Below are 118,428 nucleotides of genomic sequence, written 5' to 3' on the forward strand. Positions count from 1 at the left end.
AACTGCGTGATGCTATCATGTCAATATGGACCAAAATTTCTGAGAAATATTTCCAGTACCTTGTTGAATCTATGCCACGAAGGATTTAGGCAGTTCCAATGGCAAAAGAGAGCAGTAAGGTGTACCTAATAAAGTGGCCGGTGATGTATAGGCATGCTCAGGAAATGTTGTTAAAACATTTGAAAACTCTCGTCCCAAAAACTTTCTACAAACCTTCAAAATGCAGAAGTAAGGTCAATCACAAAATTTACATGACTTGGTAATAGCAAATTTTTCACAGCATCCCTCTTTTTAATGGGAAAAATAATATTTAAACTGACTGTTAGCAAGTCTGACTAACATTTTAAAAGTGCTTTACAGTTTTTTTCTCGACAATCCAAGAAATGTAACATGACAGCCTGACTCTTTTGCTAGTTGCTGTAAAGATGTTTTAATGCCTCATACTGGTGCGTAATCCTCTGCTGTCATTCTTCTCTGCTGCTTTGCTGAACATCACTTTTCCTGCCTCTGTTACCATGAGAACGGATGACAAGGACAGAGCTGATTTTTTTCTTTTTTGCTGTCATCATTCTGCGATAACCCCAAGTGGTCCATATGTGTGCCCCACTTCAAACCAGCCGGCGGCAATCAATTCTCACATCAAAACTTAATTTGACGTGAGATTACAGACTAAATATTTCATACATCTTATTTCCAAGAACTGTGAGTTTCAGCATCACCAAAATCTTTGGTGTTCAGACACATTTTGCTCATAACTCATTTCCGAAAAATCTGATCAACGTTCATTGTGAGTGATGATGATGATGACGTATCTAGCCTAGAAACTCCAGCATCAGCAACAGCAGACACCCTTGAATGCTCCCACCAAAGATCCATCATTTACCCTGCAAGCGAGTGGCTCTCTTGGGCCTAATGCACCAGCTGAACACCTCTATTGCGAAAACACATCTATATCTTGTGTTTGCATGATGCTTTGTTACCTAACAATCATTTGCATGCAAATAACAGCAGTAAAATGTGGTTGATTTATATTAATTGCTTTTACTAGCAAATTGATTACTTTATTTGAGATTTTTGTAGACTTGTAGACAATTTATAGCATCCCCTTAAGCAACTTGGGTTTATGTGCCTTGCTCAAGGGCATATCGGTGGTAATCTCAGCCTCGGTCTGACCGTTCACTGACCGTCTGATGAATATTGCACATAAAACCAGAAAGCACTTTTAAAGCCTAGTAAACTCTAAACTGATTGGCTGACTTTTAGGCTATTTCCATGAGTAAAAGCACACACACTCTGAGAAATAAAGGTGCAAAACCTGTCACTGAGGTGGTATCTTTTTAAATCTTTTACTTTTTTTGTGTCTAACAGGTCCATTTTGGACCTTAAAGTTACATATTAATATCTAAAAGTACAAATGTGTACCCCACAGTACATTAAAAGGCACCTATTTTACCCTTTTTCAAGATTTATGATAAGCCACTCATAAACGATTAACGTCTCAAAACACCCATCAGATTATTTATTATACCTTTCAGAGTATTGGAATTTTCTGCTATGAACACAATGTAGCTGTTTTTGTGGCCTGTGCCTTTAATGCTAGTTCTCCCCACCCACCGTTCCCATGTGCTTGTCAGAGTGTGCCTCAATCTCCGCCTCGTCTGCGTCAGATAAACAGCACAGTGACAGACATGAAAGAGCAGATCTCACGTAACGTTTGTGAGAAATAATACAACAGTAAGAACTTTCTCAATTAGTATTTAATGTATTTGTTGTGGAGTTAATTCAAGCCCTTCGATGAGTCACATGCAGTGTCATTTGCAAAGTTTACGCACATACACAGACACACACACAGCACACGCATTTAACTTTTCACTGTTTTTGCACGGCAAATGTGACAGGATACACTTTAATATACACTGCTGAATGTATATCCGTTATTTTAATGTACAAAATAAACCTTATTAATAATTTAACGTCCACAAACCGGGATTGAAGCGTCTACTTTTATAATTGTACTGACATGCGGCTGTGGTGATAAAGACGTTGGCATTTAATGATGATTGATGATCACAGAGAGCTGAACTGATCTTTTAACCACAGTTGTTTTGCACCCATCCTGTCTTGTTGATATGATTATACGCGTTACTATGGAGACATGTTAATATGCGGCTGTCAATCAATTCGGTGGGCAAACAACGTCACGTTGTGGTGGGCCTCAACATGGGAGGGATTTGAATCCTGTTTTAATGTCAGGAAAGTAGTTTATAGACTTATTGTGTTTCTATCACCCCAATATGACTGTGGACAAACTATAGCATCACACAGTTCTGTCCAAACAGCTTCCAAAAGATTATTTTCATTATAGGGGCCCTTTAAAGGAACAACATTTTACTCTAAAGATACAAAATCATATCTTTATATGATAGCAATATGCACCTGTTAGGTACAAAAGTTTTTTGAAAAAGCCTTTGTGACATGTTTTTGTATCTTTGTTTTTTAAGGTTTTCTTATCATTGTTCCTGGAAAGAAAGGTACTTGTCTTTTATTTTATTTTAAATGTACTTGTACTTATCATTTTGTTGAGATAATAATGACGGAATTTATAAGTGAAATAATAAATTTTAAAGTTGTACACGACTCTTTTTAACATAGATCTGTATTCATGGTGGCCTTACAAAGTTATTTCTCAGTTACAAATTTTGTAGGAAACTCTTGACATTTAATATGTCAATAAGAAATAAAAAAAACAAGCTCTAAAATTTCCTGAAAGTCAGCATCTGATAAATAATATAGTGGAAAAGTTTTTACTTTTTCTTGCAGTTGTGAGTTTCCACAGTTACAAATTTTCATCTTTGCAAATGTTCATCTTTGTTGTAAGTTTACAGTATATTTTAAACCTTTAAATAGGATCTGACTACACCAATCCAGCCATCTGATCACAAGCAGACAACACTAAATATAAGTATAAATGTGTCTGCTTCTAACCCCTTCCAGATAAAGTTGAAATGCATTCGACACGATTTCTTTTGTAGTGTAAACACTCATAGAACCACAAAAACCATAAAGTCTTTCACTATAACGTCCATAACCTGCATTCTTTCATTTATGTGTTCAGCAAAAGTGATTTACTGTAAGTATGCATAAAAAAAAATATATAGAAATTATCCATCAAAATTGAAACACAAGTCACAAGAGATCCATCTTAATAAATGCATATTAAAGAATCAGTTCATGTTCAGACTCCAGAGGGAAAATTTCCTGATAATTTTCTTACCCCCTTCATCATCAAAGATGTTAATTTCTTTTTTAAGTCAAAACAAAAATTAAGATTTTAGAAGAAAACGGGCAAGATTTTTCTTCTATGGTGGTTTGAACTTTCAAACTGCAGTTTCAATGCAGCTTCAAAGGACTCTAAATTAACCCAGACGAGGAATAAGTTTTTCTTTTAATCATTTTCTAAAAAAAAAATCAGTATGAATACATGCATCCCAGAGCAAGTGCAAGATAAGATTTTGTGGTAAAAATTTTTGTGGTATATATATATATATATATATATATATATATATATATATATATATATATATATATATATATATATATATATATATATATATATATATATATATATATATATATATATATATATATATATATATATATATATATATATATATATATATATATATATATATATATATATATATATATATATATTATTTATTTATTTATTTATTTATTTATTTATTTATTTATTTTTGGTAATTACCACTTGTTTTGCTATAGGTAAGAACTTGTTCCTTGTTTGGGATCATTTTGAGCCCTTTAATGCTACATTTAAAGTGCAGTTTGAAAATTCAAACCAATAAATTTAGAAAAATCTTGCATGTTTTAAAAAACCTTAATTTCTATTTTGACTGAAGAAAGGAATAAATTAAAGGGATAGTTGGAAGGTGGAAACCTATGAAAGTCAATGGTCACTGGTTTCCAGCTTTCTTCAAAATATCTACTTTTGTGTTTACCAGAGGGAAAAACTCAAACAGATTTGGAACAGGTTGAGGGTGAGAAAACTATGACAGATCTTTCCATTTTGGGTGAACTGCCACTTTAACATTCATTCATTCATTTTCTTTTCTTAGTGCCTTCTTTTCTCAGTGCCTTTATTAACCTGGGGTCACCACAGCGGAATGAACCACCAACTTATCCAGCATGTGTTTTACGCTGCAGCTTCCAGCTGCACCCCATCACTGGGAAACTCCCATTCACACATACACTACGGACAATTTAGCCTACCCAATTCATCTATAGCGCATTGGGTTAGAAACCCACATGAACATGTAAACTCCACACATAAATGCCAATTGACCCACCCGAGGCTTGAACCAGTGACCTTCTTGCTGTGAGGTGATCATGCTACCCTCTGCGCCACCGTGACACCATCCACTTTAACATGTTGAAATGGTAATGCTGACAAAGGAATCGTGTCATAGGAATCATCCTAACCTGAAAACAGGATCATAAACTTGCAATTCTGTCAGAAAAAGAATCAGAATTAAAACATATAAACCCTTACGAGATGGCTAAAAATAATGCCTATAGCTCTGAAAATACTGAGTTTAGTTTTCACAGTTCTGACTGGTGAAAAAATGTGAGAATGTTGTGAAATATTAAATGAGCATTGCACAAAAAAAAGTCAGAATTGTAAGAAGAAGAAAACTGTTTTTTCTTTACCTCTCTTTTATTTTGTATACATTGGCATCAATACCCACCTGAAAGAGTGCTATAGAAATGTATAGTAAATACATTTTTGAACCAGCCTATAAAGTGTATGAATGGCCTACAATATAGACTACTGTAGTAGTAACTATGGTGAAGTGATAAACTAATAAATACTGTAGATACTGTATTTATTTTTATTGTGTAATACTGTAGTTGGGGTGACATGGTAGCGCTGTTGCCTCACAGCAAGAAGGTCAAGAGGTTCGAGCCTCGGCTGGGTCAGTTGGCATTTTTGTGTGGAGTTTGCATGTTCTCCCCGTGTTCACGTGGGTTTCCCCCACAAGTCCACAGACATGCGCTATAGGTGAATTGGGTAAGCTAAAAAATGTCCGTAGTGTATGAGTGTGAATGGGTGTTTATGGATGTTTCCCAGTACCGGGTTGTAAATCAAATCACTTTTATTGTCACATCATCAGCAGCACGTGTGCTGTGATGAGTGAAAAGCTTTGGAGCTCGCAAAACGGCGGCCATGCTCAGCCGTCTCGGTATCAGCTGGAAAGGCATCTGTTGCGTAAAACATTTGCTGGATAAGTTGGCGGTTCATTCCGCTGTGGCAACCCCAGATTAATAAAGAGACTAAGCTGAAAAGAAAATGAATGAATGAATACTGTAGTTGAACAAAACTACAACTGTGGGTAATTTCTTTTCTAAGATTTCTAATCTTACTATAGCTATAATTATTTACCACAGTAGATTAAAATTTACCACATTAGTTCAGCATTTTACTCTTTGCTATAGTATGGTTCAGAAACACTAGCATTACTACTAAAGTATTTTCCATTAAACAGTTACACCTGAAGGCGCTAATTTAGTGCGCTTTTCTCCGACGCTTTACGGTAATGGGTGGACTTTTGTTGTCTGCTGGAGCTGGAGACAGACAGCTGAGAGTGAACAGCCGTGTATGTGTGTGTATATGTATGTGTGTGTGTTTGCTGCTTCACATTCAGACGCGCTGCACAAGCGTCTCGTCCAGAAACCCAAGACGACAACCAAGAGGACTCACTTGGATTACTGACAGCAGGTCCCGACACAATTTTCTCCTGAGAAAACTTGCCGGCGTTTTTCCTCTGTTAGGGTAAAAGCAAAAACATCGCATTTTCACCTTTATAAAAGCAGCAGTCTTCTCGGAAGGGGCCGCACCTTCAGCTGATCAGCATCCAGGTAGGTTTACGAAAGTTCATGTGATTTATCGAGGCCAAATCGTTGGTCTAAAATGCGAAATATCTGTGGACGAAATGGGTTGTTTTGACAAGCGCTGATCAGAATTGCGATAGTTTTTAGACGTGAATTATAATTGAATTATGTTCATCACAACACCATTTACTCCTTTGATGAACTTTATGTGCAACAGCATCCCAGGGATTGATGTTTTAATAAAACATCTGTCAGATGTGAGAGTGTTTGTATTAAAGGATAGCCTATAGTTTAGTTGAGAAATGCATCTATGCCTAATGAAGCTTTGTGCGCTCTGTTGGTCCATTCAGCTTCTCATATGACAATCTCTAGATGTTTATTACGCTCAGGTATTTAAAATCAAAATTTTGTCATGCGTCGATATTAATAGTTTTTCCCTTTTTGCACTGCTTTATAACACTTGATTCCAATTGCTTAGTCGTGACATTGAGCATTGGAAATATTTCTGGCGTAATAAGCTATACTTCATATTCCCCGCCATCAGGGAAGCGTTATAATCTCGCTGTGGAAAGGTACAAAAGTCTTTCATTCGTCTATTAGTTAATAATTTAAATAATTAGATTTATGATAATCACTGTTATTATCTCTTATACTTGTTTTAATGTGTTATTAAGTACTGCACACTTATGTTGTCAGTTGTTGTGCCACTTCAGAGAAAAGGAGACGTAAACTACTAACATTTCCTTGAAAAACTCTCACAGACGTTTTACTGTAAAAAATAATGTCACATTGTCACTCCACAGTCTCTAATACATAGGTAAAACAAAACATAACAAAACAGTTATTACTATATTACTATACTATGTGCTTTTAGTGAACTGCAGTGCTTAATAAAATTCATTATAATCTAAAAATCAAACAATGTAAAACAAATTAGGTATTTTCTTAAATGGGAGAAAGACTTTAAAATACTTAAATATTTTAGTTAATAATTCCTAATTAGTTACTTAATTTGAAGGTAAATAATATATCACCTATAATAATAATAATAATACATGCATCTCATCATTGTTGCAGTGTTAGTCTTTTTGCTGGGTCAGTTTCTGTCTACATTGTCAGGCATTCATTCATTATTTTCTTGGGTCATGATCAGGTAATCTGACTCGATTTATCCTGGATCAGCCGGCAACGTCAGCAACATCTGAGTTCACACGTTTCTTTTTGTTTTCTTCTTGCTGATGTAGTGCACTCAACCAGCATACACTATATCGGGATTAGTGAATGAGGGAGCGAGTGGGCGATTTTGAACACAGCTTAAGTCAATAAATTTCTAGGGTTGCATTTTGGGTTTATAAGCATATTCCAGATTGGCTCATCTGACGGCTAAAAAGCTCTCTAGGTAGACCGATCGGTAGAGATGCAAGAGGGTAAAGAGGCTCTGTTCCTGGATCTGTTCCCACTTATGGTCCTTTCTTGTCCATATTTTCGCAGCAATGTCTAAGTATGGAAAATAATTGCCTTGCACCTTGTCTTCTGGGCAATTAATTAAATTGAAACAGTGTCTTTTGAATGTGCTGCATGCTGATAAAGGACCGTGTTTAATCTGAGCCTTATCTGTCTGAGCATAAACAGCTTCGCTAAAGCTCATAATAAATTAGTCTGCAAATCCTCCTCGGCAGTGGAGAACATAGAAAGTTTAAAAAAGGCATCTTATCGGTCAGCGTGCTAGCTTATTAGCATGAGGGTGTTATCATAGGTAAACTGCTTTTGAGCACAATAAAGATTATGGTGGATAAACACTTATTAACCTACAACCCCTTTAAAGTGAACCCAACTCTGCTGATTAAATGCTTGAGTGTCACTAAATGAAGTCTGTTAGATAAATGCCAACCAGTCTTGTCACTTGAGTCCAGTTACTCGTCTTTTTGACCATTGTTTGCAGTTTTTATTGGTAACGTTCTTTGCAGCAGAAGCATTTTTTAGGCTATAATCCTCTTCAGAAATAAAATTAGTAAGTAGGCAAACACTATGCTTGCTTGAGACAGCAAGGACTGGAATTAGCACTTCATCTCAGTCTATGAGGCCTTCAGAACCTCATAACTAATTTGACATGATGAGATAGACTTTCAGCCTGCCAAGGGCTCCATTTTAGCGAAAAGGGTTTGTCTTTCAGTTTTCCCTACTTCGTTCGTGAAAGCTGTAACATTGAATTTCAACACTGGAGGGTTTGATGTTTCCCTAAGTGAGTCTGGGCTCTTGTCCTGCTGACCTAGGCTTTCTCCTCTATAATCCAACTCATGTAATTAAACACAATTTGATTAGTGGGCTGAAAAGACACTGTTGCTGTGGTGGGGGAGTTGCATAGTGCAAACATACTGTATATGTGGCGGAATTTAATACTCTTGTGTGGGTTTTTTGGTAATGTGAGTGTGTGCTGTGCATAATTGGGAAACAAAGTGTATTTTCTATTATTAGAAGGGATGCAGTCTATTGATGTCTTTCAAGAGGACGGTTCCTAGAACTAAAGGCGGAAATATGAGATTTTGTCATGTTTGTACGCCAGGAATTGGGAATGATTTTAGTTGCCATTTGTAGAAATTAAAATATCTCTAAATTCAAAGCAGGTTATACACTCACCGGCCACTTTATTGGGTACACCTCTCCAACTGCTTGTTAACGCAAATTTCTAATCAGCCAATCACATGGCAGCAACTCAATGCATTTAGGCAGCAGTTCAAACCGGGCATCAGAATCGGGAAGAAAGGTGATTAAAGTGACTCTGAATGTGGCATGATTGTTGGTGCCGGACGGGCTGGTCTGAGTATTTCAAAAACTGCTGATCTACTGGGATTTTCACAGAGAATGATCCGAAAAAATAGAAAATATCCAGTGAGTGGCAGTTCTGTGGGCACAAATGATTTGTTGATACCAAAGGTCAGAGGAAAATGGCCAGACTGGATCAAGCTGATAGAAAGGCAACAGTAACTCAAATAACCACTCATTACAACCGAGGTATGCAGAAGAGCATCTCTGAACGCACAACACTTCCAACCTTGAAGCGGATGGGCTACAGCAGCAGAAGACCACACCGGGTGCCACTCCTGTTAGCAGGAACAGGAAACTGAGTCTTAATTTCTGCTGCGACATTCGGATGGATGGTGTCAGAATTTAGCATCAACAACATGAAAGCATGGATCCATCCGGCCTTGTATCAACAGTTTGGGCTGGTGGTGGTGGTGTAGTGGTGTGGGAGATATTTTCTTGGCACACTTTGGACCCATGAGTACCAAATGAGCATTGTTTCAATGCCACAGCCAACCTGAGTATTGTTGCTGACCATGTCCATGCCTTTATGACCACAGTGTACCCATCTTCTGATGGCTCCTTCCTGCAGCATAACGCGCCACGTCATAAAACGCGAATGAGTTCACTGGACTCAAATGGCCCCCACAATCACCAGATGTCAATCCAATAGAGCACCTTTGGGATGTGGTTGAACGGGAGATTCACGTAATGGATGATAGCAACTGCGTGATGCTATCACGTCAATATGGACCAAAATCTCTGAGGAATATTTCCAGTACCTTGTTGAATCTATGCCACGAAGGATTAAGGCAGTTCTGTAGGCAAAAGAGGGTCCAACACAGTACTAGTAAGGTATACCTAATAAAGTGGCCGGTGACTTTAATCTAGCCCAATAGGAACTACAGTGATGTAAGCGTATAGGATGCACCGGCACAGTATTTTAAGGTGTTACAAGACACACATTCAGAAAGCTAATTTTAGCACCATTGATGTGTTGTCTTGGTCTGTGGCATTTTGTTCTTTTCTAAGCCTCTCTGATTTTACCGCTACAAGTAGGTAATTTAGTCTGCCTTTTTGCTGTTTTGATCACATAACATGTACGCATATTCCATGAAATACACAATGAAAACAGCTTTCATCAAAGTGTCCTCCACTCCAATTGTTGAATACAGTGCTTGATGTCACTGTCGGCAGGCTGAAGTCATTTAAGAATTTATAGGGATTGTGTGAATACAACCACAAAATTGTCTAGGGTAGAGTTTGTTTTCGAGGAAGTGGGTCTGGTGGTTGGTTCTTATACCTAAGTTCCTGTAACCAAATGGTGCAAACCCCTATGTAATTTGCTCTCTGTTAGGGCTTCACAATATGTTGCTTCAGCATCGATATTGCAATGTGTGCATCCACTATAGTCACATCATAGGATCTGCAATGTTGAGTTGGGATTATAAGTAACCACGTTTTAAAACGTATGATGTGTGGATTTAAAAAAATTTAAGATTTTCATTTAGATATGTTTTATGTTTTTGAAGCTAATTTAAACCATTTGGCAACAGCGAGATGTGAAATTTGTAGATTTAACAGAGATTAATTGTATTACAGTATTTTTGATTATTTAATTTCCTTGTCTGAATTCTGTTAGACTTTCCAGAAAACCATAAAAACTGCATTTGTATCTTACCTCCATTGTATTCATCTATGCTTGTAATGAGTTTATTATGTTTTATGCAGATGCGCTCCCCTACAAAATCATCCCAAATAATGTAAAAGGATGAATTCTTTACAAATAGAGTTTTTTTAAAGGGATAGTTAACCCAAAAATTACTATTTATTATTTACTCTCCCTCAAGTGGTTATACACCTTCATGAGTTTTTATCGTCTCTTGAACAGAACACAAAAGAAGATATTTTAAATAAAACTGAAAATCTTTAACCATTGACTTCCATAGTAGGAAAAACAAATACTATGGAAGTCAATGGTTACATGTTTTCAGCATTCTTCAAAATATCTTCTTTTGTGTTGAAATTCAAACAGGTTCAGACCAAGTTAAAGGAGAGTAAATGAGGACAGAATTTTTATTTTTAGCTGAACTGCCCCTTTAAGTTACATTTTTATATATTATCATATAATATAATATAATATAATATATATAATATAATATAATATAATATAATATTATATTATATTATATTATATTATATTATATTATATTATATTATATTATATTATATTATATTGCTTTCTTGACCAGTAGCTGCTTTTAAAAAAAAAGGAGAACATAACAGGCCAAGATTTCAGTCAAGAGAGATGAATGGCCTTATAAGTACAAGCAGTCCATTGGCTTTTGTAATGAGGTCTATTACAATGCTCTTTACATACTACCAAAGCTTTATGTGGGTTTTTGCAGCGTGCATAGTCACCTGAGTCATAGATGTTATCCAAACATCTGTCCTCGTGCGTGCGTGTGTGTCTGTGTGTGCACTTCTGCATTTTGTCTGAAGGTTGCAGCTGACAGCGGAGCAGTGTGGGAGTCGGCTGGTTTTGGTCGGCTGGCTCACAGTCAGAAAGAAAGAAAGAGAGAGAGAGAGAGAGAGAGAGAGAGAGAGAGAGAGAGAGATGAACACTCTGTAATTAGCACCCGCGGCTGCATGCTGCATTCCACCTCTGTAAATTACAGAGTGGCCTGCTTGCTCTGCCAGACCCAGCAAACCTGCCTGTGTGAGTGGATCCAGACCCCCCGCTTCCCCTCCCTCGGCCTCACACACATGTAAAAGAACTACAGCTTTACCTGCTACAGCAGCCGACTTTGCCTTCTCTTTCAGTTCACTTCCACTATGTTTGTTTCTGTGCTGCAGTAATTGGCGGTGGTGGAGGCTCCGTCTCTCTGGGGCTCGGCCTGCATTGATTTGTTTGGATTTCTGCTCTCCTCCCCGGAGCTTTGGCGTACATACGTGCCACAGACTCCCTACACTGCTCTCTGTCATGTCTGAGCGGCATATTTAAAGATTTTTTGTGTTTATTGAACTGCACATACGCTCAAATGCAGAGCTGTGGGGTTTTCAGTTGTATGTTTGTGGCATTAAGAAGCATTTGGGTTTGAAAATGGGCTTTGTTTTGAGGGGCTCAGCAAAGCTAAAGGTGTTAAAATATTGAGCCTGCAACTGGGCCTTTGTTCAAAGCCCATGAGTGAGTTTAAACAGGAATGTACTGTAAGTAACCACCATAGACATTGTGAAGGACAGGTTTAATAATCAGATGTTCTTGATGCTGCTATTATATGCTGTTCTCTCTTGCTTTAATCATAGATATTTGTACAAAGATGCCTCATTAGCTAGCGTATCTATGAGCTGCATATACAGTTGAAGTCAGAATTATTACCCCCCTGAATTATTAGCCCCCCTGAACCCCCCCCCCCCCCCCCCCCCCCTAAATTTCTGTTTAACGAAGAGAAGATTTTCTAAACATAATAATTTGATAATAACTCATTTCTAATAATTGGTTTATTTTATATTTGCCATGATGACAGTAAATAATATTTTACTAGATGTTTTTCAAGACACAGATAGATAGATAGATAGATAGATAGATAGATAGATAGATAGATAGATAGATAGATAGATAGATTGATTGATTGATTGATTGATTGATTGATTGATTGATTGATTGATTGATTGATTGATTATGTATATATTGTAATAAAATTCCAAGTCTGCATTTATTTGATCCAAAGTACAGCAGTAATTTTTTTTATTTATTAAAATATTTAAAATAACCTTTTTCCATTTGAATGTGTTTTTTGAATGTGATTTCAAGCTGAATTTTTAGCATCATTATTCATTGTCACATGATCCTTCAGAAATTAATCTAATATGCTGATTTGCTGATCATTAAACATGTATAATAATAATAATAATAATAATAATAACAACAACAATATTAATAGTATTACAAATTTTTATCAGTAGTAGTATTACCGTCTTTATTTATTAACTATTACGTGTTATTTTCAGGATTCTTTGATGAATAGGAAGATCCAAACATCAGCATTTATATGAAATAAAAAGCTTTTGTAACATTATAAACGGTTCCATTAAAAGAGCCCCTATTATGGGTTTTTGAAAATAACCTTCTATGCAGTGTGCAACACAGCTTTAAGTGAATGAAAACATCCAGTTGAGACGTAAATTTGAAAATACACCTTGTTTAAAAAAATAGTCAGCAAAGACTACTAATGTATGGGACTTTGGCTGTTTCTCACTTCCAAGAACGCAGAGAACGAACTTGCGTTCTTGTGAAGACCGGTCTTGCCAGGTGTCCTCGGAAGAACAAACTTGGGAGACCACGAGAACAGAGAACGCTTCCTCTGAGAAATGAGATGCTGCGTTTTTCTTGATGGTCACATGACCTTTATGCATTTTTAATGGAAAATTATTTAAACATATATATATATATATATACATATATATATTACTATGCAAAAAGACTTTACAAATATATGTTTCACAATACAAATAAAATAATTTAATTTAATTTAATATGAATTTCAGCTAACAAACACCCTGTGTTTATTCCTTTATTCAGACTTTCATGGCAATGTTTATATTATTCACCGTTTCATTTAGTGAAACTCCTGAGATAAATAAGTTAAATCCTTGAACTCTCTGAATAATAAGCCTATATAAAATGCTGCGCTTCCCACCTCCAGTCGCAATGACTTCTAGGACTTCTCGAGTGAGTTTGCTGCTCAAGTCTGCATCGGTGCGTCCTCGATATCAAGAACACATCCGGGAAGTGTCCTTCATTCTTGCGGTCTTGAGTATTGGAACTGAACTTTGGCAGTTGATGATAATGTTGCACGAGAACACGAGGACGCGAGACCGCTGAAGAACGCAAATTAAGAAACAGCCTTTGTTAGTAACTGTTACACAGTTTGGATGGATCAGTTTCTTCTTCCTCCAGATGCTGCAAGTGTTTCTCCTTCCTACATAACGTGAAGTGTGATTAAAATGGTTGCCTCATTTTCTGTAGTTTACAAAATATGTATTTAATAGTGTGTTGTAACTTGTTATCGCTCTGCGCAGCTTGTAATCACTTATCTGTTATAGATCAGTGTTTGTACTGTATCTCTCAGGTTAAATCTGTATGGGCTATTTTACATACAGTATCACGTCAAAAACCGTGTTGAAAATGTGACACGTGCTTCCTCCTTTACCGATTAAATTACCGATTAAATGTGTTTAGTGTTACACGCACATTTGTTCCTTACACGCACAGCACAGTCAATTTTCAAACTTTTGTCACTGTGTGGATTAATACTGAATGTGTGTTGTTGTTATTATTTGGGGTTAGGTTTAAATTAGAGCAATATGCTTGTGTTTAACTGCATTGCTTTGATGCACTCTTCCAATGGGCTGACTTACCATGCTGGACTTTTCTCTCTTTCTTGTTCTAAATGCAGTCAACCAATCATAGCAGACTGGGTCATCGGACCAATCAGCACAGATTAGCCTTACTCAAAGAAGGGGTTTGGAAACAAATGATTCCCTGAACAAATCATATAGGAGTCGTTAGAATAGTTAGGTAAAAATAAATGCATATTATAAGACATTAAAAGTGTTTTTTGACCCTGCATGCATATCAGCCTGTTGTTGGAGACCCCCAAAACCAAAATATGACTTTTTATAATGCAAAATACGGGCTCTTTAAAAGGTTAGAGCCTGTAGCATTTTTCTTTTTGGTAAAGAGATTATAAAAATCCATACTTTTATTTAGCAAGGATGCTTTAATTTGATCAAAAGTGATGATAAAGACATTTATAATGCCACAAAATATTATTATTTTAAATCTTCATTAGAGAAAGCTGAAAAAAATATTCTCAGCTGTTACAAAATAACAATCAAACAGTTTTATTTTAACCAACAAATCAGAATATTACCATTATTTCAGATGTACCATGAAAGGAATCAGCATTTTTGAACAAATCATTCAGTGACTCACTTATTTATGTATTTATTTTTTATCTTGATTTGCCTGGTCAACACACCAATTGGTCTTGAGGGAGTCATTAAATGATTCATTAATTCATTCATTCAATCTGATCTTTATTCATTTAAATTCATTAAATAATTGTAAAAATAGACTGCAATTATTATAAAACCTACAGTAAATGAGCTCTTATTCAGTTATTAAGTGTTTCTAAACAAAAAGTTGGTCTTTATTTTAAACAAACAACCAAAAATATATATTAATTCTCATTTATTCAGAAAAGTGAATCTGTAATATAAAGGCTAAGTGTGTGTGTGTGTGTGTGTGTGTGTGTGTGTGTGTGTGTGTGTGTGTGTGTGTGTGTGTGTGCGTGCGTGTGTGTGTGTGTGTGCGTGTGTGTGTGTGTGTGTGTGTGTGCGTGTGTGCGTGTGTGCGTGCGTGCGTGCGTGCGTGCGTGCGTGTGATATGTGTGTGTGTAACATATCATGTGTAGTCTGTAGTCTGATGGATGGGACAGAGTAAATGGCTGTGACCCTGACAGAGGACCCAGCTGAGGGACCAAATGAGCTTTGCGAGATTATGTGTGTGTGTGTGTGTGTGTGTGTGTAAGGGGAGATAAAGTGCAGGTTTGTGTTTTTGTGCCTGTGGGACAGCACACCATATAGGACAAGTGACCTCCCCGATCCTTCTGTCTTAAACCATGTGCTGATTTAATCTTGCTACATATATTGAACTACATTTTTTAAAACTCTTAAAGCATAAAATGCACAGCATGTAGCACTTCTGTGATGGGTTGTCTGTATGGTCAAATAAATATATAATGTTTTATAGCTGTATGCCTATATTTCGTCAATCAATATTATGCTTATGTAATGTACTGTATATATCACTCTTATATAGCTTGTGTATTGTTTGTATATCCAGGCTGAGCACTGTGCTTTGTTATTGGATGTCTGTATACTCAGACTCAAAGTAGCTTCTATAAAGCTTTCATAATGTTATTTCTTTATGGTCTCATCTGCCGAACTGCAGCTTCCTGTTTATGTTAGTACTTCCTGTGTTACAAACTAAATCTTGCTATTAATGTAAAGGATGATGATGATGATGATAAACACTGATGCTTGAAGATGCCATCAATATCATTTAGTATACCTGATTTTAAAATACAACCTCATTTAAAAATGCTACCATGATTGATTATGCTTTGCTGTAGGTTGTTCAAGAAGTTCTTGCGGTAATAATTTTATTTAACAGTATTTTTTTTACACAATAGCTTTTTTATTAGATTTTTTTATACTTGTAAAATGTGTAAGCTGTGTGATGTGGGAAACACCGTTGTAATTACAAAATCCAGTCATGAAAATGTAATTAGCTGTATAGCGTGTGATATCTCAGAATTTGGCCATTTTTTTAGATTAATAAATCAAAATTACATCTAATTAGACTGCGACGAGGACTAGAGTTGGTGAATATTAAACAGCAGGAAGGCTATCCTAATATGAAGTCTTCATGTTCTGCATGACAGAATAGATCTGTTTTGTTTTATTACACATATACTCAAGTACACATGATGCTCCTGTTTTTTTTCCTTTCAGTACCTGCTATCTCATTAGATGAGCACAGAAATACATGAACTTCATCTCCAGAGATATTTTACCATCATTTGGCATGCATGTTATCGTTTATTGTGGGAAGGACTGTTATCATTTCATGTACATGTTGGAGCTTACAGTGTCTTCACAATATCCTGCCACAATAAATTTAATTTGAATTAAATTTTTTAACAATTATTTTAATTTACCTTTTTAAAAATTTAATTAATTCATAAATATTTTATTATTATATGGTATATTGTGTGGTATTATTTACATAATATAGGAATAAATAAATAAATATATAGTTAGTTTTGAATTAAAAATAAAATTTTTATTGTAATTTTTTCAAGTTTTTGGACTGGAAATAAACTTGAATAAAACAGAATTTGTGTGTGTGTGTGTGTGGGGGGGGGGGGGGGGGGTAACTTATTTCATATTGTTCGTAAAGGGTTCCCTGATTTTTTTTCTCAAAAAAAGTTTCAATGGAGTTTGAAATCAACTCAAGACAAATTTAAAATAATAACAAAAATGCAACCAGAAAAACTGAATCAGAAATATGAATATGAGGGAAAAATGTCATTCCTTTTTTAATTTCACAAATGCATTCATTGTGTGCAACGTCTATGAAAATTTCAACATCTAAAATTAGCTGGTAGAGCACTTAGAGCACTTACATCTACTAGTAGGATTTTTGCAGGTCACATATACCTTTTTGTATCGAAGTTCATAAATAGTTGTAACCATTTTAAAGAAAAGTCTTTTAGAATTATTATATCTGGAGGTCTTTTGAGATTTGAGTTGCTATATAGCTTTATTCATTCATTCATTCATTCGTTTATTCATTCATTCATTTTCCCTTGGCTTAGTCTCTGATTTATCAGAAGTCGCCACAGCAGAATGAATCACCTAAACACATACACTGTGGTCAGTTTAGTTTATTCAATTCACCTTTAGCGCATGGAACCAGAGCAGCTGGAATAAACCCATGAGAACATGCAAACTCCACACAGAAATGCCAACTGACCCAGCCAGGCCTCAAACCATCGACCTTCTTGCCGTGAGGTGACAGTGCTAAACACTAAACCACTGTGCCACCCTTATATGGCTTTATGTGGCAATTAAACTTCTTTTTATTGAATAAATTAAAAAAATAATGTAATAATAACATCAGGATCGACAAAAAGCTAAGCTTAAGATAATGTAATCACTTGGTTTAGTTTACCAGATTATGATTTTAAAGTTATGCATTTAATGTTAGCAGTGAGGAATAAGCCCTTGAGTGAAACCCATTTTTTTTTGTTGGTTAAATAAATTCCTGTGGTATTCAGTTCAGCAAATTCACATGACCAACTTAAAGCTGTCGCAAAATGAATGACATTTTTTTGCACTCATGCCAAATTCCAAATCATAAATGGATTTCATTGCTTCAAAGTTCACAGAGTATTGTATTTGAGAATGTGATCACACCTTTAAGTAGTTTAAGGGACTTAAGGTATGACTCGAATCCTGAATTTTTACTTAAAAGGGATAGTTCACCCCAAAAAAGTCTGTCAACTCTTACTTTCCGTACCATTTACTTGTTTCAAACCTGTTTGTCTTTCTTTATTCTATTGAACAAAAAAAAGATATTCTGATGATGCTGGAAAACTGTAATCATTGAATTCAACATTATTTGTTTTTCTTATATCTGTTACAAGTTTTCAGCTATCTTCCGAATAGTTTTTGTGTTCAACAGAAGAAAGAGGCTCATAAATGTTTGTAACCCCTTGAGTTGGCTGTAACATATTCCACAGTAACACGTTACTTTATTCCAATTACATTTGTGGGGAACGCAGCAATGCAACGAATTTTAAATTTGTGTAATTTACAGTTTCTAAAGTCAATGTAATTGCGTTACAATTACAGTTTTTAAAAGAGAAAAAATGCTTCTTTTAAACATTTTCTGCTGCAATATCAATTAATAAGCATTTGCTTTTAAGTTGCTAGAGAATGCGAGCTGAAATGGTTGCTGACGAGAGTGGTTGCTTCTTCATTAAGTGCACATACAGACATTACTTTCATTGCTTCATTACTTTCAGTACATTACTTATTTCATTGAGCGTAAAAAACAAAATATTGCTGTAAAATGCCGTCTATAAACAGCCTCTAAAGAACTTTCGACTGCTTTTAACTCGACCAGCAACTTGTTCAAGCACTTAAATAGAAAGCATTCCACGACAATACTTATCACCAAGGAGGACACCGGCACCCAAAAACACGGCAGCCCAACACAACCTAAACAGACTAAATTGAATATTTGTGCAGGATCGGGAGTGAAGGTATCTTCTGAATGTGAAGAGTAGCGTAGCCGTTCACATATTGCGTCTTTTGCGCAGGCAAGTTCATTATTTCCAATGGAGGTGCACGGCTTGTGCGTGCATATTGGGAGCTCATATTGCGTGCGCTCGCATTTCCAGACGCGCACAGTTGAAAACCATGAGTCACGTGACAAGAACTGACCGATCAGCTTCATACTTTATGTCAATATGCTTACTTTAGACATACTTTATACAATATGTCAAGCTGCTGTGATTAACCCATTTTAATGTTATTCAGTGAATATTAAATCACTGAAAGAGCTGCAGTTTTTGTATTTTTTATGTTTTAAAAGTAACTTCATGTAAAAAGTAATTAGATTACTAATTACTTTACTTTGAAGTAATTAGTAATGTAATCAGATTAAAATTTTCCAGTTGTGGTCAGTAATTTGTAATCTATTACTTTTTACCCAACACTGCTTGACGGTGAGTAAACAGTGAGTATTTTTTATTTTTCAGTGAACTATCCCTTTAAGTATTCAAATATCAAGTAAAAAAAAAGGTTTTGCACACTCATTATAACGAAGTTTGCCCTAGCAAGGACTGCTAATTATAATTTAAAGCATACAAAAAGCGTACAGTGACTAAAGTGATCTTCCAGTAATGTGTTTTAGCAGCAGAGCTCAGGTCCGTGACCCGAGCTTTTGAAAAGCTCTCCCCGCGCTGCATCTGACATTGAGAGGGGAAGGCTCTACATTATAAGTTCAGCTCTTCTGCCAGGCCTGGGCCCTCCGAGAGCCCCACAGCAGTTAGGAGACATCAGACAACATCCATAATTTATGACAGAGATAGAGATGCGGCTTGCGGCTTGTTTTTGTGTCTAAGTTGTGCCCTGGTGCACTCCCTCTGTAACAAATGAATAGTGAACGCATTTCCTCCTGCTGTCTTTCCCTCCGTATCTCTCTCTTTTCCCTCGTGCACCGTTGTTCTGTGCGGCCTATAAATCAGCTGGGAGGTTATGAGATTACAATTTGACATTAGGCCCTATTTTCCTCACAGAGTTTTCAACTTTATTTAATTGAAGTAATTATGAGTAACGATAGAACTACTTGCCCTGTTTATTGAGATGTCCTCCATGTTACTTGAGAGTAGTTTTAAAAGTAACAAATTTGGGACCAATTTGTAAGGCCGTGAATTACTGCACTGGTACAAGCTGTAATATTGCTGAATGACTAAAGAAACTGTAAAAACTGTGTAAAATTTATTCTGCAGTCTTATACCAATTATACAAATAAGCGCAGTTATGATAGAAAAATATGAGGGAGACTGTCACTATTTTGTGAATTACTTTTGATTTAACATTAAGATTTAACTGCTCCTTTGTGCAATACAATACTGTGACACAAAAGCAATGCTTTCCCACACATTTTGCTATTCTGACTGCGCTTTTTTCCACAGTTAGGATTGAAGAAGGTGCTAGAAATGTGGAGCTTTTACTCCATCTTGCTGATAACATTTATTTGGTCATTTGGCAATGCTGTAGCTGCAGTAAATCCATAGATATATACACTAGATATTGCATACGGACCCTGATTATGCGTCACTAGCACCGCCACATTTGTACAGTGCTCTCAGGACAAAAGTTATTCAACTGCACTAGTCAAGACAGTGTGCCAGATATGAAAATGCTGGACTTTAGTTCTGTGTATGGGTGTAATAATGAGCAAACAAAAAAAACGTATCCATCCATGTAAAAAAGTTATGTAAAATTATAATTTTTGTAATTAAAAAAAAAATATTAGCATATTGAGCAGTCCAGATGATAGATATATGTATCTATGTGTGTATCTCTGTCTCTGGATGGCCACAGTCCTCCACTGCAGCTTGGTCCTGCATTCATTTCAAAGGAGAGCTGCCCTGTACTAAAATGGCAACTCTATTGACGCATTCCTTCCAATAAACAACAACAGGGTAGGCGACATCTAATGTAAATATCTATGCAGTAAATCAGTCGATTTCCCGCCAACATTTCAGCATTGTTGAGCATGTTCAACATGACTGTGATTGGCTCTGGAGGTCATGGCTTCACTGCCAATCAGTGATGTTTAAGAACATGCTTGACAAAAGTGCACTGATCTCTCAATATGGATTACTGTTGGGCACAATATAAAAAATATACTGAAATATGCATTTATTTAACTAAAGTTTCATTTCACCTTTTTTGTTTTGGCTATACAGTATGTGATATATATGGCTGGATTTTAGTTTTTACACATAGTTTTCTAAAAAAAAAAACTGATGAATTACAGACCTTTTTTGTTAAAACTTTCACTGAAATATCCAAAAACCACTATAACAGTGTTATATATTTTGCTGATTTATGCACTTACATTATCTCAAATGTTATAAAGATTGTTCAAATCCAGAGAAATAAACAAATTTAACTGGTGACAAAGACTGTGTCCTGTCACCATGCTAATGACATTATGCACCCTCAATTTACACTTTTAATCATTGTGCATTTAATTAGACTGCTTTATCAACTTCAGAATGATAGTATGATAAAACAGCACTGCTTCTTCCCCACTTGATCACTTGAACCACTCAACGGCGCATCAAAGAGACTCGCTGACTCGTCACAGATGAAAATCCAATATCTTGCATGCTAAATATTCCAGACCAGTCAGCCGACTTGACCCCATGTGGGATCAGATGTAGTGACGAGCTACAGCAAATGAGAAAGCAAGTCATGAGCTGAATGGCCGTTGTGTTCAAGAGCTCAACAGAAATGTGAAATGTGATTGGCAAAATTGTCATCAATGCACTTACTTTACCTTGCGCTTACATATTAAAGAACATATTAAAGCCACACCTATCAGCTGAACCTTGCAAATATATAAGTAATGAATCTGCTGTCAGATCTGCTGAATGACGATGCTTTCAAACGCTCCCTTGGTGCTTTCAGAGCTATTTCAAAAACTATGTGTCAGTGATGTCATCATCACACAAGCAGCCAATAGTGTTCAGCCCTTTCTGACAGCTGTGCCCTCAACATCTCATTGGATGTGGTCTGGGGGCTGGACAGAGGTGATGGGTTAAAGAGTTGTTGTCAGATCATGTAGTGCGTGACCCCCCTTTTGTGGATTATTTACGTAGTGTAGTGTAAGCACTACAGCGAATTAAAGACACAAAATCAAGTCATGTATTCTAAATGGTACAGCAATCTGCAATTTAAAGTCATGTAGTGTGAATTAGAGGTCTGTGCGGGACTGATTTTTTTTTTTAGTCATGCTCCCGCCAGGTTTTATTCCGCACCTCACCGCTCCCACTGTATATTCAGTCTTTGTACATTCGACCCGACCATTCCTGCTAAATTTAGATCTGGTTTTCAAAATCTCACGTTTAAATAGGGTACTAACAAAAGGCAAAATTTTAGGCTAAATGTCAGTTTTGTTTACCCCTTTGTGATGAGACATGAGTGCCACCTTAAACCTGAGTTTCCAATCTTCTGATTCACACCGGATGCACCGCTCAGCGCCGTGCATATGACAGTTGGAAGTAACATTCGCCGGACACACACATTCTGAGATGTAGATGGGCGCTGCAGACATTGTATTTATTTATTTATTTATTTATTTATTTATTTATTTAACCAGGAATGTCCCATTAAGATGCAATATCTCTTCTACCAGGGAGTTCTGGTCAGACAGGCAGCATAGGACAAAAATAAAAAAACATGTCACAACACATAGACACACACAAAAATAGTATAAACCATAATCAGTTGTTAAAACATCTGCACTGTTCTAAATTGACAGTTTTATAGTACATGTACAGTTAAATATTTTGACTTGTACTTGTATTTCTTTATATATATATATATATATATATATATATATATATATATATATATATATATATATATATATATATATATATATATATATATATATATATATATACATATATATATATATATATATACATATATATATATATATATATATATATATACATATATATATATATATATATATATATATATATATATATATATATATATATATATATATATATATATATATATATATATATATATATATATATACATATATTTATTTATTTATACATTTTTTTTTTTTTTTTTTGTTAGTAACTTTTAGCACTGGTTTGAGTACCGTAATAGAAATCTATGTTTAGAATTTTAAAATCCATGGTGCTGTGTGGACTGCTCTGAGGATTGTTATTCAGATGATGCGCACACAAACTGTGCGAATAAAATGCACACACTGGTCCATGCGTTCAGCGCTTCGTGAGCGCTGGCTGTAACGGTGCTCAATAAGAATGAGGAAATCACAGGTATGCTGTTCCGAAATAGCGTTGGTACTCGGGAGTGGGTGGTCTAACAATATAGTGCTCCAGAGTCCCGACGTAATTTCAGAACACCATATCTTTGATACGTGTTTGTGGTTCAAATTACGCCAGAGTTACCAACTGCTACCGCGTTTTTTTCGAAAATTTATTTGCGTATGCTTTGCATATTGCGTATTGCGTTTGCGTTTGTTTGTTGTTTGTTTGTTGTGAACATGCACCCTCTAGTGGCACAAATATCAAGTGCCTGTATAGTAATATTATATAAACACTCAAATATGCAAGTCACAAGGAAAGATTTGTGTGAAACTTTGTTTACAAATACGTTCTTTCTGTATATATTTGCAATATATAAATATATTGGCTGGCCCTGTGTGTATGTGATGGCTGCAAGTTCAGATAAGGTTACCGCTAAGGTTTTCTTATCACAGATGCTTTAAGCTGCTGTGAGGAAATAACTGCACAGATTTGAAGTCTGCTTATAAAGCTATATAGTGAGCATGTAAATGTCTCCTCCTCGCGCTCTCTCGCTCTCCTCATCTTTCCCCCATTTTTCTGACACATTGATTTTTAGCAGAAAGTGCCGCATTGTTGTGGCTTGAGCGTTTTCCTGCGTGATGCGTGTCTGTCACTTCAGCCCGCCATGAGAGACAATCTTCAAAGCTAGGAGCTCCAGAATGCTGACACGAACAATCTCCCAAGTTCTGACATTTTCCCTCAGCCCCCTGTTCCTGTATCTCGCAATCTGTCTGTGTCTCATTTCTGCTTCCTTCATCTTCCCCATCTCCTTCTCTTTCACCCTCAGTCATGCGAGGCTGTCAGGGCACATCTGTGTAAGACAGAGAGCGAACATGAATGGGAGACAGAAACACTGTTTGAGGAAGATAGACGTTTTTCGAGAAATAGGACTAATTTGTTTCCTGAGCTACCTGAAAATCAGGAACAGAATGTTTCTTTAAGAGAAAACACTGCAATCATTTTCTACAGCCATTAATAAACAATGAAAGTAATTCCATATTTTTGGACTTTTTGTTAGGAGTAACATGGGAGTATACATTCTCAGAAAAAAAGGTACACGGTGGTACAAATAATGCTCCTTAAGGAACAGTTTTGCACCTTTGTTGTACCTTATATGTTACAGAAAATACTCTTTTGATACTGTTCTGTACCTTTTATGGTACAATTGAAATACAGTATAGGTACACAATTGTTCTCATAAAAAAGGTACGTAAGTGTTGGACAACCTCTTTATTACAATATCTATGAAAATAAATATTACTGGAAAGGCAAAGTGATTTATGAATAATTTCCATATTAAAACATGAATCATCATTTAAAAGCATGTTTAAAGACACTTATAACATTAATTATTAAGTTCTATAATACAAACTTGTAAAAACTGGTAAACTGGTAAAGAAACTTTTTTTGTAAACTAAAACATTGTTTATCAAATGTATTTGACGTTTTATATTCACTGAAAATAAATCGACACATTTTGGATATAGCAAAATGTCTTATTGACAGTTTTTGAAGGAACACGTTTGACATTGTTAAGGTACAAAGTGTCTTGTCACTGTAGTGGTACCTTCATGGATCAGATTTGTACCTTTGATGAAGGTACATTATTGTATCTGCAGATTTTAAAAACCAAAGGTACATTTTGGTTTCCCATGGTACAAATCATGTCCTTAAAGGTACAAACTGCAATGGAACAAATTTTTATCTTTGTCTTAAGGTACAATTCTGTCCCATAAAAAGATACTGCCCCAGTGACAAGGGTTTGTACCTTCTTTGGTACAACATTGTACCATTTTTTTCTGAGAGTGTTTGAGTACTTCTAAATATTCATAAATGAGTCGCATTGACTAATATTTTCATCAAATGCTATGTATTTGTATATAAAAAACCCTTTACTTGATAAATTTCTGCCTAATTTACAACATGTGCATAAAAACATTTAATTCAATTCATCTTTATTTCTATAGCACTTTTACAATGTAGATTGTGTCAAAGCAGCTTAACATTGAAGTTCTAGTAAATTGATGCAAATAAATAGACGCATGAACATTTTGAGTTTACTCGCTTCATTTACGCGTCAAAATCACTTCCTAATAGATGTGGATTCACGTCATGGGCAGGGCTTCTGTATGACCAGTTACTCTAGCTGTGGTGCTAAGTGGCTAACATGTATTTTATTGAGAGAATAGCTGTGTTTATGTGCTTTAGGAAGGCTGAAAAACAGCGTAGATTCGTTCAGCGCCCACTATATCCTTTCAGAGGAGCACCCAGCTCTTCGAATTCATCAACTCCTCCAGAAACTATACCTGGATGATGGAGGCTTTCAGCGGTGCTTCCGACTGAACTGAGCCCAGTTTGATGAACTGTTGTCTGTTGTCGGCAAGAGGATTTCCCCTTGGGACACCAAAAGAGGCACTACATCATAATCACTCCCCTACAAGAGCAAGCTCATGATTGGTTTACGCTGCGCGAATGTCCGCTGAAGTTCAGATTTTCCAACTCAATCGGTTTGTGTGATACACGCGTCAAATGCACAAAATGCTCAACTCAAACCTCTTTAGTCGCATAAATCGCATCATTTGCGCCGCCTCATTGGCATGAAACACGCAGCAGGATGTCTCTTTGTGTCTTTGCATTGACTTAACATGTAAATCACTCATGCTTGATGCTTCATCCGAGTCTGGTGTGAATGCAGCATCAGAGTTGAAGTTTAGTTCAGTTCAGTTCAGTGTGGTTTATTTTTCACTGCTGATAGTCCAAACACTAAAGAGCAAATCTATCGATGCGCAGCTCCACAAGTCCCAAACCATGTAAGCCAGAGGCGACAGTGGCGAGGAACAAACTTCACCAATTGACGAAAGTGAAGGAAAAAACCTAGAGAGAAACCAGGCTCAGCTGGCCACGAGCATTTTTCCTCTGGTCAAACTTTTTGTGCAGAGCTGCAGTCTTGGCATAGGAAGCTGGAGAATGCTGGATGTCCATCGTAAAGAAGCTGCTGATGTGAATTGGTCACTGACAGGTGTACAGGCTGGCCCATGGGCTCAATGTGGAGACTCACCTGTCACTTTCAGGAATCAGTCTCATGCTCTCCATGAATATGTTCTGAAACTTTCTCCTAACGTTGATAAATTAGAAGTAGTCTAAATCAGTGGGTGTGTCCACACGTTTAGTTATTTGCATAAAACAGACGCCAAACAATCATCATGTAAGAGCTTTCTGCACAAGTAATTTACAGCTTTTTGTTGATCATGTGTAACTCATGGCACTATATACAGATGCTTTTTCATCACATTCTCACACATTGCCAAGTCTGTCATTTTCAAAACTAGCTCAACACAATAAACACCTTTTAAACAAAACCAGATTGCAGACCTCTCTGCTATGTACTATACATGTGTATCTGAATTGCTATTCAGCTAAATCTCACAATGCAAGAATGAAAAATTGATTGAAAAACAAGAACTAGAATATTTTCTGTTTCTCTGAACTTAGTTTTTTTATTCATATTGTACGAGTAAGTTTCTTTTATTTTGTTTGTAAACTATTGATTTCTTCCCAATTTTACATAATTTGTCATTTAGAGAATTGATTTTGTTGTTGTTGTTACATGATAATAGCAAAAAATGTGACAACATAGAATTAGTTTTTTTGTTTTTTATTTAGTTTTCCAGTGCCTCCACAAGATTATAGCATAATAATTGATGCAATACCAGCAGGATTGTCAAGGCTTTTGCAAGGTTACAGTGAACCAAATAAACTAACAGTGTTGATATAAGATAGAAAAGATAGAAAATGTAATAATGCACAAGTACTTTTGGAATAACTTCTTCCATTTCAAGGCTGATTTAAAAATGTATTTTGAAACTCTTAAAGGACTTTCAAGTGGTAAAGCAACCAGAACTGTGAATATACCCCAAAAACTAAACTCCTCTTCTCTATGGTAATTTTTATGAATACCCTCTCTTGTTCTTTATTTGTTTTGTTTTTTTCTCTTCCTCCTTTCTTTCTTTTGGTTATTTTGCTTACAGATTTTATGCTAAAATGTAAGTATCCTATTGTAAGATTTGTTATGCATTTGATTGGAAAAGTTCAGCAAATAAATTCATTTATTCATTCATTCATTCATTCATTTTCTTTCCAGCTTAGTCCCTTTTCTGCAAAAACAATTTTTTTTTTTTTAAATAAGGCCTTTTAGGCAGTAAAGTGGTACCATATACAGGTACCATCTTATTCCATTCATGTTTTTACTATCCCCACAATATTGTTTTCATTTATAATAATATTTTGATGGTTTGGTGGTTCATTCCACTGTGGCAATGAGATGATAACGGTTTTCAAGGTATACTGTGGTCTGAAAAATTCAAGGTTTTAAAACCATCAAAATTTTCTGCTATACCGTTCCTACGGTATGTGTACAAATTTTAAAATTTTTACAATTATTTTATTATAATTTTTTTTAGGACATTAGTATCTCTAGCAGAAAAGAAATCCAAAGAAGTGTTTTTGAAACTAATGATTCATTTTCATTATTCAGCCTGGCATATTTACTGCTCCAAAATATTTTAAATATTTCTCAAAATAAAATACATTGTGTTCAAAAGGGAAAAAGTTTTTGTTTTTTTACCCAGACATTTAAAAAGAACATATTTTAGAGCAGTAACCACAATACCTCAAAACCATAATATTTTTATCCAAAGTTATCATACCATCCAAATCGTATATCAGCCCAATCCTAGTGGCAACCCCTGAAAAATCAGGGACTAAGCCGAAGGTAAATTAATGAATGGATAATTACATTTGAAGAGTTCAGATGCAAGTGCCATCTGAAATTTTCTTCTAAATGAGCATTTTTCTCAGGTTTCTGTGTGTAAGTTCAGTAGTTTTACATTTAAGGCGATGAATAAATTATTTTCAGTCCCTTTAAAGTGAAATAACTGAACATAAACATATGAGGCTGAGAAAAATGCTCATTTTAGAAAAAGCCACTTTGAGGTTTTTACATCTAAACTCTTAATTTAATTATTATATCTGTGTGTGTGCAAGCCAATCCATAATATTGTATTGTTCATGTTGTGTAACTTTATTTACAGTATATACCATACAAAACAAATTCTTCATTCATGAAAGAAGTTACCATAAAAATCAAATTGACACACTTCTAGTTTGGCAGCAGCAAGACACTTTCATGCCAAGAACAGACAGAAAAAATAAAAGGCTTCTGAAACTTTAACTCTTGTAATGTGCAGACAGACAAACAGAAAGGTTGTTATTCTGAGGTGTTTTTCCAGGCGTTTGGGTGCTGCTGTGTGAGAATGAAACCTGCCGTCGACTCATCAGCTGAGTGTCTCTGCAGTCTCACAAAAGTGCCCTACAAACCTCTTCCTTCGCTCATCCTCCCCGTAGAGCCGGCAAATTAGGATAACTCTTCCTTTAGGCCTAGTTAACTGAAAACGTCCCTTGGAATTTGCTATTGGAGCTAGCCTGTCTCAGTATTCCTGACTTATTCATTGCTTGATCATAAATACTCAACTAGTAGCGGCAGAATTGTGTGTAAGGCAATTTTAATGAAGGTACTCACTCTGAATAGCTCTAGACTTGGTTGTTTTTCAATTGTCAAAGCAAATGCTCACAAGAGATGAGAAAAGAAAGCAAGGGAGAGACTTCAGACAGACTGTCTCAGCTCCACATGAGCTAGACGAGGCTGATGGCCCAGCCAAATGCCTGCTTTGTGTGACAACAATGCTGGTGGTTTGGATGCGACTGAAATATGCTTTCTCTCGCTCAGAGTCCAGGGCTCTTTCTCGCCGTCACCTCTTTGTTCGTTCGTCTCATGCTGTTTGTAAGATGACGTGACAAATTCTAGGCTGTCATAACAACTTCATTTGCCCCTTCATTAGTTCTTTCCAGAGGGAATAGACTAAACAGATGCAAGTAGAGATGGCTTCTGTCAAAATTGCTTTCTTTGCATCATAAATGCCGATTATGAAAGGCAAAGATAAAGATTGTCTAGTGTTTTAAACGTCATGTAGTATTGTTCTCCGTGTATAATTACATAGTCTTGAAATAATGGCACATTTTTGACCTTAATTATAAGCAATTAATTGTCAGTAAGTATTATTTCTTGTACAAACCTGCTTGGGTATATTAGTTGGGAAAAATTTGAAGGGGGTGATTGTAAGACTATCTTGACACCTATATTGTCATGACATGGCACATGATTGAGATTGTATCCATGCTTATGACTACTGTCATTAAGTGTCATTAGCTCGGCTGTCATTTTAAATCAGAAGGTGACGTTGTGTGAGCTGACTTTGTTATGGTAACTTGTCATAATCTAATACATGACTTTGTCTTTGTCATGACAACTTGACATTTCCAAGACAACATAACTTGTCATAAATCTGTCATAAACATGATATGTTTAGGGCTGCACGATATTGGAAAAAACTAACATTGCAATATTTTTTTAATTCTGCGATATATATTGTGATTATGAATACAATTTCACTAGATAACTTGAATAACTTTGGAAAAAAAATTATAATTTAAGATTGATTAGGATGATTCTATAGGGGAGTGCATCTGGATAAAATATCATAAACAATCTACAAGCATAGATAAACTCAATAAAGAAAAATAATCTAATTAAATATACAGTGTTTTATTGTTTTACGATGACTCTGACTGTATTCAGTATACAGTGATTGAATATTCAGATTTAAATTAATACTGCATATGTCTGTTGAAGGAGCAGTATTAACAGATATTAAGCAGACTAATACTCAAATGGACCATCAAAATAAAGTGTTACCAAACATTCATTCATTCATTCATTTTCTTTTTGGCTTAGTCCATTTATTAATCTGGGGTCGCCACAGCGGAATGAACCGCCAACTTATCCAGCATTTGTTTTATGCAGCGGATGCCCTTCCAGCTGCAACCCGTCACAGGGAAACACATACGCACTTATTCACATACACATACACTGCGGACAATTTAGCCTGCCCAATTCACCTGTACCGCATGTCTTTGGACTGTGGAGCACCACAGATGAACCCAGATGAAACCAACGCGAACGTAGGGAGAATTCAATTCAATTCAATTCACCTTTATTTGTATAGCGCTTATACAATGTAGATTGTGTCAAAGCAGCTTCACATAAAAGGTCACAGTAAATAGGAACAGTGTAGTTCAGTTTGTAGTGTTTAAGTTCAGTTCAGTTTAGCTCAGTTCAGTGTGGTTTAATAATCACTACTGAGAGTCCAAATACTGAAGAGCAAATCCAACGATGCGCAGCTCTACAGATCCTGAACCATGCAAGCCAGTGGCGACAGCGGAGAGGGAAAAAAACTTCACTAAAGGCGGAAGTGAAGAAAAAAAACCTTGAGAGAAACCAGGCTCAGTTGGGCACGACCATTTTAATTTCTCCGCTGGCCAAACGTCTTGTGCAGAGCTGCAGTCTCAGTGGCGGAGGCTGGAAGCTGGCCTCAGCGAAGACTCGTCTGTCTCTGGAGCGTCACAGGAAACAGGGAGAACATGCAAACTCCAGACAAAAACGCCAACTGACCCAGCCGAGGCTCGAACAAGCGACATTCTTGCTGTGATGCGACAGTACTACCTATTGCGCCACTGTGTCGCCCCTACCAAACATTTTAACATATACAAACACTGCCCATGAGGCAAAAAAAAAGTTTGGTTCAGTTTTTGGCTAGTCAATCAGTGTGTCTCTACACATGAGGTGTGTCCCAAATCGCATACTTACAGTATGCACTATTCTACGCCATTTTGTAGTACAAATAGTGTACGTAGTGCGTTCTCACTGAAAACTCTAAAAATAATGAAGTGCACTTTAATTACCTGGATGATGCACTTAATTCAGCCGGTAAAATGAAGTGTGGAATGATGGACACTTCACACACTCAACGATCGCAGGTTTGCTCACTTAGCGGAAGGGGCGGAGCTATCGAGCGCACATGTTGGATATCTTTATTTATTTTGGATGGTGAAAGCAAAATTCTCTTACGAGAATGATTATAGCGCCTCCCGATGGTGAATGCGGTTATACTCATGGCAGGTATTATTTGGTAGTTTGGTCATTTATTTCACTGATTTGGCAACCATCAAACGACATCAGGGAAACGGTTTGAATTTGTAAAAAAACATTAGTGCTCCATTTGGGACAACACTACATACATATTATGCTGTTGAATGTGTAAGTGCATAAGCACATAGTGTATGAGGTCATAGTGTATAGTGTGCCATTTGGGACGCAGCTATAGTAATTGACTTTCCTTTCCATCATGCACTATATAAGCAGTGAACTAATCACAACAGTCTGGGGAAACTGACCAATCAGAGCAGAGCGGGCTCTCAGAAAGGTGTGATTTAGAGAAACACAATTCTTGAATGAACCATTTCAGACACTTTGAGAATTTTTTTTTATGCTGTATGTTATTAAAAAATGTAAGTGTTTTTGGACCTTGGATTGTACTATTGCACTGTTAAAAAAGTCTTGCTAAATTTTGTTGTAAAATCAAATTAACTTGTCCAGTCATCTCAACCTACATCAAAGTGACTAAACATAAAAATATATATTTTTGTTTTTTTTGTTACTACATTTTTTACAGTGTGTACGAACCTTTAAACTAGCATTTAGGAACAGTTTAATGTATATATCTAATCAGAAACATTCCTACATTTGAGATCCTTCTTAACACTTACAATGGTAAAAACCTTGCCATATTTTTTTACTCTGACACCAAAACTTTTGTGCGGTTTAGTAGCAATTTCTACACATAACCTGATGCATTGCTATTTGGAGGTGGTGTGAAGAAAAAAGATCTGTCATAATGTTTCTTTCTCACACAAACCCTTACACTTTGTCATCTTTCACTATTTGCAATGTGTAAACACTGGAGCGCTGTTAAGGAGAAGACAGGGACTGGCTTGCACGTTATTGAAACGTCTCTTTGCTCTGCAGAATTAACAATGTTTAAATGTGTTTAATGGTTCCAAGGCATAAAGAAAGCCCTATAAAGTTAAAAACCCATAAATGTCTCTTAGATGATAGCAAACTACGTCTTTCCCTCTCCGTTCATGCCTGAGGGAGTTTTATGAATTATAAATGTTTTTATTTCTTGTTGTTCTGCAGCAGTGTTAGGGAGATTTGGATGTGTGTACGTGTAAGGGTGTGTGTGTGTTTGTGTGTGCGTGTGTGTGTGTGTGTGTCCTGTTTATTGGAGGCTGTCTAGAACAAGAGCAACACTTGAAGTCAGATGGGCTTTTACTCAGGGTGGCTTCACTGTGTCGGAAAGCAGAGCCTTTCATTCCCACTCAATAAGCGAAATTCAACTCAATATGATTCTGAAACTTCTTGTGCTCAAACACTGAAGGTTCATGTCTATTTTTCCGTCACCTCTCATGATGTTAAAGGGATAGTTCTTACGTAACTGAAAATTCTGTCATCGTTTACTCAATGTTTCACTGGTCACAAACCGGTTTGACATATTTTTTTCTCATACACAAAATAATTTATTTTGAAAAATGCTGTAAACCTGTAGCCATTGACTTCCACAGTGTCTGTTGTAGTCAATGGTTACAGTTTTCTAACTTTTTTCTAAATATCTTCTTTTGTGTTCAACAGAAAAAGGAAGCTCATAAAGGTTTGGAACCACTCGAGGGGGAGTAAATGGTAAGAAATGTTTCATTTTTTGGTTGAACTAGCTCTATAAACTTTAAGTAAATTAAGTATAAGGCTTTTAATTGATGTATTTATTTATTAACCAAATTAGGATTTTAAATATATTTATGTCGGTTTATATATTATAATTCAGACTAGTTTGATCATAATTAATCACAGTCTTGATCAATCAAATTAGTATTCATAATCAGCAATCCTTTCAATATTTTTTCAGTTTCTTTTTAATGCTTAAATAAAATTGTACTAATTTATAAATTATTTAACTGAAACTTAGTGAATCCCCCCTCAATGGGCTATATGCACAGCTAGAGCTAGTGTTTTTCAGCCAATGATGAACTTCCGGTGAAAGCTTTTTTGTGATTATTTTCAATTTCATCATTTCCATAATTTCCTTTTACAGCATCGATGTTGTGATTAAAATACAATCAGTTAAATAGACTTAAGCATCCATTTGGTTGTTAAAGCTTAAAAAGAGATGAAAGACCGTTTAATTTACAGATGTCGTCATTAGCAGCTCTATTGAAAATACTGGGGTAAAGTTAGTTTCCATATTTTAAAGACATAGCGTGGAACAATATAATGCAGTGCTTCTAGTTTGGTTTGATACTCACTTTATGTTGGATCTCTGCCAGGCAGTGAAGATCGCAGTTTTTTAAAAAGAAATCAGATAAATTAAAAGCAGCGATTTTTGGATGGGATTACAATTCACCGGAAGTCATAGGGCTGGCTGACTGAAATTAAAAGGTCTGTGTGCATATAGCCCTTTGTTTTCCAATTCATTTTATTCGTTCAATGTAATTTTATTAATCTAAAACTATATATATATATATATATATATATATATATATATATATATATATATATATATATATATATATATATATATATATATATATATATATATACATATACATATACATATACATATACATATATATATATATATATATATATATATATATATATATATACATATATTGCAAAATAAAAACATATTGCAATGCTAGATTTTTCCAATATCATGCTGCTCTAATAGAGATCTAATTTATGTCTAATTTAATTTATATATTTATATATATAAGTTAATATCAAAAGGTTGTAATCATACAAAGGTATAAACCTTTAAACCTTTAATAAATCTTTTAAAGTGTTTTAAAATGAAAGTTTTCTAGCCAAGGTCATGTGTTTAATGATTAGAGAATGCTTGAACTGATTAAACGTATACCATCAATGAAATAAAAGTGGCTTTGGTTAAATATATCTATCAAAAAAGCAAACGTACATTTAAAAAATCAAGTCACATCCACAATCCATTTGAGTATTAGTAGACTGTATTCTTAATATCTGTTGATACTGCTCCTTTAACAGACATTTAACTGACTATAAGAAACTTTGCAAGAACATACCAACTTACACTAACCCTTACTCCAACCTAACAGTCTACTTATAATCTTTTGAAAATTAGTTGGCATGTAGATGCAATGTAACTTAAATTCAACAAACGTACCATCAAAATAAAGTGTGAAAAAATGCTAATATTTAGTTTTTTCCATAAACCCGAAGTCGAATTAGTGGCATGAAGTTTTAAGTTATGTGTAATGCAGTACTGAAACATAAATCTCAAAATGCCTGCATTCTGTTCAGTTTGATTTACTTGATCCAGTGAAGGAATATTCCTTACATCAGAACTTGTCCAGGAGCCATAATTAAGCCAGGAGACATAATTACTTCTCTTTTTTTTTGAGTTTAGAAATATATACGAGAGCTTATGAGTCACGCAAAAGTTTGGCAGAATGCATGCTTGGAAACTCCCCAAAGATAAAAATCCTCTTCAAAAAAACCTAAGCTGTAAAATTACATTTCAGCTAATTTTCCATACACATGTAACCACCACAATGAGTTTTTAAAACAATTCTTTCCTTTCATCCAATTTTGATCATTATCTTGTCAGAAACAAGCGCATGAACAAGAATAATAGGCTTCTCGTAATAAATCTTCCTTGTTTTTACGGTGAGCGTGTATTTGCATACTTGCGTGTTTTGTTTGCTTTATCTCTGTCGATCTGGTAAAAGGACTGGAGACAAAGTGTCGCGTCAGGCAGTAGAAGGGCTGCTGAAACCAGTTGCCTGTGTGTGCGTCTGTGTTTATAGCTGCTCTGTTATCTGTGTTAGATAGAGGCTCGCAGACATCATGTCTCATCTGCCTGTGCTTTCCAGTTGTGTGTTTGTGTGTGTGAAACTGTTGTTAGGACTATGTAGAGTAGAGCCTGGAATTTTTCCACAGGAGGTCAGAATCGGGGCATATAAACTAGAGTGAGGCGTCTTCATTCTGTTCCTCCAGCTTTTATTCACACTTTTTTTTTTATCTATTTTTGACAAATCTTTTTTTTTCATCCCCATTCAGACGTTTCTTGTTTCTTGTTTGGCCTCTTCTGAAGGAGAGTGGCTCTGCTCTGGATGTGATTTCAGAGAGGCTGTTTCCTCCATCTCATTTCACTGAATAGTGGTGCATTTATGATGTCTCTTGAGAGCTGTGATGTGTTTGTGGTTTCTGGTGATTGCTTACTAAATGGTGGAAATGATGCTTTTTGAACAATGAAGCATTGTTTTGAGGTGGCTGAAAAACTTGTTGTATAATACAGTATTTAGAAAGCTGATGTACGGATGCTAATAAGCCATATAGTTCTGTGCAAAAGTCTTTGACACTTTAGATTAGTGCTGCACAATCTTGGAAAAATCTGACATTTATTTTTCTTCGATTAAATATTGCGATATGAATACAGTTTCATTAGATGCCTTCAATAAGTCTATTTGGAAAGTCAGATTGATTGCAATGAGGGATTGAACCATGCACAAATATAATAAACAAACTACAAGCAATGTTGCTTTACAGATTCGTCAAACACTATTCAGATACAGAAATATGAAACAATCAAATGTAAAATAACACTGCATTGTCTTCATTATATAAATAATAAATAAAATGTATCTTTAATAAAGTCAATGTCTTGTGCCTTAATGCTTTAACCTCTCTTGAAATGTTCATACAGACACAGGCAAACTAATAAAGGCAGACTTTCACTTTAAAGAGCCCCTATTATGGGTTTTTGAAAATGACCTTCCGTGCAGTGTGTACCACAGCTTTTAATTGAAGAGAAATATCCAGCTAAGGCTTAAATCTGAAAGTGCACCGTGTTTAAAACTATTGATTCGTCTATGAAAGAGTCGACTCAGAGTGGTTCAAATCAATTAACCCTTCGTTAAGCCACACCCAAAAACCGCCACCCACCAATCGTGGCTTAGCAACCGTAGCTACGCGCAGGGGCTCTGTCAAGCTTTCGAGCGAGAGAAATATCGAGCATATGGATTGTGCAAATCTGACACCCGGTATCCTAAAAGTTTAGACGGGATGGTGGAATTTTTTCCTTTTTCAAAACCAAAAAACAAGGAGAGAAATTCCAGCGTGGATCAAGCTGTGTGAGGGGCGCTAAAGGAGCGGAGATAAGTTGGTTTTGTTTTGATATTCCTGACACATTCAGTAATAGACCTACAGCAATATCTCACACACCTCTTACTCTAAACAGATCTAAACTGTGTTTCCAACAAAAATACAAAGCAGGTTGTGTTTCACAGCTGTCTGTTTCTTTTTTATGCTCGATATTATGAGCAATGCTCTGTTTAAGCCTTCGCCATAGTAACTTAGTCATACTAATATCGAATAGGCCATAATGAGTTATTGATCCGGAAAATACGAATCTGCAAATCTGTTGCAAACTTTACTGAACTTCATATTTCCATGTATTTCAAGCTACAAATATTTGAAATTACAAATCGAACAAAACAGAGATGTGATCACAAACTGAGCACTTGCGATCAATATACTTTACCAGCAGCTGTTTTTCAGTCATTTTTAAAGAGCACACAAACATACTGACAGTAATAGGTAACTTACTGTACATTGTTATGGGTCAATGATGCTAATATTCGGCACAAATCCATCAGTTCCCCCTTTCTGGCTGCTTTTATTATGAATTAATTATGTAAAAGCACTGTCCATGTGTGTTTCCTCGTCGGTTAGTAACACTATATTTTATTGCACAAGAATTAGTCTATCAGGCTTTTTAGCTAAAAATAGAGAAATCATGGTTTAATTAGTTATTATTAGGTTATTTTTATACATCACCTCTCCTGCTGTGCATGAGCTAAGCTGTTGAATGGTCAGCGTATGAGGCGGCTAGGCTAAGCTAGCTTCAATTTTGATTGAATTATTTTCTAATCGGTTGCCTATTATGTTGTGAATATTCTCCTGTAATGCTTACTGCATATCCCTGGCAATGTCTGACACCGGCGCATACACATTGTGAAAGCCGTGCCAGGCACGAAAGCTTGACAGGCATAGCAACAGTAACTAAGGAGGGTTGTCAGGGTAATGAATCTTTATCTCCACTCATTTGTTGCATGCACAGCCCGGGAAAATGGAAACCCCTGCCCACAAACACTAAAAGATTTAAAAGGACTAAAAGTTAAGCTGCATTGCTTTATTGAACTCCTGCATTGGGCTCTCACATACCCTCTGCACTCTGACTATCTCAACAATGTTGATAAGCCATGGTGGGCATTTCTTTCTGTCTCGCCCTGCACGCAGTCAACCAATCGCAAAAGACTGGGTCATCGGACCAATCAGCTAGCATCGTGCTAAGGAGGGGTTTGGGAACAAATGAATCGCTAATCAAATCATATGGGAGTCGTTGGGATAATTTAGGTAAAAATAAATGTATATTATAAGACAGTGAAAGTGTTTTATGATCTTCCATGCATATCAACCTGTTGTTGGAGACCCCCAAAACCAAAATATGACCTTTATAATGCATAATAGAAGCTCTTAAAAAAACTATGGCTCCTTGTCAACTATAAACCCAACTACTGTGACGTGAATATTGCAGATGTGCACACTGCGAAATTGATGCTGAAACGATATATTGTGCAGCCCTACATAAGATTTTTCCCCAAAAAAATCTGCATACAAGAATGAAACTGGCTTCTTATAAGTAATAGCAATAGTACACTGTACAAATATTTGTAAATTAGCAGTTTTCCGTATTTTGTGATTCGTGTTTTTATTTTATTTTTATTTTTTTCATTTATTTATGCTTTTGAAATGTGTTATGGAACCTTTATCTTTATTCCAAGACTTGCTATATATTATTTCTCATTAATACATTATTTTATTTCAAGCTACGGAAATGTCCATGAAAGTCACTGTTAAACTGTAGAGTTGAATTCTAAAGTGAACAGAGCAGAGATCAAGCTCCCATAAAGCAATTCACAACTGTAAATAAACGAAAAACACATGTGAATCACAAAATACAGAAACTGTTAAGTAACAGATATATTTTGCAGTGTAATATCAAGAGATAAATGTCATCATGACAGTAAAAAAGATTAAAAACAATGAATGTCTAAGACTTCTGACAAAATAACAAATAAGAATGCTGGTTCAACACACTGTTTTGCTAATATATATATTTTTAGTTTTTGTACCTTCACAAACATATCCAACTGTTTGTTTTTGACATAACACTGTGTGTATTTGACAGCTTATGCACAGTAGGACTCGAGAGAAAACTTAATTTAATACTCACACAACATGTGCCATCTGACAGCCGGCTTTCTGTGCATGCTCTTCTGGACTGTGTGTAAATAGTATTTCACGAGTTTAAACTGACAAGATTTCAAATTATATCATAAATGACTGCAGTATCAGTATGAGTGTGATAGACATGCTAGTCAAAACCAAAATGTTTTTTCTAGAAATCCAAGGCTGTAAAGCTCTGCCTTCTTCTGAAGAGGAAAGATGCAGCAGCTCATTTGCATTTAAAGAGAGACACACAAAGTAGTGTGTTTTTGCAAACACCCCAGTCCCCTCTTATGATCGTAACCCAGCATTTCTACGATTTGATTTATATTTTCAAGGTCAGGAAAGAAGCATTAATGTGGTTTCACAAGTCTTTACTAGGCATAGGCCGGTATAAGACTCTGACGGTATCATAAGCTTGGATAAAATTATTACAGTTTCAAGGTATTGATTAATGCTCTAAATATGCTCTTTTTAAATGTCTGGGTAAAAAAACAACAACCTTTTCCCCATTGAACCCAATATATATATTATTTTAGGAAACATGTATAAAATGTTGGAACAGTAAACATGTCAGGTTAAATAATTCAAATAAATTATTAACTTCTGCTGTCTTCATTAGTTTCAAAAACACTGATTTCTTTACAATTTAAAACAGCATCTTTCTGCTGCAGATACTGTTGTCCTAAAAAAAACTAAATCAAAACAAATGTAAATTGTAAAAAAATTGTTTTAAAACCTTGACTTTTCCAAACAACGGTATTCCTTGAAAATGGTTATCGTCCCATGCCTAGTCTTTACATTGTTTTATATATGTTGCTCAGAAATGTGGGCACAGCCAGACTCCGAATGGCGTTCCAAGAGTCAGCATACTTTATTTATAAAGTATTCACCCAAAAATTTAATTTCTATCTGCAAAATCATTAAATTAAAGTTCTACAGCATCATGAGAGAATTGTGATCTTTATTTTAAGCAAAATAAATTGTTATTCTCGTTTTATCCAGAATCATGCAGGCTTAAGTATAACAGTTTAGGTTTAACAGTAACAACTGATTTGTGAGGTATTCTGAGCTGAAGCTTCATTGACGTGTTATTATATGCAAAAATAAAAAATAACCTTGGAAAAATCAATCAATATTTTGTCAGTGTCAAATCAATGTTTTAATTCTTGTAAGGGATAAAGTGAGTTTAGATGTCTGTATTGTTTTGCAGGAAATATATAGGCAACTGTTGATTTTAAGATGAGTACTATAAATGCATAAAGTAATCAAAAATGCTAGTATCAATGTTGGAAAGTTAAGATGATAAATGAAAGCAAAGTTGTGGTGATACTCCACATTTGGTGTTAAATATTATTATCGTCTTCAAAATATATATTTTGAAATAAAATATTTTGCTGCTGCCTAAATGTTTAAGTTGAATCAAATTGTCATTTGACATAAAAACTGACTTAAAACATAAAAGTTAAATTTTGTATAACTTAAAAAAGTAAAGTTGGTAACTTAAAAACTATATGTTGTCTTGACGTTTTAATATTTTATTACAGTATGTAGTACAGTATGAACATAAAAACAACACAACCAGTGTTTTAGTTTGCTTAAACAGACACTATTTTATCTAAACCATTTTCATTCAATTCCAATAATCTTTGAGGCCTGGTCAGGCCTCGGGAAACCAGGAGACCACCCACACCCTCATAAATGAATGGTCATGTCAGCTTTAAATACTCTCATTCACTTATATATGAGACAGTGTGTATTAACACTTGTGTGTGGGCGTTGTGTGTTTAGCTTTGTTGGTCCTGAAATTGTTGATGATATTGTGCTTTTTTTGTTTGGCTTTCCTAGAGGACAAATTAAACAGTTGATTTAGCTAAAAAAAAACGCAGACGTTGAGCTTAAATAAAGGCATGAGGTGGGGTAAAACAAGAAGTATATTTCTTTTTTTTTTTGGGAATCTGATTTATTGCCCAACTCTGACTATAAACTGTAGTTTACAGGAGCTCTGAGCTCATCTGAGAATACACATCACAAGAAAAAAAGACTGTAAATGGAAAAAAGAAATGTATGTGCAGATTGAGAATAGTGTGTTTCTTGTTTGCATGTAGCAGCTACATTTTACTGGTGCATGACTGATGTCAAAAGCACATGAGGGCTTTTCAAACACCATGTTAATGTTGTTTGTTTGTTTTTTTTGTTTTTTTTTGGGGGGGGGGGTTGTCATTTTTTTTCTTTCAAAGTTTTAACAAAACATTTTGTACAGTCAAGGTTGTATTTTTTTTTTCATATTAACCATTGCCACTAAAATAAATTAGCAAACCAGTTAAATTCAAATAAAAATATAATTACAACACAGAGAGAAGAAGACGTTACAGTATTATATACATTTGCAGTTAGAAAATAGCAATTGTAAAAATTATTTAAATAAATTAATACCTACATAATAATACAAATCAATGATCTGTAATAATAATACATTTGGAGTCAAACAATATTAGTGATAACCTGCTTACACAATTTTCTTTATATACAGTAGATCAGTTAAAGAAGAGAGTCTTCATTTTTCCAAAGTATGTGAAGATAGGTTGCTACGTCGCATCAAATTTTTGGACAAATCCCCTCATAAAACATTTAATTTTCTGTAATTTTTAAACATAAAACCAGATCACACATCCACATTGAAGCTTTGGGTGGAGCTGCTGATTTCCACTCAAGTAATATTCTTCTCCTTGCTAATAAAGTAGCGAAGGCAATAACATTTTTCCCTTTATTTGTCAATGATGTTTTGTGTTCAGGTACACCAAAAATAGCTGTTCCCACATTAGGCTTTATATCTAGATTAAAAGCATCATTGTTTTAAATATTTGTGTCCAATAGTCACTCAACTTTTGACAAGCGCAAAACATATGGAAAAATCTGCCTGTCACTTTTACACCAATCACACACCTCATCACCGTGTTACTATTATTGACACCCCTTTTTACCACCAGGTAAAAGAGGATTTACCAATTGGAAGTGTGGTTGGCACCACTTTAGCAGTGTAAAACAGTGTCACTAACACATTCAAGTCCCCCAAAAAGACTGGTCGTCTGTGAAAGACAAACGCACAGGACAGGACAATGTAGAGAATTTTAATAGGCAATTGGGTCATTGCAGGCTGGAGTTGGCATACTGTCTCGGCATACAGAGAGTTTGTCTGCAGTGACCAAACCTCTCATCAGCAGAAAGAGTCAAATGTCTAGACTGACCTTTGCTGAGAAGCATGTTGTGTAGACCGAAAACTTGTCCAAAATTCATTTTGGATATGAAAAGTAAGAATTTATTGAAGTTTGCTTGGAAGCATTATGTTTGTCATCATATTGGGAAAAGACTGAACCCTAAGTGTGTCAAGAAGTAATAGGTGCAGTATAGTCCCGTGGTTTGGTGGATGTTTTCTGCAGCAGGAGGTCTGCAAATGTTTATCTGAACCTTGTTTAGCAACATGCAGTTGCTTCTCTGCATTCAGCAGTGGTGTAGCTACAACTAAAATTCCTTAAAATGTTAAATAATGAAGATTACATGAATTCTGATTCAAATCAAGTTATTTATAAACTGTTGTCTTATATTTTATTTCAACTATACATAAGCAGTCAATTTTTGGGAGGAAGAATATAAAAATAGCGGTGGTAAAACACATCAGTTGGAGTGAATTGAACATTTATTCTTATTTATTTATTTATTTTGGTCTGTAAGGTTCATTCAGGAAAAAAGCTTATAGTAGTCTGCAATTTATAATATGAGGAATTTATTCATCCAAAGAATAGCAATAGATATGTTTCTATCTAAATATGAAAATTAGTAATAGAAATAGTTTAGAAATCTGTAATATCGCATAAAATATCTGCGAATAAAGCACTGATTCCATCCAGTGAGTCAAAGAGAACAGAATCATCAGTTCCTGGCAAACTGAAAAATAGAGTTAGTTGTGATAGAAGAAGCCACTGTGAGCCTTTTTTTCTTATATTAAAAATTAATTGTGTTTCAAAAGACGATGACAAAACGCTGTTTATTTTGTACTTTAACATAACCAATGTGCATACATCAGTGGATACTAACGTGTATCCTGTCACATTTGGCGTGCAAAAACAGTGCACATGTTAAAAGTGCACTGTGTGTGTGCGTGTGCGTGCGCGTGGGTGTGTGTGCGCGTGTGTGCGCGTATGGGTGCGCGCGTGTGTGTGTGTGTGTGTGTGAGAACTTTTATAATGACACTGTGTGTGACTCATCGAAAGGCTTGAATTAACTCCACAACAAATGCGTCAAATAATCATTGGGAAAGTTCTTACTGTAGTATTTCTCTCAAATGTTCCGTGAGATCTGCTTTCTTCATGTTTGTCACTGTGCTGTTTATCTGACACAGTTGAGGCGAAGATTGAGGCACACTCTGATTGTCACTTGGGAACGGTGGGTGGGGAGAACTATAGCATTAAAGGCACAGGCAACAAAAACGGCTACAATATGTCCAGAGCAGAAAATCCCAATGTTCTGAAAGGTATAATAAATAATCTGATGGGTGTTTTGTGCTGAAACTTCTTAAATCCTAAATCTTGAAAAAAGGGGTAATTTAGGTGCCCTTTAAAGAGAGTAGTGTGTTTTTGCAAATGCCCCCTCTTCCCACCCAGATGATCTTGATCATTTCAACGATTCGATTTATATTTTAAAGGTCAGGAGAGAAATATCAAGGTGGTCGCACAAATCTTTACATTTTTTCATATATTTTGCTCAGCAATATGGACAAAGTCAGACTATGATAAAAGAATCAGTATACTGTATAAAGTATAATTCACCCAAAGATTTAATTTCAAGTAATGAAGTATTCACAGTTGCAAAAACATTAAATAAAAGAGTCATAAGAGAATTGTGATCTTTATTCTAAGCAAAAAAATATGATTCTTGTTTTATCCAGATTCATGCAGTTTAAGTTTAAGTTTAAAATTGATAGCAGATTTGTGAGGTATTCTGAGCTGAAACTTCACAGACTTGTGTTATAATATGCAAAAATAACAATATAACCATGGAAAAATCAAATCAATGTTGTAATTATTGTGAGTGATAAAGTGAGTTTAGATTTCTGTATTATTTTGGAGGAAATATATAGGCACTTGTTGATTTTAAGATGAGTTCTATAAATGCATAAAATAATAAAAAATACTAGTATCGATGTTAGATAGTTCTGGGAGTTAATTATAACAAACCACTTTGATCATGAACTTTGGTTAGAGGATTTTAGAATGACCAAAACAACATCATGACGTTGTCCATTAATGCCATCCTACACTCTCAGAAATAAAGGTACGCATGTTGTCACTGCGGTGGTATCTTTTCAAAAGGTAAAAATTTGTACTTAAAATGTCCAAATTAATACGTCAAGGGTACATATTAGTACCTAAAAAGTACAAAAGTGTTCCTCTTAAAATTTGTAGGTACTAATATATACTTTTAAGGTACCAATATGGACCCTTCAAGTACAAATGTGTACCTTTTGAAAAGGTACCACCGCAGTGACAGTTCGCGTACCTTTATTTCTGAGAGTGCACCATGCTCATTTTTGCTATCACATGATCTGGTAAAACAAAATCAGATGACTTTTTTATGCAAATGCTAGAATTTATTGTGTTTCTGTTTGTTTCCGTTGTAGTTTATGTAGTTTGTGTTGTGTGCATACGTTTTTTATGCACATGTTTAAAATGCATGTTCATCTTGGTGATTTGATTTTGGCCAGAATGGGAATAAAAATAGGTTGATGGATACATAGCTAGTGAAAACCCAAATATACAAATAAAGACCCAGTGTTTAAGATTTGTACAGTGTGAAACATCAGCGAATGAATACCCAGGATTAATTAACCCCAGAAATTATGAGCAGTGTAAAGCATGATAACCCAGGGTATAAAATGACCCAGGGTTAACTAAATATGAAAAGGTCTCTCGTAAAAGATGCATCAATGAACGGTAAATGTATCATACATTCTCCTCTCATCCGCCCACTGATAATTACCTGTGTCCATCCTATTGCTAATAGACAACCTGGTGCATATAAGGTCAGATAGCCTTCAGTGCAGTGTATAGTGTATTAATTAAAGCTGCCCTTTGACCTAATCTGAACCCAGCGAGGCTTCTTGAGCCTCAGGCATTGATTCAAGCTGGTTATAAAGCTCTACCCATCTCCCAGCGCTCAGTCAAAGAAACATCCATGATAGTGAATGAATAAAAAATGCAGCGAGAATCACTTTTCATTTTTCCTCATTTGCGTTCCTCTCTTAACCGAATAAGTAATTTTGCATGTCATTGTGGTGGAGCCTGAAAGGACAGCGTGGGCCCGTAATTGGATGTGATATGTGGGTTGTATGGAGGGCTTTATGTGAGATACGACAGCTGGATTAGGAGGATAAGAAGGACAGAATGATGGAAAGACAGAGGTGGAGAGGGACCGGGACGTGTCCTTGCAGCAACCTAAGGCAGCCAGACAACAACAAAGCCCTTAATTCAGTGTGAAATTGAGTTTGAGTGTAGACGTATGTACGTATGCACTTCATTAGAATCTGCACACATTTTCTATCACAGCTGGGGGATTTTATTGTTCTTCTACCGAGCTAATGATATTCGTGATCCATTTCCAATTCCAGATTATTTACTGTGTTTATTAAGCCCTTTCCCTCATGGGAGCTGTTTTCACAAAGTAGGCGATTTTCAGGTTTTAGTATCCTTCTGGGGACGTTTGGCTGACCCACACACACTCAGGCAGCCAGGAGAGATCAGTGTGGAGGCGGTTGGCGCAGTTGCAGCACCGCAGGAGAGGAAATTCAATCGGCCAATCATGAATCCAGCTGAGCCTCCTCTGCGTCCTGCCGTCCCCTCAGTCCTGTCCCTCCCACTCGCTTTTTCACACTCTTGTTTTTCCTTTACCTGGTGGTTGGGGGTCAATGTCACAGGCCTTGAGTAACTGTGCTGACAATGTGGACAAAAAAAGCGCAGAACCCACAGAAGAAAAAAGGAAAAGTCTTTTCAAGAGAAATCCATCGTCCTTGAACGATAAGTGAATGACACGCTCCACAAAAGAGAGGGGGAAAAACACTACTCTCTACATTTCTTGAGTTCTATACCACTCTTTATCTCATTCTGTGCCAGTCTTTCTCCTCATTTTAGTTCTTGTTAAATTTAGTATGTTGAGCTGTATTTTCAGCTGTGTTGTGACTGTGAATAGAGCCGTTTCTATGTTCTGTGACTGAGTGACTTATTAGAAGAGACAGCAGAAGCAATATTAACTTGAGCGAAATGAGACCATTTCAGCTCTCTCTCTCTCTCTCTCTCCGCTCGCTTTCTTTCTTCATTGCTTTCTTTATCTTTCATTTGCATAGTGGAGTATTGCAAAGTGGCATGTTGCTAAAGCCAAATCTTTTTTTTTTTCTCTCTCTCTTCACTTGTTTTAAACTCTGTAGGGATGCACTGATATTAAAATTCTGCTCGGTTCCAGTACAGGCAATAATAGTTTTTGTGTAATGGCTGATTAAAGATAAATGGGCAATATTATGAGTCAGTACTGTTTTGCTCAAATAAATTAGGAATCATTTTGAAGTGACCATGAAATAATAATGGCTGATTTAGATTTTTGGTGGAGTATTGCTTATTATAAATTATTTGAGCATGATTTTTTTGTGTGTGTACTCTTATTCTTAAATCAAAATAACTTCTCCTTCCCTCTTGCAATGACTTCTCCTTTCTTCTTTGACTATGAGGGCAGGACAACCTGTCAATCACATAAAATCATTGCAAAAGCTAATATATATCCTGCTTTTTACTTCTTCAAGGTGCTGTATGTACATTTTTGACTCTTCTAAAGCGTAAAAATATCATATTAGGTTAGCAGATATTTAAGAAACATGCTAAGTGAACGTTCTTGTTTATCTGAAAAACAGTGCTGAAGTCAGTTATTCTGCTTCGAAATTGTGCGTAACGTGCTGGAACAGCTGTTTTTGTTTTGGTCCCTTTAATCTGCCACTTAAGCCAATTTGCACCCCAAGTTGCATTGGTGGAAAACCAAATATTTAATTCATTCAGTCAGGAAGGCTCTGAAAGCATGCATCCATAATCGAAAATGCGACCTCCGGTGGACAGTAACAGCCTCCGAAATGTGACTCAGATTCAGAGTTCCATATGACAAATATTACAAACAAACATAAGGTGAGCAGGTTACATTGTAACCCAGAGTCCTGTGATGAGATCTGCAGTGATAAGCAATTGGACTGTTTGCACCAGACGAAACATGACAAAAATTAAAATACAGCCAATCAGAAGCACAAAATAGTACACTTACTACACTCCAACGAAATGGTAAGGTTCCAAATGTAATTAATACATATTAAACCGCTTTAACATTATTATATGTAGATGCTGAATCACTGATGTGTGTTGGTTTTGAGTTTTCACAGATCTAAAGTTCAATTTCAACCGTTTATTTTATTTTCAAGATCTGCGGTAAACCATCCCTTGCTGCTTTCAGTTGTATGGCAATAAATGTCATGTAAAATGGCAATCAAACTCAAATGATTAGCATTTAAGTTAACACTAAATAAAGCACATGAGGTGCACCTGAGGTGATCATTGTCAGTTTATTCTGTTGTTCAGCTGCAAGAAGTTGCTAGCTCGCTATTGGTATCATCAATCTGGCAACCTGCTCTTGCATGTGTTTTGAACCAGGAGTGCAATACCTAGTTCAACCACTGGGTGTCAAACTTACATACTGCACCTTTCAATTTATGTCATAATAGGGAATAAAAAACTTTTTTTTCCATTCCAAGTGTTTTAAGACCCTCATAATACACATCAGTTATTAATTTTGGACCAGGGTATGAACATGTCAAAAATACTATTATACAAAAATACTATTATATTTGTATTATACAAGTACACATAATTGAGTTCAGTTTAGTGCAATTCGGTTAATAATTATATGATATATGCAATAAAAGATTTCTCATCAATATTGAAATAATTGTTTCTTTGTAATATTTTTCGCTGTTGTAGTTGTTTTTAGACTCTATTTAACGAAATCATTCATTTGCGTTTTGATTACCAAGCATGTAGACTTCAAATGCATTATAAAGTTAAGTTGTTAAATTTATTATTGCGAAAAATTCAAATAAGGGAAATGATTGTGCGCAATTGTTTGTCACCTTTATTGTGCTTGGCTTGCGCTCACCAATCCATGTTGTTTGATTTTCAAGAGTGTTTTCGATTCAATCCTGATCAATTCTTTTAATTAGCAGTAGACACTGAGGGTCAATGTCGCTAACAACCTTTGCTTTGCTGTATTAGTGCTGGTCCAGTCATTAAGTTCTGCCTGACCCTTTTGTGCTGGTCTGAATTGATTTCACAAGGCTTTTGTTTTCAGTGAAAGCGAGGGATGCAACATGCCCATAATGGCTTTGACGCTAACAAGCAACATAGACCCATTTCCTAATTTTATTTCGCCAATTTGCATGACTAAATCATGTATAAGATGTTTTTTTATATACCACACCAGCAGAAAAAAACTAAATGAGCTGCTGCTATTATACTGCTGAATATTTGATGATGAGGGAGAAAAAACATAAATGAAAGTGTCACTGGCACATTTTCTCATTCCTCTAGCTCTAATTTTTCTTCTCACCATTTAAATTTTTAATTAGGCTATAAGGTATAAGATATTGTGATGTTTTGACAAAGATAACAGTAGGGTGTAAAATGTTATGCTGTTATGCTGTGCAGTATACAGTAATCTAGCATGGTGGTATCTATTATATTGTAGTGTTTATATCAGATGACACTGACTCTAGTTGCCATAATCAAAACTCCAAACACAATCAGTTATAGATAGCTTACTGTTTACATTCACTTCCATGCAGATTTTGAGCTGAATTATGGAGCTTGCCATGTCTTGCCTTCATAATATACACAATACAGGCATGCTTTAGCCTACATTTTTGTGAAACCACAAAAATGAAATTCATGATATGTTTGACTGCAGTATCTGAGTAAAATGAAATGTATGGAGCAGTATGACCAACAACTTTTGTTCATTTTCATACTATAATGGTAATATTGACAGTAGGGCTGCACAATATATTGTTTCCGCATCGATATTGCAATGTAGACATCTGCAATATTCCCATTGCAGGATCTGCAATGTTGAGACTGAATTATAGTTGACCAGGAGCCACAGAATGCATTTGATTTGTTTAGTCACTGCAAAGTTTAATCATAATAGAATGAAAGTATCATTAGCATGGGTTTTTAAAGCCTGTGACTGAGCATTTAAAGAGAGTTTAAATTAAGATGCTTGGAGGTGTAAGAAAGATTAATTGCATTTAATTATTTTTATGATGAAGACTGTACAATGTTATTTTACATGTGCACTGCAAAACAATGCTTTTCTTACTTAGATTTTTTTTTTTTTTTTTTTTTTTTTGCTTGTTTTAAGGAAAAATTTCTTAATTTTGACTTATTATTTCTGAAAACAAATCAATATTTTTGCTTGTCTATAAAATGTTTTTTGATTTAAGATTTTAGAAGTTTGGAATAGCAGTTTTTGCTTTGTGATTAATAATTTCTGTACCTGAATATGGTTGGACTCCCCAGAAAAATGTTAATTAGTTTGAGTAATTCAAAATGTTTGAGTAATTAAAATGTGTGAGTAATTCAAATCATCTGGTAAAATTGTATTATATCACAATGTATATTACAGAAAAATAAAATATTGCAGGTTTTTCCAATATCATGCTGATATTTTAATACATTTCTTTGCACATCACCAAATAAATACCACAAAACAACTCAAGTGTGTTTATGATTTGAAATCAAATATGTTTGCCTCACCTGTCTGTCTATCTACCTGTTTACAACTTTTCTGGCCAGTTCGCTCAGTAGCTCATTTTGTACGGTGTTGTACATGATGCAGAGCTCTCCGGTTTGAAGTAGGGCTCCACTACGTAAAAGCGAAGCAAAATCAAGGCAAAACTACATGGTCACAAGGTTTTTTTTTTTTACATTTGCTTTTAAAAACACTATTTGGCGAGTTAAGGTCAGTGGAAAGCTGGTCTAGATCATAGACTGTAAAATATATGGACGGAGCACCCGTGACGTCACCCATAGGTTTCTGAACACTGCAAAAGAAGCCACAAGTAGGCGCGGCCAACCGTCGCCATTTTGTTCGCGCGTCATCGCACCCACGGCGGGATACCAAACTAGGGTAAAGAGGCGGAGAGTGGGCGGAGCTACAGACGCCTGCTGGCAGTTTGCTTAGACCTGGCAGACAGACTTTACTTTGGGAGAAACGCTTGATACGTTATTACCTGCGACTCGTTTGTGTTCTGACCACATGTGCTTGGCTGTACATTATATCAATAAAGTGTTTAGACTTTTAAAAACACTGTAGTAATACAGTGAGCCACTAAACATTGTTCTTATGACGTTTTTCTACAGGAGAAAAACGCAAATTACTTCCAAACACTTCAAATATAGTGTGTGTTAGTAAATGCAAGACTATTGATGAACTCCAGCATAACACTGTATGATAACGCTTCAGGTGACTGTTCTAGAGCCTACAGCTAATCAATCTGTCACATTCTGGAGTGCTTTACGGGTCTAAAGAAATATATTAATGATAAATGATCTTAAATAAAACAAATACATTTATAGAGATGGTATACAAGTATATAACTTTACTCACATGGGAAACAGAGGCCATGTGAATGGTTTGTGAGCACAATTAAGTGCACACAGCATCCCATATCATCTGATGATTGTAAGAAATAAGTCCAAAAGGCAGCTGACTGTGTAAAGCCACATAAAACAACACAAAAATATGATGAATATGCCGAGATCAGTGGCTAATCTGCCGGATTCAGCTGAGGTGAAATGACGGCGACCAGCGAGACCTAGCTGTCACTCAAGTGGCCACGCCCTTAATTATGCAAACTTAATATAACCTAATATAAAGGAAATGGATGAGTTATAAAAAAATTCACCCCCCTCACAGTTGTCATGGAGGGTAATAATAGCTATATGAACCAAAATCGTTCTTTGTACCAGGCTGTAAACACCTTTTTTTCTGTTGTAAAGTTGGCCATTCTAACAGTGGGCTCAATTGCCACTTGCTCTATTATGGAGCCAGGACTAGCGGAATTTTGATGAATTGCAGTTTCAGTTACTTCCGTATTGGCTTCCCGAGAGAGAGCGGGAGGTTGCCGCTTGGTCTAGATCAGAGATGTCAAACTCCGCAGCCCTGCACAGTTTAGTTTCAACCCTGCCTCAGCACACTTACCTGTAGATTTCGAACAAGCCTAAAGGACTCAATTTGTTTGATCAGATGTGTTTAATTAAAGTTGGAACTACACTGTGCAGAGCTGCGACCCTCCAGGAACTGATCTTTGACACCTGTTGTCTAGATGATCTGACAAGACCTGCTTTCTCATGGACATGTACAAGAAGGATGTGTATCTGTAACATACGACAGAATAACATCCAAAGTAACGTATTTCAGATTCACGTTCATTCACTGTATTTGTTATCTGAAACGTGCAGTGAAATGTACCTGGATAAACGTATTTTACAATTTGCAAAAAAAAATGTAGGCTGAGACATGTATTTTCATTGAATCTGGGCTGAATACACCATGATACTGTGGTTTGCATGCATTGGCTCTCAGTTTGCTCACTTTTTCTCTGTTCATGCACTGCATGTCAGCTGCTGCTTACTGTAGGTGTTCAGCACAGCTGTCTGCCCTTAGGAAGCAGAAAAGGACCAGCATGTCCTATCGGGCTTTCGGGCCTTCTTCTCACTGGCTTAATGCTTTTTAGATAAAGTGCCTTTTCATTGGAGCCTCATGAGATTGGGATGTTAGGAGAATAGAATAGGAGGATGAAAGGTTAAAGAATAACAAAGTTTGTTTCAGACTAGGGGTGTGTGGTGTCCTCTTTCTTATATTTTCTCATATAAATTCATGTTTCAGTTTCATTTGATAGTTCATTTCAAAGTTAGCTGTGACTTTTCATCTGTACTTTGCTGTTGCTCCACCACATTCATGCCACGCTTTAGGGCCTCTGTAGAACTGCAGAGATCTCAAGGGAGGGAAAGTAGATGCTGCCTTCTACTGAAACTTTATCTGCTTGTGTGGACAGTGTATAGTGTTACTTGATAAAAATGCCACTTTTTATACTATTGAACTTTTTAATATGTTTTGATTTCCTTGGTTAAAAAACATTATTCACTAAAGGTCTTTGCACACTGAATCCGAAAATTTCTTATGCGTTTTTTTTGTATTCATATCTAAAAAAATTGTCACGTAAACAAATCTTGCACACTGAGTCCAATGCTTATAAACTAATCAATTATGAAAAAGCGCTAAATATTTCGGAGTCCATTCAAGCAGTGACACTTTGTTCTTTTCTCTTCTCTAAAACAGAAAAAGATAGGAATAGGCTTATATTGTGTTCATCCAATACTGCATACAGAGGAAGGAGAGTTCAGCTCATTATCAAAGAGCTGCGCTTGATTATTACGAAGTTTCAGGAAATCAGTGGAATTTTGAAACATTGCTTGTGATACTTCACATATTCACATACGTTAACAAATCCTGAACAGAGACTTGCAGTACCTAGAGACCAATAGATGGTGGCCGTGTTGACATGTCAAAGCAACAAAACGAAAGCAGACCATGCATACATGTCTATGGGCAGTTCGTCAAATGTATGGACACACACACACCACCAAACAGCAGCAGGGCAGATGTGCGTCACTGTCATCCGCAGTCACTGAATCTAGTCACAGGGTCTCAATTGTCTGCCACATTCTGTCTTTATTTCATGCATTGTGTTTGTCATAAAGTTATTTGTAGTTCAAATAATGGCAATCTGTATTTAGCTTTTCGCTTGTACGGTGACTCTGAACTTTTTTGGATGTGAAAAGCAGAAATTTATTTTTTAAAGTGCGAAAATTACGAACGAAAATTTCGGATACAGTGTGCAATAGCCTAAAAAAAAAATCTGTCATGATTTTCTAAATGTCAAGTGGTTCCAAAAGAGTTTCTTTCTTCCGTTGAGCACAAAAAAAGATATTTTAATGGATGTTGGAAACCGGTAGCAGTTGACTTCCAGACAAACATCGTGGATGTTATTGGCTACGGGTTTTCAACGTTTTACAAAATATCTTCCTTTGTACTTAATGAGTAAATAAGGTGAGTAAATTATAACAGAAATTAAAAGTTTGGGTATCCCTATAAAGTGAGGTCACATTAGAAAAATAATATAGAAAACTTTGCAAACAAATCGGTTGTCAGGTCAGGTGTTGTATTGAATTTTTTACCATGAAGACTCGAAAGCATCTTCGGAGTTATAAATGGATAAAATGGCAAAATCAGACATGGAAACTTGACTATTGATTCTGTAGCATATCAACTCTAAAAGAACAGTGTCCTTAGCCTCTTTCACACATACTGACTTTTTGAGTCTCATCTCCCATTCCCTTTAAGAGACAGTTGCATTGCGTCATAGACCATTTGCCATTTACATGACGGACTTTGTAAGTGTAAAAACTGAGCCCTTCACCAGAGAGAAAACAGTTAAACAGAGCATCTACAGTGTGAGAATGAGTGATGAGCCTCCTCATTATTTACTTTCACTTTCACTCTCATGGATAGGGAAACTTCTTGTATGCACAGACATCCATTAGCCTATAAATAATTAATTTTGTTTGTTAAGCGCAAAGATTTGTTTGAAAACTATTTCTAAATTCAGTAATAATTTCCAGCAAACGAATAAATGAACAATAATAACGAAGTGTGTTAAAAAAACTGAGTTATATCCTAATACACATGCTATGCCCCATAAACCTGACAGGTGGACAAATCTAAGCTTGTTTTTAATAAAACAAATATAAATATGCATATAATAAATAATATTGCTAATAATAATAACATTATAAAAAAGCAAATTGTTATGATTAAACTGAAAAAGCCCCCTGAGATGAAGAAGGTATGAAAGTATGGTTTTTATATTTATTTAGGCTAGAAAATAATGTTATGTAATATTTTAATCCTTTATATTTATAGCCCATATATATCCTTATTATATCCTATAATATCCTTAATATTTTAATTATTTTTCATATGTAAAGATATTTGCGTATTGCTGTACATGCTGTTTGTGTTAAGCAATGTGTAAGCGAGGTGCTTAACTAACACGCTCTGCGCTGGACAATAGACCGGCTTTGTTCTGGTCTATTGAACAGTCTATTAATGTGATGGTATGAGCTTGAGCAAGTTTAGAACGCGCTGACATGAGACATTTACTGTGGGTCAATCAGAACGTTCTAATGTCCATGACACTTTCATATCCACACTGTTTATAAAAATAAAAGCCACTGAATCATTTGTCCAAACACATTTACTTGCTGCTTGTTAAACAGAAAATTCTTCTGCTGGAAGAAGATGCACTCTTCTTCTGAATGGCTGTACTTAAATTTCTGTCATGCTATAACAATTGTGGAAAATCACAAATCCATTGCAAAGACTTAATAAAGATTGATTTCAATGAGGAATGATTTCAATATAGATTCCCTTTGAAATGACTTCACTGGTAAACATGTGAAACTTTCTTTTTTTTTTATGTGTAGTCTGATTAGTTAAAGTACAGCACAATATCAATGTCAGTAATTTAGCAGCTAGTTAAAAAAACAAAAACAAAGCAGCTTTCTGCTGATTCAAACCCATTTTAAAACCTCTGTGAGGAGTCTTTCACTCTCAAACAAAATACCTGATTGTGTGAATTTCTATTGGAGTGATTTTATTTTGCTTGTGAATTTCTTTAAAGGTAGTGACTTCTTTGTTGGATAAAAATACCACCAGGTTAGCATGATTAGGCAAAAAATGCCAGCAATAGTGTAACAAAGCAGCTTTCCGTTGGTAAACACAGACCTTTATAGTGAAGTATATGAGAGCAAATCGTTCACCTTCACACAGAATACCTGACTGTGTAGATTCATAGAAAGTCCAGTGGAAAATTCACAGAAAAATTTATAATTTCTTGGATGGTTTTGTTCTTTGACAATGTGTGAGTGCCATTTTTGCTCTTACATTCAGTCTCTATCCAATATAAGTCACCCCTGAAATGCACACAATTGCAACCGATGACCTTTCTTTCTGTTTCTCCATCTCGCTCTCTTTCACTCAAGCACACTTAAGCGTTTTACTGTCCGCTGTACTGGACTAGCCTGTATGAGTCACTGCAACTCGCTTTCAATTTTCAATTCACTTACACTACTGATGGACTCCCACTGAGAGGGTTCATGAAAACTGACAATCAACACACTTCTGATCTTCTTTTTTCTCTTTACTACTACTTTTCCTTTTCCAAACTCTGACCACAGCCATGAAATTAACCACCCTCAATCCATAATGCCTATATTCCAGTCAAAGGGTGACATGGTGGCTCAGTGGTTAGCACTGTTGCCTCACAGCAAGAAGGTCGCTGGTTTGAGTCCCGACTGGGCCAGTTGGCATTTCTGTGTGGAGTTTGCATGTTCTCCCCTCGTTCGTGTCGGTTTCCTCCAGGCGCTCCGGTTTCCCCCACAGTCCAAAGACAGAAGTTACAGTTGAGTTGAATAAACTAAACTGGCAGTAGTGTATGTGTGTGAATGAGTGTGAATGGATGTTTCCCAGTACAGGGTTGCAGTTGGAAAACCATCTGCTGTGTAAAACATATGCTGGATAAGTTCATTCCGCTGTAGCAACCCCTGATAAATAAAGTAAACCAACTAAACCAAAGTAAACCAAAGTAAAATAAATGAATGAATGAGTAGCCATATTCCAAGTAGCCGTTGACTTGCATTTTATATTTCAGCCCTGAACTCAAAACAAACTCCAATTTTTCTGTGCCATTCCTGCTGTACTGTACCTAAGAACAATGCGTAGATCAGAGAATATGAAACTGCATAAGCCTCAGGCTCTCTCCTATGATCTTTATGCTCCCTAGTCCATTCATTGTCTGTGAAGAATCAAGCAAGTTTTGGCTTCTATTATATGGTGTACATTAATAATGAAATATAATTTTAACAATATTAGCTTATTCTCTTTTAGTTTATGTTCGTATGTTTATGCTTTAGCATGAAAACATTGTAATATGTCGCCGCCAGTCCAAACAGAATAGTCCAAATTGAGTCATTACACATTACATAAGAAAGCCAACCTGTTTTTGAATAATTATAATTTTTTTGTTGAAGAAATCTTACAAAAGACAAACAAAACCGAAAAATGTCTGGCATATAAAAACGTACATAATTTTACTGTGATTAAATGAATTTTAAATTAATTAAAAGAACTTTAAATAATCTTATTTCTAGGGATGTCCAGATCCGATCACGTAATCGGAAATCAGGCCCGATCACGCGGTTACAGAATCGGACGTTACCTCCCGATCAGTACTCGAATATATATATATATATATATATATATATATATATATATATATATATATATATATATATATATATATATATATATATATATATATATTCTCATTATTTTTAACACATCTATAGTTATGCGGTGGCAAAGTAGAACACAGTAGCAGCTTGAAACAGAAAGCACGAGTATGTCTGCGGTCTGGAGGTATTTTAAACTTGAAGACGACAACATTTCCATAGCAAACTGTGAGATATGTAAACATGGGATCACCTGCTGGGTATATTAAGTTGAGGTGCTATTTGTTTTATATAAGATTTTTTTTTTTACATATTTACTGTTACACTAAAGTCCAAAAGTGAAGAATTGATGTTATTTATTACTTGATTGTTCAAGCTACCACACAGAAGTGCTCTGCTTGTTAACAGAGTTGTTGAATGTTAAAAAAAGGTGCATTACATAAAATATAAGGAACAACCTGGATCTGTTTCTTCGCTCTTCTTTATTCTTTTTTTATGTATTATAGAAGTATCGGATCAGGTTTCAATATCGGCAGATACTCAAAATCAAATGACTCAGACTTAAGGTAAAAAAACCTGATCAGGACATCTTTCCTTGAATGAAACATCAAATAATTTGCTCACCCAAAAATAAAAATGTACTCAAACCATTATGAGTTCATTGTTCTGTTGAGATGTTGGAAATGGGTAGCCATTGACATCTATAGTAGGAATAAACTGATACAATGGGTGTCAATGGCTAACGATTTGTAACATTTTTCAAAATATCTTCTTTTGTGTTCAACAGAAGAAAGAAACTCCGTTTTGGAACAAATGAAGGATGAGTAAATGATGACAAATTGTAATTTTGGTGGTGAACGGTCTCTTTAACTTGTAAACCTTTACACAAAATGTTCAGTGTAGTATAAATCACCCACACATTGAGTCATTCATAAACGTCACTAATGCTTTTATGTACTAATCATTTTCATAACAATAAAAGGAGATTGAGTAATTGTGCGTAATTTTATTGCTATTGTATACTTGTCACCGTTTCATTCAGCTGTTCGACACGTCTCTTGATCCAAACCACACAACATTAAGTCCTCTCTATAGGAGGCTATTGTTTTCATGGTTACATAAAAAAACAGCACATCTCAAAAATCTGACATGTGTAAGAAACAAAGCCCCATATTTCCAAATGGGACTTAAACCCATAACAATGTGTTGCAACTGGCCAATTGTCAGGGATTATGAAGACTTGGCGACGCGGCAATCGCAGGCCTATCATTAGCCAGAGACGCGTCTGTCTGCCTCTTGCTCTCTGCTCTCTGTCAATACCAGCACTTAACGTTGAAAACAGATGTTCTTCATTCCTCCCACGTCGAGTGTCACCTGCGACTTAACAAGCTGTTTGTCGCTGGGGCTGCGGGGATATTCTGGTGTCTGTATTCATTAGTCGTGTTCACACCTGGATTCCTGAGTCACCACTGTTCCTCCCTGCCACAAACACGGAGCGAAGCAACGACAGGGTTTCTCCGCTAATTTCTGTTATGACGCTCTCAAGATAGAAGAGACCTCAAGCTTGAGACAATGTGGAATGAATGCCCTAAACATAGTTACAGATACCTGGTATATGGCTGTTCACTTTTATATATTAAGATTTTGTTTTTAAAATTCTACACCGTTCAAAATTTTGAGGTCAATAAACAAATCATCGCTTGGAATTTTAAGGTTCTATCTGTGTTTTAAATGATTTTGAGATATTGAGCTTCAAAGTTTTTGCATTCAATACAGCAAACAATATGAGTGTAACAGTTCTCTTTTATACATTAACATGAAGGAGACCCTAAATTTACTCTAAATGTAAATGATCAAAATTCTCTTAAATTTTGCCAATTGGGATAAAATAAACAGGGCAAATGCAGATAGATCCTTCTAATTCTAACAAGTCATTTTTCTCTTGGAATTATAAGGTTCTATCTGGCAGATCATTAAATGAAGCAATATATTTCAAGAAATACTATCAGTATGCTTATTAATTTACTTTAAAAAAATAAACATTGGTGTTGTAACAATATGTTATTGCTTGAGAAAGTTCAATTTCTGTACATGCCAATTTGCACATAACAGCTGCTCGTATAACGTTGTATATAGTAATATACTCGTACATACACTTGTCAATTTGTATATTTGCATTCACTACATACTTCTATTTTTAAAATATATTTATTATCTGTTTTTTGTCCTGTCTCTGTAATCCTGTTGCACTGTAGAAGCTCTGTCACGAAAATAAATTCTTCTTATGTGCAAACATACCTGGCAATAAAGCTCTTTCTGATTCTGACTCTGATTCTTAGGATGAATATTTTTTTTCTTGTACAAATTAATAATACAATGCTGTGCTAAATATTTTGTCCAGTGCAGATGTTAGTTTTATGTAATTAATATGGTAATCTTTATTGAATTATATGCTTTAAAAGATAGAATGATATTTATTGAATTATATGCCCCATGAATTAAATTAAGTATTTGCCCCTCAAGGCTTAATATCACATTTAAAGATTTTAAAAGAAAACAGACAATCAGAAAATTGTTTAACAAAGTTTAACAAACCCTGAAAAATGTTTCACTGACTAAATATACACAAATAAAGAAATTCACATTTAATATATAAAAAAATTTAGTTTGTGTTTCCTTTTCAACAATGTAAAAATTAACATTTCATCTCAATATAAAAACAATGCTTCTTAATCATCACATTTACACACAGCTTTTCAATTTCAGGTTTCTTCTCAATTCTGTGTGGTGTGGCATTATTTAGTCGACTGATTTTGTTTTTCTTTCTGGTTTTTCCTGCTGTCAATGGAGCAGTTCGGCGAAATGACAAAGAAAGCAGATCCTGGTTGATCCTCGTGCGTGCAATTGAAAGTTCGCAGAGTTCATTTGTTTGTTCATTTGTTTTTTAATGAAAAAGTCTTAAAATGTCAACAACTTATAAAAAAACATCCCATAATGTAAATAAGTCATAATTTAATAAGAATATGTGAATGACTCGATTTTGACAAAAGGTCAGATAGAACTTTATAATTCCCCCATAGTCCAAAGACAATTGAATTGAATAAGCCAAGAGGGTGCAGATGAGACCAACATGCAATAGCCAATCAGCTTTCTGTTATTGGTGAGCTAAATTGTCTGTAGTGTATGTGTGTATGTCCTGGTCCTGCAGGTTGAGCATTGGGCTGACGACCCACCTCGTAAAAATGAGATATTACAAAACACCAATATGGTGCGGATAAATATCAACTTCGATATAAATGGCCTTGGGAGTAAGTAAATAAGTAAGTAATGATAACATCTTTACCTAAACTTTTGTTTTGTCAATATCATAAAAAAACTAATGAAGAAAAATAATAATCCATGGGCTCTTAAGGGTTCTGTACTGTATATTAATATGCTATTATAACTTATAAATGAATGATATAATTGAATAATGAATCTTTTCTTTAACTGTTCAAATGTCTTTACTGTCCATTTTGATCATTTGATGTGAAATATTACACAAGTATAATAAACTATTTTCTTTCAAAAGAAAATTTTTTAAAAATCTTGCAGACCCCAAACCTTTGAATAGCAGAGTATATAATATATTTATTGTTTAAATATTAAAAATTATTTATGTAGCATGTTTTGCTAGATTGTGTTGGTTTTAAATCTGAGAACACATTTTTGTACGTAGTTAACTCTTTTGAGGAGATTTTTTTTTTTTAAGTTTTAAAGTTTTTAGCAAAAATAAATGGTAAAAACCTTATAACTCCAAATTTTCTCCCCATGAAAATAGCCAAAGACACAAACAAACATTTAAATATTGAGAATAAAACAATGTTGTTCAGCTTGGCCAATATCTGTTTGCTTTCTTTGTCCTTTTGTGGTATTTTGCTATGACATTTTCATATCCATCCTCTGCCGATACTTAACAGCTCTGCATATTGCTGTACACTCAAGCTTGAATACAGCCATTCATCATACAGCAGAAGGCTCTCAACAGCTCTTATATGAAATTGTTACTTACAGCTTTAACTTTATGCTTGACTTGTATCTTCTCCCTTTATCCGAACAGCAATAATAACAATACAAACTAAATGTACACATCTACAAACACTGTGCTGTGAAAACCTGTCTTGAAAATAAACGTGAATGTACTGCGAATTCAAATTTAACCATAGTCTAATGTATTCCAGGGCATTGAAGGTGACTGATGCTTATTGACTGCTGTAAATCCACTGCAGATTTACATTAAAACAACAGTGTCACAGGGGACTTCTGTAGATGTTTGCTTCGAGAGCCTGCAGGCAGAAACTGATTTTTCATCCTCCTGTCAATTTTGAGATTGAGATTTGGGGCTTTTTGGGAATTTATAGCCGTTTTTCAGTCAAATGAAAAGAAAACATGCTATAATACATGGGCTACTTTTGTTGCACTTTCTGTCTGTACTTACATTGTTTTGAAGGCTGTTTTCTCAAAATGAGCTTTTTTTTTCTTACGCACTGAGCCATAAATCTCCTCTTCAGCACTCCGCTCTTACCATACACCAATTTCACAGTTTTGTTCATCTCTGTATTCTGAAGCTTTTTACTGATGGATATGTTCATGCAAAAGTTGCCTGATTATATACTACATTTTATTTTACAATTTTATTCTGATTGTTTGCAGTCTGAATTATGGATTGATTGCTGTTTTATTTCCAACTGCTAACAAGCGTTGTGCAACACTGAAGCTACTTTTTCAAAACTCTTCACACAATCAGCCAAACAGAGGTCTTTGCAGTGATAACTGTGAATCGTTTTTCATTGCTTTCACACAAAATGCATGAAATGAACACATGTTTCACTTTGCCAAAGGACTACACATTTTCAGTGCACTTTTCGCATGCTAACAAACTCATTTCAAAACAACAGTTTCGAAACAGGCTGATGGTAAAGGCCATGCGTTTAGTGTCATGTTTATTTGGAAACAGAGAAATGACACAATCTTTCCAAGCTGATTGTGATTTCATCTAATAACCTACTTCTACTTTCAGCCACATGTTTTTTTTTTACAATGCTATGAATCATGGACTGTCATTGAGAGCCAAAGTTCCACTGTTTCATAGTTACATTAATAGTATGACAAAACAGGTGAGATTAGCATCTTTTGATGACAATGAAACTTACAGCAGGGAAAATAAATACTGAACACGTCATGTTTTTTCCTGGGAATGATATTTCTAAAGAAGCTATTGGCATGAACCAGATTTTGGTAAAAACCCAAACAATACAAGCATTAAAAAATCTGAAAGTTAGTTACTGTATGTGTAATAACAATGAAATGACACAAGGAGAAAGTGCTGAACTACTGAAACATATTTAATACTTTATAAGCTTTTTTGGTGATGGCAGCTTAAAGACGACTCTCATATGAAGAATGAAGTCTCGTGAATTGCTCAGGTGTGAGTTTTTCACAGACTTGACAGGAGTGTATTTTTTTTTTTTGATGGTTCTGTGGGTTTCATCTATCAAATCTGATCTTTAATTTGTATTTTATATTGGATTCAAGTCAGGTGATTGGCTGGGCCATTCTACAGCTTGATTGTCTTTCTCTGAAGCCATTTGAGAGTTTCCTTGGCTGTGTTTTGGATTATTGTCTTGCTGAAATGTCCACTCGGGTTTCATCTTCATCATCCTGGTAATGTAGATGTTGGACTGAAGCAGCTGATATTAATTTACAATGACAAAAGGCAGAGGGTTGCTGAAGAACTACTGAGAGATTTCAGCTGCTGTCTGGGCTTTCACTGCCTTTCTACAACTCCCTTTCTTCATGTGTTCAATACTTTTTCCCTGCATCATTTCATTTTATTACTCATAACTTCATTTGTAAACTAGATACGCTTTTTTGGCATATATTGATTTCATTAATTGTTACTAACATCCGGGGAAGATTTCAGGTCAATAGCACGAAATATGTTTTCTGAGAGAATATGGTGGCGTGTTCAATCGTTATTTTCTCCGCTGTATGTATTGTGTACAATACAATGTCTACTTTTTCACATGTACCATCATATGAATTAAAGCAGATTATAATACATGAGAGGAATTGTTTTGTTTGCCTCTTTAGCTTGCAGTTTAGCCATTGTTTCTTAAATATTTGCTGAAGAGTTATTACTACTAAAAACGTTTTTACAAGGGTTGCACAAACTACATCTCAGAACTATCGCTATCACAAAAATAAAAATACATTTATTTTATGGATTGGTTGTTTATCTAAATTTGTCCAATCAGATACTAACTTTATCGCCACCTCCCCTGTAGTTGCTTTTCTGCTATTGGCCAGAGTGGCCCAAAGGTGAACCCAGAGCTGAAAATAAACACTGCAGGAGTCGAGACAGGACAGGAAAGTAGCAACAGCCAGTCAGAGTCAGAATATCTGCCGTTTTCTCATTCATAGTTATTAAAAGAAAAATTTGTTGCACTTTTACACAGTTCTTTTGTCGGAATTCGAATTAATTAGATCTAAAGAAAAAATTATTTTACCTGTTTATTTTAATATCATTAAATAAATAAAAATAATAATAATAATAATAATAATAATAATAATAAAAGAATTTGAAACATAGCAAATAAAAAATTTTTTTTGGAAAATGTTATGTCATGAGAAGTCATTACTCAACAACAATATCTCATATTGTGTATAATATCATGCAGCTCTAAGTTTTTACTACTCTTGCAACTGATTGCAGCATTGTTTTGTTCTTATGACAATGAAAAGGGGTGGTAAATGTAAAATTACATACTGATACGTACCTGAAAATGTGTTCAAACTTCAAAAATAAAAGTTGTTGATATCTGTAATACTGTAATGTTAGTATTTTTAAGTCAGTGTGTTGTGTATGAAATAAATGTTTTCAGAGTGTGAAAGCTGTACTGTCTGGCTAAGAGTCATGTTGGTAAAACGTGGCTTTAGCACTGCACAATGCTTGAAAAAAAACTGTAAATAAGAGATTCCCCAACTGTAAAAACCTCTGATTCTAATCTCCAAAAACATAGACTCATCCTTAAAGGTATCTCCCTTTATACATTTCTAGAGATCGCTAATTATGTAGCCAGAAGTACGTATGGCTGCATTTCGTCATTAAAACGAACGCTACGGGGCGTTATGACGCTGTTCCTTTTCGCGCTTACCAGCTGACCGCTTACCTCCGTATGAACAGTTTTCCCGCTGTTACCAGTTTGTCTAGTAGCTCGCCATGTACGTTGGCGGAGTTCAGACGCAGAGCGGAGTTGACCACGACAACAGTGTTTGAGTCCGCTAAAGAACGGTTTCAGAAAGCCAGTAAAACAAAAACAAAAGCCAAAAAATAAATAAACAAGTAAATAAGAGAGTGAGAATGTGGTAAAATCTGAAAACGTGGTAAAAATCAGGCGAGGGCTTTTCTTTTTCTGGATTGCTTTTTAAAACCATCGATTGATTTTAGGGAAGGCAGGGGGCGCTGGTCAGTCGGTGCTTTTGAAAACACTATTGGTTGGGTTCAGGAAAGGAGGAGGGTGGGTCAGTTGATTGGTCAGTCAGTCAGTGAGTCAACAGTGGCCTCTGGTGGATTTACGCAAGAACAGCAGGCGTGAATGGCACACGTGAGAGAAATGTGAATTCTCAAAAAGCATACACAGCTGCATCTGGCAGATTTGCACAACAAAAACTGCAAAAAAAAAAAACGTAGCTCCTGGGATGTATTTAACACTCTCCATAAATGTATATAGAGGTACGTTTTCAGAATGAGCCTGGGTTGAATTTTCAACCTGACCTAATCCAGTTTGTTTTATTGTCAGTTTTGTGTCAGAAATGTAAGAAAATCAGCACATATTTAATGAAAATATGCCTGATTTTAATGTTTATACATGACATTTCACCAAAGGTACAACACAAAAATGTTTGAATTCTTAATGTATCACTCAATCAGCTGGGAAGACATGGTGAGAATTATTAGCTTCTTTTATTTCTCGCATTCACCTGCAGTGTCTTGCCCTAAACTGTCTGTACAAAGAGCCTCGACTGACACTTAACGTCTTGATTTTCAGACATTTGTGGTTTGTTTTGATCCTTCATTATGAGAGGTCCTCTCAAAAAGCCTTTTCTTCCACCGCTCATATCCTTCCTCAACTGTTCTTGTTCTGCCTTTTATCTTTATTTCTGCATTCACTCTTCTGACAAGGGCTTTTGAAGCAGGGTCATGAGAGCACATAATAATGGCATTATGATTCACTGATCTTCTAGTGGAGCAACGGCCCCTCCTTCCCCGATCGAGACGCTTTTTAAAACCAACAGCGCCGCCGACGATTAGCCTGGCTCTGTCCTGCCTAATGAGCTCCTTGTTAAAGTTTAATGTCTGTGTTCCACTGCAGTCAAGAGTTTTAAGCGCCGGCTCTCTTGTGGGGAAGTGTGTGCCACGTCGAGCTGTTGTTTCAAAGCCTCATGATGATAATGATGCTGGTAGTTTTGTACTACAAGCGTCCAAGAGTTTTCAGGCCCAAGGGTGTATTGTGTTGTATATGTGTTGTATATGTGTTGTGTGTATTATTTATTTATTTATTTATTTATTTGTTTGTTTGTTTGAACCCATTTTTTCACTTACTAGAAAAATCTGCAAAAGGTGTGTGGATGTTAATTTTTCTTTTTTTATGTCCCCTCAACAATTTTTTTATGTATTCATTATTTTATTTTAATAAATGTTATAATAATTGTATAATTGCTTTACTTTTTTATTATTTTATTTATATATGTATTTATTTATGGATTTTTGATTTATTTATTTATTTATTTATTTGAACCCATTTTCTCACAGGTGTGCATATTTTTGTTTTGTTTTGTTTTGTTTTGTTTTGTTTTGTTTTGTTTTGTTTTGTTTTGTTTTGTTTTGTTTTGTTTATATTTTTTTTCTATTTCTTTTGTCCGTTCAACAATTGTGTTTTTTTATTTATTCATTATTTTATTTTTATATTTGTATTTATTTATTTGTATTATATCTTGTTCCTGTATTTATTTAAAAGAATCAAGGTTCTCGCTCTCTTGGCAAACCTGGACTGTAGAAGTCTTTATTTATTAATTTATGAGTTGGTTAATTAATTAATCAATTGATTAATTAATAAATTTATTTATTTATTTATTTATTCAATCATTTATTTATTTGAACCCATTTTCTCACTTTCTTGAAAAATCTGGAAAAGGTGTGTATGAGTGTTTTGTTTTGCTTTGGGATTTTTTTTCAATTTCTTTTTTCTCCTCAACAATTGTTGTTTTATTTATTTTATTCATTATTTTATTTCAATAAATGTATTTATTTGTCATTTTATTTCTATTATTTATGCAGGTTTTAATTTTTTGTTTTGTAATGGATTCCTTTTTTATTTATTTATTTATTTACTTCATTTTCCCACTGTTTTGAAAATTCTGGAATAGGTGTGCATGTTTGTTTAGTTTTCTATTTTTTATGCCCTCAGCAATTGTCTGTTTTTTTATGTATTCATTATTTCATTTTAATAATTGCATTTATTTGCAATAATTATTTGTATTATTTGTACAGTTTTTATTGTTTTTAATAGATTTATGTTTATTTATTTATTTGTTTATTTATTTATTTATTTATTTGAACCCATTTTCTTACTCCTTTTCCAGATTTTGTTTGTTTGTTTGTTTGTTTGTTTGTTTGTTTGTTTGTTTGTTTAAACCCAAATGTGTGTGTGTGTTTTGTTTTGCTTTGGGGTCTTTTTTTCTATTTCTTTTGTCCCCTTGACAATTGTGTTTTTTTATGTATTCATTATTTCATTTTTATATTTGTCTTTATTTATTATTTATTTGTATTATTTACACAAGTTTTTTAATGGATTTCTGTTCCTGTATTTATTTATTTATTTATTTATTTAAAAGAACCAAGGTTTTCACCGTCTTGGAAAACCTAGACAGTGGTATAAAAGTCTTTATTTATTAATTTATTAATTAATTTATTTATGTATTTGTTTGCTTATTTGTTTACCTATTTATTTATCCCATATTTCTTAGGCTAAGTGGTTGTAAACAATTAATTTGGGCTGAATTAAAAAAAATAAGATAAACATTGCTAAATTTAATTTGTTTGTTTAAATCTAACACATATAAATTGTTTGCAACAATTTTGCAGACATCATTTTTTTCAGTGTATGACCATTTTTTTATTACATTAAAACATATATATTTTTATGGATATGTGTTTAAGTGTGTGCCATGTCGAGCTTTTCTGCTGATGATGATGCTGTTAGTTTTGCTCTTACAAGCGAAGCATCTCTCGGTTTTCTGCCCGAGGGTTGCAGCTCAGAGGATTATTATAAATGCTTAAAAACTTCTCATTTCAAATTGCGTGTTTAGCAAACTGTGCCTCTGTGTCTTATTACAACTCAGCAGTTATTCTTTGTTTTTTACAAAGTGAAGGTTTGTAGAAGGTTGAGTGAGAGGCATTTTAAAGGGAAATAAAAGCTAATTTACTCACCCTTATGTTGTTCCATATCTCAACTGTTATTTTGAAAAATATTCCAGCTTTGTGTTCATACAGTGGAAGTGAGTGAGGATTACATTAGTGATTCTAACAAGCGTTCCAGATGCCACTTAAGGCCTCGGCAGTCTTCAAAGATGATTTTAAATAATTTAGAATAAAACAATATTTTTTTTCCCTTCTATTTGCTTTATTTTCCCTCAACAACTGCTTTTTTAACATGATTATTAACATATTATTAACATTTTTAACAATCCTAGAACTTTTTGCCATTTTAAGAGTTAATAATACTGCATATAATTTTTATAATTATGTCAAGTTATAAACAGATAAAATAGCTTGAGGAACATAAGTATAAACTACATTTCATCCCACTAGCCTTTATATATGCAAATAAATAACAGAGATGTTCTGTTGTTGTTATTGTTGTTGTTGTTGTTGTTGTTGTTGTTGTTGTTCGATGAACTTCCTTTCAGGATTGTCTAAAAAGTTTAAAGTCTGTTACTCTGATATATTTAATCTCGGTCATCCTTTAAAGAACAAGCCTTGAGTTATTTAGTGCGGAAATAATGTTTGCAGTCCAAATGCATTTTAATTTATGCCATTAGGACATTTGAAGCAGCCATTGGGTAGAGATATTTCATATGCAACTTTAATGCTTATTTAACTCACTCTCTGAAATTTTCCAGTTAAAAAAAAGGTTGACACAGACTATATTCTTACGGAAAGTGGGCAGATTTCAGCCAAATCAAAAACACTGCATAATAATAAATCACTGCATAATCTGTTATAATTAGTCCATGTCTGCACACACAATAGATGAAATATATATATGTGTGTTCTTTTTCCACGTCTCTTAGGGGTCATGAAGGAGTGAAGAAACACCTGGTCTGAAGATCTAGAAGGTTTTCTGGATGTAAAGTTGCAGAGAAGACAAGATCGAGGAGGACTGGAAGAGCCGCGAAGAAGTGCAAGCAGGAGGGAAGGAGTTGGTTGGACTGGCTGAAGGGGGAAACCGAAGGGCTGGATGCGAGCCTTCATTCACTCTAGAAGTTCGCCGGTTCCTCAGAGATGGCCACCAACTTCAATGACATTGTCAAGCAGGGCTATGTCCGCATGCGGAGCAGGAAACTGGGGGTGAGTAGGCATGAGCACTTGCTTTTAATGCTTGTATGATGTTGTTTAACTTGTATGACATTGAAGAGATTGTTCAATATTGATGATGATGATGATGGTGGTTAGCCTTTATTTGTCACAACACATTTACAAGCAGTGAAATTGGACCCCTCTGACTATACACAAGCATCACACATTTCAGGGGAAGACAGGTCAGTCGAGAGCTAGCATAGAAGAGGAAATAGAGGAAATAAGATACATTGGGGCGAAAGGAGGTAAAAAAAAAAAGCCCCTCCCAGACTGTTCTTAAAGTAGGGCAGCGTGAGATCAGGGGGGAAATAAATGAGAGTTTACTCATGATTTACTCACCCTCGGATGACTCCAAAATTTTAAGATTTCCTTTCTTCCATTGAACACAACTCGTAGCCATCGACTTCCATAGTAGGAAAAATATAGTATCAGTTTTCAGCATTCTCCGCGCTCTTTCAATAATCACTGGGCTCGGAAAAGTAGATGCTCCAAGGATAGGTTGACTAGGCACACTGTAAAAGCAAACATGGTATTTAATTAAAAATAGTAAATTGACCTTAATCAGTTTTTATCAACCTGCTATTAACACTCACTTTTAGTAAGTTACTAGTACTTTGAGGTTGAAAAATCTTACCAGCTCAGTCTACTTGAGCTGGATTAATTTAGAAAAAGTAAGTTTATGACACTGTGGGCATGCGCAGATCAATCAATCATCCCCAACCAATCAAGCTGCTTCTTAAGGCGGGTCTTGGCGTGGCGGGATTCGAAATTTTGCAAACGATATGTCACATCTTGCCCGCAACTGACCGACCAGATGAAGCTGGATATCGTTGAGCTGGGCCTAAACATCGCTTCAACGGCACTTGTGATTTATTGTCAGCATCACAGCGATTCTTGTGCTTGGCACACTCATTTGGTGAGTAAATATTTAAATTTACCCTTGCGCAGATCGTTTTGTTTTTGTAAGTCAGCGCCAGTGTTTTGTGCCTGCTAGTAATGATGTGTGTAGTAATGTCGGCTAACGCTAGCTAACTATATTATGGACCTAACGTGGCTATATTTTGATGAAACTTGGTCAATACTTTATTTTTTCAATCCATAACTTCCTCGGTATTGAAAATAGGTAACTTTCAATACTTTTGTCACGTTAAAATTGAGGAAAAACTTTAGTGTAACGTTAGCAGTAACGTTAACGGTCGCTCGCGCCCACCTGCCATGCCGGTAACATTTGTCATCGAGTACTGACTAGCAGCTAGCATGATGATGACAGACTGATCCCGGCGGTTTGGGAGTTTCCTGAGTTTTATAACTGTTGTTTGTAAGCTCAGGCAGAACATCAGATAAAGTCTGGATGTATCATTTTATTTTAAGATAGTCTGTAAAGACTATGCTAATTTTAGCTACCAACAATGACAGTCTGTGCTTATCAAAAACAGGATTACCACTGTGTGTCGACATATGATTGGGGATATCACCACAGTCGACTTACTTAATGTTATTTTATTTAACACTTCGCACTTTATAGTCAATATTCGTAGATGTGCTGTTTCCATGTTTACCATAGTACCCACTACCCAGATCAGTCTTGGTACGTTACAGACAAGAGTGTTTACCTGTCTGAAAAGATCTTTTCACTCAGTTTATCATAGTCTGCTATGATAGGGAACATATTTGCTGGCATACTCAGTGGCTTACATTATTCTTTAAAGTCATCTTGTACATAATATGTTCATTTTAATACTGGGAGCTGTCATTGTGGGTTATAGGCCTATGTTTCAGTTTTCACATGTACTTGGTTGTGCTAAATTGTTGTATTTTTATTTAACTGTTCCCTTCCAGGCACAAGCAGATGGTGATCAATCCACACATTCCATAATCCCAGCAATAAAAGGTATTTTCAACTAAGAACTGTATTATTATTATTATTATTGCATGCTAAAGTAAAAGTTATGCTTACATCAGAGCAATTGTATTACAACAAAAGCTAAGAAAATCTTGTGTTGGAATTATTTCATTATAGTATATTTCATCATACAGAATATTTTGTGCATATTTTGAATTTCAAATATTTGATGTAATTAGTATTTCTGGACGGTCTCTATAGATACTGTGTGTTCGATTTATAGTCCATTATACCCAGGACTACAGTTCCCTTGATGTCTAACCACATAAGTGAGTCATTTACCATTTACTTTTTGTACTGCTGTGTTCACTTGTTTTAAAGAAGTTCATTGATTAAAAGCTTGATAATTAGATTTTTGCAAGGATTTACTTTTTCCTATAGCTCTGGTATTTCAAATCTGATACAGCATTTTAGTGTTTTTGTCTTTTTATGTTGCTAGGCTTGATGCTAAAATTATCTTTTCTTTCTTTTCAGATTTTCAAACAGTTATCAAAATGGACCAGAGGTTGTTACTGAGAGTCATCATCGCTGAAGATGATATAAGGAAGTTGACTTTAAATAAGAGACCACAGTCCATTGAAGAATTCAAAGTGCAACTGGTGGATAAACTGTCACTGCAGTATGACTTTAAACTGCAGTATGAAGATCAAGACTTCAATAATGCCCTCTGCAATTTGACTGAAATAACTGATTTACCTGAAAGAGCTACAGTCAAAATCATCCCTCTTGTGGCTCTCCATTTAACAGCATTGTCATCACCCACCACAACATCAGACACTGAGGGCAGCACAGCAGACACTGAGATCCTTTCGCCTGTAGGAGCATCACCATCGCTAAGACAACAGTGGCCAGAGTTCTTTGACATACCCAATTTCTCAGTAGATGTTGAGTATAGGCTCAGACAGGCAGATCTTGCCTATATGAAAGATGAAACACATATGACTCTACCACGAGATATGAAGCATGACATACTAGAAAAGCTTGCTGAGACGATGTACAGTTTCAAGGCTTACCCTGACGATGATGACTTCAGCAGTGTTGCAAAAGCACTGATTAGCAAACACCCCTGCCTCACTGAGCCTGGACCACACAGATGGTATGGCTGGAAAAATAGCCTTAAATTTAAGATGGCCAATTATCGCACAAAGCTTCGAAAAGCTGGATGTGAGGATGTAGCAATCAATGGAGGCAAAAGAAGTAAAGGCAACCCAGAGGGAGAATCCTCAAGCAAGAATATCAAGCGGCCAAGAAGAGGTGAAGCAAACTACCTGCCTAACTTACCTGAAGGACATGATGAAACAAGTCTAGAAAATGCCAGAATGGTTCTAGTGGAAGAAATGAAGAAAAAACAACCAAATGGCACTCTCATTTCACAAATGATGGACCAATCATTCCCATTACGCAGACAAGAAATTGTAAAAAAGTTGCCTGCTGTACAGAACATGGTTGAACGATGGCCAGCACTCTTCATAGAGAGACAGGTAAGCAATTTTTGTTCTCAACCAATAAAATAATGCAAATTAAAAATAAATTCAAGGTGTGTGACTAGAAATCCAAACACTTGTTGGAATGTTAATCCCTCTGCCACCTTTCCATCCCTACCCACTCCTCTCTACTTTTTCAGGTGTTTGCTGAGTTTAATAGAATCGCCAGTAAGAATCTTGAGGGAGACTTCTTTGAGGCTCTGGACCAGTATGCCCCACGTTACATTGAACTTTTCAAAACAAAAAAGGGAACTATTGGCCAGAAACTCAGGGAGCTGATGCAGCACATGAGCTGGATGGTAAGTAGGTTTATTTTGCTTTTGATCTGTGTGATAGTTCATCAATCAAGTTCTAAATAAGACCATCCAGACCAACCTATTTTATTTCCTATCTGCTTGTGCCTTGCAAATTACTCTGTTAACTGGTCTTTTCTCTCTCTGTGTATCATTAGACACCAGACGTCACAGTACTTCGCTCTGTTGTCCTCAAAGGCATTTCCATTTTACTCGGTGATGACTCCAGTGAATTCTACAAGACCTGCTCTGTAAGTACTTGCACATAAGAAAAAGTTTGGTCTTGTAGAACACTTAGAATTGAAGACCAGGAGACTTGGTTCTTTCTTTATTGAGAACACGAGCTGCTGCAGTTAAGTCTGATCAAGGCACAACAAAAGGGTTAAATATATCATATAATATTATTGACAAGTACACATTTCCATTACCAACACTTAGTGTCAGATAACTTAAAGACATTGCTATTGCCACAGTTTCTATGACTGCTCCACTGATTTCTTGTTGCAAATTTTACACACACACACACCCACCAACCTAGAGGTGGACACACCCACACACCACACACACACACACACACACACACACACACACACACACACAAACTTACTGACACGCTCACACTCACACATTCAAAAAGACTCACACACACAGATTCAAACACAGACACACACCACTCACACACACTCAGACACATACACTCAAACACAGGCTCACACACACTCACACATTCAAAAAGACACACACACACACACACACACACACACACACTTTACCAAAATAAGAGGAATTAAAATGAAAACTAAAATTTACAATTTTAATTTGAGTTGTCACTATTATTGCGTGAGCGTTAATAAAGAGCTTTTGTAAAACTATTTGTAGTTTCTTTTTCACGTTTGGCTTTTCATTTTAATATTGGCTGTCTTGCCTCGAGACTGTAGTGAAAATGAAATGTGAAATCACCAATTGCATTTTATTTTTCAATTTGACATGGATGATGCACTGTCACCATGAGAATGAAATCATTTCACTTCATTCTCAATTGTTACACATTTTGCATACAGTTTTCTGTAATGAAATCGTTAATCTGGTTTTAATTTTCATTTTAGTCATTTAATTTATTTAAATTTGGCAGAAAATGTCTTCCATAGATTCTTAAACATATTCTTAAATTTGTAATCCTACAGTCTGCATGAACATAAAACTATACCTGCGTTGACATAGATGTAATTCAATATACAATATACATTTTGTACAGTGATTGATTTATTTTGTAGGTTAAAGTCAGTGTCACTCTTTGAGAATGTATAGACCTTTTTGTATCTCCATAGCTTTAGTTTAACCATAACAAATATATTTTGTTTGCTTTATTGTAACGATCCAGTGTGAAAACATATTTAAAACCATATTCTCTGATAACATTACAACACTAAAAAAAGAATGTTTTAGAATAGCATAAATTGCAGTGCTGAAGAATGTGTGTCTTTTAGGATACAGAGAGAGACGAGGCCCTAGAATGCATCACTGTTGGTGTGCTGACAGTTGTCAGTGAAGATGGTCCTCACGAGGGTCAAAGCTCAGTGGACCTCCAGCCCATCTCCACTGCCATCATTCTGGAGGGAGGTATTGTCATGGATCATATTAAAAACTTGCCTCAGGCAGTTTGTCTTTTGTTTGGTCTTACATATGCATTGCATTTGGATTACCCAAAATGCATGGCAAATACACTCAACTTCATTCAGACTGTGATGCTTGGACTGGGAAAGAAAAACCTCCCACCAAAACTGTTAACTCTGAAGAACAGTCTTCTGGGTTAGAACAGTAAAGCAGCCATTAATGTTCTCTTATGAGAGAAATTTGATGCTTTCATGGAACTGTTCTCGCTTATTTACGTTCTCAATGGAAAAAAAGAATATTCCATTAAAGTCTACCATGTTATGCAGGTATGCTAATGGTGGAAATAGTGCCGCGTTGTGTTGCAATGAGTTGTTAGTTGTTATTAGATGATAATGTCAGAAAATAACCTAGCAAGGTTATCCTGTTTACATTTGTGTTTTGGGAAAACTTTTAATGATGTTTTTATTTGTGTTGGTTTAATCCTTGGACTGCTCACTTTGGGACACAAAAGTATTTGTTGTACTTTCGGTTTTGATCAGAAATGCACTGATTTTGCATGCACTGAAGTCGTCCTGTAGTAGAGACTGTTACATGCATACAATTAGCTCACAGAAATTTTTTTATATTTTTCCTTGTCATTTTATACAGTTAAATCAAACCACAAATTTTTTGTTTAGCTGCTGTTTTGTACTTGAATGTGCATTGAATAAATTTTGTAATGGAGCTGAATCAAACCAGTGAGTGTTCTTTTAAATTATATGTTTGTGTTGTGTTTGCCTTTATCACGTAGTAACAGCAAAAATAGATAAATGGGGAAGAGAAAAGGCCACATGTTGGACCCAAACCTGGGCAGCTGCAACAAGGACCCATTAAAGGAAATTGGTTTCTTTAATTTAAGTGAACTTGAAAAATGAGTGAGCAGAACTGAAAGTGTTAAGTTGTAGGTATTTAGTAATTCTAAGTGGGGTTAAATTTATATCAAGCAATCCACACAAAATGAAAAAATTAAGTTAACACTAAGCATGGCTATTAAGTTACATGAACATAAAAAAACTGTGTTAGTGGTACTACTTGATTTAGTACTGCACACTTAAAAAAAACAAGCTTTTCTAACTCACTAATCTTAAGTTTACTTTGCTTAATTTTTTTGAGGCAACGAGTTTGCATACTTTTTTTAAGTAAGGTCAACTAATTACATTTTACAGTGCAGAGATTGCAACGGCGATTGTAGTTTTCTAAGTCATCCAGGTCTGTGCTGAGTGTTACAACTCAACTTTCCAGAACATTCAACATTTTCTGTAGCTTTTCCACATTATCCTCGGTTTCGCTACTTCGATGTTCAGCCTATGATAATCTGCCTCCAAATTCAGAGATTTCATTTTTAATTCCTTGAATAGCAGTTAGAATGTCTTCGAATTGAAATGTGAAAAAGTGTTTCATATCTGCGAGAGCCTTCATCACCTCGTACTCTCCGTTGTTCATTGTAGCGTCACTTGTTAGCTTGGTGCTACCGTTAGCTTCGTCACCATCAGGATTTTCCTCAGTTGTACCTGGTTTGGTCCTTGTAATTCTTTGATTTGCCATGGCGAAGCAATATTTTTTGTGACAACAGTTGAACTCGGAGGTTATTTCGTCAGTTGAATATTTCAGTGTCCTAAAGTTCCTATTCTGGCGATCTGAGGTGCATTGTAAAAAAATGCAGCTCCACACAATTCAATCATGTTGACCCAACATAAATCGATTAAATTTATGTGGATTGAAAATAAAAAAATTAAGTTGTTCCAATGAAATCTCAAGAGTTGTGTTGTTTCAGCTTATTTTAAATAAGTAGTTTGAACAAGTAAAACAAATATATTTTAGAGTGTATGAGCGTTGAGTTGTACGTCTGTCTAGCTCGCCACCATGTTAGAACCCCCAGTTTCAAGCATTCTTCAAAGCATTTCCTTTTTGTTCAATAGAAGGAAGAAACACAAACAGATTTGTAGCAACTTTAACACTAAGGTGTTGTTTACACTACTATGTTTTCATTTTAAAACAGCGTTCCCAGTTCTACTCTATACACATGATACATGACCATTCATTTGACCTGCAGCTCAAGAAGGTTACTCGCTGAAGCTAAGCAGGGCTGAGCCTGGTCAGTACCTGGATGGGAGACCATATGGGAAAACTAGGTTGCTTTTGGAAGTGATGTTAGAGAGGCCAGCAGGGAGCGCTCAACTTGTGGTCTGTGTGAGTCCTAATGCCCCAGTAAAGTGAAGGGGACACTTTACTGTCTTTGGGTGCTGTCTTTCGGATAAGTCGTTAAATTGGGGTCCTGACTCTCTGTGGTCATTAAAAATCCCATGGCACTTCTCGTAAAGAGTAGGGGTGTAACCCTGGTGTCCTGGCCAAAGTCCCTCAATTGGCCCTAACGATCATGGCCTCCCAATCATCCCCATCCACCGAATTGGCTCTATCACTGTCTCTCCACTCCCCCTATAGCTGGTCTGTGGTGAGCGCACTGGCGCCGTTGTCCTGTGGCTGCCGTCGTATCATCCAATTGGATGCTGCACACTGGTGGTGGTGTGGAGAGACCCCCCATCATGATTGTGAAGCGCTTTGGGTTCATAGCCATACAAAGTAAATGCGCTTTATAAATACTTATTACATTACATTGAATAACACAGGCTTTTTCACATGCTTTGCTGCCTAACGGTTGTGTAATGGTCAAATAAGTGAGGCTTGATGAATCAGGAAAGGAAACACAGTTATAAAGAAGAGCTGTTAGAGAGCAATTGTGGATAGCCATCCCTCTGTCTTTTGTTTTTAGTTAACTTTGTTGCTTGTCTAAACTAAAACAGAACATCAGCATTTCCAAAGTAAAATGGGGTTTTCAGCCTTTTCAAAATGCTCCTTTTTTATGGGTTGAAGGTGCCGGAATAATGTGGACATCAAGCATAACCGTAACAAAGCATTTGCATTTTAAAACAAAAGCTTTAGAGCCATGCCTGTAATGCCTTTTGAAAGTTTTCATCCATGTTTGTCCATTTTTTTCTCATATTGTATATGTTTTAGTACTACTGTATGTTCAGTTTGTTTTCCGGGTGCTCCGGTTTCCCCCACAGTCCAAACACATGCGCTATAGGTGACTTAAATAAGCTAAATTGGCCATAGTGTATGTGTGTGAAAGAGTGTGTGTAGGTGTTTCCCAGTGTTGGGTTATGGCTGGAAGGTCATCCGCTGCATAAAACATATGCTGGATAAATTGGCGGTTCATTCCGCTGTGGTGACCCCATATTAATAAAGAGACTAAGCCAACAAGAAAATGAATGAATGTATATGATTCTATATTATAAATTCTATATATTTTCCTAACTTTTTTCTGCTTTCAGTTTTCTTGTGTATTTATTTATTTATTTATTTATTTATTTATCCTGTCTGCTGTAGGACACAGATGTTATCAAAGCCCTGTAAATGTCCAAAAATGTGCTGCACATTTTTCTTTCAATTACAATATAAGCAGCACTACAATCACAATATCGAAAAAAAACTGCAGTTATAAGAAAGCATCTGAAAGAAGAGATGTGGATTAGTCAAGAGTCATTTATTTGTCATGTGCTCATTTACACTGAGGAGGTGCATATACACTTCCTGACAAAAGGCTTGTTGTCGATCCCAGTTGTAAGAGCAACAAATAAGAACTGGCAGAAGGTAGATTTTTCTGATGAATCATCTCTTGAACTGCATCCCAATCATCCCAAATACTGCAGAAGACCCAGTGGAACCCGGATGGACCCAAGATTTTTGTAGAAATCTGTCAAGTTTGGTTAAGGAAAAATCATGGATCGGGGTTACATTCAGTATGGGGGCATGCGAGAGATCTGCAGAGTGGATGGCAACATCAACAGCCTGAGGTATAAAGATATTCGACTGCCCATTACATTACAAACCACAGGAGAGGGCAAATACTTCAGCTGGATAGCGCTTCTTCTCATACTTCAGCCTCCACATCAAAGTTCCTGAAAGCAAAGAAGATCAAGGTACTCCAGGATTGGCCTGCCCAGTCCCAGATAAGAACATTATTGAGCATGTCTGGGGTAAGATGAAGGAGGATGTATTAAAGATGAATCCATAGAATCTTGATGAACTCTGGGAGTCCTGCAAGAACGCTTTCTTTGCTGTTCCAGATGACTTTATTAATAAGTTATTTGAGTCATTGCAGAGATGTATAGATGCAGTCCTCCAAGCTCATGAGAGTCATACACAATATTAATTCTTTTTCCACTGCACCATGACTTTATATTCTGTACTGTACATTATTTCTGTTAAGTGACAAAACTTTTGTCTAAGCAAAGTCAGACCTTACTGTCCTAATTAAACTTACAGTACAGTAACTGACAAACACATTGACATTACAGTATAAAACAGGACTGTATAAAAGTAAGGTCCAGATCCAGTCAAGTAAAATCATGTAACATTTATTTATATACACGGTAAATTGCTTTAAATCTAGCAGCTCTGCATTATTAAACATGAAAAACATTGTCAGGGCTGCTTTCAGCAAGACTTTCTTTTCACTTCAAAGCTGCTCTTTGGCATTTATGTTTTTACTCATGGATGTCTGACCTCGACGGACTGAGGAAATGAAGAGAAGATTTCAACATCAACAAAGGAACAGCAAAGTTTGCTTTGACAGTCTGTTTCAAATGCTGAAACAATCATCATTTTAGCTTTATTTCTTTCAAAGTCACACCAACATTCTTCAATTTCACTTGACGTATATGATGGCCTTCATGTTTAGCATTTTTCTTTAAGAGACGGGATTGTAATAGACATGCTGTTTAACATTTCATCCAGATCAAACTAGACGTCTTACACAACATATTGCGTTCGTTTTACAGGATGATTGTATGTTTTTGAAGAGATTGAGCAAATTGTTCCCTTGGACGAGGCTTGTGAACACATAATGGTGCAGGACGTGGGGGGAATACATTCATACTACTAATTTAACCTCATCTCTGGCCTGGAGACCTCATTACAGCTTTACAATCTCCCTCTGACTGGATCTCCAGCTAGCTTCAGTGGGTCTAAGAGAATCTCCTCTGCTGTCCCACTTACAAATGCCTTCAGTAAAATCTCATTCTTCCTTCATGTTCTTGTCGTCATTATACTTGTCGTTTTTCATTAGTGTGTTTGCCTGGGCATTACAATCCCTTTCCATTATGAGCTTTCCTGCTCTGCATATGCTTTTATTATTACAAGCATGTGCTTTTAAACTATTCAAAAAGTCCCAGCATTATTGTGTCTTGGTTCCTTTATAGCCAATATGTACTTACTTCTTTATAAGTACCTTTATGCCTTTGCTCCAGTAATTTTATGTAAAGAATTATGATGCTGTGTATATGTTTTTATTATAGTTCCATTTTGTCAATATTGTCAAGCCTCCTGTGGACAAGTGTTGAGAATTAGCAAGTTTGCTAAAACACTTAAACAAATGCATTTGGTTGTCCAGTGTAATTGTGATGTCCATGTCAAATAAATAAATAAATAAATAAATAAATAAATAAATAAATAAATAAATAAATAAATAAATAAATAAATAAATAAATATATTAATAGTTTAGATCACCCAAAAATAAAAATGATGTTATTAATTACTCATCCTTATCATCATCATCATGTCATTACAAACCTCTGAAAGCTTCTTATATCTTTGAAACACAAATTAAGGTATTTTAGATGAAATCAGAGAGCTCTCTTAGACAGCAACAAAACATTCAAAGTTCAGAAAAGAAACCAAAACCATTGTCAAAACATTCCACAAATCCTCAATGGTTTAATTGTAATCATTTGAAGCCCCCCAAAACACTTTTGTGTGCCAAAACAAATTGAAAAATTACTTCCCAGCAAGCAATTTTTTTTAAAGATGTCTAATAAACGTCTAAACATTGTCGTCTTGGCTAAAACAAGGATGAACTTGGGCTGTCAGTGAAAATAGACTAGTCATCAAATAAACAGAAATGAATGACTACACATATAAATTCTGTCTAATCTGTCTATTTGACGACTAGTCTAGTTTTGGGCTATTCTTGGACGTCTATTAGATTTTTACTGCCAGCTCAAGTTTAGCCTTGTTTTAGCCAAGCTGTCTATGTTTACATGTCTATTAGACGTCTATTAAGCACAAAAATGTTTGCTGGATTTGTTCACCTACAGTATGTCTTTAGCATCAGATTATAATTTTTTATATTACTACACGCAATACACCGCTTGACTGTTGTGTTGCTGACTCTAATGGACAAACTTTGTACTGCCTGTAGTAAATACACACCTGATCTGACGGGGGATAGATGACAAAGTTGCTTTTACAGTTTTGGCACACAAAGGTGTTTTTGGAGCTTCATATGAGCTTGTTTTTACATGCAAAGGATGTATAAGCAGCTTGCACATGTGCTTTGAATCGTTTTTTGCATTGCATAACTTGTCCACAAGATGTCATTTGTAAACTAGGCCATTGTTTCACAGTAAAAAAACCAATAGCAGCACTACTGAAGACAGCAAAAACCACAGATGATTACAAAAAATATCTTACTGATCGTAACTTTTGTGAAAAATTGCAAGCACAGCAAGTTACAACATCGTCTCGTCTATCCAAATGTAACATTTATAGTGAAATGTATTGTACACTTCATCGTAATGGGCCTCAGCAGGAAATAAATCAGGAGAGGAGTGATCCCAGCAGGCATGTCATATGACGTTGATGTTTTGTTCTGTTTTGGTTGTAAAATCTGGTGACCAAAATTGTCTAATGTCTAATACTGATGTCATACATCACTTAAATGTCATAATGTGACGTCCATACAATATCAAAAGCTAACATTACCAGCCGTTTATCTTTGGTTGATGTTTACAATGTATGTTGTCTCGTGAACTACCTAAAATTCGTCTTGACATTGAAGTCTGACGTTGTGTTCTGACGTCAACCCGATTTTCATATACAACCAAATTTCTGCACTTAAGGTTCCAAAGTTAGACTGATGTTGGCATGCAACGTCAGTTTTACATCTTTGTGATGTCTGGAGCCTGCTGGGATATTTTGCCAAAGAGGGCAAATATGGTCATATTTCTTTTTAGATGTTGGTTTGTAGGAGACAAACCAAGAATACAGACTACTTTGCTGTTAGTAGTACTCCATTATTATTATTTAATGTTAAAATAATTATTGTCGGGTCAAGAGTTGACATCTAATACCGACATCATCTGGCGTTGATATTTGGTTGGTTTTAGGCTGTGGCATTAACTAACTAAAATCCAACATCATGATAAAGTCATGATATGACATCTATACAACGTCAAAGTCTAACATCAGTAGACGTTGATCTTTGATTGGTTTTATGTTGTGTAATTACCTAACTAACGTTCAACATCACTTTAATATGTCATAATGTGACATCCATACAATATCAAAAGCTAACATTAATAGCCGTTTATCTTTGGTTGATGTTTACAGTTTGTGTCATGAACTACCTAAAATTCGTCTTGACATTGAAGTCTGACGTTGCGTTCTGACGTCAACCCGATTTTCATATACAACCAAATTTCTGCACTTACGGTTCTAAAGTTAGTCTGATGTTGGCATCCATCATCAGTTTAACGTCTTTGTGATGTCTGGAGCTTGCTGGAATATTTTGCCAAAGAGGACAATTTTTAGATGTTGGTTTGTAGGATACAGACGAAGAATACAGACTACTTTGCTGTTAGTAGTACTGCGTCAATATTTAGTGTTAAATAATTACAGTCGGATCAAGATTTTTGCGAATTTCTGTACATTTGTGGGGGGGGGGTTTGTTGTTTTTTGTTTTTTTACAAATAATTGAATCTTTTAAGATAGAAAATTCCATAAAAAAGCCATTCTTTTATGTCATCCAGCATTATTTTGTGGGTCTTTTGAAAATGATGTTTCAGGCTCCGCTTAAGCACTGGTCTCATTTTAAAAGTACTGTTTTGACACCAGTATCTTGCAAATAAAATACAGCCGATAACCAGCTCTAGTCTTGAGTGCCTCTGGAGCTCGTGTGCAGGTCGATGGCTGAATTATGAAGTCAGCAGGATTGCGGTTACTGTGGAAGCGGTCGGGTTGTGACACATGCTCCCCCAGGGGAACTCAGTGCTAAATAATCTAAGAGGAGTTTATATTTTCTCCCATTTTCCTTCTTTTCCTCCTTTCACCTCTCATGTGTGTATGTCTGCTTGTCTTTGTCTTTTCACTTTCCTGTGCTGTGCAAACTCGAAACGGGCACCGTCATTGTTTAACAAATGGCTTCCCTAATTGTAAGTCAATTTCCTCCGTCTATTTAATATTATGCCAGTGCACGTAATGCAAGCACAATATCGTAAATCCCTGCTTATGCCCAGCTAATACTATTTACATCCACGCCGCTGCCTCTGCTGTGATTTGGCAGAAGCAGTGAATGCGTGGCGGCATTTGCATTTGTGTCTGAACGGTGACAAAGCCCTATCTCTCTTTCTCTCGCTTGCTTTTTTTTCTAGCTGTGAGGAACTTGACTACAACAGATTAGAGGAAAGATTGTGTTCTGACCAATCCATTCTCATTGGCTAAAGCTCTCGCATTATAGCATTTTCATTGTATTGTCCATCTGAGGCTTGCATTGAGTGCGGGTGGTAAATATTTGTAAGGCTCTGACCACCCAGGATTATTTAGTCATTGCTTTGTTTGTGAAAGAAGGGGTTTGTTCGATGAGGTCTTGTTTATGTTTGGCTTTGGTTCTAACTTTCTGTCTGTCCTGGAACTTGGTGGCCGATGCTTATGGATTCTGTTAGCACATGTGTTAATAAATGTATCCAAGTGCACACCGGCTGCACAATATATCGATTCAATGTGATGATATCGCAATGTGCACATCCGCAATAGTCACAGAACGTTGCAGAATGTGCAATGTTGAGTTATGATTATAGTTGACTAGGAGAAACACATGACTGTATAGTTATTGCAGAGACAGAATGAAAGTTTTTCATTTTCACGTGTTTTTCTTAAGGCCTGAGAGAGTTTAAAGCATTCAGACATACAAAATTTTACCATTTGTATCTTTAATAAAGAATAATTTTATTGAATTATTTATATCAGTAAAGATATTTGCAGTGTTATTTTACATTTAATTAATCAAATTCTATACTTATTCTATAAATACAATTTGACTGCCCTAAAAACCCTAAAACACAGTTTATTAAATTTTTTATCTTAGATTGTTTGTATATGCTTGTAATTTTGATTACATTTTATACATGATATACTTCCCTACAGAATCAAGCCAATCATTCTAAATTGAAACATTTTTTTCCAAATAGCAGTTTTTAAGTCATCCAGTGAAATATATGAAATATAGTCATCCAGTATATATATATATATATATATATATATATATATATATATATATATATATATATATATATATATATATATATATATATATATATATATATATATATATATATATATATAGCAGAAAAACAAAATACAAATACATTTTACTGCATCATGGAGCCCTACACCAAAGTGCAAAATTTCGCCTCAGAATACACTACAAATATTTTTATGGCTCTTTGAACTGCCTTTTTGGTCTTTGATACAAATTGTGCCATTTTGGTGACTGTCACTTTAAATTCAAATGAGATTGTGCTCTCAGTCCGTTTTCAAAAGAGGGTGGAGCTACAAATGTATCTGTGTCAGTATAATGGCAGATTCAAAACAGCACTAATGTTATCTGTGTAAAACTGAAAAAATCTAAAGAAGAAGCTCTGATGATATTAGTCTATAGAGTCTACAGTCTTCATTTGTGCATCATAAAAGTCGATTTTTATCATTGGTGCATTATAAAAGTCAATTTGTATCATTTGTGCATCAGAAAAGTCATGTCTCTTAGTGGCTGGCATTATTTTTGACAGGCACAGTACGAAAACTCTAATGGTAGATGGCTGCTTCTCACTCAGGGCTGTCTATGGTAATGAGGGAGAGATCATCACTAGTGGGTGGGGCTTTCCCCTCTAATAACATGTACAAAGGGAAAATGTCAATCTAAGTGTTTCTGGACACTGTTTTTACGAAGTGTGATTATTAAAATTTGAATTTATTAATTTTTGTCATTAAAAACTATAAGGCTATATTCACAAACAATTGCCATACAACTGTGTTTAAACCTCTTATAAAAGTGATTTTTGCATAATGTGTCCACTTTAAAATGAAAATCATTTGCTCACACTTATGACTTTTTACATTTTTTTAAGAATGTTGGAGGCCATGCACCTTTGTCCATTGTCAAGGGGGACCGAAACACAGTTTTTGTCTTATAATATCTTCTTTTATGTTCGACAAAATAAAAAGTTACAAAAAAATGTAGAATGGAATGAGGGAAAGATACAAATAACTCGTCTTTTGAATGTTTATTTCACCTTCCCCTCCACTTTTTCCAAACCTGTTTATTTCTTCTGTTGAAGGAAAAATAATATATTTTGAAAAATGGTGGAAACCGTAGCCACTGACATCCGTAGCATATTTTATCCAAGTATAAATATCTTCCTTTGTGTTCAACAGAAGAAAAAGCCACTTGTGAGCCACTTGTATACCTAAGTTACTCTGGATTAAGGCATCTGTCCAGTTCATAAACAGAAAAGCATTTTTCTGCCTATCATACAGATTTTTTGTATTGTTGCTAGGGCTATGAGATTAATCGATAGCAATTTCCATGCACAATTTGTAGTTTCTAGTTATAGTTTTACTCCAAACTTACTTTATTACTTCAGTCGAGGGTTTGAAATCCTTATCTGAGATCATTCCGTAGTCCTGAAATTATTAGTAGTGATGTTACACTCTTTGTCGATGCTTCAGAGTGTGTGTCAAGAAATCCTGGAAGCTTTAAGTAAAACCCATATTGAGGTTTGTATTGTTTTGGAGCAATGATGTCATTGATGATGTCTGGAGCCTCATTTTTGCATCAATGAATTCAGGAATTGGTTTGAATCTTGGCGTGAGATCCGCTACTAAGTTAAACAAGCATATTTACTACCCTCTGTCCATTTAAGCCCAGCCACTTTCCAGTTTTATAATAATAATACTGCCACATATTAAGTGAAGTTTCACAAACTAATTTCGAGAGGAGCACATGATATGATTGACTGCAGCTGGCCACTCATCTACATTCATTAGTTAGCCAATCAGATTAATCCAAACTCACTTCGTTTTCCGAAGAAGCCCCCCATCCACCCCTTCTCCTCCTTTCCTCCTTTACCACGAGGAGTTCTCAAGAACCACCTGATCTCGCACTCCCCTCACATGTTCTATGGACCAGGCGGGAGCCCTGGGCTTAAAAATCTCCGAGCTCTGGGTTCTCTCCTGGGACAGCATGCCAAACCTGTTGCTAGAAGGGATACAGCTCTAGACAGAAGTTAACCAAAATTATATATATTATTTGTTAAATTACCCTTCAAACTGTGTTTTATTAACATCTACCCCTACCTCAAACCTAAACCTAGCCCTCACAATAATTAATGTTGTACAGTGTCACAAAAATTATGCTATATTAATGTGCGCAAGTATACACATCTGTATCCCTTCGAGAAATTACCCTTCATCTCACCGTCACTAATAATTAGTTATGCTGAATCAGTGAAATCAGGTAAAAGGATAGTTCACCCAAAACTGAAAATTCTGCCATCATTTAGTCACTCTTCACTTGTTCCAAACCTGATTGAGTTTCTTTCTTCTGTTGAACACAGAAGAAGATATTTTGAATTAACCTGAAAACCTGTAACCATTGACTTCCATTAAGTTTAGAAGAAAGAAACTCATAAAGGTTAGGAACTTCTTAAAGGCAAGTAAACAGCGAGCAAATTTCCATTTCTGGGTGAACTATCCCTTTAAACCTCTGTTTACGGTATAACGAAACACTATCTAGATTATTCACCATTTTCGCATGAGAGCACCCTCTGGCCTTTGGAGGAGGTTTCCTGCTGATCACAACTTGCTTCCCTGACAAGATGTGCATGACAATAGCAGTCTTGCTCAGTCACGTTTGCAATATCATTTTAGTTAATCTCTCAGCTCTAGTATTCATCCCTTTAAAAACATAGTTATAAATTATGAGCTGTTCCAACTGTTTTGTCCTCATATATGTTGGCATGAAGCAGCAGGGCAAGTCTCGTCAGCCTTTCGTCACACTGTTCTGGATGACTGTCTCCATATCCCTTCCCCCTCCATCCCTCCTCCCGTTCCTCCTCTTCACCTCTCTCTCCGAGCTCCCTGCACACCTCTAGGGATGCTAATTAGCCAGACTGTATGCCTCTCTATCTCTCCCACCCTTTCTCACTGTCTATCTCCGCGGTCCACTTAGGGACCAAGAGCCCCAATCAGACTAATCAGAGCACTGTTTAGCATTCAGATCGGGTAGCGGAGCCCCGCACTGCCAGCCTCACTGCCATGCCGGAATTACCCTAATTGCTCCTCAGCCACCGCCAGCCCTTTTTGAGTGCATTTGCAATCGTAAGCGGCCCAACACTGGGCATCACAATTATGAAACAAACCCAAGCGTTTGATGGGGAGGGTGTTGGTGGATGCTGGTGATAAAGGGCAAACATTTAATGGACACGCACTGTGATGTTATTCTATTTCATTTATTTTCACTTCTGAGGCACAGAAGCTGCTGTGATATGGACAGGCAGGAGCTGAATTTTAGAACAGTTTCAGAAAATCCCCAACAGGTTTCAGTGGTCACAGTCAGTAAGCCGGCGTTTTAAATTTAGTCCTGCCTGAGAGGAAGTAGTTTAATTTTAGCTTTAAGCATAGCAACTGTTGTTGCAATAGTGTCATTATTCCTTTGACCATCACAGAGCGCCAAGCAAGAGCTCTGTCAAATCTCAGAGGAAGAGCAGATGAGAGATGAACAGCTGACAGAAACGCTGAAATGGATTCATACCAAGGGCAAACAGACTCATTATAGGCTTATTATGCTATGAAATGTTGGCATATTCTGCCTCTGTTTTATCTCCTTTCCTTCTTTCCAATAACTGAAGCTTCATTTTGAACACTGCATTTTCCCTGTGCCTCCATAAGCTGTTGTTGTTTCCTTCGTTCTCTTTTCCCTCCCTCTTGTCTGATATTGACCTACAGTAAGCACTTGAGATAAGTGTTGTGGTTTCTTCTTATGCATTATTCCCCCACGTATGTAACGTTTGCTTTTGATTTATTCTCCAAGGAGAGGTTTGAGGGTTTCAGTATGTTTTCATTTGACGATATGAAGGTAACTGCACGCTAATGCAGGCTGTCAAAACAAGATTGACCCTGGAACTAAACTAGCATGGTTGCTATGGTTTCAGCCCAAAAAAAAAAAAATCAGTTACTTCAGTCATGGTGTTAGTGCTGTTGAGCATAATTGAACAAAATATCATAAAAATGTCACACTGTTGTTGTAGCTGTGTCTGTGTGCAGCAGCTAAAAGCATTCAATTAATGTCAGGTAAATGTCATTTCAGATACAATGTGGCTATTTTGTTAATATCAACAAAAGAAGCCAAAGCAGGACCGCAATTATAAGCAGGCTGGAATGGACCCTTTTCACTAGACTGTTATGACACGTTTAACGGTCATCATAATCTTAAATGCTTTAAAGTTTTTAATATTTATTTTTTTAAACCGTATAAACATTTATATGCATTTATGAATGTATTATATCATCTTTACGTCAAATTACAAACAGCGAATTACCGCTTGTGTGAGGTGTTTGAAATGCAGCGTCTATGGGGCTGAGAGTATATTTTGTTAAATAAGTTTTTTATTTGGTCATTGAATAAGCTTACTATAATCACAGATGCCAGGATTAGTTTTTTCTGATATGCACACATTTACAAAAACAAACGAAAACAAAACAAAAACAAACACCCCAAGCCCAGCCTGTAAATATACAATACAGTGATAATCAAAACAACTTTTTAGTTACAACACATTGCTTTGGGTGGAAGAATTCCCCATCAAGTGACAAAAGAAAGGGCCCCAAATCTTCTGAAATTGTCCAATGTTGCCTTTTAAAATATATCTGGTTCGTTCCAAGTGCAGAGTAGATATCAATTCTTCAAGCCATAGTTTAGCAGTTGGAGGATTAACATTTTTCCAGTATAATAATAGCAGTTTTTTGGCTGTAATCAAACAATATGTAAGGAATTTCTTTTGTGTACTGCTCAATGAATATGTATGATCAGAATGTTCTAATATGATAAGCACTGGGTCAGGATCTATGCGTTGATCAAGAACATCTGAAAGCACTTTAAAAACCTCATTCCAGAATCCCTGTATTTTACGACAGGATACAAAACTATGAGCCAAATCAGCTTCTTCTGATTTGCACTTATCACAAATGGGAGATATATTGGGGAAAATCCTATGTAATTTCTTTTTAGGGCTGAGAGTATATTTGACGTTGTTCTCTTTTTTTGTGGCCGTCATCAGTCTCACACAATTTTTTTCCTTTTTCTGTATCTCTTGATAACACCATTGGAAAGTTTTTCTTTTATTATTTCAGGAAATAGGACTATAAAAAATTATTTGTTGTACTCTTCGATTCACTGCGCTCTAAGTTTACCCAACCATGACACCTTCTGCTACTGAGCAACCCGGAAATGTGAACCTTTTTTTTTTTTGAGAGTGTACATGCAATGGACCCTTTGTCTCTCAGAAAAAAGAGTACATAGTGGTACAAATAATGTTCCTTAAGGAACAGTTTTGTACCTTTGTAAAAGTTGTACCTTATATGGTACAGAAAAGACCTCTTATGATACTGCTCTGTACCGTTTATGGTACAATTGAAATGAAGGTATACAATTGTTCTCATTAAAACAGTACATAAGTGTTGGACAACTCCTTCTTTATTACAGTATCTATGAAAATAAATATTACTGGAAAGGCAAAGTGATTTTATGAATAGTTTCCATAGAAAAACATAAAGAGTTCAGATGCAAAAGCCACTAAACGCCACTTCCCCCAAAAATGAGATAATGACATTGAGTGAATGCTTTAGGCATGTAGTCCACCATCAACAGATTTGTTTGAAATCATCTTAATCCCAGCATCAGCACATTCAGAAATAACAGTTTGTTTGCAATAGCCGCTAAACGCCATGTCCCTTTTACAGCAAAAACCGCTATATCCTGAGTACCAATCAGAAGGCGCGAATCGAATCATATGTTTTCAAAGTAGCAGCGCTGATACACCGGCTTTTATGAGAAGACGGAGTCTTAATTTTAAAAGACGGAGTTTGATGAACAGGATGAGCCTGCCTGACTGTCAGTGAATGGCAAATGAAAACATCCCTTACCTCAAAACTGTAGCATGCATTCATAACGTTTGTTTGCGCAGCGGCGCTACTTTAAAAGAGTCTGATTTACTATAGCTACATTAAACAGTAACTCCATTTCACAAAAGACTAAGTTAAGATGCCTTTCTAGGTTAGGATGCTATGAGGATAAACAAGAGATGAAAAAAAGACCATGCAAGATCTTGAGAATAGTGAGGATGAATAAATGACAGCTTCTGAGAGACATCCTCTTTTTTGCACTGTAGGCCTACCTTGTGGTTTGTTTGTTAATGCAAGCTATGTTTTAAAAGATAATATATAATGTATAAAACTATACATTATTTATATTACTTCAATAAATTATTTTTATTTTTTATATTAATGGACAATGCACAGATATTGATGTTTCACAATGTTTTTACACTGCATTATTTGAATCTAACAAGCTTGTTTGCATTGCTCTACTTACATTTAAACCCAAATCCCAAATATCAGAAATGACAACAGATTGTTAAGATTTAATTCATGTCAATTTCAATGTTATTTATTAATGGAATGACAGATTACATTCATTCATTTTCCTGCTACTTAGTTTCTGGTTTATTAGGGGTTACCACAGTGGAATAAACCAACACTTACTTGACAGATGTCTTTTTAATTTCAGGTGGTTTGATTCATTCATTCATTTTCTTTTCGGCTTAGTCTCTTTATTAATCTGAGGTCGCCACAGCGGAATGAACCGCCAACTTACAATTTAGCCTACCCAATTCACCTATACCACATGTCTTTGGACTGTGGGGGGAAACCGGAGCACCCGGAGGAAACCCACGCAAACGCAGGGAGAACATGCAAACTCCAGACAGAAACGCCAACTGACCGGCTAAAGCTCGAACTAGCGACCTTCTTGCTGTGAGGTGACAGCACAACCTACTGTGTCACTGTGTCGCCCTTCAGGTGGTTTGTGTATGTGTTTTATGTTTGGTAAAATAATCTCTAATTGCATCATTAGTGATTTTTCACCTCATCACCAATAGGTGGATTTAGCTGGTTTTGACACAAAAGAAAATCTACCTTGTTAAAAACCAAAGAATTGCCTAAAGTGACATTTTTGGAAAAAAAATTATTATTATTTACTCGCTAATAACCTTATCATTACATATGAAATGAAACTTCTAAACCTAATCAGAGGAGCCTGATAGAAAATGCTCATTTACAAGAAAAGAGGTCAGATGGATTTAGAGCATTTTACCTCTGAACTCTTCATATGAATCATCATTTAAAAGCATTTGTTTAAAGAAACTCATAAACATTAATTATAAAGTTCTTGTTCTGGCCACTGTATAAAAGGTATACAAAGCAGTACATTAAATATGAGTAAAAATAAGTGGAAAAAGTAAATGTTAAGCAGAAAAAAGTATGAGTTTTTCATAATTACAAAGAAATTAATTGGTTTCACTGAGTCATTACTTGCCACATCTCCCAAACAATGTTATCGTATCAATATTGGTGAGTACAAGAAAAAAGGTATCAGTGCATCTGTATTTAATGTTACATGACAGTATATGCCAGTAAAATGAATATTCCTGTTACATGCATCATCTAATGAAGCTAAGATTAAAACAGAGACTGGAATTGATCTTGTGTTCTTAACCTGTTCTCATCATCTAACATGTTCATTTTTAATAGAAAATGTGATATTACTGTTTAATACAGGGATTCTGGAATAGTTGATTTTTATTCGGCAATCACGGCTTTCCAAGGTATGCTGTTTCCTGAAAAGAACCAGTAAAACTAATACCACAGGCTCATCCAAGTACTATAATTAATTTTGACCATGATCTGACACTGTTCTTGAATATTGGCATCATCTTGTGATGGAATAATAATAAGATAGCTGTATTCAACCATTTTTTTTGTTTTGTTTTTGCAACATTTACCTTTAATAAAGCTTGTTTTATCAAGAGCATTTAATAATCAAATTCCTTTAGTCAAGTGATAAGCCTACACTCCCACGGTGTAGAAGTCACTGCACACTTTCTTTTCCTAAAGACCCTGGTTTACTTTAAATGAAATCAAAAAAACAGCAGAAATTGTATATTTTTGCACAAAATCCAGCCAAAACTAAATTACTTTTTGAATTCGTTTCGGCAGTTTGAAACAGCTCACCAAAGCAAACTTTTGGGGGAGTTTGATTTGATCCTAAATCCTTTGTTTTTTTCTTAAAAGAAGACTCTTGTGCTCACCAAGGCTGCATTTATTAATTAAAAAATACAGTAAAAAGTGTGAAAAAATAATTGCAGTTAAAACATATGTAAATGCTTTAATGTTTAAAAATATTATTTATGTTATGGCAATACTGGATTTTCAGCATCATTACTTAAGTCTTTTGTCATGTGATCCTCTAGAAAACATACTAATATGATGAGTTTGAGCATAAGAAACATTTTTGTTCTTGTTTGTGTTGAAAACAGTATATACTCTATATATAGCAGCAATGTACAAGAGGCTGTGCTGTGAATGAGTCACAGGTTAAGGGCATTGATATGTTCACTGTATGTTCTGTATGAAACTGTATGTTCACAAATACTTTATTGCTTTTATTGTGTTAAAGGCAAAATATATGTATTAATATTAGGGATGCACCAATACCAATACTGGTATTGGTATGGGGCACGATACTGAGGAGATACGAGTGGCGCTTCTGGTGTGCGACTTGCTTTTGAGCAACTGACGCCCCTGCGGAAGGTCGCTGGTTCGATCCCAGCACGGAGCGGGTTGGGTGCAGTAGGAACAGTGGGGTTACATTGGTGCCGTGACCCGGATGGGAGTGAGGTGTAGGGGGTTAGTGTAGGAGAGGCCATGGTCTTTAGCCTTCGTGTTAGAGCAACCGACAGTTTGATTCCAGCTTGGAGCAGGTTGGGTGCAGTAGGACCGGTGGGGTTACACAATGATGTTGTTTAGTGTGAACTTACACTTTAAAATAATAATAATTTAATTGTTAATCTTTCTATAAGCTTACTGATTATATAATGGATGTAGACAGTATTTTAACAGTATTTTAAAGGAATTATGCTTACCATTGTACTTTTTTTTAAAAAAGGGAAAGCCACCAGAATGGACTGTACTCAGATTGTGGAGGCATACTGTATGCATCGGTGTTTGAGTATTAATGCAGCACAGACAGGCAGGTATATAAACAGTGAAGCAGCAGTGGAAAAGGGCACATCTCAAACACACACACACACACAGTTGCTGATGCTGTTGCACAGTCTGTTTACAGAGGATTAGTGGAACCTCAGGGGACAATATGATGCAAACAAGGGATCAATCTTTTACCTGCTGTGAATAAAAAACCATGCAGCTACCTTTCCTAATTTCTTTATATGGCAGGTTCAATCGTTCAAGTGGCAATGACATTAAGGTCAGCTTAGATGGCAAAAACAAAAGCTCATCAGCTCAGTTCGTCTTTCTATCAATCATCTCAGCAGGACACTGGACATGCTTTAAGTTGCTTAAAATGTCTTAAGGGGTTTTTGTGTTTAGTTTCTTTTTGTCCAAATACTCTATCACAATGTTCTGGGGCCTTGCTTGTTAGACACTGTATGGTATTTGAGGTGCAATGAATGCCTGTCGTGTATTCAAGCCTGATGACTAATGCAGTGTTTATAAATGTGAGTCAGGATGTAACTGTATTTAAAAACACTGTCGAAACACCAGGGGATTTGTTCAGAGTCTAAACATGTTGACTTTAATTCACTCTAAAGTGTTACTGAGACAATGAAGACAAATAGTTCTCTGTTTCCCTCTTCGAGGTGATTTGGTGTAAAGAATGGGATACACTGCTTCCTTGTTAACTCAATTCAATGCTGTACTAGATTTGCAGAAAATAAGTCAAATTGCATTGTTGAGGGGAATGAACACAAAGTTGCATTTCATCATTATTATTTCAGTCAGGTTACTGGTTGGCCCAGTAAAATGAAACATTTACAGAGATTATAAAATGATTTTTAGTTCCTCTCAGTTCTCAAAAAATCATTAATTTAACATTTTTAGTACAATAAGGTTATTGCAAACTTCAATATCAGAATAATTGTCAACACAGGCCTCCCACCAAGCAGTTTCTTGTTAAAAAGACATCTAATCGACAACCAAACATTGACATCTTGCCTAAAACTAGGCTACATTTGGGCTGTCAGCAAAATTCTAATAGACGTATAACAATAGTTCAGAAATAGTCTAGTCATCAATTACACAGGAATGAATGACTGTACATGTGAAGTCTATTTGATGATTGTAATGAACGAGTAATGAATCTAATGACACATTTTTGTGAACTGTACTTTATACTCCTCTGCAATTTACTCTGATCATTTATATTTAGTAAAGAAATACAGACAAAAGAGTTTGTTTTGTTATAGTAACCCTTTTTTCAGCTTATTTCAATCAATATCATTCAGCTTATTTCATTATCATGATAAAAGTATCAGCAATTATTGCTAAATGAAAAATTTATATCGTCATTTGCCTAGTCAGAGCATGATTTTTTTTTTATTGTTAACAAAGCATACAGACTGAGAAAACGATATTATGAAATATATCAATTCAACTACCACCACCCCCGGTCTCTTTAAACTGGGGTATCCAGTAAATAGAAGTTAACAGAAAAACTAAAACAAAGTACAGCATCAAGTATTAATTATACAAAATAAGGCAATCATACTGGATCCTGATCATTGTTTTGTGCAACAAACATAGAGATTTTGTCAGCAGCTGAAGTCCAGATCTTTAATATACACATTTGTTCCAAGTTCACTAGAGCTGAGGATAATTCCAACATTGCAATGTCCTGAAGTTGTGCCAACCACATGTCCAAATTATGTGGAGACAGCCAATGTTGGGTTCGTAGTTTTTTTGCAGAAGTTAAGCCAGCCAGCCAAACAGCTTTCTGTAGCCTGGTAAGATTCAACGTAGAATCATTGCTCAGTAGAATAGAAGGATTCACCGGTACGGGATATTCAATCATTTTAGATAAGATAACAGACCTCATTACAAAATGTTTGTACTTTTCCACATTCCCACATCATATGAAAAAAAGATCCAAGTTCCTGGTCAGGACATTTATCACAGAGAGGACTAAAGAAGGCGTTGATACGATGCCTTTTGAGTGAGGTCCAGTAGGTTCTATGACAAAAGTTACAGTGAATGAGTTGGTGATTGGGGTTCTTAGATGAAATACAAATGTTCTGCCATACTCTTTCCCAGTCTGTGACACCCTCTTCTAGTTGACAGTCAGTTTTCCAACTGCACTGTATAGCTAAATGCTTTGCTGTAGTCTCTAAGGCCTTTCTGTACATCCATGAGGTCAAATGATTAGTTGAGGACAGATCAAACCAAGCAATGATTGGTTGAGTGGGTAGATTGTCTCCCCAGGGAATCCCATAGGCCTTCATGGCCGATTTTAATCACAAATATTAAAAGAGAGAAGAAGGTTCTGTTTCACACCGCTTACAAAGTTCTTGAAAACGTAATATGTAATTTGAACCAGAATATCTTTTAGCATATAAATGCTTTTCTGCATCCAATTCCTTGAAAAAAATAGTGCAACACCAGATCAAAAATCTTTATTTTTCCCAATAAGTGCATGGTTGTGCTATTTATGTGAACAATGAATGTCTTTTTCTAATAATCTAAAATTTACTATTGTATTCCCAATAATTGGACCAAAAGCTTGCATACACTGTTTGCTTTTTAAGCCCAAAGAACAGAATATCTTTTAATCTATATTTATCAGCTAATTTCATTTCGATTTCTCTCCAAGGAACTCTAGAGAGTGGGTTAAGCCAAACATGATTAAATTTTATTAAATTTTATTTAAAAAGCCCTATGGTATAATTCGGAATTTGGAAGAGATAGTCCCCCATTATCTTTTGTATGTTGTAGAGTTTCAAATTTCAATCAAGGTTGCTTATCATTCCATATGAATTTACGAATCATAGAGTTAAGTTTGTGCCAAAACTTTTTTGGAGCGGGTAACGGAATCATAGAACTAAGGAAATTCATTTGTGTCAAGATGTTCACTTTAACACTTGCTATTTTAGTATGCAATGATAAAGGCATTGAGGTCCATTTTTGGAGATCTTGTTCCACCCTAGATAAGGTTTGTAGATAGTAAGTGTCTTAGCTTGCAAAGGTGACTGAACAGCAATGCCTAAGTAAGTTACAGAATTTTGTATGGGGACATTACATGACAGCTTAATATGTTTAGCTATAGAGTTAAGTGGAAGCAAAGAAGATTTATCCCAGTTGATTTTGTATCCAGAAAACATCTTTGCATGATTTTTAAAAAACCATGTAATCTGGAAAGTATGGTAGTTTCTCACATCCGTGTCATCTTTCAAACATTTCTTAGAAGACCTACTGTATACATCAGGTTGCTCTGATCACAGGACATAATGGCTGATGGAGAGATGGTACAGAAATGAAGTGTCTGAGGAATATTTGGGGTTTTGGTGAAGAATGTGGTGATAGAGACAGGATTGACTTTGGGCCTTTGGTGTGTTTGTTTAATGGGCAGGAGATTCTGTGGCAACTCTAGGGTTTGTCATTGAAGGACATCAGAGGTTTAAACAGAAAATGGCTTTTAGGACAGGAGGATCAATGTAGAAAGAGAGAAAGAATTTACAAATGATAAAGACAGGTCACAAGTGCTGTGGGTTTGAAGTGAAGCGCAGACCACTGTGCCACATGCAGTATCATGCTGTACATTACTCTGTGTGATTTTAATTCTTTTTCTCTATTATTCAAGTGTTTGTTTTAGTAGTTTAACCAAATTTCGAAAGGTTTTTCCACAGATTTATTTTTCATAGATCCATGGTGTGAGGGTGTGCGTGTATGTCAATACATTGCTAACAATTGAAATAATTCATTTATATTCTCTCTCAAATAACGGCTACTGGAAATTCTGCTTTGAAATTAAAAAATAACCTGCACTTTTTTGCATTAATATAGTTTTCCCCCAAAATATTTTTGTAATATTTAGTAATAACTAACTGTAATATTAAATAATAGTAACGTTTTACTGTAATATTTCTTAAATAAATATTGTATTGTAAGTATTAGATTCCAAAATAGTGAATGTAAATTGCAATATGCTACGCATTTTTAAAAGTATTTAAAAATCAATTTCAGTGTTAGTTAAAGATAGTACCATTGATTGTTAGTTCATGTCAGATTAGTGTGCATTTAAAAAATAATAACAATTTATTTGATTGATTGATTGATTGATTGATTGATTGATTGCAATAAAACATAAAATTATTAATTAATGGAGTCAGCTAAGATTTTTGTAAGGATTTAGTTTTTCAATGTTAGCTGGAATTATCTAATGTAGTGTACTAATCTTAACAGATGGAACCTTATAAAGTATTACTGCAATTTTTAGCTAATCACAAAAGGAATTTTCATTTTTCTTACTGTAAATTCAAATGTTTAAAATACCATATATTCATTCACTGTAAAAAAAATGCTGGGTTCCACATAATCGATATGTGTTGGGACAACATTAAGGAATTAAGTTCATTTCCTTTTCTTTTTTTTTCAAATTTAAGTTTTGTTAAGTTAAGTTTTTTTTTTTTTCAAAACTACATTTTTTGGGACAACAATGAAGTTGTCCCAAAAAAAGCTCAAGAATTGTGTTGTTTCAGTTCATTTTATAGTTAGAACAAACATCAAAAGTCATTTTTGAGTGCTATTTACACATAGATTCTTGATAATTAAAAACGGTTACTTTATTTCTTATATTAGGGCTTCACAATTAATCGATAAAAGATCGCGATCTCGATTCGACCTTACACACGATCTTAATTCAGCTTTTCTACGGTTCAGCCAATTATATTTTCATGGTCAGGAGAGACGCATAAAGGCAAGTGCACAAGTCTATATACATTGTTTAGCAACATGGACACCTCCAAATGAAGGTAATGAAGTTAATAACGTTCAGTTTGTTGCACAGCGATCGTTTGGGAGCCGCGCAGGAAGTATGATTTGCATGTAGGCTGTTTTTTTTTTCAAAGTTTTTTCAAAGTAAAACCAAAAACTAATTTAAATGATCATATCGCATTTTAGAGTTATCATTACGACAAGCGTTTGATATGTTTTTTATTCATAGTGAACACAAAGTGTTGTGCAAGAAAATAAATGTTTAACAGTGTCAGAATAACTAGTCTAGCCTATATAATGTTGAGTATAATACAGGAGAAAATCTGATAATGACAAATGTCTCACTTTACCAGTGAAATAAAATGGTCTAATAATGTTGTCAATAACAAATGACAAGCACACATGTATGTATCAGTCATATTTCAACCTAATGTGAATTAGCAACCAGGACATATTTAAAGTCTGTTCAAGTCCACCATTCCAAAATGTAGCGTTTTAACCAAGAGTGGACGTACACTTAGGCCTAATATTATTATTGTTGTTTTACCATATGTTTAAAAATAACAATAATAAATAGCCTACTCATATTCACTTTTATTTTACATCTACAGAATCGTCAGAGAAAATCATGATCTTGATTTTAAGCAAAAAAAATCGTTATTCTCATTTTAACCAGTATTGTGCAGCCCTATTTTATATTATTATGTTATTAAATTCTTAAAATCTTAATAATAAATCTTATTTATATCTGCCAAAACATTAATATCAGTGAAGCTTTTTTATCATGCTGCAAGTCTTTAAAAAGTTGCTCAACAGTTAGACCATTGATTTCCTCATGAAGGCCAATTTCTCCTTGCCTCTGGCACATGGCGAGTGTTATTTTTGGCCTCTGTGTGATCATATGTGTATTTGTGTGTGTGTGTGTTTCAGATCTATCGACGCTGCTGGTTGGTGTTTAAGAAGTCATCCAGTAAAGGACCTCGCAGACTGGAAAAATACCCTGATGAGAAGTCAGCCTACATCAGAGCCTGTCCTAAGGTACACTTCTCACCCCAACAGTTCAGCCGAGGCCTAATCTGAGCCGCGGAAATGTCACAGGGGAAATGAAACATTCAAGGAAAACATTCAAGTGTCACTTCAGTTCTCCAATTATACTTACAGCCGCGTTGAGCACATTCACCCAGCACGAGCTGCCGGCCGAGATTACGAGAGCGCCAGTGTGTAAACAGATACATTTTTGAATAAATGTATCCATGCAACTTTGCTGACTCACAGGCCTCCTATTACTGTGTGTTCATCGGCCTCATTTGCCTTTCTTTACTGCTCTCTTCTGCTCCCACAAGCCGCTGTAGAGTCTGAAAGATAAATTAGATGATTAAGAGAGCACAAGTGCCTTGCCAAATGATGCAAATGATGTTAGTCTGTATAACTGGGCTCTGTCAGTTTCTTCTCGCTTTGCATTGGTTGCTTTTCTTGTGTTCACACAGGTGACAGAGATTAGTAATGTGAAGAACGTCACAAGATTGCCTCGTGACACGAAGCGACAGGCCGTGGCCATCGTTTTTACAGATGACACCTCTCGAACCTTCACCTGTGAATCAGGTACGTCATCTTTTACTGAGGCTTGTTTTGCTGCAGGATGCTTGACTTAAAGCTGCAGTTTGTTTTGTTAAAGATTATCCTAAAAGTATTTTGAGCAAGTACAAAGCACTGGGTCGGCCCAATATACAATGGTAAGCTTGTAATAATGTTTGCTAATTTGAGTGGTACTCGTTGGCAGTGGTAGAAGGTGAACTGAAAAATACTAAAGAAAGGTACCAATACTTGCCAAACAAATGAGCACAATTAGAGTTTTTCTCTCTGCTGAGTATTCTCTAAATACTACTCAAAATATGAGCAAAAAGTCACTCTTCTTTAAGTAAGGCAAGGCAAGTTTATTTATGTAGCACATTTCATACACAGTGGTAATTCAAAGTGCTTTACATAAACAAGAATAAAAGAGACAGGTATAAGAACATAAAAACAGATAATAAACGTGATTAAAAACTGTTTCAAATGTATTAAAACAGGTTATAACAGAATAAAAAAGAAAAGAAAGACATAACATTGTGATCTGTTGGACGTAGCACAGATGTGTTTTCAGTCTTGATTTGAATGTGCCTAATGTTGGAGCACATCTGGTCATTTCTGAACCTGATTCCAGCAGCGGTGTGTGTTGGGGGGGGGGGGGGGGGTGGATTCACCCTGCTTTGATTGAACCCTTGGAATTTCTAATTAACTTGATGTTAATGACCTAGGTGATCTGTTTACTGAGCATATGTGTAATGTATTTATGTCCTTGCCATTTAGTGATTTATAGACCAGTAACAATACTTTAAAATCTATTATTAATGCGTAACTGGGAGCCAGTGTAATGTGATGTGCAAAATGTGCAAGTAATCAAGATAGTGAGCAGCAAGTATTATGCTCTGAAAATTATTCCACCTTATACCCTGTAAATGAAAAATGAAGCTAACGTTGGTGACATTTTCTTTTAATGCTGTTTCTAAGTGTAAGTTCAATTATTTGTCATTCATGGACTATAAATTGAAAATGTAATTAAATGAGAACACATGACATTAATATATGCTCCTATAATAAGCCTGAAAAGCATATTGACAGAAAGCAGTTTGATGCATTTAGATGCTGAATGAAATCTGTGTAACCAGTAAAGAAAAGATTTACTGTAGCTGTGCTGATATGTTAAGGATTAAGGCTGATTTATACTTCTGCGTCAAGTGCATGCGTATGGTCAGCCGCAGCCTTCGCGTTGTCGCGGGTATAAAAATTATCTCATGGGAATTTTTAGCTGTAACTTTAGACATTCTGGAGACACCAAAGTCTTTATCTTACTTCTTGTTGAAGGGGTAATATAGGAGCCCTTTAAAGAAGCTCTCATTATTGACATTAACATTATAGTCTGCACAGTCTGATCTCTTACTGTCCTCTAATGTATGTTTTATTCATGGAGAAGATGGATTGAAAGATCACGCTTTATTTTATTGACATGATTGAATCTACTTGCTCTCTCAGAGCTGGAGGCTGAGGAGTGGTTTAAGACCTTGTCTATCGAGTGCCTGGGGACGCGTCTGAATGACATTAGTCTTGGAGAGCCAGACCTCCTGGCCGCTGGAGTTCAGTGTGAACACACAGGTATGCAGACATTTACACTATTGCTTGTGGTAGTGGTTAATGTACACTCACAATCACAAATATATTTAAAATATAATAAATAAATATGAAAAAAACTAGTTGTAGATGCCAAAAATGTAGTCTGAAAGCATGTTTACACCTTTTAACATGTTTTATGGGATGACTAATCGATGCCTTTAAATTTTAAAATATACTTAAAATACAAAAAAAAAAAAATTGCAAAAACTGTCAAAAATAAAACTGGTGATAAAAAAGTAAAGCAAGATATACACTCAGCGGCCACTCTATTAGGTACACCTGTCCAACTGCTCATTAATGCAAATTTCTAATCAGCCAATCACATGGCAGCAACTCAATGTATTTAGGCATATAAATAGGGTCAAGAGGATCTGCAGCAGTTCAAATCAAGTATCAGAATGGGGAAGAAAGCTGATTTAAGTGACTTTGAATGTTTGGCATCATTGTTGGTGCCAGACAGCTGGTTTGAGTATGTCAGAAACTGCTGATAATCCAATAGAATCCACCAGATCTCAATGCAATAGAGCACCTTTGGGATGTAGTGGAACAGGAGATTCGCATCATGGATGTGCAGACGACAAATCTGCAGCAACTGCATGATGCTATCATGTCAATATAGAAGTCTTTGAGGAATGTTTACAGGACATTGTTGAATCTAAGCCAAGAAGGATCAAGACAGTTCTGAAGGCAAACAGGGGTCCAACCCGGTGGATAGTGTATCTAATAAAGTGGCCGGTGAGTGTAGAATCAGACTTTATTATAAGAGGCCTTTCTATAAAATGACACACACAGATAATAAATTAATAAATAAACATATAACATGTGAACACAAACCACCTATTGCTCATTTTTGGTAATATAAACAAGGGGAGTTAAACTACTCTAAAGATTAAAATGTTGATACAGAAAACAACATGAAGAGAATAGGCTGATTGTAGGTGGCTTATTTGTAAAAATTACCTCAAAAATAAATAATTAAATAAATGAAAATAATAATAAGGTTGCATTTTAACAAAAAAAAATGAACACAAGCCACCTTAATGTTTCTGATAACATACAAACTTTGATTGATTGATTGATTGATTGATTGATTGATTGATTAATTGATTGGTTAATTGATTGATTGATTGATTTTATTTTATATACCAAAGCCTACACATATATCTGAATGTAGAATTTTGTCTTTACATGTGACAACTAGCATTACAGTTGTTCTTTTACTGTTATTAAACATAGATTCAGCTTCACCTGGAAAGCCATACATTATACTGTACTTATTGGTAACCAGTTAACAGGTTACTGCATATATATTACAGTTTTTCTGTCGGAATTACAAACAATTTTCACAGTCGTTTAACCAAACTTTTACCTAGTTCTATCTCTCGCTGCTTTTCCTCTCAGAGCGCTTCAATGTATTCCTGTTGCCCTGCCCGAATCTGGACATCTACGGTGAGTGTATGATGCAGATCACACATGAAAACATCTACCTGTGGGACATTCACAACCCTCGCACCAAGCTGGTAACCTGGCCGCTGTGCTCGCTGCGTCGATACGGACGAGACGCTACACGCTTCACCTTCGAGGCCGGCAGGTAAAAAATGATCAAAACATCATTAAAAATTGAAAGACAATTCACAGGAACTTGTAAAATGTGAATTTCAGTCTGATGTGGTCATGTAGGGAAAGCATAGAGGAAGCCATTGAACTGTGGTGGACCTCCTAAAAGGTTTTATTGAGTGGATTACAGGAAGTTCAGTGGCAGATTAGGTGTTCTTATCTGTCTCTCTGCTTTGATCAAATAATAAAAGACGATTCACATCACCAGCTGGATGCCCTTTGTTGGAAAAGATGAGAGAAAAATCTGCGTTTGATATCACACTGACCCCTAGTGGCTGTTATAGTGCATCACACACATGTGTAGCATGTATGAGTTCGTTTTTTTTCTTTGCTGAACTGTGTATTGAGTGTTAATCTTGCTTTTTTTAAGGATGTGTGACAGTGGGGAAGGCCTGTACACTTTCCAGACACGGGAAGGAGAGCAGATCTACCAAAGGGTTCATTCTTCCACGCTGGCTATAGCTGAGCAGCATAAGAGAGTCCTCATGGAAATGGAGAAAAACAGCAAGGTAACCAAGAGAAAATGAGACCACTCTGAAAATATCTTTCAAAATCTGATTTAAAGCTGGAAATAGGCTGATTGGATTCATTTTAAACATTTTTTATAAATATTTACAGTAGGCTGCGCCACTGTATGAAGTCCCCATGAAATCATAGTTAACCATTGATTTGTTAGCTCACTTTGCTAGTTTTGTGGTGGACTATTTATCTGTGCATGTCATTAAGAAAAAAATGTTTTGTTTTTGTTTTTTTACAGTTAGCTACGTATATTTTAGGAATTTGGCATGGCTAACATATTTAACTACATAGCTGAAACTGTCAGTTTTGACAACAAAGGAATCTAACTCCAAACCCTTTTCCCCATCTTTCTGAATGAAATGCCCACTTTAATACATGTATCTATTCAGCTTGCAGTAGAAAAAACAAGCCACACCCACTGTTTTGTCATTTAATGTTCCGTTTTTTTAGGAACTACGTCACAATATGAAAAAAAAAAACACTGTCGCAGCTTCTGGATGATGTGGACTTTAAGATTAACGTAATACACACATGTGACTTTAACTATGTGAATTGTGTACAAAAATGTTCAAAAGATACTCTTTGGGGAAAAGACTCAACTTTTAATTAAAAAAAATTCTGGCAATAATATCAGGGTGATTGCGACATCTTAAAAAGTTATTAAAGTTGATAAATATATTTAAAGAAATTTAGGGATACTAAAAAGTTTTAAACGCAGTTTTGCAAGGTATTAAATTAGCATAATTTTTGATTATACAATGTATATGTTTTGCGCAGCAGATGCCCTTCCAGCTGCAACCTATCACTGGGAAACATCCATACACACCCATTCATACACATACACTACAGACAATATTGCTCACCCAGTTCACATATATCTTTGGACTTGTGGGGGAAACCGGAGCACCCGGAGAAAACCTACATGGGGAGAACTTGCAAACTCTAAACAGACACGCCAACTGGCCCAGCTGAGGCTTGAACCAGTGACCTTCTTGCTGTGTGGCGAATGTGCTTCTCACTGCGCCACCATGCAGCCCGTATTTTTATTTAGTATATGAATAACATTTTAGTTAAGAATTAGTTTGTTACAATCAGTATTGAGTAAATATACTATGAGTTAAAATATCGCCAATGTTAACTGAAACCTAAAGTGACAATAAGGTTTGAAAATGTATGGAAAGAGTCTTGAATTTCACTCTCTGATTCCTGTGTATACCTTGAAAATTCAGTTTTATAACATTCATGATGATTCAAAATGATATTTTATTGTTGGGGTTCAGTACAATTTTTAAACTATTTAAAACTGTTTTACATAAAGTTAAGTAACTTGTTACTATTAAAAGGTTTTCTTTTCTTTACTGTAATGTATTTCTGTGATGGCAAATCTATTATAATTCATGTTGAAAACAGTTGTGCTTAACAGTTTTGTGTTATTTTGTAAATAATTTTTGTTGGGGTTCTTTGACAGAAAAACAGAAAAAAATGCATTTATTTGTAACAGAACACTGCAGTAACAGGCCCACACATACTTGTGTATGTGGTTTACTGGGTTTCTTCATTTAAAAAATAATGATTTTTTAATACTTTACAAGGTGTATATGCTATCCCCTAAACATAATCCTTACCGAAAACTTATGCCAATCTTTAAGTATTAAAAAAAGCACAGTTTGGTATGTTCTTTAAGCTATTTAGATATTTAAGGACACATTAAATATCCTCTTAAACCCACCCTTGTCATTATAAACACATAGTGCTTATTAAAAAGGAGCTGCAGAGATTGCAGTGCACATAACCTGATTTTCTTCCTGTCATACAACAGCTAATGCCATGTTTTTTAATAGTCAAACTAATTCAAATTCTGTCCATTCTCTTCTTTTTCATCTCTGCTAGCTTTTATCCAAGGGTCCAGAGGGGACGTCCTACCCTTGCACCCCAACAGCAATCTTACCACGAAGTGCTTTCTGGCACCACATTACCGGATCACAGGCTGGAGTGGACTCTGCTAATGGTGGGATTTCATCTTGTTGATTTATTTCATCATCTTTATAAGCAGGTTATATTTTTGTCACTGTGTAGGCCGTGGATGCATAGCAGAAACACAGCTGCTGCAACAACTGTTGTCAAAACAAATATGAAAATAATTTTTAATGGTTTCCACACACAAAAAAACATTTAACAGCACAAACTTTACACCTGTGACAAAATATGGTCAAATAAACTATTCTGCATTGATTCTAAAATTATTAAAATTCACTTTTATTCTCTCTTGAATGGATTCTGACCTTAGTTTTTACATGCTTTACAAACGGCCATGCTCTGATTCTTATTCTAGTTTTACAAGTAACCTAAAATAATCATTGATAAAGTTAGGAATGTTTTAAACAAAATACAAAAGTGTTCATATAGTGAGCTGTGGTTATAATATTCTTATGACGTAAAAACCAGGGTTGCCAGGTTTTCGCACTAAAACTAGCCCAATAACATTAAAGGGCACCTATGATGAAAATTCACTTTTGGGAGCTGTTTGGACAGAATTGGGTGTAGGTATATTCTGTGTGGAGTTTGCATGTTCTCCCCGTGTTCTTGTGGGTTTCCTTCAGGTGCTCTGGTTTCCTCTACAAGTCCAAAGACATGCGCAATAGGTGAATTGGGTAAGCTAAATTGGTGTTTCCCAGTGGTGGGTTGCAGCTGGAAGGGCATCCCCGGCGTAAAACATATGCCACTGTGGCGACCCCAGATTAATAAAGGGACTAAGCTGAAAAGAAAATGAATGAATGAATAAATGAATATCCCAAAAATTGTGCTATATTGATGTACCCAAGTATCTGCAGCTGTATCCCTTATATACCTGACTGTAGAATCAGAATTTTCAGGAAATCAGTCGACCAAATAACTGACTCTGGTTTCGTTTAAGTTAAAAATGTTTACTAAATTCTCATGCAGTCTAACAGTAAACTCTGGTCAAAGAAAATGTTGCTCTGTCTTTTTTGTTTTCACTTTTGCATCTTGTAATTTAAGTTAAAACAATCCAATAAAGGCGGAGCAAACCATCACAAACAAAGGGGTAGGGGGAAATCAGCAAATGTACACATACCAAATTATGGCTCTTACTCTTAACACCATGTGCACAAACACTAAAAACTAGCCTAGAGTGCCACCTGCTGTTAAAAAAGAAGCTCAGAATCTATTCAAAAGCAAATAGCGATGCTTTTTAAAAATCTCAAAATTGATGCAGGACTGTTTTCTCAAACAAGCATTATTTTAAACATTAGACCATCCAATTGACACATTCCCCCTCATTTAGGTGACCTCTACGGTGATCCTCAACCAGGAATGGACAGTGACCTCTTCTCTAAACGCCTTCCTCCAGAAAGACACTCGACACTTCCTATGGGCCGTGGCTGCCCTCAACCCCCGACACATTACCCCTCGTACCCCAGCGAGTGAGCGGCTCCGCAGTGAATCCTTCACGTTTTTCACCTCCTGACCTCCCTCCACACTGCACTCTGCCCTAAGTTTTTTCCATCAGCTCTCCTTCAGCAGGGGAAGATCCATGCTGCCTCGGTTCCCCCTGAGCCTGCCAGCGACGACGAGGGCACGCACTGTGGAAAGAGGGAACGCACTGGGAAGTTTGGAGCAGGGCGCACAGACCCTTCAAACAGACACAAAAAAGTTGGAACCGGCTCACAGTGCAATATGGTCACTCTTGGTGGGAGTAGAAACTCTACTGTAGGTTCTTCTTAGTAGTATCTCTTATTCTAACTCTTAATCTCGTGCACGCTCTTCAACCCTATGCATGGTCCCCCATGGTAAGCAGCTTAGACACCTGTAGAAACCCCTACACGTCTAAGACACAACCACTGCGGCCCTGACGGAAGGGCCCTCAGAGGTAAACACTTCTGCTCTCCAGTGTGAGTAGAAATCCAAAGTGTGTTTTGATCAGATGCTTTACTTTTCATTAGATTGGCATGTCTGTTCGAGGACTCTGTGGAACCGGGAGCTGTTTCTGAGAGTGGCGTTTTGTACGGGCGTCCGGTTTGTTTCTCCTTTTCTCTTCTGTTAAAGTGACTTAAATGGACAGTTGTAATGTCATCCCGCTCTCCGTGTCATAATGAAGAAAGCCATTGGACGGAGGTGAGTGACTCGCTTGTGCGCTTTGTGTACTTGTTGATCTTTTCAGACTCGCTGGCCCACTGTTTATTGGGACGGTGTTTTGAGGGTCAGAGATCCGCGTTTAGAGGGGAACAAAGATTATACCCGTCTAAGGTGGAGGAATGAATTATTTATTTATTTATTGAAGTTTACCAACAAAGCACAAGACAGATTGCAGTGTATATTAGTAGGGTTTTCCTTAGCAGCTCAGCAGTTCTGTGTGTAAAAGGGTTTGTACTGGCATTGTGAAAGAGGAGAAAAACATCAGGGCTTTTCACACTAGAAACAAGTTAACCCTGAGTCATTCTAAATCTTCACGTTTCACGCTGCTTATTATTTATACTAGGTAAACAACAACCTCCTGGGGGATTTGTATGATTGGCTAACTATGGGTTAATGTCCGCATTAGCATATTTCTTCACTGATTGGACGAACGCAGCACATGGCATGACCATAAGACTGTTTTGGATCCTTTTGTTGTATATTTCTCCAAGCTAACATATTTATGTCAAATGAATGGACTTTTAAGATTATTAAATTCTATTTTGGCTGTTTGACTTCTTTCCCTGAAAAACAATACAATCTGCAATGTATCTGTGACTGTCCAAGGCACAAGACTGTGAGACTTGATTGCTATCACTTGCTAAATATCTAGCCATATTAAAATACAATTGCGTTGTTTTGTTTCACATGTTTGCCAATTTTGGCAAGTTTTATGTGTCATAAGTAGGGTCAGACAGACATTTTTTGCTATTTCTGTGGAGAATTTTGTAAAAAAAAAACTGCGGATTTATGCAGAATTATTTTGGAAGTATTGTAACTAAAAGCTTAATATATAAAATAAAAAACAATACCATTTTAACTTTTATTTAATATCTACAATGCAAATCCTATTAAATCCACTTATTGGTTAAACAAAGCAAGTCTCTCACATAATATATCTACTAAAAGACAAAAAATGTTACTTTACGAACTGTAAATAAATCATTTTAATATTACTATTGTTACATCACAATAATATTAGTGAATTTAATATAAAAACTGAATAAATATAAAGTTACACACATTTACACAAGTAAATACAGACTCAATGATGGGTTAAAAATCTGCTGATTTCTGCGTTTGCAGATTCCATGTGGGCTGTGTCATCATAAGTTATAGATTACATGTTGCCTCAGCCTGATCTCAAAGGAAACGCAACTTTTTTTACATTTTGTCAGTTTAGTGGCTAATTCATATAAAATGTACAATTTTTAAAAAGGAGACGTGGAACCAAATGCCACCCCTAAGCCCACCCATCATTGGGGATCATACTACAATGTACAAATGAGATTAATACGATCTAGCCACTTAATCAAAAAGTTACGACTTGCCGTGAGTTGAATTTGATTGCCCTGTTTACAATGCAGTCTACTCTGACTAGATTACTTTTTTGAAATAATGTAACTGATTACATTTTAGCTCCTTTTTTCTTTTCTAAATCTCTAGGCTAATGAATGTCTTCAAACGTTAAAACAAGAAAGGGTTACAGTTACATTAATACTCAACACTGATTACTGTCAGGCTTTCAAAAAATCCTTCACTTGAATTAGGACCAATGTTGGGGATACTTTTGAAAGTAATTCAATGCAATATTGAGTTACTTCCCAAAAAAGTAACTAGTTGCGTTACATAGTTACTTTTTATGGTAAGTAATGTGTTACGTTACTTTTGAGTTACTTTTTAATACTTGTTCTCTTTCAAAACCTTTCCTTCTTTTTTTACCAGATACATTCTGCAATTAACAACACTTTGTATAACCTACACCTACATTTACCTTTAAAAAAACACATAAAACAATTTGTATAATGTTATCTGAGAACTTCCTGACCCCAGAGCTAAACATGCCGTATATACAGATTATAGAAAGTTTAAAGCAATGTATTTACTACTTTTTTACTATTTGTCTCAAGTAAAATCACTGTCCCTTGAATCCCCTTTACCTTTTCTTCGATACGTTTAAAATAATGAACACTTTCTCTCATTGACTGCTTGATTCATTGTGGCTACTTTCATTTTAATTCATCAGTTTATATTTTAAAAGCTTATTAAAAAATGTACATTTTCAAAAAGTAACTCAAATATTATTACTAATATTATATAAATATAAATAATATAAATATAAAGCAATGCATTATTTTACATGTTACTTAGAGAAGTAATATTATTTCGTAACCCGCGTTACTTGTAACGCATTACCCCCAACACTGATTAAGACAATAATCCTAAAAAAAATGCACAGCCATTACAAAATCAGCTGTTTTTACCTTCAGATCACACTGAGGTAAAATAAAGATCACTATGATATTATTTAGGAAATAAAACAATTGCCTATGAGCATCCAACAGTGTCTTGGAAATAAGCAGTTGGTCATTAAAATCAAGGCGTATACTTGAAGTCAATTAGGAAACAAAACAGTTATCAAATAAGCTTGTGTTACATTATATGTCTAGATCTTCACATATTAAAGTAAAAGAACTGATCCAAAGCATCAAAATAGCATCGCTTTACCAAACTGCCATTAAAATTGTAGAAGACATCAACTTAACCATGCTTTTACATAAAATATTCAGCTTCAATCAGATTTTCTTAAATATCTGTAAATTAATTACATTTTTCTCCCTAATTATAATGAAATACCACCTTTATTTTGTAATTTAATTACAGAACGCCATTAGAGTAATGATTTACATCCTAGCAGCACTGATGTTTGACAACTAACCCTGCTTTATTTTCATAACCTTTTCTTCATTGATAAAAGATTGAGAATGACAATAAACATGGGTTTCAGCACAGTGTGAAAAGCCCTACTGTATCTTAAATAAAGTGGTTGGCCTCAAACGAGACATGTTTCTTGCTTTCCAGTAATTTCCATGAAATGAAGGGTGCCATAATTGCTTTTATTTCTCAGCAGACATAAAAATTGTGTGGCTCATTGTCAAGTTCCTCATTAAGGCATTCATTCTCAGTAACCCATTATGATGGATCTGCAGATTAGCACAAATTAAGCCAAGTTCCTCATGCAATCTGTTGGAATTTGATCAGGCTGGTTAGCCATTGCTAGTTAAGCTATTCTGCTCATTTCTGTTGTGTCGAATCATTAACACGTGTCCTAAAGGTCATAAATAAACTCAAATTGGTTAATGTTGAGGATCTAAAAATGTTTTGTCTGCAACAGAATTAACTTTGTTGCCTTATCTGATTGAGCTTCAGTCTTCAGGTTTTGACTGTCATTCAGTGCTAGGATTCAATAGACCATTTTGAGGGATGCACACAGTAACAGTAGGCCTAACGTATTTCCCGTTTTACATTTTGACTTCCATCGCTTCTGAGAATCCAAAAAGGTCCACATATTATTAAATGATGTTTTGATAGCTGTTTTAATGTTAAGATATGATTGAATTGCCTCTTGTTACAGTTATGAAATAGTTTGATAACAAGCAGGAAATGTTCATGAGTCAATAACATCACTACATTGAAATGGTCTATAAATTAAGTGTGTACCGCATTTAAAAGGACTTGAGATGATTTGATTGTCATTACTTTATATTTTGATCATAAACAAGAGGATTCTGCCAGGTGCCCATTGTAAAAATTTGTTTATTTTAATTCTTTGATAATTGTTTCGACCTTTTCTTAATGGTTGCCAAGTCATCAATCACTGTGTATTGTTGCAAAACTCTGCCCACATAAATAACTGTACACTACCATTCAAATGTTCAGTGTCAGATTATTTTTGATTGAAATGTATCCAGCAACGATGCATTAAATTGATAAAACATGAGAGTAAACTGCTATATCATCTTTGACCTCACAGGAATAAATTACATTTTCAAATATATTAAAAAAAGAGAACCATTTTTATATCACAACACTTTTTCTCAATCTGGTACTGTAAAAATGCATTTCAGGCAAACAAATGCTGTCTTTGTGAACATAAGAGACAGAAACAGCAAATCTTACTGACCCTAAACTTAGTATATAGGGGGGATTGTTCTAGAAATGTTTTCCTCTATGTCTCTGTTTTGCAATTTGCACATTTGTTCCTATCAGTTGCTTTACATTGCTCTCTATTAAAAATATACAAAAACAGCAGGATTTTTATAAGTTGTTGCCAAGTAATACACACTAATAGTGCACAATTCCTTATTCTTCTCAAATTATTTGATTTCACTAGTAATTTAGCATCCAACTTGAAATGAATGATAAATTTGGGCCTCACTTTATTTTGATGGTCCGTTTGTTGAATTTAAGTTACATTGCATCCACATGCCAACTAATTGTCATTAGATTATAAGTAGACTGCTAGGGTTGGGGTTAGTGTAAGTTGACATGCTCTTGCTAAGTTTCTTATAGTCAGTTAAATGTCTGTTTAGCAGCAGTATCAACAGATATTAAGCAGAGAGTCTACTAATACTCAAATGGAGCATCAAAATAAAGTCTTACCTAAATTTGTAAATAAACAGCACCAGCAGGTTCGCTGGAGAGATTCTGGATCTGAAGGTATGCTTTATTGACACTGTGCTTAACAAAACAAGGATATCTTTCACCTTTTTATGAGACAGCAGCACTACTGCTGAAGTAATTGCTGATTTAAGATGTGTTAAAATCACAAGGACTCTAGTAATTAAGATCCGTAAGAAATAAAGTACATTACATCATAAATAAAGCTTCAGTGCTCTATATTTTTAAAGAGGAGCGTGATGAACATTATTTTTGCTGCTTGTTCAAGCTTATTTATAATGAGCTGAATCAACACAATTCTTGAGCTTTTTTTCGGTATTTATATTCAATGTGTGAAATCCAGAGATATTTACAGTGATGCTTTGCCAGTTCAGTTCAGACTGACCTCTGAACATGAGTAGAAACCCGTTGCATGAGTTTTAATTGCTAAATGACACCTGTGTTCTGGAATATTTGAGGTAAAATATTTTACAGATTTTTTTTAATAAAGATTTTTAATTAAAACAGGTCGTTATGATCCTTTTAATGACAGTTATGATCGCTTAAATCAAGAAGTACATCATGGCATGACTGTTATTTTAATGGTACCTATTTTATTGCTACAGTAAAAGTCTGCAAACTGATTAACAATATGTTTCCATACAGCAAATAACCAAAAATTGACTTTCCCAGATTTCCCTCCATGACACTTTGCTGTTTGTCTATTTTAGCCACAGCCATATAACTTTACAGCCCAAAACTGTTTACTCACTGAAGCTAAACAGGGCTGAGCCTGGTCAGTACCTGCATGGGCGACCACATGGGAAAACTAAGTTTCTGTTGGAAGTGGTGTTAGTGAGACCAGCAGGGGGAGCTCAACCTGCCATCTGTTCTTTCAGATGAGACATTAAACCGAGGTCCTGACTCTCTGTGGTCTTTAATAATCCCTTGACACTTCTAGTAAAGAGTAGGGTGTATCCCGGTCGTCCTGGCCAAATTCCCTCCATCGGCCCTTACTCGTCATGTCCTCCCAATACTTCCCATCCACTGAATTGGCTCTTTCACTGTCTCTCCACTCCACCTATAGCTGGTCTGTGGTGAGCACACTGGCGCCGTTGTCCTGTGGCTGCCGTTGCATCCTCCAAGTGGATGCTGCACACTGGTGGTGGTGTGGAGAGACCCCCCTCGTGATTGTGAAGTACTTTGGGTGTACTATTTTTGTTGACATTACTATCCCAGTGGATGTTTTGATGTCAAAAACACATTTAAAATATAGTCAAAAATGTAAATGAATTTAATGTCAATTGACTAATTTGATGTTTAAACAACATCTAACGTCAACATCTAAAATTGGTGTCAGAAATCAGAGTACAGTTCTGTAATCAATTTTTAGGTGTTTTTAATGCCAATGTTAGATGTCAATTTGATGTAGTTTTGACATCACTGTAGTTTACATTCATTGTATGGATACAAAATAAAGTGTGAATTTGGAATTATAATACTATAATATTATAATACTTTTTGTGTCTTTATTACTTTGGTGGTCAAAAGGACATCAATGTTTGGATGTCAAATGGATGTTAAGGTTTTGACATCACCCAAAATTTTACAGATTAAAAAAAATTTGATTATACTTGATTCTGAAAGGATCAAACAGCCAGTAATTCTGAAAAACTAATGCCATTTTACCAGCATCATTGCTCACTTTTGTCATGCAGAGTTAGCTTAATTATATTTCATGACATTTTAGCTGACTATTTCTCATAATATTCCCCCATATTAAGTAAAATGCAGAGCCCATAAGGGATGGATGCAATTTAGCTGTAGGAACTCCGCCCTTTTTTCCTCTAATGTTGTTTCTTTCTCAGTTAGTGTTAGCCATAATCAGACTACAGCCTCTGTGTCAGGTAAAAGCTTTTCTGTACTTTGTCTTACCTCATGAGCTCATTATTCATGTCTCATGTCTTTTTATTTATCCGAGTATACATGCATGCTTAGTTTAGTTATATTCTGTGGTTAGCATTTAAATATTAGCTTGTGTTTGTTGTATTATTTGATAATTTATTATAAATAGAAAGTTATGATAATGTTTTCAGAAGAGAATCTGCATTTGAATTACACATTACTGTTATTATAGCAACAATTCAGATTTTATTTTTATTTATTTGTTTTTCTATTTTATTGATCACATTTTATATTAAGGTACTATTTTCACTATTGTTAACAAACTATTAACAATGACTTTTAGCTCAATTAACTCATAATTTTTTGCTTATTATTAGGGTAGTGGTTAGATTTAGAATTTGGGATGTTTATAAGTCAATATCTTAATAATAGTCAATAAGCCAATATCTTAATAATAGGCAGGTAAAAAGCCACTAATAGTCAGAATAATAACAAAAGTGTTGTTATTATTATTATTATTATTATCATCATAGAATATAGCATAGAATTTTTTTATTTATTTAATACTATTCCATTTCACTCCATGGTCAGCGTAGAGTTTGACTTCTAGTATCATAAAATTAGACACGTGAAACGGTTATTGAAGTATAAGCCATATATCAATATCTTCTTTATACTTTTCAGGAATTTGTTACTGCCTTTAAGTGGATGAAGATTAATGGTGATTTGTTTCAGATTTGAACAGCCGTGTCACTTTCACAAAACTCGAAAGGACAGAGAAAACTCAGTATACAATTGAGGTATGATTACATGTTTTAATGTGAACATTCATAAAATCTTCCTATTTAATTGCTGGTTGACTTATGTGTGTTGGTGGTAATAGCTGATACTCATAGTAATAATACATAGCAAAACCTATAATAAGAACTCCACTATAATGTGAATGTAGAATATCAGTAACACTTTACAATGAGGTTCATTAGTTAACATTAATTAATGCATTAACTAACAATAACTACCTCTTAGCAATATAGTTGTTGCAGTAGTCTTACTAATCTTACTAAATTATAGTTAATAAACACATTGGAATATTGTTAGGGCGACACGGTGGCTCAGTGGTTAGCATTGTCACCTCACGATGGGGTCGCTGGTTCAAGTCCCGGCTGGGTCAGTTGGCATTTCTGTGTGGAGTTTGCATGTTCTTCCAGTGTTGGCGTGGGTTTCCTTCAGGTGCTCAGGTTTCCCCCACAGTTCAAAACATGTGCTATAGGTGAATTGAATAAACTAAATTGGCCGTAGAGTATGTGTGTGTAAATGAGTGTGTATGGGTGTTTGCCAGTACTGGGTTGCAGCTAGAGGGGTATGTGCTGTGTAAAACATATGCTGGATAAGTTGGCGGTTCATTCCGCTGTGGCGACCCCTGATGAATAAAGGGACTAAGCCGAAAAGAAAATGAATGAATGAATTATTGTTAGTTCATGTAAACATGGTTCTATTAATTGATATTTGTATTATATTTTGTAGCCTATTTGTTGATGCAGAAATTTATGTAAATAAATGGAACCTTGTTGTAAAGTAATACACATATATTTATAAACAAAGATGACTTAATGACTTTAAGATAACATAAAAATATGAAGCAATGTATTATAATATTAAGGAATTTCTTGTATTACCTTTTTTCAGCAGTGTTACTTGTATTTTGAATTCTGCATTGCATATTTTTGTTCTATAGGGTTGAAGAAAATGTCCATAAACGTAACAGACATGGTACAGGTAATTTTCTGCCAAACTTTTCTACATTTTACAACATATTGTTGTTGGTTTTTTTACAGTTTAATCAACAATTCCCTTCAGAGTCACTTTGAAGCAATTTATGTTTTTTTTGTTCTGTTCTGTTTGCACAGCCATTCCAAATCAGTACCATTTTAAGGGTGCCTGATTCATTCATTCCAGAAGTTATGAACAATAAAAATACATTTTTGAATTTGATGTTATGCATAATATTAATCCTCACTTTGTTGACAAACAAATTAGTGCATAAACAAGAACATTTACAAACTGCATGAACACTATGTGGAAAATCAGGCTATAACTGTGCCAATGAAGAAGTTTTACTTAAAGGGGTGGTCCACTACGATATCATATTTTAAACTTTAGTTCATGTAGCTGTGTGAACATATACAACATCTCTGAATGTAATATGCTCAAAGTTCAATACGAAGGGAGACATTGGTTTTTACAGAGTTAGCTTAGCAAAGCCTACAGCGAACAAAGTTTGGGGACTACAAAAAAATACATCTGGGCAAGTGAGATTACAAACGCTTCAGGTTATGCGCATTCACCATGTGCACACACCCCGCACAGCGAAGGAGCATGGCCAGAGGTGCTGTAATGTTATAGCAGAGAAAGCTAAAATGCCGTCCGAATGCTGTTATTTCCACAGAGCTTCTTCTGTTTCTGTATTTGGACTTCCAAAAGACAAGACACAAAGAGAGAAGTGCTTACAGTTTAATGTTAGTTATGTTCCAGAGAATTATAAAAATATATATATATATATCTAGCATTTGGCAAAGGAGAGCTTCCAGAATCTCTCCCAGTTCTGTGCTGGATTCGGCTAAAAACTCCTCAAAGAAGGAGCAGCTCCAACTGTAATAGAAGAAGCTGTGAATTGTGAGCCACAATGTGTAAATCAAAATTAAAATTACACTCTGGACCACCCTTTTAACATGGATATCCTTATATATAAGTACACTGCCTGTCCAAAAAAGTGATCACCTGTATTCGGAGCTTCCAATTGTATAATTACTGCATGATTATGTTTCAGTTGGTAACAAGTTATTTAACCCTAACTGATGCAGAGAGAGGCTTCTCATTTCTTAAACAACCATGTTGGAAGGCCCATCCTGTCCTGTAGAAAAGATGTTAATCTGTTTCAGAGGAGTATTTGCATAAGTGAAGTTCATTTATAAACTAATTTCGAGAAGATCACGTGCTTATGATTGCTTGCAGCCAGTCCCGCATTATTCAATTTATAAATCACCAATCAGACGATTCCTAAGTTCCATATAACAGCCATCTTCGTTTTAAAGAATCCCCCCTTCCATCCCTACTCCTCCTCCTTTCCTAGATGGGTGGCACGGTGGCCCAGGGGTTAGCAATGTTGCCTCACAGCAAGAACGTCACGGGTTCAAGCCAGCCGACGTTTATGTGCGGAGTTTACACGTTCTCCCCGTGCTCACGTGGGTTTCCCCCGGGTTCCCCAGTTTCCTCTCACCGTTCGAGAACATGCAACTTAAGTTAATTGACTAATCCAAATTGGCACTATAGACATGCTCCTAGTAAGTAGTTATCTCTTAAGAGCAATCACTGTTCTGAAACTGTAATGAATCTGTTCATTAGCTACTACAGCAGGGGAGTTCTCGAGATCTGTCTGAGCTCAAACTCCCCTCTCGCCTTGCAAACAGGAGGGAGCCCCGGGCTCGAGGATCATATGAGCTCAGGGCTCTCTCTCTGGACAGCATGCCAAACACGCTTTATAATCAATCATCAGCTAAGTGTGAACTCTTGAAAGCAAAGAAAATATTGAATTAGATTGACGAAACTACTATAATAAGAACTGTCCAACACATTCTTAAAAATCAGATGGATGAAGAAATGTGGTCGGAAAATAATCTTGAATGATCAAGATAGGTGATCACTTCAATTTTTGCTGATATCAAACTGAAATAAAACAACACTTACAGCTGTTTAATAGTGCAAGTAAGAGCATTCCTTCATGCACAATGTGAAGAGAACTCAAGGGAGTGGGACTAAACAGCTGTGTAGTCTTATTAAAACCACTTTTGTAAGACTAATTAAAGAAAATTTGCTGGGGAACATAAAAATTGGACTCTGCAATAGAATTGTGAAATTCTGTGATTATTTGTGAAAAAAAGTTGTTTACTTAATTGTTTTGTGTAGGACAGCATGAAATGAATTGTGTTGGTGTAACTACAAGCATAGTAGATATGTAGTTCCCAGCATGCTTTGCATAAGATTGCATTGGGGGGAGTGTAAAATAAAAGTAATCTTAGGTGTTTTAAGGTTTTTTTAAAAAGACTTTATATAGTTTAATCCCCACTTAGTTTAAAGTTTCTGAAGAATTTCATGTAGAGTTTTGCGTTTTGAGGTTACCACATTGAAGAAGAGTAGCGCTCATGCTTTAGGTAGGCAGCTTCAATATCAACAATATTGTTTGTTACTTCAATCAATGAGCCACAGCTGTGCTAATCCCAGTTCTGAGATCAGTCTCAGTCAAAATGGCATTATTAAAACAATTGCAGGATGAACTGCAATAAATAACAGAAAATTCTGGAATTCAAATGAAAATAGTTTGACTAAATACACTTTGCTTGGGGGTTTCTGTTTATGTAAAATAAGTTTATTTATTTTAAAAGTTTATATATTCATATAAGTTGATATAATTCAATTTCATGTAAAGGTTTTCCTTAATTTAATATAGTTGTAAGGCAGATGTAGTGATGCACTTACTGTTTCTAGTGGCTGTGGGGACAGTGTTGTGGTCTGTGAATGCTGCAGTTGGTCAGGTGTAGGTTCAGCTACATTATGTCCCTAAAGAATAAGGTCAGCTAACTAAATTAATATACTAAATCACCAGGTTATTTCATCAATGGATTTTTTTTTCTTCCCTGATGGCACTGGCATATTGCAAGGATTTAATGAGCTCAAATTGTGAAAGAGTGACTCAGGGAGCATGAGGCATCCTTTTTACACAGAAATTTGCCACCACGGTGTTCAGACCTTAACCCTTTTAATTGGATGTGCTGGACAAGACTGTCCAGTGGTCCGACTCTCTTGGTGAAAAAAATGTACAGTATGCAAGTCTGGATTGGAATAAATGTTGTGACATTGCAGAAATATATTGAAACAATACCACAGCAAATGCATGCTGTAATCAATAAGGTGGTCCAACAAAATATTAGTGTGTATTTTTTTGGGGACAAGCAGTGTACTTTGACTTAGCTTGGTGCAGTGCATTCTGCAGCGTCATTGTGCAAAATTTAGTAAAATAATTTTACCGGTCCTCTAAGGTTTGCGTAAAATCTCATTCATGTAATTTGTTATACTTTGAGGTTACATTATGTATCATTCAATTGGTCTGAATTGAAAACACATTTGTTTTGATTTCAGCTTGAACATTCTATGACCAATTTGCAGCAAATAGCCTACGCTGAAACCCCAGCCGAAATGACAATTCCAGGCCAAGTAAACCACTTAAACTGGTTGATGGAAGGATTGAACTGGACATCCGTGAAACATGCTTTCTGCGCATCCAGATCTGAAATGGTGCTTATCTGGATTATTTTCTTCATCGATGTCCTCGTCCTGAGCCTGGCCATCTGTGGATTGTGCTATATGCTCAGATCTAACCACGCTCTTCCTGTATTTGTCATCAACCTGTTCGTTTGCGATATCATACAGATTTGTTTCAAGCCTTTTCTTCATATTTGTTCAGTGAATGCTATCATCTTTTTTATCTTTTATATTTATATCATGAGCATAGTGGTTAATATTGGATTCATGGTCTGTATATCTATGGAGAGATACATCATGATCAAATACCCAGTTTGGTACAGACTCCATCACACTAGCAGGAATTCACTTCTGATATGCTTGTTCGTTTGGGCATCTGTAGTTGGATTTATGATCATTAATGTGGTTGTTGCGTTTAAGTGGGATCTGGAACATTCATTCATTTTAGCTGTGTTTCTTTTTTTGTTGCCATATCCAGTAGTTGTGTTTTCTTTTGTGGGCTCATGGAGAGCACTCTCACCTTCAATCTCAGTCTCTCCTGATGAAAAGAAGAGGATTTTGAGGATTCTGGCTCTTGTGCTTTTCAGTTACACTGTGTTGTTCATGCCATGCATTGTCCAAAATTCAATTTTCGCAGTTTCCTTTGAGCTTGGATTAAGTAGTTATTATAAACGTTTACATTCAGTGTCAGGGTTTTTGCTGTATTTGAATCCACTTGCTGACTCCTTGCTGTATGTCTTCGTTTGTAAGGATGCTAATCGCATGCTTAGATGTTCATGTTGCAAGAAGCAACGCGAAAATCATGTGTAGCCTGATTGTCCAAATCTGAAGTTGCTGTGTTCTTGTGAAGGTTGAACCAGCAGTCAGAATTATTAGCCCCCCGTTTATTTTTTCCCCAATTTCTGTTTAACAGAGAGATTTTTTTCAACACATTTCTAAACGTAATAATTTTAATAACTCATTTCTAATAACTGATTTATTTTATCTTTGCCATGATGACAGTACATAATATTTGACTAGATATTTTTCAAGACCCTTCTATACAGCTTAAAGTGACATTTAAATCTTAAGTAGGTTAATTAGCTTAACTAAGCAGGATAGGGTAATCAGGCAAGTTATTGTTTAACAGTGGTTTGTTCTGTAGACTATCAAAAAAATACATAACTTAAAGGGGCT

At 35.6% G+C, this 118,428-nt stretch overlaps 2 protein-coding genes across 3 annotated transcripts; both read left to right on the forward strand.

Moving 5' to 3' along the window:
* Nucleotides 1-5,724: 5,724 nt before the first annotated feature.
* Nucleotides 5,725-109,379, forward strand: dok4 (docking protein 4). Of its 2 annotated transcripts, XM_056461491.1 has the most exons (10): nt 5,725-5,937; nt 32,623-32,670; nt 67,200-67,476; nt 96,982-97,089; nt 97,539-97,653; nt 99,124-99,243; nt 100,663-100,852; nt 101,249-101,387; nt 103,288-103,405; nt 104,702-109,379. In XM_056461491.1, the coding sequence occupies exons 3-10, from the start codon at nt 67,411-67,413 to the stop codon at nt 104,842-104,844; spliced, it is 999 nt and encodes a 332-aa protein (XP_056317466.1). In that variant the 5' UTR covers nt 5,725-5,937; nt 32,623-32,670; nt 67,200-67,410; the 3' UTR covers nt 104,845-109,379. The 2 variants fall into 2 exon arrangements, with proteins under 2 accessions (XP_056317466.1, XP_056317467.1); XM_056461492.1 differs by lacking the exon at nt 32,623-32,670.
* Nucleotides 69,599-72,984, forward strand: LOC130231946 (uncharacterized). Its single transcript, XM_056461490.1, has 5 exons — nt 69,599-69,657; nt 69,863-70,869; nt 71,013-71,171; nt 71,324-71,416; nt 72,653-72,984. The coding sequence occupies exons 1-5, from the start codon at nt 69,642-69,644 to the stop codon at nt 72,977-72,979; spliced, it is 1,602 nt and encodes a 533-aa protein (XP_056317465.1). The 5' UTR covers nt 69,599-69,641; the 3' UTR covers nt 72,980-72,984.
* Nucleotides 109,380-118,428: the final 9,049 nt, after the last annotated feature.

The sequence above is a fragment of the Danio aesculapii genome, chromosome 7 (assembly GCF_903798145.1).
Source record: "Danio aesculapii chromosome 7, fDanAes4.1, whole genome shotgun sequence".
In the NCBI taxonomy this organism is placed as follows: domain Eukaryota; kingdom Metazoa; phylum Chordata; class Actinopteri; order Cypriniformes; family Danionidae; genus Danio; species Danio aesculapii.

Coding starts and splice junctions, on each gene's coding strand:
- dok4 (XM_056461491.1), top strand. CDS start 67,411: ATGGCCACCAACTTCAATGACATTGTCAAGCAGGGCTATGTCCGCATG. Junction 97,090..97,538: donor ACATCAGAGCCTGTCCTAAG/GTACACTTCTCA, acceptor GTGTTCACACAG/GTGACAGAGATTAGTAATGT. Junction 100,853..101,248: donor TTCACCTTCGAGGCCGGCAG/GTAAAAAATGAT, acceptor GCTTTTTTTAAG/GATGTGTGACAGTGGGGAAG.
- LOC130231946 (XM_056461490.1), top strand. Junction 71,172..71,323: donor TGCAGCACATGAGCTGGATG/GTAAGTAGGTTT, acceptor GTGTATCATTAG/ACACCAGACGTCACAGTACT. Junction 71,417..72,652: donor AATTCTACAAGACCTGCTCT/GTAAGTACTTGC, acceptor TGTGTCTTTTAG/GATACAGAGAGAGACGAGGC.